This window comes from Balaenoptera physalus, assembly GCF_965194825.1.
Source record: "Balaenoptera physalus genome assembly, chromosome: 16".
Classification (NCBI taxonomy): Eukaryota; Metazoa; Chordata; class Mammalia; order Artiodactyla; family Balaenopteridae; genus Balaenoptera; species Balaenoptera physalus.
Genome location: NC_138898.1, coordinates 35059107 through 35174475, shown reverse-complemented (window position 1 = coordinate 35174475; position 115369 = coordinate 35059107). Strand labels below are relative to the sequence as shown.

General features: G+C 40.5%; 1 protein-coding gene, 1 long non-coding RNA gene and 1 pseudogene across 6 annotated transcripts; 2 read left to right on the top strand and 1 right to left on the bottom strand.

Annotated features, from left to right (window-relative positions):
* The first annotated feature begins 6581 nt into the window (after positions 1-6581).
* LOC309646077 (pyridoxal kinase pseudogene) lies at positions 6582-29419 on the top strand (annotated as a pseudogene). Its single transcript has 3 exons — positions 6582-6667; positions 7631-7704; positions 23243-29419. The product of its transcript is annotated as a pyridoxal kinase pseudogene (transcript).
* Positions 29420-37647: 8228 nt separating this feature from the next.
* On the bottom strand, positions 37648-52650 carry LOC309644512. Its single transcript, XR_014254469.1, has 2 exons — positions 47820-52650; positions 37648-44835 (listed from the first exon to the last, which is right to left on the bottom strand). It is a non-coding gene; the product is annotated as an uncharacterized lncRNA (long non-coding RNA).
* FERMT1 (FERM domain containing kindlin 1) lies at positions 47206-95832 on the top strand. 4 transcript variants are annotated; one of them, XM_082428223.1, is made up of 16 exons: positions 47206-47503; positions 52657-52825; positions 54691-54924; positions 58569-58715; positions 60143-60356; positions 62398-62500; positions 73352-73459; positions 73878-74009; positions 75902-75951; positions 85021-85145; positions 85907-86013; positions 87803-88024; positions 88641-88765; positions 89831-89972; positions 93402-93571; positions 94369-95832. In XM_082428223.1, exons 2-16 carry the CDS (start codon positions 52675-52677, stop codon positions 94418-94420), a joined length of 2082 nt encoding a protein of 693 aa, XP_082284349.1. In that variant the 5' UTR covers positions 47206-47503; positions 52657-52674; the 3' UTR covers positions 94421-95832. The 4 variants fall into 4 exon arrangements, with proteins under 4 accessions (XP_082284349.1, XP_082284350.1, XP_082284348.1 ...); XM_082428224.1 differs by lacking the exon at positions 54691-54924 and having other exon boundaries at positions 47388-47503; XM_082428222.1 differs by lacking the exon at positions 58569-58715 and having other exon boundaries at positions 47388-47503.
* The last annotated feature ends 19537 nt before the right edge of the window (positions 95833-115369 follow it).

The window sequence follows — 115369 nt, the reverse complement described above, 5'->3', positions numbered from 1 at the left end:
AGTGGCCCTGGGAGACACACACTCCACAGACACAGTGTGGGCCATCTCAGAAGACAAAAGGCCCTGAAATATGGGTGATTAGTTTTTATGGGCAGGGCAATTTCATAGGTTAACAAGTGGGAGGATTATTTCAACTATTTCAGGGAAGGGGCAGGGATTTCCAGGAATTGGGTCACCACCCACTTTTTGACCTTTTATGGCTGGCCTCTGAACTGTCATCGTGCTTGTGGGTGTGTCACTTAGATGTTAATGTATTATAATGAGCATATAGTGAGGCTCAAGTTCCACTGGAAATCGAACTTTCCACCAACTTGGGCCTAGTTGGTTCTAACCAGTTTATGTCGTTTCCTCAACAGCGATGCCATTCTTTTAAAGGTTGTGCCCTGCCCCCTCCCTGTCCCACTAGCTTTGCAAAATGACATGCCAAGTTCTTCAATTTCTCACGGAGGGCCACTTGAGAGAATCCAACATTCATCTGCTCTCCCACCTGGTCTGCCAGCCCTGAAGCTAGCAGAGCAGTGGATATGGCACATCCTTCTCTAACCTCAGCTCTTCTTCCAACTTTCTAATCAAGCCTTAGCCTCTTGTTGGACATTGGAGACCACCAACCTACCCACAGGAGAGACAGACATTCATCTCTTTTCTTCACTGCAGTGCACTCAGCATGGTTCCTCAAACAATGCATTAGACCAGCCAGTGTTTTAGGGGCATCCCTGTACTCACATGGTCCACAAGCATCTAATATATGAGCCATTCCTCCCCACACAGAGGTCATGATTTCCCCCAGATGCCTCTTTCCCAAGGCCCATTTCTTGGGTTTCCTGCCTGGCTCATTAATTGTTAGTTCACAACCTTGGGAGTTCCTTGGGTGAAATCTGAAACTGGGTGAAATCTGAAACTGATCCCTGTACACGAAGGGCAAGGAGAGACCAAAGAGAGAGCCAGAGTATATGCCAGGTTTAAAAAGCAAGGGTACTTACATGCAAGGCTTGTCTTGGGCAGCCTCAAGAGGAGTAGATCTCCACACCCACTGTGAGAATCTTAAAGTTTATACAGAGGCCTTTCAGTTGGTCCCAACAACACATGATCTCTCAAGGCCATGTCCTTGAAACCAGCTCCCAGTGTGGGAACAGTGGGCAGAATGTACATTCCGAGGACAGGGGAGGGGTGACAAGCCTCCAATTGCCTGGGTCCAGCTCACAGGTCAACCAGCGGTCACGTCCTCTCCATGACCTCCTCCAACACCTAGTACATGGGAGGCATGCAACAGAGGCTCACCAAACATTGACTGTTGAATGACGGTCACTGAAGGGAACATCTAAAATCATGCCAGTTAATGGAGATTTCCAGCGATAACATATCAGAGAAGCCATTATAGACTTTACTAGTTCTTTAAGGATTTTTTTCTGCGAATTAGAATCTGCCCATATGATTTGTCCAAATGTGAACCTTGACTGCCTCTCTGAAATGCCATCAGCACTTCTCCATCTCAGGAAATGGCACCACTGGTTCTTCAATCCAGAAAGCTGAAGATTCCTTTTAGCTGATTCTTTCTGTCTCTTTCTCTTACTAACATCCATTCCATAATGGAGTCTGGCCAAGGCTATCTCCAAAAGACACCTTGCATTCATTCACTTCATCTCCATCCTTAACTCCACTGCCACCCCCGTGGTCTAGGCCTCCACCATCACTTGTTTGAATGTCTACGATTGTCTCCTAAGTGATATTCCCATTATCCTATCAAATATCTTCAGAGGGATATCTTCAGAGCACCTTCTTCAGCATGTTATTCCATAGTTATTTGTTGCTCTGTTTATATATGTTTCCCCTTCCAGACATGGACCTCCATAAGGACCAGAACTTTGCTTTTTTCTTCAATCGCCATTCTACAGTGCCTAGCAGGTAAAAGGCAATAAACAGTCATCTAAAATGAGAAATGTCCTTGGAAATCATCTAACCTAGTGACTCTTAGCTTTTGGGGAGTCATGGATTGCTTAGAGAAATCAATGAAAGTATGGATATTCTCCCAGAAAAAAACAGATGTATATAAAATGTACAATATTTTAGCTACGATTTACAATTTTAGCTATTATGATATTCCCCCCTAATGCTCCATTATGGTCCAGGTTAAAAAAAAGAAAAGCTCTAAATAACCTCGTAATTGTTTCAGAATTGAGGTTAAATTAATTTTCCAAGGCCACACAGTATGTAGTTGGTGGAGCTGAGATAAGTATGTTCAGTAAAACTCCAAGTGATTAAACCAGCACTAACATTTCCCAACCAAATGGTAAAGGTAACCATTTAGCTAAGAAACCCTGACTATAATACTCAAGAGCTGAAAAAGTATATAAAAAGCTACTTACCAATGTATTTCTTAGTAATTAAATTTGTGAAATACAATCACAACAATAAGAGAAGACCCCTCTTTTATCATTTTTGCCCTAGAAGTTCCATGACCAGCTGGAGGTCCAAAATCCTAGGAATTGGAAAAGCCTTTTGAGACCTGGCAGGTCTTTTACAGATGAAGACAAAAACGTCCATAGGGGCAGTCAGACTGAGACTAGGGAATTGCATTCCAGGCAGAGGGAACAGCCAAGGCAAGACCCACAATCAAGGGCAAAGCTGGTGTGCTCAAGGAAAAGCAAGGACGCCAGGTTGGCTGGATCAGAGCAAACTTGTGGGAGGGTAGCAGGAGATAAGCTCAGGTAGGTGATCAGGGTATTTGGCTTCTTAGCAGCCAGTGAAGCCTGGAGAGGTGAGGAGAGTGTAGGTGGTGGGTAAAGTTGTGAGTATGTAAGTCTACTATGGATGGGATCTCAACTCAAGGGAAGAGAAATGAAGACAGAGTCTTTCTTGTTTTCTACAGTGGTACAGTTCCAGCTTTTATTGGATCCTTCCTACTGCTCCTTCCCTCATCAAATCCACGTTCTCTGTTGACTTTCCTCAGGTCAATTTGGGAGAAGAGGAGAAATTATCCAAGGTGGCCAAAGGTGGTACTGGGACTGGGCTCAGGTAGATCCTTAACAGTGTGGGTGGGGAAGGATTGGAGAAGGGAACAAGGCAGTGAACACTGTCATTCCCCACACACAAAAAAGAATCAACACACATAGGGTTTGCTCCATAATCCAGCCCCATGTCTCCCATCATTATACCACCACGTAGACCTTCTAAAGAAAAAATCATCCAAACCAGTTCATTTTTAAAATAACACAGATAATGTGGTAGGCAGAATAATGGTCCCCAAAGGTGTCCACATCCTAATCCCCAAGACCTGTGAATACTTTATCTTAAACTGCAAAAGGGAATTTGCAAATGTGATTAGTTAAGGACCTTGAAATGGTGAGATTATCCTGGATTATCTGGGTGGGCTTAATGTAATTACAAGGGTCCGAATGAAAGGGAGGCTAGTGGATCCAAGTCACAGAAGGAGACATAATGCTGGAAATAATAAGGGGTCACAAGTCAAGGAATGTGGGCAACCCCTACAAAGTAGAAAAAACGAGGAAGTGGATTCTCCCTTAGAGCCTCCAGTAGGAACACAGTCCTGCCAACACCTTGGTTTAAGTCCCATGAGACCGACTTCAGACTTCTAACTTCCAGAACTTTCAGATAATAAATTTTTGTCAGTAATTTGTTACAGCAGCAATAGGAAACTAGTACAGATATGAATGCAAAGCTGGTTCTCATTATCTCATTTATTAATGCAATAAATATTTATTGAGAGCTTCTCTGTTCTGGACACTGTTCTAGGCTCTAGAGACTTTTAAAAAAAAGACACAAAGTCCATGGCCCCTTGGAGCTCATATTCTAGTGGATGCAGACAATAAACAAGTGAATGTCTAATGTATCAGATGACATAATATGTCAGGTAAGTCCTATAACTAAAATAAATCAAAGTAATGATGAGAAGGAGGGATGATGTTATACAAGATGTTTGGAGAATGCCATTCTGACAAAGTGACATTTTAGACCTACATATCTGGGGTAAAAGCATTCCAGGCAGGAGGAACAGCAAATGCAAAGGCCCTCAGGCAACAAGTGTGATATAAAAAATTGTGGCTTTACTTGTGGCATAGTTCCAGGAACTACTACTGTGGTTTGTTGTCTATATTTATAATCAAAGGAAATGCTACTTTTGTGTTAGAGGTTAGTGATTTTTTTTTCTTCCTTTTCAAATTCACACTGAATTTGGCTTAAGATCTGGTTTAAAACCCTGATAGAGGGCTTCCCTGGTAGCGCAGTGGTTGAGAATCTGCCTGCCAATGCAGGGGACACGGGTTCGAGCCCTGGTCTGGGAAGATCCCACATGCCGCGTAGCAACTGGGCCCGTGAGCCACAATTACTGAGCCTGCACGTCTGGAGCCTGTGCTCCGTGACAAGAGAGGCCGCGATAGTGAGAGGCCCGCACCACGATGAAGAGTGGCCCCCGCTTGCCACAACTAGAGAAAGCCCTCGCACAGAAACGAAGACCCAACACAGCCAAAAATAAAAATATAAAAATAAATTAATTAATTAAAAAAAAAAAAAAGAATGAGGAAGAAGGTGGTCTTTAAAAAAAAAAAAAAAAACCCTGATAGAAGGACTTCCTTGGTGGTCCAGTGGGTAAGGCTCTGCGTTCCCAATGCAGCGGGCCCAGGTTTGATCTCTGATCAGGGAACTAGATCCCACATGTGTGCCGCAACTAAGAAGCCCATGTGTCACAACTAAAAGATCCCGCATACCACAAGTAAAGATTCCACATACTGCAATGAAGATCCCGCGGGTTGCAACTAAGACCCAGTGCAGCCAAAATAAATAAATAAATAAATATTTAAAAAAAAAAAAAAACGCTGGTAGAATCAAGGCATTTACTTAATTTTTAGAAATAAATAGTACTGTAGTAAGTTAAAGTAGGAGTACACTATCCTCCTCAAATCCCTAGAAACTCCCTCTTTTCAATTCAATTCAAATTTCAAGTACCTACAGAGACCTTCAAATGCCCAGTGTGAGCAAGTAAAACAACAAAAGTAATAGGAAGTCAGTGACAACATGTAAGTAAAGCAAGGATTCTGATAATTGTTCAAGGAAAATCTGCCCTCTAACTTAAAACTGGACATATTTGTGTTCTAGATCTAATGAAATCAAACCAAGATGGGGGCGGGGGCGGGAGGAAAAGACGTAGATACGATTTGCAAACAGGACAACAGTGACATCTAGTGGGAGCTATGTGGTAAAGCACTTCGACTACCTACCAAGAAACGCTGCAGATAGAAACAAGCACAGAAGGACACAAACATTTATTGAGCACCTATTATAGACTAATATCTCCTTAGGCCCAGGCCAACAGCCCACTCATGCACTTTTCCCTCCCCTGGCTCCGTCCCACACAATAATGGCCTCATGCGTACACACTTAAGCCAAGTCCCAGATGCAGGGACTACTCTTCCCTTTCACAGACTGGCTGATTGAAGATTTAGTGCCAAAGTAAAAAGTCAGGCAGATATGAAATGACCAAACCCAGGCAAGGGATATTTGTCCATGAAAACAAAGAAAAACGTGTGCACTGAAGTAGGTTATAATATTGGAGACCTGGGATAGAGTCATTCAATTCCCCACAAACTACTTCCATGTTCTCTCCCCCTTGGATCATTCCTCTTGCCTTCCTCCAAAAAACCCAAAGTGCCTCAGAGGTAGGAGGAGAAGGGAAGAAGAAGAAGTAAGATGGACAGCATTTGCAAGAAAGTGAGGTCCCGGGGCCACTGCTCAGACCTAGAGGAGCACGCACTTGTGGTGGATCCACCCTGCATAGAAGGGCAGCCCGAGGCACTGCTCAGGGCAGGTTGGAGAGGCACTGGGACCTGGGTGATCAGAGTGCAATGGCTGAGAATAAGCCCAGGCAGAAACATGCTTGGGGCCAGTTGTGCAGGGAATTCCTGAGTCTCATGTACCCAGTGGAAGCCCTAAAAGGGTCTAGAAGTGGTCTCCAGGGGGCACTCCTCTAAGCCTCTTGGACTTCTCAGCCAGTGGGATGGAGAAGTCCAGAGGAGAGCTGAGGGAGGGGAGAGGGTTCCTGCCAAGAGTTAAGGGTATCACTGCCCTTACTTGTCCTCCCTTCTCCTGTATTTCCTGGTTGTGATGTTTTCATGACTGTAGCAACTCTAGACATTCACAGAGTCCACATGGAAGAGAAGTGAGAGAGATCAACCACATCTCTCTAACAGCACTCTGTGGTACAGCATTTATACTTCACTGGGCACAGGAATCAGCTGGGATCTTGTTAGAATGCAGATTCTGATTCCGTGGCTCTGCGGTGGGAAACAAGAACCTGCATTTCTAGCAACTCCCAGGTGATGCTGATGCTGCTTACCCATGGACCACACAGAGTAGCAAGTCGAGAGCAGACATAATTTTTTTCTGCCCAGCATCTCATTATTTTGGAGAACCCATCCCACTCTCATTCCATAAGAATCCTCCTCAGTCCATGTGATTCACTTGAGGCTGGTTCCACCCTCCCAAGAGTGGGCACCTGCTCCCACCAGACTGATGGGAAGCCTTCCCAGGACATTGTCAGAACTTTCAGCATTTCCAACTGTGCAGTCATAATGGGCATAGTGAAGGTCATCCTTTTCACCAAGTTGAGTCAGCCTGAGAATAACACCATTGCAGAAGAAAACAGAGCCAAGACAAGGTGAGAAAGAGACAGGGCTCTGATGAAATCCCAGGTCCAGCCATGCCTCTCGACATCTCAGTTATGACCAACATACTCCTTTTGTCCTTGTTTCAGATGGTCTCTTCACTTTCTGATTTCACTCTTGAGACTAGTGAAAGACACAGACAGCAGCTGATTTCAAAACGGAGACATTGCTCCCATTTCAAAGGGCCATGCCTTCCAGAAGCCTTCCCCAACCCCTCCTTTTTTTTTTTAATTTAGTTATTTATTCGTTTATTTAATTTTTGGCTGTGTTGGTCTTTATTGCTGCATGCGGGTTTTCTCTAGTTGCTGAGAGCAGGGGCTACTCTGTTGCAGTGCACGGGCTTCTCATTGTGGTGGCTTCTCTTGTTGCAGAGCACAGGCTCTAGGTGCGTGGGTTTCAGTAGTTGTGGCACACGGGCTTCAGTAGTTGTGGCTCACGGACTCTAGAGTGCAGGCTCAGTAATTGTGGCGCACTGGATTCGTTGCTCCGTGGCAGGTGGGATCTTCCCGGACCAGGGCTCAAACCCATATCCTCTGCATTGGCAGGCGGATTCTTAACCACTGTGCCACCAGGGAAACCTCTTGCATTGAAACCCACAGTTCTGGGAGTTCCCTGGTAGCCTAGTCATTAGGATTCCAGGCTTTTGCTGCCGCAGCCTGGGTTCAGGGAACTGAGATCCCACAAGCCATGCAGTGTGGTCAAAAAATAAAAAGAAACCTACAGTTCTAACAGCCCAGGGGCTCTCATTTAGAACTTTTTATTTACAGTAAAATTTATAATACCATTTATAAAGCATTTTCCTGTTGCAAAACCTCTTTCAGATACATAGTCAACACAAAGCTAAACTGCCTGGGTTCAAAGCCCACTTTGCCCCTTCTAAACTGTATGGTGTTGGGCCAGTTATTTAGCTTCTTTGTGCTTCCATTTCCTCATCTATAAAATGGGGATAATTACAGTTCTTTACTTAAGGCTGCCATGATGTTTGGTTGGCTAGTGTATGTTAAATTCTTAGAACAGTACTCAGCACATGGTAAGATCTGTATAAGTGCCTTCTACTTCTATTACTAAAGTTATTGTTGTTATTTTACCCCAAAACAACCTCTCAGAGTAGGCATTATTGTTTTTATCCTTATTCCCATTTTATAGATGAGGAGACTGAAAATGATTGTGTGGCAAATTCATTTAGTGAACAACATTGTTGAGATAATTTCAAGTCTTCTGATTCTATATCCCCATCAACAAAAAATCTTCCCCAAACTGTGATGTGTGGACTCTTCTAATGCTGTCATATTATTTAGCTATTTTATTACTATACCTATTTTATGTCTTCTTATTAGTTAAATTGTAATCTCCTTGGTGCTAGAAACTCTAATTAATACATCTTTAAAATCCCTCAGCAAGGGACGTCCCTGGTGGTTCAGTGGTTAAGAATACTCCTGCCGATTGGTTCAAGATGGCAGAGAAGAAGGACGTGTTCTCACTCCCTCTTGTGAGAACACCAGAATCACAACTAACTGCTGAACAATCATTGACAGAAAGAGACTGTAACTCACCAGAAAAGATACCCCACATCCAAAGACCAAGGGGAAGCCACAGTGAGACGGTAGGAGGGGCGCAATCACAGTAAAATCAAATCCCATAACTGCTGGGTGGGTGAGTCACAGACTGGCGAACAATTATACCACAGAAGTCCTCCCACTGGAGTGAAGGTTCTGAGCCCCACGTCAGGCTTCCCAACCTGGGGGTTCGGCAACGGGAGGAGGAATTCCTAGAGGGTCAGACTTTGAAGCCTAGTGGGAATTGACTGCAGGACACTGACAGGACTGGGGGAAACAGAGACTCCACTCTTGGAGAGCACACACAAATTAGTGTGCGCATCAGGACCCAGGGGAAGAAGCAGTGACCCCGGGGGAGACTGAAACTGACCTACCTGCTAGTGTTGGACGGTCTCCTGCAGAGGCGGGGGTGGCTCTGTTTCACCGTGGGGACAAGGACACTGGAAGCAGAAGTTCTGGGAAGTACTCCTTGGCGTGAGCCCTCACAGAGTCTGTCATTAGCCTCACCAAAGAGCCCAGGTAGTTTCCAGTGTTGGGTTGCCTCAGGCCAAACAACCAACAGGGAGGGAACCCAGCCCCACCCATCAACAGTCAAGTGGATTAAAGTTTTACTGAGCTCTACCAACCAGAGCAACAGTCAGCTCTACCCACCACCAGTTCCTCCCATCAAATCTCTTAGATAGCCTCAACCACCAGAGGACAGACAGCAGAAGCAAGAAGAACTACAATCCTGCAGCCTGTGGAACAAAAACCACATTCACAGAAAGATAGACAAGATGAAAAGGCAGAGGGCTATATACCAGATGAAGGAACAAGATAAAACCCCAGAAAAACAACTAAATGAAGTGGAGATAGGCAACCTTCCAGAAAAAGAATTCAGAATAATGATAGTGAAGATGATCCAGGACCTCAGAATAAGAATGGAGGCAAAGATCGAGAAGATGCAAGAAATGTTTAACAAAGACCTAGAAGAATTAAAGAACAAACAAACAGAGATGACCAATACAATAACTGAAATGAAAACTACACTAGAAGGAATCAATAGCAGAATAACTGAGGCAGAAGAACGGATAAGTGACCTGGAAGACAGAAAGGTGGAATTCACTGCTGCAGAACAGACTAAAGAAAAAAGAATGAAAAGAAATGAAGACAGCCTAAGAGACCTCTGGGACAACATTAAATGCAACAAAATTCACATTATAGGGGTCTCAGAAGAAGAAGACAGAGAGAAAGGACCAGAGAAAATATTTGAAGAGATTATAGTTGAAAACTTCCCTAACATGGGAAAGGAAATAGCCACCCAAGTCCAGGAAGCACAGCGAGTCCCATACAGGATAAAACAAAGGAGAAACACACCGAGACACATAGCAATCAAATTGGCAAAAATTGAAGACAAAGGAAAATTATTGAAAGCAGCAAGGGAAAAATGACAAATAACATACAAGAGAACTCCCATAAGGTTTACAGCTGATTTCTCAGCAGAAACTCTACAAACCAGAAGGGAGTGGCATGATATACTTAAAGTGATGAAAGGGAAGAACCTACAACCAAGATTACTCTACCCGGCAAGGATCTCATTTAGATTTGATGGAGAAATCAAAAGCTTTACAGACAAGCAAAAGCTAAGAGAATTCAGCACCACCAAACCAGCTCTACAACAAATGCTAAAGGAACTTCTCTAAGTGGGAAACACAAGAGAAGAAAAGGACCTACAAAAACAAACCCATAACAATTAAGAAAATGGTCATAGGGACATACATATCAATAATTACCTTAAACGTGAGTGGATTAAATGCTCCAACCAAAAGACACAGACTGGCTGAATGGATACAAAAACAAGACCCATATATATGCTGTCTACAAGAGACCCACTTCAGACCTAGGGACACATACAGACTGAAAGTGAGGGGATGGAAAAAGATATTCCATGCAAATGGAAATCAAAAGAAAGGTGGAGTAGCAATACTCATATCAGAGAAAATAGACTTTAAAATAAAGACTATTACAAGAGACAAAGAAGAACACTATATAATGATCAAGGGATTGATCCAAGAAGAAGATATAACAATTATAAATATATAAGCACCCAACATAGGAGCACCTCAATACATAAGGCAACTGCTAAAGCTATAAAAGAGGAAATCGACAGTAACACAATAATAGTGGGGGACCTTAACACCTGACTTACACCAATGGACAGATCATCCAAACAGAAAATTAATAAGGAAACACAAGCTTTAAGCTCAATAGACCAGAGACATTTAATTGATATTTATAGGACATTCCATCTAAAAACAGCAGATTACATCTTCTTCTCAAGTGCTCATGGAACATTCTCCAGGCTAGATCACATCTTGGGTCACAAATCGAGGCTCTGTAAATTTAAGAAAATTGAAATCATATCAAGCATCTTTTCTGACCACAAAGCTATGATATTAGAAATCAATTACAGGGAAAAAACGTAAAAAACACAAACACATGGAGGCTAAACAATACGTTACTAAATAACCAAGAGATCACTGAAGAAATCAAAGAGGAAGTAAAAAATACCTAGAGACAAATGACAATGAAAACACGACAATACAAAACCTATGGGATGCAGCAAAAGCAGTTCTAAGAGGGAAGTTTATAGCTATACAAGCCTACCTCTACCAAGAAACAAGAAAAACCTCAAATAAACAATCTAACCTTACACCTAAAGCAACTAGAGAAAGAAGAACAAACAAAACTCAAAGTTACCAGAAGCAAAGAAATCATAAATATCAGAGCAGAAATAAATGAAATAGAAACAAAGAAAACAATAGCAAACATGAATAAAAGTAAAAGCTGGTTCTTTGAGAAGATAAACAAAATTGATAGCCATTAGCCAGACTCATCATGAAAAAGAGAGAGAGGACTCAAATCAATAAAATTAGAAATGAAAAAGGAGAGGTTACAACAGATACCGCAGAAATACAAAGCATCCTAAGAGACTACTACAAGCAACTCTATGCCAATAAACTGGACAACCTGGAAGAAATGCACAAATTCTTAGAAAGGTATAACCTTCCAAGACTGAACCAAGAAGAAATAGAAAATATGAACAGACCAATCACAAGCCCTGAAATTGAAACTGTGATTAAAAGTCTTCCAACAAAAAAAAGTCCAGGACCAGATGGATTCACAGGTGAATTCTATCAAATATTTAGAGAATAGCTAACACCCATCCTTCTCAAACTCTTCCACAAAATTGCAGAGGAAGGAACACTCCCAAACTCATTCTATGAGACCACCATCACCCTGATACCAAAACCAGCCAAAGATACTACAAAAAAATGAAAATTACAGACCAATATCACTGATGAACATAGATACAAAAATCCTCAACAATATACTAGCAAACAGAATCCAACAACACATTAAAAGGATCATACACCATGATCAAGAGGGATTTATCCCAGGGATGCAAGGATGCTTCAATATACACAAATCAATCAATGTGACACACCATATTAACATATTGAAGAAGAAAAACCATATGATCATCTCAATAGATGCAGAAAAAGCTTTTGACAAAATTCAACACACATTTATGATAAAGACTCTCCAAAAAGTGTTCATAGAGGGAACCTACCTCAAATCTCCAGAAAGTGGGCAAAGAGGGAACCTTCCTCAACATAATAAAGGCCATATATTACAAACCCACAGCAAACATCATTCTCAATAGTGAAAAACTGAAAGCATTTCCTCTAAGATCAGGAACAAGACAAGGATGTCCACTCTCACCACTATTATTCAACATAGTTTTGGAAGTCCTAGCCACGGCAATCAGAGAAGAAAAAGAAATAAAAGGAATACAAATTGGAAAAGAAGAAGTAAAACTGTCACTGTTTGCAGATGACATGATACTATACATAGAGAATCCTAAAGATGCCACCAGAAAACTACTAGAGCTAATCAATGAATTTGGTAAAGTTTCAGGATACAAAATTAATGCACAGAAATCTCTTGCATTCGTATACACTAATGATGAAAAATCGGAAAGAGAAATTAAGGAAACACTCCCATTTACACTGCAACAAAAAGAATAAAATACCTAGGAATAAACCTACCTAGGGAGACAAAAGACCTGTATGCAGAAAACTATAAGACACTGATGAAAGAAATTAAAGATGATACCAACAGATGGAGAGATATACCAGGTTCTTGGATTGGAAGAATCAATATTGTGAAAATGACTATACTACCCAAAGCAATTTACAGATTCAATGCAATCCCTATCAAATTACCAATGGCATTTTTTACAGAACTAGAACAAAAAATCTTAAAATCTGTATGGAGACACAAAAGACCCTGAATAACCAAAGCAGTCTTGAGGGGAAAAAAAGGAGCTGGAGGAATTAGATTCCCTGACTTCAGACTATACTACAGAGCTACAGTAATCATGATAATATGGTACTGGCACAAAAACAAAAATATAGATCAATAGTACAGGATAGAATGCCTAGAGATAAACCCATGCACCTATGGTCAACTAATCTATGACAAAGAGGCAAGGATATACAATGGAGAAAAGACAGTCTCTTCAATAAGTGGTGCTGGGAAAACTGGACAGCTACATGTAAAAGAATGAAACTAGAACACTCCCTAACACCATATACAAAAATAAACTCAAAATGGATTAAAGACTTAAATGTAAGACCAGACACTATAAAACTCTTAGAGGAAAACATAGGAAGAACACTCTTTGACATAAATCACAGCAAGATCTTTTTTGATCCACCTCCTAGAGTAATGGAAATAAAAACAAAAAATAAACAAATGGCACCTAATGAAATTTAAAAGCTTTTGCACAGCAAAGGAAACCATAAAAAGGATGAAAAGACAACCCTCAGAATGGGAGAAAATATTTGCAAATGAATCAATGGACAAAGGATTAATCTCCAAAATATATAAACAACACATGCAGCTCAATATTAAAAAAACAAACAACCCAATCCAAAAATGGGCAGAAGACCTAAATAGACATTTCACAAAGGAAGACATACAGATGGCCAAGAGGCATATGAAAAGCTGGTCAACATCACTAATTATTAGAGAAATGCAAATCAAAACTACAATGAGGTATCACCTCACACCAGTTAGAATGGGCATCATCAGAAAATCTACAAACAGCAAATGCTGGAGAGGGTGTAGAGATAAGAGAACCCTCTTGCACTGTTGGTGGGAATGTAAATTGATACAGCCACTCTGGAGAACAGTATGGAGGTTCCTTAAAAAACTAAAAATAGAATTACCATATGATCCAGCAATCCTGCTACTGAGCATATACCCAGAGAAAACCATAATTCAAAAAGACACATACACCCCAATGTTCATTGCAGCACTTTTTACAATAGCCAGGTCATGGAAGCAACTTAAATGCCCATCGACAGACAAATGGATAAAGAAGATGTGGTACATATATACAATGGAGTATTACTCAGCCATAAAAAAGTAACGAAATTGGGTCATTTGTAGAAACGTGGATGGATCTAGAGGCTGTCATACAGAGTGAACTAAGTCAGAAAGAGAAAAACAAATATCGTATATAAACGCATATATGTGGAACCTAGAAAAATGGTACAGATGAACCGGTTTGCAGGGCAGAAATGGAGACACAGATGTAGAGAACAAACATATGGACACCAAGGGGCGAAAGCGGCATGGGGGAGGGGTGTGGGGGTGTGATGAATTGGGACATTGGGATTGACATATATAAACTGATGTGTATAAAATGGATGACTAATAAGAACCTGCTGTATAAAAAAAAAGAAAAGAAAATCTGAACATAAATATATATATATATATATATATATATATATATATATATATATATATATATATATATATATAAAAGAATCCTACTGCCAATGCAGGGGACATGGGTTCGAGCCCTGTTCCCGGAAGATCCCACATACTGTGGAACAACTAAGCCCCTGCTCCACAACTATTAAGCCTCTATGCCAGATCTACTGAAGCCCGTGCACCTCGAGCCTCTGGTCCTCAACAAGAAAAGCCACCACCATGAGAAGCCTGTGGACCACACTGAAGATTAGCCCCCACTCACCGCAACTAGAGAAAGCCCATGAACAGCAGCAAAGACCCAATGCAGCCAAAAATAAATAAATAAATCTATTTAAAAAAAAAATCCCACAGCTAGTAGCATAGTAGGGCCAGGTAGTAAACAAATATCCATTGACTAATAATATTTAATGGGAAAAAAATACATTAATACATAATGTATTATACATTAATCCTTTAGATGGCAGAGGCAGTTTATAAAACAGTATATATATGAACCTTATTATTGTCAAAAATATTTTTCTATATACAGACAGAAAAAAAATGACTAAAGAAACTTACATTGAAATATTAACAAGTTTATCATTTCTGGATAGTGGCTTATGGATAACATTTTGTGTGTTTCTGGGATTTTAACTAATAGACTTCCAAAGTTATATGCACCCCAATGTTCATAGCAGCATTATTTATAATAGCCAAGGTATGGAAGCAACCTAAGTGCCCATCAACAGATGATGGATAAAGAAGATGTGGTATATATACACAGTGGAATACTACTCAAACATAAAAAAAATTCATTTGCAGCAACATGGATGGACCTGGACAGTATTATGCTAAGTGAAAAAAGTCAGACAGAGAAAGACAAATATACTGTATGTTATCACTTATATGTGGAATCTAAAAAAATTTTTAATGGATGAATATAACAGACTGACAGATATAGAGAACAAACTAGTGTTTACCAGGGGGGAGAGGGACAACATTGGAGTAGGGGATTAAGTACAAACTACTACGTATAAAATAAATAAGCTACAAGGATGTATTATACATCGCAAAGAATATAGCCATTATTTTATAATAACTATAAATGAAGTGTAACCTCTAAAAACTGAATCACTGTGTTGTACACCTGAAACTAACATAATATTGTAAATCAACTATACTTTAGTAAAAATAAATAAATGAAATTATAAAGAGACTTCCAAAGACTCAGCAGCTGGCAGGTGTGACGTGCTGTGTTCTCTCACTTCCATCCTCCCCACTGCTACCTGATCACCTCAATTGGAAATAGATGGAGGGAACCTTCTCAAACCTAGAATCTCCATTTGATAATATCCCTGGTGTGGCCACCTGTCTCAAGTTCTCCCAGCTGGGTCCCAAGTAGCTGGACTGAAGGCACCACTTACCAGCGGTGCCATAAAATTCCCTCTTATTGCCCTTTGGTGTCTCCTCAGTAAAGGACTGTCAGAGGAGCATAGGAACAGCTTGGCTTTCATTCAGGAACTCTCCCAAAAAGGGGGTGGAAGAACTCAGGTGATCCTCTGAGGAGGAGAGTGTGAGGCTCCCCGTGGGGCTCTCCATTCTACATCTTCTACCACTGACATGCATTTTATAATCGAGAAAAATGCATTTTTAAAAGCATTATAACATATGTTGAAAATATACTGAAATAAGTTTTTTGTCTGAGTCCTGCCAAGCTTCACAATGCTGAGAATGATTTTCCTAGCATTTATTTTTGCTCTTTGGGAGTCCTTAAAGTACAATCATCTTTGAATTGTCTATTGTGAATCCTTTTGTCTATATTTCCTCTCAGTTTCCTGGGATGGTTTTTTTATCTCTACAATGGAGATAGAACAGTTACAGAAATCTGTAAAAATATTACTTAAGGTCTACCCTAGTTTCTTTTTTTTAAAATATTGTCTTTAAATATTTCAAAGGGTCTCTGAGGTGGAGTGTCTGAAGGCCAGCACCAACGAGGTGCTGTGGGCGATGGTGACAGCCTTCACCAAGTGACCCTGCTCAGAACCAAGCGTCCTCCTTTCTCTCACAGGAGCCAGTTGTTTTTCTTCTGTGGACTTCTGGTTTTCTGCAGTTTGCACTTCCCACACTATAATTGGCTTTTGTTTTATGAAATGGTGGGTGGCTTTTTCTTTTGTGTATGTATGCAGGATTCTGCTGGCCTTCCTCTTTCTGCCATACTGGCATTCCATTCCTTGTTGCCATCCTCACTGTTGCCTGTTTGGGTTCTGGTGTGCTTTGACTGTCAGAGTACCTCCAGGCTCCTCACATGCATATCTTTTGGATTACCTCAGGTTGAGTTTTTCCACATGTGCATGTACATCTAGCATTCTGTCCGCAATTCAGACAGAAGTCACAAAAAGGCCTTTAAGTCACCAAAGGTAAATATCTGTATCTATTAGTACATTTTATACATAGACCTCAGTTGAGATGTATACTTAGCAAAATTATTTTTAAACTGAAATACACAGTAAATAATATAAAGTGCCCCTTGGCTCTTGCTTCCCATGTAAATCTATTGTATTATTACACTTGTTATAATTTTAACTATTAAATCATAAAAGTCCAATTGTTTCACACAGCCAGTTTGGGATGAGCTCCCATTCTAGTTATGCTGTATATAGTTTGAATTATATGGAAATTGTTCCTTCTTCTGGCCACCCCTGCCCATCTTGGTATTTTGCAAGGTTTAATTAATTGTACACCTGGTATCCCTTACTTGCTACAGTTATTATAATTTGATGGCAGAATAGACCTCTCATCATTGAAGGAGAGAGGAAAGATGTGTGTCTAATTGGTCCCAAGATTTTTTGAGCTGTGCCATTCATGGTACTCTTTGCCTATGCATCTTCTTTCAGGAATTTTTTTCAGTCTTACTATTTTTATCATTTCTATAGAGAAGAGGTTTGTGACCAGTACTAATCTTGAGTACAATTTTATCTTTTTCTGTCCACAAGTAAATTAATGTCTGCTCTTAAATAAATATCTACTCACACTTTTTTGGGGGAAAAAAATCAAATGTCAGTACTAGCAATTGTTGCATGTAAATCGTTAGCAAGTAATGACTACAACTCAGATAATTAAGAATTCTGTAACAGAAAACTCTGCTATGTTTTAATTTTTATATACAATTATGATAATTAGCATATTGTAAGAATATAAAACTTTGCTTTGTAAAGTTTATTTTTACTATTTATCACTGTTTATCGTATCACCATTGGTTTCATAATGTAAATACTATATATTGAACAAATTAAATGTCAAATTTTTTATTACCATAGTTCATGTTACTAGTGGGGCTTTCAGGTGTTTAGAGATTTTTTTCGGTTAACATTCAGTGCAAAAGTTATAGATGCTGTATAATTCTAGAGTTGAATTTTAAGGGATTCCCTAATATGTATACTATCTTTTTATCTGAAGTAATAAATAAACTATGATCTTGAAAGTGCCGGAATCAGAAAAAAAATATTTCAAAGGGTCAAAACTCAGGAAATTACAGAGTAAATATTTGCCCTCTTTATCATTTAGCAAATGTTTGTTTGGTGCCTTCTCTGTGACAAGTCCTGGGAAAAAGTGATGAATTAAAATATACACTCTTCTTGCCCTCCAGGAGCTTAGAGTCTAGTTGGACTTCAATCTCACTCACCTCAGGAAGTGATGTTCCTTTTCTCCAATCCAGTCATCTGCCTATGCTATATACTCTGTAAATTTTCCAAAGTCAAAGTTTTCCATACACACTAAACAGAGAGAGGCATCAGGGGAAAAAGAATTACGACAGAAGGAGAAGTTGCCTCACATATTGTCTTCCTAGTTATTGGTTTAACACCTACATTTACAACAATATTGCAAACTCCATGAGGGCAGAGACCATATCTTATTATTCATTGCTTTATCTCCAGCACCTAGAACATTGTCTGGCACAGAGGAGGCACTCAACAAATACTGATTGATTTATTGAATGAATGAGTGAATGAATGAAAGAACTGAAGAACATTGCCTAATGGGGAATTCCCTGGTGGTCCAGTAGTTAATACTCGGTGCCTTCACTGCCATGGACCTAGGTTCGATCCCTAGCCAGGGAACTAAGCTCCCACAAGGTGTGCAGTGTGGCCAAAAAATGAAAAGAAAAAAAAAAAAGAATATTGCCTGACAGACGTAGGTGCTGATTTATGGATAGTTAGATGAACAGGTGGTAGAGTAGAAGATGAGTGGATAAGCATATAGATCAGTTAGCAGTGATGAGAAGGGTGCGTAGGTCAACAAGTGGATGGATGGGTGGATAAACAGATAAATGGTTGGGTTGGTGCATATGTGGGTGGGTGATTTAAAAACTGGAAAATTTCAGTATAGTTATCAAGATCCTTGTGATAATGTTCAATTTGTAAAGAGGTTTGAATTTGCTCCAGTCAGGAAGAGCTCACAGAAACACCACCAGGGTTTGGAGCAACCCAAGGAAGTGGCCTGAACATTCCTAAATCACTCCTCCACCCCCACCTCAGGTCATGAGGCTCCAACAGCACACATGGGTTCATACCAGGTGCATATCCTTATTTTGCTGCCCTCACCCATTCTCCCTACTCCTGGCAACAGCATCTATTTACCCTTTGAAGAACCGCCCACCCCTCCAAATATGATCTCATGAGTGTGCACATGGCATAAGCTGGGCTACTCAGATGTTTGCTCCTTGGAGTTTAAACCTGGAGCAGAAAAACATTGTATTTGTTTCCTAGGGCTGCCATAACAAAGTACCACAAACTGAATGGCTTAAAACAATAGAAATTTTTTGTCTCACAATTCTGGAGGCTAGAATTTTGAAATCAAGTTGTTGACAGAGCCATGCTCTCTCTGAAATCTGTAGGGGAGAATCCATCCTTGCCTCTTCTATCTTCTGGTGTTTGCTGGCAATCCTTGGCATCCCTTGGGTTTTAGATGTGTCACTCCACTCTCTGACTCCATTGTCAGTGGACGTCTTCTCCCCACACGTCTCTGTCACTTCTCCTCTAATAAGGGGACCAGCCATATTGGATTGGCCACACTACTCCAGTATGACCTCGTCTTAACTTGAGTACATCTGCAAAGACCCTACTTCCCAATAAGATCACTTTTGCAGGTATTGGGTTCTAGGACTTCAACATATCTTTTGGCAGGATACAATTCAACCCCTAACAGACACAAAGCCTGAAACCATATGGAGCCCATTCATCTGAAGAGAGAAGCCTAAAGGGACTCCTTAGATCCCTGATCTGCCATGGTTTCTGTGCTTTCCAAAGTTTAATGGGGAGCTTTTCCCTGATTCTGTTAACTATACCTACCTAACCATATCTTTCAATTTTATTTGTTTACCCTTTTAAGACAGAATTGGTTTATGTTGCCTACAACCAAAATATCCTAACAGCTAGACGCAGTCTTCCAAGACAAATGGATTGAGTGTGGTGCACATACACACACATACTCACACACACATACATACACAAGCAGTCATCTCTCCCATCTCCCTTCCCCTTCGACCTCGATGAGTGAGACTGGCAAGAAGAGGCCAAGGGTCCCTTTGTCAACTCAAATGAAAACAAAAGACCTTTTACAGTACCTTTTATTTAAGGAGAGTGCCTCTCTCCCTCTGTATTTTAGTTCAAGAAGTTTGAATGGTTCACCAGCTGGATTGTGTGGAATCCTTGCCTAAACTTATCACAGGGATATTGTGAAAACTAAGTAGGGGGAAGAGGTTTGATAGCAAAACATGACCTACGAAGTGTTATGCAATAGTGAAGGCCATATCTTTAATCAACGAGTATAGGGAATAAACTTTAGATCCAGAAGACCCCTGTTAATAGTCAATCTCTTGCCCTGCTTTATTTTCCTTTGTAAACACTTTTATTACCTGAAATTGTTTTATTTGTATTTATTTATTTACTCACCTATAGTCGGTCTTCTCCACTAGAAGACAAGTCCCACAAAGGTGGGGCTTGGTTTCACTGGCTGCAGTCTCCACAGTGCCTGAAGGAGTGAGTGAGTGAACAAATGAATGACTGAAAGAAGCTGCATTGTCAGGACTGAAGACAAATTACTTAACCTGAGGTTTTTGTTATTCGTTAGATTATCACAGGAATTAAGATGAACAAAGACTAGTTATTCACAATGTAGTCTTGAGACCAGTGGCATCAGTATCATCTGGGAGTTTGCTGGAATGCAGGTTCTCAGGCCCCAACACAGACCCACTGAGTCAGAATTTGCATCTTAACAAGATACCCAAATGATTCATCTGCACAGTATAGTTTGAGAAGCCTTGAATGTGAAAGGTACATGAAACTGTTCATTTATTAAGGTAAATGAAACTGTAAAATAATAAACACATACATTATCATTATTATATTGTTGCCATATGTCCCTTGCTATTTCAGTTGAGTGTCAAAGGCAGGTATCCCAAGGGCCTAGTAGAGCACAATATTTAATACAGGACAGTGATAGTAATAATGCATAATAATCTTAGAGGAGCTCTGATATATTGCTGGAGAGAATATTCTGTCAAAAAAAAATTGCAATCATACCAAAACCCTTTAAATTTTTACATACATGAACAAAAATTTAGCAAGATGTCCAGCATAGTCTTAAATTGGGGGGAAACTGAGACAATTCAAAACAGTAGATTTAATGGTTTAAAATAAATTATATTTATCCAAACAGTAGAAAGCCTGCAATCATGTTAAGTATTATATAAATATATGCATTATTAGTACAATAACTAAGCAAGACACATGCTGCATAATTTTTTTAAACTATTTTATTTGTTTCCCATTCTGTCTGTTGATGTGAGAAGGGGTATTAATTTTTCCCTCCTTGGATGAAAATCAGGGCAACTTTTATAAAATATCTGGGCCCTCTTAGATCATGAAAAGTGCTCCCAACACCACTGGTCCTTTTTTAAAAAAAATCTCAGTTTGGTAAGAGATAGTCCAGTTCCAGGTAAAAATTTAAATGTCAATCTTCATTCAAGGTTAAAATTTCTCCTTCCTCCACCTGTGCTTCCCACAGCCTCACCACCTACAGTGCTAGTTCTTAGAGGCTGGGTAGGAATTATACACAAAGAAAGGGTCAGGGAAGGCAGTACAGATGGAAGGAACAGTCTAAACAAAGTGAGAAGCAATAAAAAACACACCTTCCTCGGTGGACTCTAAGGAAACCATCCTGCCAAGATAAAATCCTCATAAATGGCAATAAACTCTCAGAAGCTGCCAGAAATTCAACCTATCAAAACTAAGTAGAATTGGAAATTTGCAAAAGGAACACTGCATGTGTGTGCCAATAGTATTGTGAGCTGTTGAGAGCACTGGTTTGAGAGTTAACCAGGTGCAAGTTCAAATCCCAAGTTTGCCACTTAGTAGCTGGGTGACCTTGAGCAAATTGCTTAAGCTCCCTAAGCTTCAGTTTCCTCATCTGTAAAATGTCCCCTTAGGTTGTGAGGATTAAGTAACATAATGCATACAAAGAACTAGACTCTGTGTCTGGGACACAGATAGTGCTCACCAAAAGGCTAAATGTTGCCTTCATGACTCAGGAAACTGCAAGCTTGAATTTACCCTTCCCAGTGGTCAAGGATTGGAAACAACTGTCATTTGCAATTCCCACTGAGAAGTTGAGGTTGCCATCTGCCCCCACCCCCTTCCCAAGAACCATCCTCTTCCCAGAAAAATGCAAGAGAGGTATTCATTGTGGCCCTGGAAGCCACAGGGCAAGACCCAGTCTCAAACTGGGCTCAGAAAAAGAGAGACATTTCTTTCAAGTAAGTACTTAGAGAAGACAAATTTTTAGAGACCAGTGAGACTGGAGTCCAGAGACTCCTTCCAGAAAGCTCTGCCTTTTCTAAAATAATCTCAGGATCTTCTTGAGATGCTGGAGGTCAGGGAAGTGAAACCCAATAATGATGGATTACATTTTCCACTAGCCTGGAAGAAGGGGAGAAGAAGTCATGGAAGAAGGAGTGGTTTAAAATATTTTTGAAAAATTATTCATTTTAAATTTGTTAACAAATTAAAATTTATACTTGATTAAAAGCAACAGTCCCATACTTCACTCCTTGCCATCCAGTGTCCTGTTCCCAGAGGCAACTATTTCTAATTCTTTTAGCTCTTTCTCCTGGGTGTTAAGTCCATATCTCTATACAGTGGAGCCTCACTACTCGATGGTTCCATATTTGTGAATTTGTCTACTAGCTAAAATTTATTTTAACTCCAAAATTAATACTCAAGGTGCTTTTGTGGTAGACAACAAAAAATTTGAGTCATCTCTAACATGCTTGTGCCCAGCTGAGATGGAGCAAAGCAGAAGTCTGCCTTCTTGTTTCAGCTCTCACACAGATGTCTTCAAAAATAATCAATAAAAAATCTATAATAGGAAAATAAAAGAGTTTTATTTGGCCCAAATTGAGGACTATGGTCGGGGAGACAGCCTCTTAGATTAATCTGAGGAACTGCTCTGAAGAAGCATGGTTTTCAGCACAGTTGTACATCTTGTCAGAACAAAGAACATCAAACAAGTCAGGGATACTATCCTTTCAAGGTTTCAAAAATAAAATGATCAGCACATACACAGCAAGTCAGTATGTCCTTGACACCTAGGAAGGCAGTCTTATCACTGAAGGAATACCAGCATTGGCATCACAGGAAGAGAGGCATTTAATCTTTATTGTTAATGTGGACATTCTTTACTTCTAGTCAATGTACTCTTTTCTTTAATGATTAAAGCAGATGTACAATGTATGTTCAATAGACCACAAACAGGCTGTTTAGGTTAACATAAAATTTAAGTCAAATCATGTACAATCCAGAAACCAGACGTTCCCATACCTCAATATGTGAAAATTTCCTTCCATTATTTCTCCCTTCTGATTGCAAATCTTTCAATAGAAAGCACTGATGAGCAAAATATTTGTCCCTCAATGCCAGGGTAGTTGCTGCCTGCCCTGGGTCCATCATGTCCCTCACTGTTAGGCTTCCTTTTTTTGTTGTTTATACATGTATAGAGATTTGCCTAAGAGGGAGGTGGCCCATCGTTCAAGCAGAGTGCCTGCACTGAGCAGGGCTGCAGCAGAGCGGAGCCTGAGTGCAGCTGGAGCCAAGTGGAGCACAGCCCCAGCATGCGGGGGAGACACTGACCCTGCCCGGCCCTGCCACTGAGGCAAACCTGGCAAGGAGGAAGTTTGCCAGGTGCTCTCCATTCAGAGCCATGTCATCTGTGGCTACGTGGGCAACCGGGCGACCACGCTCCCTCTACAGGTTTTGGGGTTCAAGATTGATGTAGTGAACTCTGTCCAGTTTTCAAACCACACGGGCTACTTGCACTGGAATGGCCAAGCGCTGAACTCAGATGAGCTCCACGAGCTGTATGACGGGCTGGAGCTGAAAAACATGAACAAATATGACTATGTGCTCACAGGTTACATGCAAGACAAGTTCTTCCTGGCCATGGTGGTGGACACCAGGAAGGAGCTGAAGCAGCAGAACTCCAGTCTCTTGGTCATGTACGTCCCCGTGATGGGAGACAAGTGGAACAGAGAAGGTTCCATCTACCTCCCTGAGGACCTTCTTCTGGTTTACAGAGAGGAGGTCATGCCAGTTGCAGACATCATAACCCCTAACCAATTTGAGGCTGAGTTGCTGAGCTGGAGAAAGATCCACAGCCAGGAAGAAGACTTAGCAGTGAGTGATGGACGTGCTGCACTTAATGGGCCCTGACATGGTGGTCATCACAAGCTCAGACCTGCCACCCCCGAGGGGCATCATGCCAGGGAGCCAGAGGACCCAGACCCCTGACGGCACTGTGATGATTCAGAGCATCCACATGGAGATGTGCAAGGTGGACACAGTCTTCATAGGCACCGGGGACCTCTTCACTGCCGTGCTCTTGGCATGGATGCATAAGCACCTCAATAGTCTCAAGGTGGCCTGTGAAAATACCATGTTGGCCATGCACCATGTTCTGCAGCAGACCATCAGGTATGCAAAAGCCAAGGCTGGGGAAGGACTGAAGCCCAGCCCAGCCCAGCTGTAGCTGAGGACTGTCCAGAGCAAGAAGGACATCAAGAACCCAGAGATCATCGTCCAGGCCATAGTGCTGTGAGGGCCGTGTGAACCCACCTCCTTAATGCCCAGCATTAGGTGTCTCCATTTCCATCCTTGTGAAAAATGTAACGTCTGCTTTAGAGCTGTGACCAAAATTTGACATTTCTTTCATTCATGAGAAAAAAAAAAGAAGAAGAAGAGATTTGCCTAGTTATCCACTTGGGGGATGGGAGGGGGGGCGGGGTCTAATCAGACATAGTGAGCAAGCACAGACGTATGCTAATGGGGAAACATTTTATAGGCTATAGATTTTATCAATTATGTTGAATTGTCACATAAACATTGTTACACCTGCTTTTTTTTAATTTTATTTTGTTTATATTTTTATACAGCAGGTTCTTATTAGTCAACAGTTTTATACACATCAGTGTATACATGTCAATCCCATTCGCCCAATTCATCACACCCCCACCCCCCTGCCGCTTTCCCCCCTTGGTGTCCATACATTTGTTCTCTACGTCTGTGTCTCAATTTCTGCCCTGCAAACCAGTTCATCTGTACCATTTTTCTAGGTTCCACATATATGCGTTAATATACAATATTTGTTTTTCTCTTTCTGACTTACTTCACTCTGTATGACAGTCTCTAGATCCATCCACGTCTCAACAAATGACCCAGTTTCATTCCTTTTTATGGCTGAGTAATATTCCATTGTATATATGTACCACATCTTCTTCATCAGTTCGTCTGTTGATGGGCATTCAGGTTTCTTCCATGACCTGGCTATGTTACACCTGCTTTTAACAGTAGGCTTAAAGCAAGTAGTGATACATGTCCTGAGTAGCTTCTTAGCCAGGAAACGAATAATAATACGTACTATGACAATGATAATCATTTGTAAGCAAAATGGGAAAAAAATGTCTGATCTTGTAGCCATTTCACCCTTTTGGGAAATGGTGTGTGTGTGTGCCTCTACTTCTCCAGAGCTGTTGATATAAGTGCAGCAAGTAGTGGGAGCAATAGCATAAATGCTTCCTTGTTTAACCAACAAAAATATGAGGCAATTCTGTTATCTAATATTATATGGGCTAAGGAATTTAGGGATGTCTGTTATGCTGCAATGCTTTTTTGCAGTTTCCTCAACTATTTGACCAATGGTGGGTGATAGATTTCTAATCGTATCTCTGTTTACACATACTCCTGCATTAGGAACCAAGATTGCCAAAAGATTTTGTCATGAGGTATCTTGGCATCTTGCTAACATGGATCTCTTGACTCTGTACTGAAGAGAGAAAGGAGGGTCATCTACTTACTTATGTATAGACAATGGAGTAACATATTATCCTAGTAAAAATAAACCTTCTATTTGCCAGCTAGTAAGACTATGTGCCCATCTTTAGGAAGGTGGATCAATTCCAATACCACATGAAGACAAAAGATGGGGGAGCACAAGTGATCCCTCCTAGAGTGTTCTCATTGATAGCTTCATCAGTTGGAAGTTTTGTTAATGCAGTATTAAACCATGGGTCATTTCTCTTGTAGGCTTTCCAAAAGCTATCTGTATGGTATTTGACATAAGGGAGTTGCTGGCATAATTTTCTTGTGTTTTTCTCTTTAAGACATTTGTTAATTAAGTAAGGAACAGAGTGAGGTGTCCTAGGGTAAGTTGTGTCAGGTCTCTAAGGATCATGAATAGTATCAGACAAAGGATACACAAATTAATATGTTGAAGAATTTGAACCTGAAAGGTTAGGCCAGAAGGAGGTCAGTCAAGGTGGGTGGTAACGTTAGAAACATCTGAAAAGTCATGATATAGGTGTTAGGAGGGGCCAAGTTGGTCTTGTACTGATGGAGGAATTTGATGACAAATCCAACAGTCAGTTAGATTGCCCCCAGGAGCTATACTCTGTGACAACTTTACTAAAGAATTTTCTTTCCATTTTGAACACTGCAGCAAAAGTATAGCTAGAAGTAAAACAATGACTTTCAATTTTGATAGGGAGATGAGTATTTGGTAAACAGTACAATTGAATTAATAAGATGAGTCTTACAGGCCCAGTCCAGATTCTTGGGTCAGCTGTCTACCATTGCTGTCATCTTTTTGTCCTGGTGTGGATGTCATCTGAGGTCAGAAGTCCTTTCTATAGAACAGTCAGGTGCAGAGGCTTTCTTAAGTCAGTAATATGAATTCAAGAGTCAATTCCCATAAGTTTCACTGTACATGAGCTACTTAAGAGTACCTGATAAGGATCCTTTCATCTAGGTTGGAGAGTCCTTTATATGATGTCTTTTCCAGTAAGCATGATCTCCTGGATGCAGGTCATGTGGCATCTGATCTTCATCCAAAGATAGATTACTGTGATCAGCTTCAGAAACAAGCTTAGAATATCCTTTCAATAATTCAATAAACTTTACAATAATGTAACATAGCAACAAAGAGGCATCTTGGATGTAGGTAGTAAATAGAAAACCTCGGTATATACAAAACTTCAATATCCACAAAGATATATTATGGAAACATGATTTTTCTCTCTAAATTATCTTTATTTTTTACCAAATACAGTCTAATTAAGACTGATTTATTTGCAAAAATAAGTCTGATTTCAATAAACTTGGCCTGATTATTTACATAAGTGGAATTGATTGTATAGGTTCTTTTAAATTTGGCTTTGCTGGAACTTTTCAAGAGGAATCTCAAATTGAACTTTTAAAAGTCCTCTCAAGACCAGGAAAGCCATGCCAAGAACTTGCCATCAGATTCTGCCTGCAATACCTACAGATTTAGGTGTATACCTCTCTTCTTGAAGTCTAAAATATCTTGAGGTTCCTGCACCTGCCAGGAAGTGGCCTTCCTTATTCACCTGGAAATGCTGCTGGGAACCTAAGAGTTTCCAATTTCTGGAGGGATCAAGTAGAGAGGAAAGATAAATGCTTCAATCTGCTTATAAAGATATAACTTACAAAATTGTTGTAAGTTATAATTAGCTTAAGAGGAAAGGTTCCCTTATATCTGGAAGACAAAAATTAAAAGCCAGTAATATTTCAGACAAAAAGTCATAAAAATTGTATTTACCAGTTCATTCAATCCCATGTAATTAATTTTTGTTCTGCTCAAGTCCAGTTTTTCCGTTAGTTTTATTGACCTTGCCTGATGATTGAAGGTGACAGTGACAGTGATAATTTCAAGAAATTTGCAAGATTTTTTTTAAGACTCATATGATTTGCCCAACGAAGTGAGTGTCTTGATCACTGGGGATTATGGAAGATGTTCTCCAAGTGGAAAACACATTTTCTAACAGTTTCTTTACCATCGTGACATCATCAGCCTTGCAGAAAGAGAAGGCTTTAATCCATCACATGAAAAATGGGGTTCGCCAGAGAGCTGGGAAGAACCCAGTAGCCATCTTGGGTTTTCCATAGCCCTGACTGTTTAATTCACAGCTATTGCTTACCCACCTTAATATCTCTTATTTAGGAACAGACTGTTGCCATGTTACAAGGACATCAGGATGGCAAAATCCTGACAATGAGGTGTCAATTTTCTTGCAGAAGCGGAATGGATTTTATCTATAGAGATTCTGTTGTTGTTGCCTTTGCATGAAAGTAATCTAGGGCATTCTCCTGATACTTGGGTTCAGTCGCTTTAGCATAAGCCTCAGTTTTGATGACAACATAACATTTTATATCAGGACATATAAGACTTCCAGGAATTTCACATAATTTCTGGAAGTCATAATACACACTTATGTAGATATAACATGAAGAAGACTTAACATTACCTTTTATTTGACAATGCTTCCCACATAATTTAACATACTGAATAAGCCTAATTAGCTTAATATCTCTCTTTGAGATGCTTCAGGACAAAAATCACTTTCTTTTCCCTTAACAAAATGCATTTCCATTCTTCATACTTTCTTTTACTGAAAACACACATCTTATTTTCATTGTATACTGAAATATTTTCCTTATTATTTCTAATATCTTTAATTACCTATATATTATCAATTTTAACCTTTTAAAAAACTTTAATCTCTGGCAAAAACCAAGATGCAAGCAATTGTGAACTGTTTGTCATATCAGCATTTCCTGATTGGCAAACTTGTGAACATATTCCATAATCTCTAAAAACATACGTTTTCTCATAACCTAATTTCTTCCCTCATTGGGGTACAAGACGTGTGTCCAACAAACTCAAGCATCTTTAGTTTTTCTCTAATAAGGAGACAAAAGTAGGTAAATTTAGACTTTCTTAGCAATTACTGTTTTAGTATTTTACCTTAATTGGAAGTTATCTGTATATTCAATGAACTCCTATCATTTAACTTAATCTAGGAAAACTCTAAAGTTTCAAGTCTGGAGAAACTATTTTTAGGTAGACATACCACAAAAAAATCATTCTTAAAGAGTTCACTTAAAAACTTTTATCCCATTTATCTCTATTTATTACTTACAAAAATATCATCTTATCAAGTTAATTTTCTTGTTGACAAATTTTGTAACAGAGATAATATGAGCTTATTGACTTTTAGTAAACCTAGGTAAAATAAAAGTATTATATTTAATGTTTATGACTCTAAAGACATGTCTGTGTTAATCAAACCAAAAACTTAAACTTGTTTTCATTCATTAAAGATTAATCCTAGATCACATGATCTTTTAAAGATTTGGGGATAGTTTTTTGTTATATTTAGAAATATTTGATTTGGAGGTGGAGTTAAGATGGTGGAGTAGGAGGATGTGGAGTTTGCGTCTCCTCACAAGTGCAACAAGAATGCATCACGGCAATTCTCACAGAGCACCTACTGAGCACTAATGAGGGACCTCAGACACCTAAGGGGATGGGAGGAATCCCCGCACAACTGGGTAGGATGTGAGAGGGAAGGAGGGGGTGAAGAAAAGTGGAGGTGGGATGGGACCAGCACCCCTGAGGTGGGGCTGGGCAAGAAGAGAGGTTCCCACACTCAGAGGGGCCCACTCACAGAGAGGGGATCAGCGGGGACAGAGAGGGACCTTTGGGGGATAGGGGGTTTGGAGGGGAATGCAGCAGCCAGTCAGTGAAGGGTAGGACAGAGTGGGACCTATGCACATGGTCCATGCCACAGCCTTGCACACCCCAGCTTGAGCTGTGTTCCCTGGTAGGAGGAGGGCTGGGTGCCAGAGAGTGGAATTTGGAGGGTGGACCCAGGGAGGGGATGGCTGTTGGTGGTGGGGAGGCAGCATGGGGCAGCAGAAGGGAAGGGCTCCATGGCAAGGAAGGTTGGTGGAGAAAGCCTGGGCCACCAGGGAAGTGAAGCACCATTGTTGAGTGGAGCGCAATTGGCAGGGCCTCCATGGTGGCACCCTTCCCCACCCACTGGCCCAACCACCTTGGGCAGTGACACGGGTGCACACCTGATTGGGCTCACCCTCCCCACAAGCCAGGGTCTCCCCCACCTGCTCAGGCCCTGTCGAGCCTGCTAGGGTCCTGGGCCTGAGCCCCACACCAGCCAAAGCCTTTGCAGGCCACGTGGGTACTGGACCTGAGCCCTGCCACCACCAAAGCCTCCTCTGGCCATGCGGGTCCAAGTGGACCCGAGCACTGCACACCCCACAAAGCCTCCACAGGCTGCGTGGGTCCTGGCGGCCTGCATGTGTCCCCTGACGGGGCCTCCTCTGGCCTTATGGGTCCACGCGGGCTGAGCACCGCCCACTTTCAAGGCCTCCTCTGGCTTCGCAAGCCCCTGCAGGCACACCCATGGAGGCCTGCACTCCAGCTGGTTTACACAGGCACGTGTGCTCCGGGCCAGCTTCAGGAGCAGATGCTGGTTGAAAGGAATACACGCAGAGGTGAGGCTGACACAGCGGGTCCAGAGACCTACCTAGAGGTCTTGGAGGGCCACCTGGGGAGGCAGGGGTTGCATGCACTTCACCGTGAGGACAAGGACACTGATAGTGGAGGTACCAGGGAATTTTTTCTAATTAATTAATTTTTTTTTTTTGCTGTTGTTGTGTTTTGTTTTGTTGTTGCTGTTGTTCTTTTTCACTTTTATTTTTTCTAATATATTTTTAAATTTTCTAATTTTATTTTATTTTTTACTCTTTGTTATTGTTCTGTTCTTTTTTTGTTGTTGTTTTTTGGTGTTCTTTTGGGTCTTTTTTCTGTTGGTTTGTTTTTTGGATATTTTTGTGTTGTTTTCTTCCATTGTGTTTTTTAATTTGTTTTGTTTTGTTTCTATGTCCATTATTTCTTTTTTTATTTTTCTTTTTGTTTTTGTCATTTTTGTGTGTTTGTCTTTTGTTCTATTAGCTTTTCTTTTAGTTTCTTTTTTTATTTTCTTTTATTTTTTGTTTTCTGTTTAGGTTAGTTTTGTTTTTACTATAGGTTTTGGTTTTGAACTCTCTTGTTTGTTTGGGTGTCTTCTGGTTTTATGCTTTCCTTGTGATTTTTTTTCTTGTTGTTGTTGTTGTTTGCTTGTTGCTTTGCTTTTTGTTTGCTTGGATTTGTTTTTCTAATTTGTTTTGGGTTTTATTTGTCTGTTTGTTTTCTTTTCTTTTTTTGTTTGTGTGTTTGTTTGTTCGGTTTTGTTTTTATTATTTGCATTGGGCTTTGTCTGTTTTCTGTTTGTTTTTTACTTGCCATGCCGCGTGACTTTCGGGTCTTGGTTCCCAGGCCAGGGGTCAGGTCTGAGCCCCTGTGGTGGGAGCGCCAAGTCCAAGCCACTAGACTAACAGAGAACTTCAGGCCCCAGGGAATATTAATCCGTATGAGCTCTCCCAGAGGTCCTCATCTCAGCACCAAGACCTGGCTCCACCCAGCAGCCTGCAAACTCCAGTGCAGGAAGCCTCAGGCCAAACTACCAGCAAAACAGGAACACAGCTCCACCCATCAACAAAAATGAGACAATAGAAAAATATGTTATAGATGAAGGAGCAAGGTAAAAATCCACAAGACCAAATAAATGAAGAAGAAATAGGTAATCTACCTTAGAAAAGAATTCAGAGTAATGATAGTAAAGATGATCCAAAATCTCAGAAATAGAATGGAGGCACAGATCGAGAAAATACAAGAAATGTTTAACAAGGACCTAGAAGAACTAAAGAACAAACAGTGATGAAAAACACAATAACTGAAATGAAAAATACACTAGAAGGAATCAATAGCAGAATAACTGAGGCAGAAGAACAAATAAGTGAGCTGGAAGATAGAATTGTGTAAATAACTGCCACAGAGTAGAATAAAGAAAAAGGAATGAAAAGAAATGAGGAGAGTTTCAGAGACCTCTGGGACAGCATTAAGCTCACCAACATTCAAATTATAGGGGTCCCAGAAGAAAAAGAGAAAGAAAAAGGGTCTGAGAAAATATCTGAAGAGGTTACAGTCAAAAACTTCCCTAACACGGGAAGGGAAATAGTCAATCAAGTCCAAGAAACTCAGAGAGTCCCATACAGGATAAACCCAAGGAGAAACACACCAAGACATATATTAATGAAACTATCAAAAATTAAATACAAAGAAAAAATATTAAAAGTAACGAGGGAAAAACAAAAATTAACATACAAAGGAATCCCCATAAGGTTATCAGCTGATTTTTCAGCAGAAACCCTGCAGGCCAGAAGGGAGTGGCAGGTTATATTTAAAGTGATGAAAGGGAAAAACTACAAGCAACATTAATCTACCCAGCAAGGATACCATTCAGATTCAACAGAGAAATCAAAAGCTTTTCAGACAAGCATAAGCCAAGAGAATTCAGCACCACCAGACCAGCTTTACAACAAATGCTAAAGGAACTTCTCTAGGTGAGAAACACAAGAGAAGAAAAAGACCTACAAAAACAAACCCAAAACAATTAAGAAAATGGTAATAGGAACATACATATTGATAATTACCTTAAATGTAAATGGATTAAATGCTCCAACCCAAAGATACAGACTGGCTGAATGAATACAAAAACAAGACCCATAAATATGCTGTCTACAAGAGACCCACTTCAGACCTAGGGACACATGCAGACTGAAAGTGAGGGGATGGAAAAAGATATTCCATGCAAATGGAAATCAAAAGAAAGCTGCAGTAGCAATACTCATATCAGACAAAATAGACTTTAAAATAAAGACTGTTACAAGAGACAAGGAAGGACACTACATAATGATCAAGGGATCAATCCAAGAAGAAGACATAACAATTATAAATATTCATACACCCAACATAGGAACACCACAATACATAAGACAAATGTTAACAGCCATAAAAGGGGAAATCAAGAGTAACACAATAATAGTGGGGGACTTTAACAGCACACTTACACCAATGGATAGATCATCCAGACAGAAAATTAATAAGGAAACACAAGCTTTAAGTCACATAATAGACCAGATAGATTTAATTGATATTTATAGAACATTCCACCCAAAAGTGGCAGAATACACTTTCTTCTCAAGTGCACACAAAACATTCTCCAGGATAGATCACATCTTGGGTCACAAATCAAGCCTTGGTAAATTTAAGAAAATTGAAATTGTATCAAGCATCTTTTCTGACCACAACGTAATGAGATTAGAAATCAATTACAGGGAAAAAAACTGTAAAAATCACGAACACATGGAGGCTAAACAATATGCTACTAAATAACCAAGATCACTGAAGAAATCAAAAAGGAAATCAAAAAATACCTAGAAAAAAATGACAATGAATACACAATGACCCAAAATCTATGGGATGCAGCAAAAGAAGTTCTAAGAGGGAAGTTTATAGCCATACAATTCTACCTCAAGAAACAAGAAAAAATCTCATATAAACAACCTAAAATTACACCTAAAGCAACTAGAGAAAGAAGAACAAAGAAAACCCAAAGTTAGTAGAAGGAAAGAAATCATAAAAATCAGAGCAGAAATAAATGAAATAGAAACGAAGAAAACAGTAGCAAAGATCAATGAAACTAAAAGCTGGTTCTTTGAGAAGATAAACAAAACTGAAAAACCTTTAGCCAGATTCATCAAGAAAAAAAGGGAGAGGACTCAAATCAATCAAGTTAGAAATGAAAAAGGAGAAATTACAATTGACACCACAGAAATACAAAGGATCATAAGAGACTATTACAAGAAACTATACACCAATGAAATGAAAAACATGAAAGAAATGGACAAATTCTTAGAAAGGTACCACCTTCTAAGACTGAACCAGGAAGAAATAGAAAATATAAACAGACCAATCACAAGTAATGAAATTGAAACTGTGATTAAAAATCTTCCAACAAACAAAAGTCCAGGACCAGGTGGCTTCACAGGTGAATTCTATCAAACTTTTAGAGAAGAGCTAACATGGACACTTCTCAAACTCTTCCAAAAGATTGCAGAGGCAGGAACGCTCCCAAGCTCATTCTACAAGGCCACCATCACCGTCACACCAAAACCAGACAAAGATATTACAAAAAGAACATTACAGACCGATATCACTGATGAACATAGACACAAAAATCCTCAACAAAATACTAGGAAACAGAATCCAACAACACATTAAAAGAATCATACACCATGATCAAGTGAGACTAATACCAGGGATGCAAGGATTCTTGAAAATACACAAATCAAGCAATGTGATACACCATATTAACAAATTAAAGAATAAAAACCATATGATCATCTCAATTGATGCAGAAAAGCTTTTGACAAAATTCAACACCCATTTATGATAAAAAAAAAAAAAACTCTCCAGAAAGTGGGCATAGAGGGAACCTACCTCAAAATAATAAACGTCATATATGACAAACCCACAGCAAACATCATTCTCAATGGTGAAAAACTGAAACCATACCCTCTAAGATCAGGAACAAGACAAGGATGTCCATGCTCACTACTGTTATTCAACATAGTTTTGGAAGTCCTAGCCACAACAATCAGAGAAGAAAAAGAAATAAAAGGAATCTAAATTGGAAAAGAAGAAGTAAAACTGTCACTGTTTGCAGATAACATGATACTATACATAGAGAATCCTAAAGATGCCTCCAGAAAACTACTAGAACTAATCAGTGAATTTGGTAAGGTTGCAGGATACCAAATTAATGCACAGAAATCTCTTGCATTCATATACACTAAAAATGAAAGATCAGAAAGAGAAATTAAGGAAACACTTCCATTTACCATTGTAACAAAAGGAATAAAATACCTAGGAATAAACCTACCAAAGGAAGCAAAAGACCTGTACTCAGAAAACTATAAGATACTGTTGAAAGAAATCAAAGACAACACAAACAGATGGAGAAATATACCATGTTCTTGGATTGGAAGAACCAATATTGTCAAAATGACTATACTACCCAAAGCAATCTACAGATTCAATGCAATCCCTATCAAATTACGAATAGCATTTTTCTCAGAATTAGAAAAAAAATTTTTACAATTTGTATGGAAACACAAAAGACCTCGAATAGCCGAGGCAATCTTGAGAAAGAAAAACAGAGCTGGAGGAATCAGGCTTCCTGACTTCAGACTATATTACAAAGCCACAGTAATCAAGACAATAAGGTACTGGCACAAAAACAGAAAAATAGATCAATGGAACAGGTTAGAAAGCCCAGAGATAAATCCACTCATCTCTGGTCACCTAATCTATGACAAAGAAGGCAAGAATATACAAGGGAGTAAAGACAGTATCTTCAATAAGTGGTGCTGGGAAAACTGGACAGCTACATGTAAAAGAATAGAATTAGAACACTCCCTAACACCATACACAAAAGTAAACTCAAAATGGATTAAAGACCTAAATATGACTGGATACTATAAAACTCTTAGAGGAAAACATAGGCAGAATACTCTATGACATAAATCACAGCAAGATCTTTTTTGACCTACCTCCTAGAGTAATGAAAATTAAAACAAAAATAAACAAATGGGACCTAATTAAACTTAAAAGCTTTTGCACAGCAAAGGAAACCACAAACAAGACAAAAAGACAACCCTGGAATGGGAGAAAATATTTGCAAACAAAGCAACTGACAAGGGATTAAGCTCCAAAATATACAAACAGCTCATGCAGCTCAATATCAAAAAAACAAAAAACCCAATCCAAAAATGGGCTGAAGACCTAAACAGACATTTCTCCAAAGAAGACATACAGATGACCAACAAACATGTGAAAAGATGCTCAACATCACTAATTATTAGAGAAATGCAAATCAAAACTACAATGAGGTATCACCTCACACCAGTCAGCATGGACATCATCAAAAAAAACTACAAACAGTAAGTGCTGGAGATGGTGTGGAGAAAAGGGAACCCTCCTGGACTGTTGGTGGGAATGTAAATTGATATAGCCACTATGGAGAACAGTATGGAGGTTCCTTAAAAAAATAAAAGTAGAACTACCATAGGACCCAGAAATCCCACTCTTGGACATATACCCAGAGAAAATCATAATTCCAAAACATACACACACCCCAATGTTCATTGCAGCACTATTTACAATAGCCAGGACATGGAAGCAACCTAAACGTCCATCAGCAGAGGAATGGCTAAGGAAGATATGGTACATATACAATGGAATGTTACTCAGCCATAAAAATGAAGGAAATTGTGCCATTTGCAGAGATGTGGATGGACCTAGAAACTGTCATACAGAGTGAAGTAAGTCAGAAAGAGAAAATCTAATATCCTATATTAATGCATATATGTGGAATCTAGAAAAATGGTACAGATGAACCTATTTGCAAAGCAGAAATAGAGACACATGTATGGAATAAATGTATGGACACCAAGGGGGAAAGGGGGGTGGCATGAATTGTGAGGTTGGGATTGACATATATCCACTATTGATACTAAGTGTAAAATAGGTAACTAATGAGAACCTACTGTATAGCACAGGGAACTCTCCTCAGTGCTCTCTGGTGACCTAAATGGGAAGGAAATCCAAAAAAGAGGGGTTATATGTATACATATAGCTGATTCATTCCGCTGTACAGCAGAAACTAACACAACATTGTAAAGCAACTATACCCCAATAAAAAGTTTTTAAAATAAAAAGTAAAAAGAAATATTTGATTTGGGAATTCCCTGGCAGTCCAGTGGTTAGGACACCATGCTCCACTGCAGGGGACATGGGTTCGATCCCTGGTTGGGGAAATAAGATCCCACATGCTGCACGGAGCTGCCAAAAAAAAAAAGAAAGAAAGAAATATTGATCTGTAAGTGCTAATATTTAAGTCAACTAGTAGAGCTCTTTTACAAATTAATTTTTATATCATCTGGAGGTAGAAACATCATATTTTTAATGTGCACACAGACATACATACATCCAGCTAGACACAGACAGAGATTCATAGTTTTCCTGCTTGAGTTTTAAAAGGCCTCTTTTCCCTTTTTTTTTTTTTTTTTAAGTTTTAGGTTCTACTAATTGAGCCAGGGCTGTAGTCTCAGGTAATGTGGGTTATGTTTACATTTCAAGGACATGACAAGAGTTATAATTTCAAATATTCTCCTAGGAGTGCTTTTGTTCTCTCAGGGTCAGAATTTTAAAAAGATGTTTTATCAAAGTAGCTTATTCTAACTGTGCACACAAAAAAACAGTTTTGGAATGTCAAAAGTGTCCCAAGTGTCCCTGGCCACTGTAGGGCTAGATAAGTACTTGCAAGTATTAGCTCTGTACCAACTGTACATGAACCTAACCGGAGTTCCAGTGGGTGGCTGCCTGTCCAGGAACTGGTAGGCATTAAAAGCAAAATTTCCCACCCTTTTTTTTTTTAGTTTCATTTTACTATAAAGGACAAATATTTCCAATTTTAAGCCACTTTTTTTTTTTTTTAATTGGAAAGCAGAGGAGCCCTGACTTGTTTAGAGCATGGGACTGACATGATCAGATTTGTGGGGGGTTTTGGGAGGTTTTTTTGTTGTTGTTTTTTTTTTTTTTTACTATTTTTGGCCACGGTATTCTATTCTATTCTATTCTATTTATTTATTTTTGGCTGTGTTGTGTCTTCGTTTCTGCGCGAGGGCTTTCTCCAGTTGCGGCAAGCGGGGGCCACTCTTCATCACGGTGCACGGGCCTCTCACTATCGCGGCCTCTCTTGTTGCGGAGCACAGGCTCCAGACGCGCAGGCTCAGTAGTTGTGGCTCACGGGCCCAGTTGCTCCACGGCATGTGGGACCCTCCCAGACCAGGGCTCGAACCTGTGTCCCCTGCATTGGCAGGCAGATTCTCAACAACTGCGCCACCAGGGAAGCCCTAAGCCACTTTTTAAAAAAAAGGTCAACCAACTCAGTTCACTCCAAAGTTCCTTCTAGGCTTTTCCTGCCTGGAAATTCCCTCTAGGTTCTCTGCCTAGTAACTTTCCCCTAGGTCCCTTCCACTAGGAAATGTACCGGTTTGTTATCTTAAGACTCCAAGTCTTAAGATAACAAACAGCTCAAATAAAATTCATGGACTGTCACTTAATGCAAGGAGACCCAGATATCAGGAAAAACTCACTGAAGCACCTGAAAGGTGCTGTGAAGCTGGAGGGGCTCACGGGGCCCGTGCTTTGTACCAAGCGCTGGTCCAAAGTAGACTCCAGGCGATTTCAGGTGGGTTTCTCTGACATCCTACAGGCTATGCCAAGCAATGTCATTGGAAATAATCAATAAACAATCTATAATAGGAATAGAAAAGAGTTTTATTTGGCCCAAATTGAGGACTATATTTGGGGAGATAGCCTCTCCAATAGCTCTGAGGAACTGCTCTGGAGAAGCATGGTTTTCAGCACTTTTATATCTTGTCAGAATAAAGAATATCAAACAAGTCAGGGATACATTCTTTCAAGGTTTCAAAAACAAACAGATCAGCACAGCACATACACAGCGAGTCAATATGTCCTTGGCACCTGGGAAGGGTGTTTTATCATCGAAGGAATACCAGCACTGCCATTCCAGGAAAGGAGACATTTAATCTTTATTTTTAATATGGACATTCTTCTAATCAATGCACCCTTTTCTTTAATGATTAAAGCAGATGTTTGATAGACCACAAACAGGCTGTTTTATCAATAGTTTAGCATAAACTTTAAGCTAAATCATTTATAAGCCAGAATGATTTCCCCATACTTCAATATGTGAAAATTTCTTCCATTACAGAGATGACCAGAGGATGGAGATCAGTGGGCCGTGCAGTGTCCTGCAAAAAGCTCCAGCTCTGGGGTCACTTGGATGTAGTGTGAATCCCAACTCTGGCCATCTATTAGTGCAGCAGCCTAGGGTTAGTCACTTAACATTTCTGAACTTCAGAAAATGTTTAAAAATAGGATCTACAAGGATGAGTTGTTTTTAAATTTAAGATTATGATCTATGTGAGATATGTATGTGTGTATGTGTGTGTGTGTGTCTGCACATATTTTCCCTAGGAGCAATGGTTCATTATTGGCTAATTCAGTGTTCATGGCAACTTTATAGAACATAATTCCCATGAATAATAAGAATCAACTGTATATAATATGTTTCTACTACTAATTCTTAATTTACCAATTTTAGACATCATCTGTGGACTTCCACGTGTAATAGATGAGTATTAAGTTTTCTTACAAAACTCCCACCTCCCAATATAGGTATATCTAGACTTATTTTTATTTTAGTTCTTCTCTTGGTTACTTTTGTTACTTTAAGTAATATACTAAAACCTTGATTACTTGTTTATCAACCATATCTTTTAGCATCCCATAATGTAACATGAGGCTTTTAGCACCTCTAACATTTGCCTTCATCTATTCTTTCTTTCTTCCACCCTCAAATTCTGTCACCTGTGCCTTTATTTTTGCATTGTTGAGGTTGACTGGAGGGCTTTTTCCCCAACCAATTCTCTAAATTCTCTGACATAAATTGGGTGTCCTTCAAGTCAGTGCAATTCTGACACTGGCCACCTGGAGTAGCGGCAGACCCCACAGGTTTAAGAGCTCAGTCCCACAAGACTGCCCTCACTTCAGACGCCAGTTACAAGAATTGCATCCCCAAGTTACCTGTACTCTGACTTGGTTACAAAGTCATGGGTTCCCACAATCCCCCTCCCTCAGTGCCCAATAATTTGTTAGAAAGACTCACAGAACTCAGAAAAAAACACTGTACTTACTACTCCAGTTAATAAGAAAGGATACAAATGAACAGGCAGATGAAGAGGTACAGAGCATGAGGTCCAGAAGGGTGGCAAGTGCAGGGGCCTCTGTCCCTGTGGAGTTGGGGTGCACCACCCTCTTAGCATGTGGATGTGTTCACCAATTCAGAAGCCCTCCAAAACCCATCACTGAAGGGTTTTTATGGAGGTTTCATTACATAGGCATGATTGTGGCAGTTGGTGATTAACTCAAGTTCCGGCTCCTAGTGATTAGAGGGTAGTACTGAAAGTTCCAAGATTTTAATCAAGGCCTGGTCTTTCTGGCGACCAGCCCCCAGCCTGAGGCTATCCAGGGTCCTGCCAAGAGTCACCAGTTACAATGAAAGACACTCCTGTCACCCTTATCACTCAGGAAATTCCAAGGGTTTTAAAAACTGTGTGTCAGGAACTGGATAAAGACCAAATATCTTTCTTATTATATCACACTGACAATGTTTACATTCTGTTTCATAACTATAATTAAGTCTTATTTGCTTTGTTTATAGATTAATTTTTGAAATTGAAAAAGTTATATTTCCTTTTTCACATCCATTTGCTTTCCTGAATTTTCTAAATGACTATTTTTTCTTGTCCTACTTTCCTTTACCATATCCCAAATCTTTTTCCAAACTTCTCATAACATCAGGTATTCTACGATGTCTTCTTTTGCCCCAGAGACCTCCTCCCAAGGCAGTCAATTCTCCCTTGCTTTTCTGGATTGGATCTACTGTTTCCTGCATCCTAGGTCTTCCTCTCTCTTGATTCACTTCCTTGTTTTCTACAGCTCATTTTGAGAACGTTTCTAAGACAGGTTTTGTGAGAATTAAATTTTCTGAGTCCCAGCATGTCTGAAACATATTTGATTGATGGTCTGACTGGGTATAGAGTGTTCATTTGGGTTCTTTTGTAGATAAGCTGTTTTTTCTTCCTAAAAGCTTTTAGGTTTTTCATATTTCCACAGTGATCTTACATTTCACAATGCTGTACTTTGGTGTAGCTATCTCTTATTTATTTGATGGGTATCCAGTAAACTCTTTAAACTGGAGGTTCATATTCCTCATTTCTGGGCAGTTTCTCACATTATTTCTGTGATAATTTACCCCACTGTATTTTTGCTCTTCTCTTGTATTGACCCTCTAGGTTTCTTATCTTTTTACTCATTTTTTTGTGTTAAATTTTCTCATGTCAATTATTTCAATAAAACTGGAAAAAATAAATTAAATAAAATAAAATAAGGATTTTTTAAAGTTTGCTTCTCTCTCATATTGGAGGATTTCCTTAAATGTTTGATAGCATTTGAGAATGAGGATATAGTTTTTATGATCTATTTGGGAGGCTTCACTGATACACTTTGCTTTAGGGTAATTGAGTGGGGAGTTGGCCTTTATACCAAGTAACCTTTTCAAAGGAAACATTTAACTTCTTTTTTTTTTTTTTTTAATAAATTTATTTATTTATTTTATTTTTGGCTGCCTTGGGTCTTTGTTGCTGCGCACGGGCTTTTCTCTAGTTGCGGCGAGCGGGGGCTCCTCTTCATTGCGGTGTGCGGGCTTCTCATTGGGTGGCTTCTCTTGTTGCAGAGCACAGGCTCTAGGTGCGCGGGCTTCAGTAGTTGTGGCATTCGGGCTCAGTAGTTGTGGCTCGCGGGCTCTAGAGTGCAGGCTCAGTAGTTGTGGCGCATGGGCTTAGTTGCTCCGCTTCATGTGAGATCTTCCCAGAGCAGGGCTCAAACCTGTGTCCCCTGCATTGGCAGGCGGATTCTTAACCACTGCGCCACCAGGGAAGCCCGGAAACATTTAACTTCTAAAGAGCAGAGCCCTCTGGATTTGGCCCCGCAGGGTGGAGATCTTGCAGCCATATATTTACCCTGAATGTGACAGTGAGGGGACTGACTATTCTTTATAGAGACTTTCTATTCATTCCCTTGTTTTTGACAACACATTTCATATCCACTGTCTGTCATACCTGACATTTCCAGGACTTGAGTTTCTCTGAGAATATTCTGGAAAGCCTCAGTTACATTCCCATTTTCACTCCTAGACTATGGATTTCACTACTCTGCTTCATTACTAACCATTTCTTCTTCAATTTTCTATCTTCTAGGAAATCTTGAAATCTCTTATTGGCTGATGGCCTTTCTCCTGTTAACCTTTGTCATTGTAGGTTTATACCTTTTTATTCCTATACTGTAATTTTAGCAGGGAGTCAATAGGAAGGAAAGATAAGTATGAGTTGTCAATCAACTATCTTTAACCAAAAATCAAAATATGAAGTTAGATTTAGAAAAATAAAGGACCATGACCGTTCTCACACTCAGCATTCTGGATTTTTCAAAATCATACCTGCTACTATAGTAGTAGCTAGTGTTTATTGAACATATATTACAAGAAAGCAGGACAGAAATCATTCCAATATTTCTAGAGCACCTTACACCTGCATTGGATTTGGAAAGAGCTCACTGTGACCCTTTTCCTGCTAACCTGGGTGTAAACTGTCACATTTTCCCTGAGGTGCAGTCTGAAAAAGTTAATAAATTCCTACGGGTTCACCTAAGTGACAATTCCTCCCCTTCTTTGGTCCCTTACCTGTGAGCAAGAAAGGAGGCGAGGTCTTACTTCACTGGGATGAGATGCAACAGCCTCAGAGTCTCCAATTCCTCCTCTTTCCCAGAGAACACCCCATCCTTTCTTATTTACTTATTACTCTAGTAATAAATAAAGTTATTGAACATTTTCCATGTTCCAGGCTCTGTGCTCTGTGCTTCAGGAACATTCTCTCATTTCACAGCACCTTACGAGATGGGTATTATTACTCCCATTTTACAGAACCAGAAACTGAGATCAGAGAGCTCTCAGTTTCGTCAGAGATCCAGACTAAAACATGCCCAAGCCCTCTGATCTGTTGTGTCAGCAGTACCAGCAGGTGAACCCAAATTTGTCAGTTTTCAAATCCTGAACCACCATGCTATAAATTCACTGCTGGGGTAAGAATACCAGACATGGGCCCCAAACCCCAATCCAGTTTGAAAACTCTGGGTTACAGCAAACAACCATCTGTACATGGACTTTTCTCCCCCTGCTCACTGGAGGTCATAGCTGAATCCAGAACCCTGAACCCTCCTTATCCTCTTAGTGAGTTGCTTCAGGGTCAGAGCATGCTCCTGCCACCGCCTTCCTCCTCTTCCTCACTTTGAATAATTTTAGACTTATAGTAAAGTTGCAAAAATGGTACACAGAGAACTTGTCTACCCTTGTACATAACTACAATACACTTATGGAAACCAGGAAATTAGTACTGAAATAATACTATTAACTAACCTACTGCCCTGTTCACATTACACAGGCCTTCCCCACCCATGTCCGCTCTCCATTCCAGGACTAAATCCAGGATCGCACATGGCATTTAGTTGTCACTTTAGTCTCCTCTGATCTGACACAGTCTCTCAGTTTTTCTGTCTCTCATTCTCACTTCTGAAGAATATTAACTACTTATTTCATAAACTGTCTTCCAATTTGGGTTTGTCTGACATTTTCTCATGATTAAATTGAGGTTGTATATTTTGGGCAAGAATACTTCAGAAGTGATGCTGTGTCTTCTCAGGTGTGTGAGGTCAATATGCATTATTACAGATGATGTTCATTTTGATCACTTGATTAAGGTGATAACTGCCAGTTTTCTCCACTCTGAAGTTACTATGTATCTTTCCCTATGTAATTGACAAATACTTTGTAGGGAGATATTCTGAGACTACAAATATCCTGTTTCTCAACATACTTTTACTCACTTATTTTATAATCCATCAATGATTCTTGCCTATGATTATCAGATGGAAACCTCAGGTACATCTTGTCTTTGCATCTCACTCACTTCCAAATTAAAGTTGTGTCTGTGTGTGCCTGAGCGAAAGGATCTAGGTCATAGGCCTGTGCAAGAGAGGTTGAGAATTTGAGCTCTGATTTCTAGACTGAAATAATAACATAAGAATTTCTACAAATATGTAAAGAGGACTTTCCAAGGGTGGTAGGCAGCCATGAATATGAATGATGTCCACTACGATAACTAAGATATTTTAAAGTGAGAAAACTAAACACAGAAAAAAATATGTATAGAATACTACCATATAAAAGTTAAATAGTCTACGGACAAAGACTATCTCTGGAAGGTTCAAGAGGAAATAGTAACAGTTTTCTCTGGGGAAGGGAACTTCATTATCAGGAGAGGATGAAGACTTAATTATCAGTGTATATTCTTTTGTACCCTTTGATTGAGATGGATGCTAAGGAAGGAAGAAGGAAGAAGAAAGAAATAAGGAGGGGAAGGGAGGGAGGCAGGCACCATCTTTCTTGCTCTTCTCACTCTCAACAGCAAGGAGCAAGGCCTTCTTTGCTCTTCCTCACACTTCTTCATCCGGTGCCTGTCGATACATCAAGACACACCTCTCTACCCTGTCAGGGAGAACATTTTAGAACTTGCCTGGGCATAGAAAGTGCTCATTATCTGTACAGCTGGAAAGGAGGGTGTAGCTATAATAGGCACATTCTGCTTCTTTGCACTCAATAGAACACGTTGTCCACAGACATGAACACAACTCCTGAGTCGCAAGGACTCAGTGAAAACAAAAATACATTTTCGGTGACTCTTGCCATTTCTTAGTTGCCAGACTTGCAGAATGTTTATAAGCTGAATGCGCAACACAGACATTTACATTGGGTAACGGCCTATTTGTTTTGTCAAATAAAAGCATCAATCAGGAAAAAACACCTCTTTTCTCCTTCTAGCAGCATTCTCATTCTCTCTAAGTTAATTATAAAGAATTTTTTTAAACTTTGAGGGCTCATGTGGTAGAAGTAGAAAGGTGTTAGAGGAAGAAAGTCACTTGTGCTTCACAAGTTGAAGTAGCCAGGATGGTCAAAGGCCCTCTACTGCTGTGTTTCCCTTTTCTGTTCAACGATTAAGAACATGGCCACGGGCTTCCCTGGTGGCGCAGTGGTTGAGAATCTGCCTGCCAATGCAAGGGACTCGGGTTCGAGCCCTGGTCTGGGAAGATCCCACATGCCGCGGAGCAATTAGGCCCGTGAGCCACAACTACTGAGCCTGCGCGTCTGGAGCTTGTGCTCCGCAACAAGAGAGGCCGCGACAGTGAGAGGCCCGCGCACCGCGATGAAGAGTGGCCCCTGCTTGCCGCAACTAGAGAGAGCCCTCGCGCAGAAACGAAGACCCAACACAGCCAAAAATAAATATATATATATATATATATATATTAATTAATTAATTAATTAAATTAAAAAAAAAAAAGAACATGGCCACATCACTCATCCACTCCAATGTATTTATTACCAAGCTCTTACTGCTCGCCACATAACAGGCCAATAAATTGAGAAACAAGCTGTTGGTGCAAGGAACAGCGAATTTACTTAGAAAGCCAGCAGACTAAGAAGATGGTATACTAGTGTCCCAAAGAACCATCTTCTTGGAGTTAGAATTCAGGCTTCTTTTACACTAAAAGAGGAGCAGTGTGGCTGGTTGTTTCAAACTTCTTGGTGCTGGAATCCTTTGTGCTTGCAGCTATCCAGGTAGGTCAGGTCACCATGTTCCTGTAAACCTCTGTCCCACAACATTTTATCTCTACATGAATGAGAAGTGTTATATCTTTAAAGGGAGGCAGAGCCTTGAGAATGGGCTATCATGTACATTTCAGGTTTGTTCTTTTCTGTTACACACTCATATCCCACATGATAATGCAAACATGACTAACTTAACCTATTGAGGGTAATGATTCTCAGGCCAGCTTTGCCATATATAAGTATCTGATAATAGTTATTGTTTCAATATTTGCACCATGAACATGGAAATTTTTAAGATCAGGAAATACATCTCTTGAAGTACAATAACTATCTGCTAACTAAAAAATACCTTAAAATATTTTTCTAGAAACTACAGGTTATTATAGACAACTAAATCTTCCAATTCCATCTCAAAACCCATCTCCTCTCTGAAGCCTTTTCTCATACTCCCCACCACGCCACACAACTGGGAGAGGTACACACCCGGGAGAGGTACACATCCCTCCTCTTTATTCCTTCGCATCATATTATGATACAAAGATAAAGTCTGTGCCTAATCTGAGCATTCTCAGCACTTGTTTTGGTGTCTAGCTCACAGTTATACAGTGGCTGAATGAATAAATAAGCTTATTCATTGCTTGATGAGTATGTATGGATTAAATAACAGACTCAAATGTTGATTCTGCTTGTTTTTTAAGAGGGATTAAGGTGAGTATTGCTTGTTTATATATGTATGAAATTTTGAAGTCCAGAATATACTTTTTAATACACTTCTAAACCAGAACCTTAGGGGATGAGTTGGACCTGCATCACAATAATAGCTAGGTAGTGAAAAAAAAAAAAAAAAGCCTAGGACATTCAATATGGATGAAACTAAAAAATATAATGCTGAACAAAAGAAACCTGACACATCATCCAATTCCATTTATGTATGGTACAAACATCAGCAAAACCCATCTGAGGATTAGAAGTCAGGATAATGGTTACTCTTGGTAAGGGGTGGTAGTAACTAAAAGGTGGGATTAGGGGGCTTCTGGGGACTGGCAATGTCCTGTTTCTTGATCGGAATTTCATTACACAGGTGTGTTCAGTATGTGAGAATTCATCAGCTGTATATTTATGATTTGTGTTCTTGCGTATAAATATATAATATTTCCATTAAAAAGCTTTAAAAAGAATTTAGGCCAAGCAGAAAGCTTAAAACCAGTTAAATTCTTTGGCACAATCCAGATAATTTCAACTAAAATGGAAAACCAATTTGGTGTAAAGAAAGCCGTTACTGCTTCATGATCATATCCAAGATCCTGAAGACAGTCCATGGTCTGATCAACCATGCAGTCTCCAGAAACCAAGTCTTAGACACTTTCTGCCCCAAATAAGTGCATATTTGCTCAGTTGGTATTAGGCATGCAGGGAAGTCAGACCAGATGACAGCTGACCACTTTCCTATAGTTGACAAACTCTACCAAATTAGGAAATTGTTTCAAATTTTTTAATCATTTTAATTATAAAATCCCATATTTGCTGACGGTTGTTCAACTGACCTTTTAAAATTAAATGTAAAGTACTTTCAAAACCATAATAATGGCTGAATATGGTCATGTCCAAGCAAAAACAAAGATTCCACTTCTAAATTTTACAACATCTTAAATTAATATTTAAGTTATCAAAAGCTTTACGTACTTGACAAAAATCACTAAAGACTACTATACTGCGTAGAACTCCTCCATGGACTGAATGCAATTCTGGTGGTGGGAATTCCATCCCCTTACCCATTTTACAGATGAGAAAACTATAATTTCCTATTTTATAACCACTATATCCTCAAAGCTCAGCCCAGGCCTGGTGCATAGTAAACACTCAACAAAAGTGTGTAATTTGGGCGAAGGAGGCTTGGAGAGGTTGTGTAAATTCCCCAAGGTCACCCACCCTTCCTGCTCTCTTCAGAAGTGAATCCAACAGGAGGGTGAGCGGAGGGCTGGGTGGTGAATGTGAGGTGAGCCACCCAGATTTCCGCGAGGGGCGTGGCCTTGGGTTCCCCCGGGGTCTTCCATCGTGCATGTTTGGGGTGCCTCACCCTTCTCAGGGGTTTACACCACCCTCTTACTCAGAGATGAACCGCTTTTTTTTCTTCCACCTGGCGACCACAGGTCCTCCAGGCTCTCTAGAGGGGAGGCGGTTGTTCTCGCCTGAAGCCGAGGCTCCTGGCGCGTGGACGCACCCCGGGGTGTGAGTGACTGGTACATCCTGAGGGCGGGGAGGTAGCAGGACCTTAATCACCGGGCTAGTCCCGGGCGGGCCTCGGGGAACCGGGAAACTGGAGGCGGTCTAAGAGAGGGTGGGCAGGATGAGAGGTCGCAAGAAGGGCACGGGGCTGAGCCTCCGCCGGGTTCTCCACGCCCTCTCGCCGCGCGGTACCCCGGCGACCACCCTTTGCCTGTAAAGTCTGCGGAGCGCCCCCTCCCCGGGCAGCGGGACCTGGCAGGCGGGGGCTGGGCGTGCAGGCGCCTGCCCGCTGTGCTGGCCGGCCTTGCCCCGGGGGCCGCGCGGGGCGGAGACTGGGCGGCGGGGGCGGGCGCCAGTCTAGGTGGCAGGTCCGCGCGCAGCCTTCTCCAGCCGAACCTCGCGGAGCAGCTGCCGCCACCACGCGCCCCTGGCTCGGCCGGAGTGGCCTCTGGCCGGGTCTCCAGGGTGCAGCGACTCCGCACGCCGCAGGCTCCGGAAAGGAGGTGGGTGGCGAGGGGCCGGGACCAGGCGGGGAGGGGAGGCTGCGATGGGCACCGCTGGTTCCCGAGACCCCCACCCCTGCCTTTCTACAGCTCCTTGCACTTAAATGGCTGCTGAATTAAAAACCGCGTCCTCGGCTTGTGACCACCTTCTCCGTCCTTGCGTATCTAGCTGCGCAAAGTAAACTCTCCGTCCAGCTGCGGGTACTGTCTTTATGGGGGTAGGGGGCAGGTTTCTACCCACCCACCACACTCCCCTGGGCCCCAGGACCCTGCAGAGCTGGCAAAAGACAGGCCAGAGGCCTTCGGACCCACTTACTCTGATCTTCCAGGGAAGCGTTGCGTCTATTTCCCCCCGTCTTTCTCTCTGTCTGCCTGCCTGCGTCTGTCTTTCTTGATTGAGTTTTCTATAAGGACCCGAGGAAGTGGTAAACTGGGCTTCCCCAAAGGAAGGCAGGTCTGGTGGTGCGCTTTGCTTCTTGTTCTGGTCTTTAACTTAGATGTGCTTTCCTCAACAAGTAACAGCTTGCTGAACATGAGAAGTTCGCTCAAAAAGGCGCAGAAAAGATAGGAGAGGAATGCGGGGAAACCAGATTGTCTAATTTTAGCCAGAATTTCGTTGTAAGGGAATCACCATTTATTGCCTAAATGAGAAGTGTTTTGATTGCCCAGGTTAGGAAAAGAAAAAACCCTGTGTCTGATTGTTCACAAAACAAGCAGCAAGGAGTCACCTTAAAAATAAGGTTATTTTCTTTATGTACAAAACATTGTGAATAACAAAACCTCAAATCATAGCATTTTAGAAATTGTAAGGATCTTAAAGTCAAATACTTCAATGGCGTGTTATGAGTTGGAGTTATCTTTATTGTGTCCTCACTGGGAAGGATTTATGTTAGTAGGAATGCTTAGTGAAGGTACTGAGAGTTTAGCTCAGAGTTTTAAGAGTTGTACAATATATCCTTGTAGCTTATTTTATTTTTTTTAAATTATTTTTATTGGAGTAAAATTGCTTTACAATGTTGTGTTAGTTTTGGCTGCTTATTTATTTTATACATAATAGTTTGTACCTCTTAATTTCCTACCCCTATCTTGCCCCTCCCCCCTTTCCTCTCCCCACTGGCAACCACTAGTTTGTTCTCTATATCTGTGAGTCTGTTTCCTTTTTGTTATATTCACTAGTTTGTTTTATTTTTTTAGATTCCACATATAAGTGATCTTGTACAGTATTTGTATTTCTCTGTCTGACTTATTTCACTCAGCATAATACCCTCCAAGTCCACCCATGCTGTTGCAAATGGCAAAATTTCATTATTTTTTTATGGCTAATATTCCATTCCACATCTTCTTTATCCACTCATCTGTTGATGGACACTTAAGTTGCTTCCATATCTATTGTAAATAATACTGCTATGAACATTGGGGTGCATGTATCTTTTCTAATTGGTGTTTTCGGTTGTTTTGTTTTATTTTGTTTCTGATATATACACAGTAGTGTAATTGTTGGGTCATGTGGTAGTTCTATTTTTAGTTTTTTGAGAAACTGCCATACTGTTTTGCACAGTGGCTACACCAATTTACATTCCCACCAACAGTGTAGGAGGGTTCCCTTTTCTCCACATCCTTGCCAACACTTGTTACATGTAGTCTTTTTGATAATAGCCATTCTGACAGGTATGAGGCAATATCTCACTGTGGTTTTAATTTGCATTTTCCTGATGATTAACATGTTGAGCATCTTTTCCTGTGCCTGTTGGCCATCTATATGTCTACTTTGGAGAAATGTCTATTTAGGTCTTCTGCCCATTTTTTGAATGGGTTGGTTTGTTTTTGCTTTTGTTTTTGTTTTTTAATTGAGCTGTATAAGCTGTTTGTATATTTTGGAAACTAATCCCTTGTCTTTTGCATCTTTTACAAATATTTTCTCCCATTCCATGGGTTATCTTTTCATTTTGTTTATGGTTTTCTTTGCCATACAAAAGCTTTTAAGTCTAATTAGGTCCATTTGTTTATTTTTGCTTTTATTTCATTTGCTTTAGGAGACAGATCCAAAAAAATATTGTTACAATTCAAGTCAAGGAGTGTCCTGCCTATGGTTTCTTCTAGGAGTTTTATGGTTTCTGGTTATATTTAGGTCTTTAATCCATTTTGAGTTTATTTTTGTATATGTTGTTAGAGAGTGTTCTAATTTCATTCTTTTACAGGAAGCTGTCCAGTTTTCCCAGCACCACTTATTGAAGAGACTGTCTTTTCTCCATTGTATATTCTTGCCTCCCTTGTTGTGGATTAATTGACAAGTGTGTGGGTTTATTTTTGGGCTCTCTGTTCTATTCCATTAATCTATGTGTCTGTTTTTGTGTCTGTCCCATACTGTTTCAATTACTGTAACTTTGTAGTATAGTCTGAAGTCAGGGAGCGTGATTCCTCCAGCTCTGTTCTTCTTTCTCAAGATCGTTTTGGCTATTCGGGGTCTTTTGTGTTTCCATACAAATTTTAAAATTATTTGTTCTAGTTCTGTGAAAAATGCCATTGCTATTTTGATAGAGATTGCATTGACTCTGTAGATTGCCTTGGGTAGTATGGTCATTTTAACAATATTAATTCTTCTAATCCATGAATGTGGTATATCTTTCCATCTGTTTGTGTTGTCTTCAATTTCTTTCTTCAGTGTCTTATAGTTTTCCAAGTATAGATCTTTTACCTCCTTAGGTTGGTTTATTACTAGGTATTTTATTCTTTTTGATGTAGTGGTAAATATGATTGTTTCCTTAATTTCTCTGATAATTCATTGTTCGTGTATAGAAATGCAACAGATTACTATATATATATTTTGTGGTCTGCAACATTACCGAATTCATTGATGAGCTCTAGTAGTTTTCTGGTGGCATCTTTAGGATTTTTTATGTATAGTATCATGTCATCTGCAAACAGTGACAGTTTTACTGCTTCCTTTCCAATTTAGCTTCCTTTTATTTCTTTTTCTTGTCTGATTGCTGTGGCTAGGTCTTCCAATACTATGTTGTATAAAAGTGGCTAGAGTGGGCATCCTTGTCTTGTTCCTGATCTTAGAGGGAAATACTTTCAGCTTTTCACCATTGAGTCTGATGTTAGCTGTGGGTTCATCATATATGGCCTTTATTATGTTAAGGTACGTTCCCTCTATGCCCACTTTCTGCAGACCTCCTCAGAGGTCACCATAGTCCTGGCTTAATAAGTGATCTAGTTAGTTTGAAGGGAGGAACTGAGTCCTGGAGCTAATTTTTCAAGTGGCTGTTGCAATTTGAGGGTGTGAGAGGAAGACCAGCATTAGCTGGATCTTGTTATGAATGCAGGGTCTCCACATCCACCCCAGACCTGCTGACTAGAACCTGCATGTTAATAAGATCCTGCTGAATAGAATCTGCATATTAATAAGGTTCTCAGGGTTCGTGTGCACTTTCCATTAGAGAAGCCCTTTCCTGGGCCGTTTGCATGCACAGATGTTTCTTAAAAACAGGCCTTATGAAAACATAGATTTCTCATAAGCTGTCTTTACCTAGCAAAGTGAAAAACATTTGTTGTCACTTAAATGACTGATTTTTATTTTAAATTTTAAAATAGCCAGGAGAGGTAGTATCATTTGCTTTCTATTTAAGAGAGAGCTGACATTTTTAAGTTCTGCCAATTTGGAATCCCAGTGTTCCTATTACCCCCACAGCACTCAGTTCTGATACTGCTTAGCTTCTTTCATCATAGTTCCTCCAACAAGGAGAACACTATGGGTTTGAAGTTCTCACCCCTAACTGTACTTTGAAGAGTGGGTTTGTATGTCTGTCACTCCTGTTTTAAATCTGTTGCTAAAGGTGTGTCCAAAAACTTAATTGATACACTTGTTTATCAACCTCTATATGATATAAAATGGTTACTCAAGTAAATCAAATATGTGGCAATAACTAATGACCTGTATCTCTATGTGCTTAAGATAAAACTACCTTATATGACTAGAAAAGAAACAATTTTGCTCTCTTTTTATTTTTTGAATTTTCATACCAGAAGATGTCATCAGTATTTATGGGAGGAATGTAATAATACACATGTATATACATTAGAGATAAAGATTTTTTTTAATATTTATTTATTTGGTTGTGCTGGGTCTTAGTTGTAGCAGGCGGGATCCTTAGTTGCAGTTCAAGGGCTCCTTAGTTACAGCTCACTGGCTCCTTAGTTGTAGCATACAAACTCATTGTGGCATGCATGTGAGATCTAGTTCCCTGACCAGAGATCGAACCCAGGCCCCCTGCATTGGGAGCACTGAGTCTTAACCACTGCACCACCAGGGAAGTCCCAAGATAAAGATTTTAATTTCCTCTTTTTTTTTTTTAGTAAGCATTAAGTCTGATTTTATCAGCTTCCTCATTTTTAATTAATTATATTTATTTTTGTCTGTGTTGGGTCTTCGTTTCTGTGCGAGGGCTTTCTCTAGTTGCGGCGAGCGGGGGCCACTCTTCATCGCGGTGCACGGGCCTCTCACTGTCGCGGCCTCTCTTGTTGCGGAGCACAGGCTCCAGACGCGCAGGCTCAGTAGTTGTGGCTCACGGTCCCAGTTGCTCTGCGGCATGTGGGATCTTCCCAGACCAGGGCTCGAACCCATGTCCCTGCATTGGCAGGCAGACTGTCAACCACTGCGCCACCAGGGAAGCCCTTAATTTCCTCTTTTAATTTCCTTTTTTTAAGTCAGTTCTATTGACATATAATTTGCATACAACAAAATACATCAAAGTGTACATTTAAATTCAATGCATTTTATTGTATATAAATTATACTTGAATAAAGTTGATTTTTTTTAAGTGTCAAGGATTGCCATGATTTGTTGCCTATTGCTAAAATAGTTCAGAGAAGGTCAAGAAAAGTCAGTAGAGAAGGATGGATGCACTGGGCAGGCACAGAAAATAGCCAGGTGGACCTGGGAGGGTGGAAAAGTGAAGTACATAAATTTAGAAGGCTTGAGATCATTTTTATAAGACTTTTTGTCTTTAAAGTTAAGATGCTGAATTTAATATCAGGAACCCTGCGGCATTTTTGAAGACAGGGCTAAAATGGGGGAAAAAAGAGTTTTGCTCTGCAAGGTCTGGTTGGTGAGCCCCAGCATCCTTCTGATCTGTCTGCCTTTTTACGCACAGACACCTGCGTTTGCCACAATGCTCTCATCCAGCGACTTTGCGTCTGCTTCTTGGGAACTCGTGATCCAAGTTGACCATCCAAATGAAGAGGAGCAGAAGGACGTCACACTGAGAGTGTCTGGAGACCTGCACATTGGGGGAGTGATGCTCAAGTTAGTGGAACAGATCAGTAAGTTGCTGCTTCTTTATGGTTTCTCTACATTTGAAACCCTCTCTGTTGCATCACCACTAAATGGCTGAACTGGATTGTCTGACCATCTAAATTTTTTTGATCATCCATCTTGTAATGGCCCCTGCCTGCAAGAGGAAGAGAAATGGGAAGACCTGAAAGAGCCCAAACCACCCCCTGACCCCCAATGTGAAAATTTGAGTCTTTGGTGGCAAACTAAAGCTCCCCAGTAGGTGTAAAAATCTATTTGCACAAGAACGGGACCCCTTCCATGGTGACTTTAGACCACACCTGGGGCCTTAGATTATTGTGTGATTCTCCGTTAATGCTTGATTGCTCCGTGATGCAGGCGGCCTGGTGCCAATGTGTCTTTTAACATTGTCCACCATTTGCTACTCACCCTGTTTAAAACAAGGAAAGAAGTCTTCAGGGTCAGAGTCTTCACATCACGAGTCAACATGAGGTACCTAGAATTTAATAATGTTCTATTTTCTTTGTATTTATTTTCTATCTTCTACTTAAGACCACAGATGTTGGCTTTTCATTTACACTAGTGATATAAAGTATTTTTAAGTAAGCTTTCATTGGAGTATCATATACGTACAGAAAAGTGCACTTATTATAAGTGTACAGTTCAGTGAATTTTCACAGTCTTAAAACCACCACCCAGATCAAGAAAGAGAACATTACCTGTTCCCCCACCCAAGTCCCACACCTAACTCCTCCCAGCCACTGCCCCACCGAGGGTAACCACTATCCTGAATTCTTACTCCATAGGAATAATTTTACTTGTCTGCAAACTGTATATAAGTGGAATTATACAGGATAATATACTCTTAGGCATCTGCTTTCTTTCCTGCCACATTATGGCTGTAGATTTAACCATGCTATTGCATATAGTTTGGGTTCATCGATTCTCATTGCTGTATAATATTCCATTGTATGGTTATGCCACAGTTTATCCATTTACCTGTTGATAGATATTTGGATTGTTTCCATTTGGGGGCTTTTACAGATAGTACCTGTCTTTTGGTGACTATATAGTACATGCATTTCTAATGCGTATATAGCTCAGAGAAAAATTACTGAATAGAACTTTCCAAAATAGTTATAGCATTTATACTTCTTCTAATAGCACTGAGAGAAAGGTTTTCTAATCTAAATAGAGAGAAAGAAAGAGGGAGAAACTATTTTTTAAGTAAATAAAAATACCAGTGGCTCTTAATTTAGCAAAATAAAAGATTGAATATTGACTCTAACATTGGCAAAGGGGAAAGATTCAACCTAGATGCCAAGGGGCATTGAAGAAGGAGAAGAATTCAATGTTGATGCTACCATTGAGAGAGAAAATATTCAGCTCTGATTTCAGTGTAAACACTTTGGAAACTGGGAATATGGTGGAACTAATAAGAGATGGACATTCCTGAGAAGAGTGAAATATCAGCTTCCCAGTACTTCTGCGTGGAATTTGATTGGGAGCTGTTGATACTCCCTTGTGGAAGGATTCATTTCTATTAGAGAAATAATCTTGATTAAACAGAGGTGATGCTCCTGGCCTTCCCAGAAAGGACCATGACACCAAGGGACTTGGGAGAAGAGAACTTTAGTATTTCATCAGGAACAAAAATTGTATGTTTCTCTTCCTTTCATAGTATTTAAATATAAAGAAGGTAAGGTTCAGTCTGTCTTCTACCTGCCTCGCCTTAGGGACTTTGACAAGAAGCCAAGAATGATGAAACCTTGGGTTGTAGGAGGAGGTTGGAGCTGAAGACCAGCGTTGGCTTCAGTTTTGCACACAAGGGACTTGACTCTGGGGTGCGAGTGCTCACTCTCACTTTACTGCACTGTGTTCTCCGTTCTTGCAGACATAGCCCAGGACTGGTCAGACTTTGCCCTTTGGTGGGAACAGAAGCACTGCTGGCTTCTGAAAACTCACTGGACCCTGGACAAATGTGGGGTCCAGGCAGATGCAAAGCTTCTCTTCACCCCTCAGCATAAAATGCTTCGCCTCCGCCTGCCCAATGTGAAGACAGTGCGACTGCGAGTCAGCTTCTCGGCCGTGGTCTTCAGAGCAGTCAGCGACATCTGCAGAGCCCTGAGTGAGTTCCCGCAGGCACCTGCGCCCTCTGGACTCTCAGCAGAGGAGGACAGGAAAATACGTGCACTTCTGCCAACAAGCAGTTGGCTTTACAGAACTCGTCCCTTATTAGGAGCATACTTTTCAAGCCCAGTTCTGGAGACTTTAGCCATTTAAGTGAAGTTAAACCAAACGGAACATTATTGGAATAAATCAGATTCACTTCCACAAAGCTTAAAACTATTTAAAAAGAGACTTGTAAACAGAAGAGACAACCCCATTAAGATTTCCCACCCAAAACTCATTTCTCTAAGCCATACTGAAATCATCATTATATTTAAGACAAAAAAGAGTTCCATTAAATTATTATCACCATAGAGCCGATATGTCTATATTGTTTTTGAGATAATGGTGATGCAATGTCTTAATTGCTTCCTTAACATTTGGTTCCAGTAAATAACTCTGTCCACAAACATCATTTGTGGAGTTTATTTTAAGCAGAAAAGTACACTTAATTATGGATCAGAAACTTTAACAGCCATTAGAGACAACACTGTCCAAACCATTTCTTCTTCCTGGGACTTCCATAATAGGAGCAAACCCTGGGTCAGGAAGGTGTTCTTATTTTATATTTTTTGAAAGTGTGTACGTATATTCTTGAGTTCCAAGGCAAAGATTTAGTATTTGAACACAGTATATACAGTACGTGAGTGAGTGATCTATCTCCCCATTAAACTGTAAACTGCTCATTCATTCCTTCAACAAATATATATGTATTGGTTTGGCAGGCCCTGGGATGAGTGCTAGGGATGGGTTAAGCAATAAAAATAGCCCAAGGGCTTCCCTGGTGGCGCAGTGGTTGAGAATCTGCCTGCCAATGCAGGGGACACGGGTTCAAGCCCTGGCCCGGGAAGATCCCGCATGCCGCGGAGCAGCTGAGCCCCTGCTCCACAACTGCTGAGCAGCCCCCGCTCTCCACAACTAGAGAAGGCCTGCACACAGCAACAAAGACCCAGTGCAGCCAAAAATAAATAAATAAATAAAAATTAAAAAAAAAAAAATTTTTTTAAAAATAAAAAAATAGCCCAAAATCTCTGCCCTCCTTGAGCTTACATTGCAGCATACAGAGACAGAAAATAAATCATGTAAAAAATAAGATGTTAAAAGGAGATAGGTAGTGGAGGAAAAAAGGAAAAAGTGTAATAGTGTACACAGGATTGAGAGTGCCAGTGTTGGGTAGTGCAGGCTGGTATAGTATTAAATAAGGTGAAGACAGAACCATTTCTTGAGCATGTCTGTGTTCCTAACACCTAGAAGAATGCCTGGCACACATGAGCTGCTTAGTAACTGGTTGTTGACTGAGCAAATGAATGGAAGCTTCCATTACAAAACATAAGTTCCAGAATTGTCCCTGATGCATGGTGAGCAAATGACAAGTACAGGGCGCCTTGCTTTCAGTAATATTCTAATGAAAATTTGAAGACAGAGTGAATGAGTAAATAAAATTCTACATTTCACACACCACAGTTGACTGGAAGCACACATTGTAGCTGGGGCCAAAAACTTGAAGTTTTGAAATAAACAGAAACATTCATACATTCTTTTCTTTTCCAGATTATACCTTCATGGTAGTTCTAAAGGGCTCAACTTGGCATTTCTAATAAACCCTTTTTTTTTTTTTTTTTTTTCTTTTTGACCATGCCACATGGCTTGCGGGATCTCTGTTCCCCAACCAGAGATTGAACGCAGGCCACAGCAGTGAAAGGGCCGAGTCCTAACCACTGGACCACCAGGGAATTCCCTAATAATCACTTTTTATATGTGACCAGTTGAAACTAAATCAAATTTAGCAATAGGATGATTTTTTCCCTCGAGGAAAAGACAAGACACAAATCTTGGGCTTGGAGATATCGATGTTTTGTTTTGTTTTGTTTTGTTTGTAAAGCTTCCACTGCAAATTTTGATTCATCTCCGGGTTTTGTGTATAAATTATGCATTTGGAATGGTCACAGGTGTGTGTTGCAACCTGACAGTCAGGCTTGGTTACTGGGAGGGAATCGAGCTCAATTGCCAGCCTCAGCCTCAGCACCAAGCAGTGTTTGAACCAAGAGGTAGGAGGACCTATGGAATCGTGCATTTACCTCCAGGAAAGCTGCCCAGAAACTCTTAACATCCACATTCCTTGGCTTTTACCTAGGATCATAGCAGCCCAGTGTGTTTATAAAGTTATCAGTTCTGATTGGAAATGGCAGTTATACGTATATTTGATTAATGGAGGAAAATGGGGACTATCTTCTTAGTCTGAGCACTCCAGAAGCAGACCTGAGATAAGAATTCAAGTACAAATATTATTTATTTGGAAGGTGATGCCAGGAAACACTGGCTGGGAGTGGGAAAGTGAGACTGGGAAGAGAAGGCCACTAATGAGCAAGTATCACTGATCAAGTCACACTGTGGGCAACTGGGGACCTCTGGGAGGCAGTGTGGACATGTCTTGGAGCTGTGCCACCCAAGGGGCAAGGGAGCTGGGGTGTTAATACACCATTCTCATCAGTCATTGAGTCATCGAGGGCTGTTCTTGGGGAACGTTAATTCTCTGAACTCATGTGGCCTGTTGCATCTGTATCTGAGCAGTGTGGACTCTGGCATCCAGAGCAAGCCCTTGGGTAGAGAGACACATCCTAGCTGCCATTGGAAGGGGGTCAGAGCGCACTGAAATGGTGATGGCCAAGGGGTGGGCAGGGCACCTACCATGTCTGCCTCGGGTATGAAATTAGCTGTTGGGCAGAGAAAGGCTCTGAAGACCGCTGGTCCATAAAGAAAAAAGGTGGGGTCTTTGGTTGTTGCTTAAAAACCTAAAAACAGAAAAGGAAGGAAGGGAGGGAGGAAGGAAGGAAGCAAGGAGGGAGGGGAAAACGTAGTAAACAGATGACACAAGCATAGCGAAATGCTGAGAGCAGTTTAAGCAGAGTGCCGAGCACAGGAAGGAGCCACTATACTATTCCCTTCACATTGGATATGTTTGAAACATTTTCACAGTAGATTAAAAAACAAACTAGAAATTTTCCTAGACTGAATCTCCCTCAACTATCTGACCCCCCACACACACCCATTTTAGGAGTCACTTATCCCCTTCAGTTTCTTCAAAAGGAATGCGATTTAGTTCCATTTATTTCTCAGGAATTTCCTGAGAAATGGTTTCAGATGCCCAACATGACTCTGCGTCTTAGAAGGAATTTTCTTTTTACTTTTTGCATTTCTTCTTTCTTCTTCTTTATATATTTATTTATTTATTTAATTTATTTATTTTTGGCTGTGTTGGGTCTTCGTTGCTGTGTGCAGGCTTTCTCTAGTTGCGGCGAGTGGGGGCTACTCTTCATTGCGGTGCATGGGCTTCTCATTGCGGTGGCTTCTCTTGTTGCGGAGCACGGGCTCTAGGCGCATGGGCTTCAGTAGTTGTGGCACTTGGGCTCAGTAGTTGTGGCTCACGGGCTCTAGAGCGCAGGCTCAGTAGTTGTGGCGCACAGGCTTAGTTGCTCTGCGGCATGTGGGATCCTCCTGGACCAGGGCTCGAACCCATGTCCCCTGCATTGGCAGGCAGACTCTTAACCACTGCACCACCAGGAAAGCCCTTTTCTTTCTTTTTTATATTTTTTTATTTTTTAGATATTAGAAGAGCAGAAGAAGTTTCCTTGTTAAAGCCTTCTGGTGAATATTTTAAAAAGAAGAAAAGAAAAGAAAAAAATAATAAGGAGCCCATAATTGAAGATATTTTAAGCCTGGAGTGTTCTCCAACAAATTCAGGCCCACCAGGTAAGATTTATGATAGGTGTTTTGTTGTTTTAATTCATTATTAAATCCAAGAATTTCTTAAATTCTTAAGTCCCAAGAACTCTCCTCCCCTCTGCTCACCTTTCTTCTCTCCCCCAAACAAAGAAGGACTAAAATTGAGGATTCCAGTGATGAGGATAGAATATCCAACTAATTTTAGAACTAACAGAAATTTTTTGACAAGGTATGTTGTATGGCTCATTATTTTAATTGTATGTATTAGGTCGCTGATGAATGTAAAACTTTAGTAGAATTGGCCAAGAATTTGTGGGATAAAGGAAATTTGTTAGATCACTCAGATATACTTCTCTTCCTGATCCTACCTTCATATGACTCTTTCCTGAACTCAATTTAAATTTTGCGTTGGACGTGTAACAGGAGGGGCTGTACAAATTCTGTAAAGTCATCATCCTTTTATTTTTACAGTCGTACATCAGAGATATTGCAGACCACAGCAATAAAGCAAGTCACACGAATTTCTTTTGTTTCCCATCTCATATAAAAGTTTACACTCTACTGTTACTATTAAGTGTGCAATAGCATTATGCCTTTAAAAAAATGTACATACCTTAATTAAAAAATACTTTATTTCTAAAAATGCTAACATCATCTGAGCCTTCAGCAAGTCATAGCAGTAACATCAAAGATCACTGATCCCCATGACAAATATAATAATCATGGAAAAGTTTGAAATATTAGGAGAGTTACCAAAATGTGGCACAGAGACACAAAGTGAGCAAATGCCATTGGAAAAATGGCGCCAATAGACTTGCTCAACACACAGTTGCCACAAACCTTCAATTTCTAAAAAAACAAAAAACCAGTATCTGCGAAGCACAATAAAATAAGATATGCCTATATATAAGAATTAATCTCTAGCTTGCTTGCAACTCTGAGGATTTCTTGCATAGTATATTCCAATGCAAAGAATGAAAAGGATTATTTACGCTTTCCTTATGCAAATTAGAGTCAGATGATTTATAAACCATCAACTAGCTGGGTTCTTAAAATTGTAAATACTGTGATTTGTTTAGGGGATTTGCCAAAGAATATAGTGTATGCATGCATTCTGCAAGAGCTCCAGTTTTCTAATAGTGCCAGAACTCACTACCAAAATAGGAGAATTCTGAATTATTGAGAAGGAGATAGTTCCACATCTGTCTGGGTTGATTTTGGAAGTTTTTACAGCCTATGAGTTCCCAAGCTTCCCAGGAGCTAAATATTCAGACAGGAGTTTTACCTGTGTTTAACTTCTCTCCCCATCACTCATGACTTATCTGATTATTTTAAATGATAACAAACATTTAAGTTCAAAATCCATTTTAGTACAAGCAATATTGGTAATTATTTTTCTAAAGATTCCTACCCCAAATCTCATATCCTAGTTCATACTCTCCTTTGCTTTGCAGTAAGTCCTGGCTTATACAGTAGAACCATGACCCCCACATATGACCCCATCAACGGAACGCCAGCATCATCCACAATGACTTGGTTTAGTGACAGCCCTTTGGCTGAACAAAACTGCAGTATCCTCGCATTCAGCCAGCCCCCTCAGTCACCAGAAGCTCTTGCTGACATGTACCAGCCTCGGTCTCTGGTTGACAAAGCCAAGCTTAACGCAGGGTAAGGACATGACTTCGTTTTGCTTCTCTGTGAACTGATGTTGATATAGTAAGAGAGATGCTGCAGGGATGGGGGAGGGGGGTGTTTCATTTTTAAGTTAGCATGCCTAGGGATTGTATACTATTCACAAAAATCAGTGCTGATTTTAGCAACAAAAGGGAAAAATGCAGCCTTTCATCATTTCAGTACATTTAAAGTGTGACAACATTTATGCACTGGGTTAATTCAATGGTTTACCATATGTGAATACTAATTCTTTGCCCATACACGTGTGCAAAGTGTATTTTATGGAATGTAGAACAGCTTATAAGTGGGTTGGTCCCCATGGAGCAGCAGGGGAGACCCAAGGTGGCCTCACTGTCTTTCGTAGAGCACTCCTTCTCCATTCTGCGATCCAACGAGTGAGTCCTTCAGCGTTTGTTTGAAGTGGTCTCAGAAAACACAATCTATTTCTCAAACCACCATCTATTTCACTCCCTGCTGTCCACCAAGCAAAGTCAAGTTTGTTAACAGCACTCCATTCCCTGTGAGATCTGGCCCTGAAGATGTCCATCTGTCCATCCTGCTGTGCTCTCATGCACCCCATCCCCCCACGTGCATGCTCACTCTTCTGTCACCGCCTCATCTCCAGCTTTTCCCCTGCTCCAGAACCCTCTCCTTTCCTCCTCCTCTACCAGCCCATCCCTGTTTGTCCTTTAAAGCCCAGCCACATACAGTCTCCTTCTCAGATGTCACCATTCAAGATCAGTCACTTCCCTTGAGTCCTGTTCTTGGCTCCAGTGTTACCTTGTTCCTTTAGTATGAGGCTTGGTTACCCTACTGGACTGTCAGTTCCTTTAGGTTGGAGACTGAATCTTGGTTATTCTTATTCTCCCAAAAGGGAATATATAATATGTAATAGAATATTACATATATAAGTATATATAATCAATATATATAAACATATATAAAATACTTGATAGACGTTCAAGCCATTGTCCTTCAGTGGTATTGGATGCCCCTCATTCCCACCTTGTTTTGTTGTTAACTTTTCATCACCCCTCACCATTGCCAGTACTTATCTTTCAAACTCTAGAATTGTGCTACCCAGTACAGGAGTCACTAGCCGCATATGGACATTTACATTTATGTTTGAATATAATTAAAATTAAAATGTGGCACTAGCCACATTTAAACCTTCAGTAGCCACGTGTGGCTAGTGGCTACTCAATTGGGCAGGGCAATATAGAATATTTCCATTGTTACAGAAAGTTCTACATAGAACTTTCTGTAAGATAGAGCCAGTTCTGGGTTGGACCATCTGGTGTAGAAATGGTCAGCAGTCAACAAGTACATGCAGCACAAGTACATGCAACAGTCAGCAAGCGCAGATTCTCATTCTGGCTCCACCACGAGGCATGTGACCTTGAACATATCACTTAATGTTGCTGAGGCTCATTTTCCTCATCCATAAAACTGAGAAAATAAGAACTGCCCTGGGGGACTTCCCTGGTGGTCCAGTGGGTGAGAGTCTGCGCTCCCAATGCAGGGTGCCCGGGTTCGATCCCTGGTCAGGAAACTAGATCCCACATGCGGCAACTAAGAGCCCGCATGCCACAACTAAAGATCCCACGTGCCACAACTGAGTCCGCATGCCACCACTAAAGATCCCACGTGCCGCAACTAAGACCTGGTGCAGCCAAAATAAATAAAATTAAATTGTAAAAAAAATTAACTCAAAAAAAGAAAGAAGAAGAAGAACTGCCCTGGCTCCTTCAGTTGGTTACTTTAAAGTGTCAGTGAGAAAATATATACATACAAAAAAGCACTTGGAAAGCTGTATGAAAGCTGTATGTATAAAATGGAGATATAAGCTATTATCAAGTCATCTCCCTTACTGAGTTTTGGTTATATTACTTACCCGGACTTTGTTCAAGGGTGTATGTATACATACGTATACATTTAGATATACATGCATATGTATATATAAACACATTATATAATACTATAATTATGTGTGTAAAATTGATTGACTTTTAAAACTCATCCTGTTGTTTTCTAGTTGGCTAGACTCCTCACGTTCCCTTATGGAACAAGGCATCCAGGAGGATGAGCAGCTGCTGTTACGATTTAAATACTACACTTTCTTTGACTTGAATCCCAAAGTAAGATACTTTTTCTCAATTCTGTCTCTCCTTTTTTTTTTTTAATGTGAATGCATGAAAGTGTAAAATTGAGTTATTTAGTTTTCAAAATTAGGATTAATTTATGTAACCTTCTGTTTAGCTCTGTAGGGTTAGACCAATAAATGTATACTGGTCTCTGGATTTTCATCTGTTTGTCTCTAGCGAGCATGGTAGGCTACCCCTGAGTTAGGGGAGTCTCTAAGGGTCTTCACTCATGGCATGTGCTGCCCCTCTCCATTCATGGTGAAGCAGGAACAAGAAGAGAGTGGCTCACAGAGTTGGAGTCCTTCATGCTTAGGAAGGAGGGAGTTGTCAGGGCCCAGGTTAAGAGGGGAGGGGTTTTGGCAAAGAAGCCAGGACCTCATGATAGCACACACCTGGCTCACCACTGCGGTGCTGAATGAGTCTTGGGCAATGAGACAGAGGGATCATCTGGATAAATAAAGACCCCAGCTGGTTGCCAACTCTCATTTTAAGTGCACATCTCCCACCTGAAGTTTCCTAGGACAGCTGAATGGTGAAATAACTCCTCTGAACATCTGCCCCTTCCTTGTCCCAATTCTCCCTTTTGTAGAGTTGTGAATTGGCACTTAAAATGGCCCAAAGTAGAAAACACACACTGGGTCACCAGTCCTCTGAGTACACACCATGATTGTATCCTTCCCATCCCAGTTCCGAGCTGACTGCTCTTCTTTGATTACCACCGGGCACTTGTCCAAGGGGCCTGCCTCGGGTCGCCTTTTCTGCACCCATCCCTTCCTCATCCACGGCAGTGTTTCTGCCTCTTGTGTCACTGTCTCCTCCTTGGTCCTCATTTTGTCTGGGCTCCAGAGGCCCATCTGGACTCCCACTGCTTACCTAACTGGCATCTGCTTCAAAATAAGCCCTCTTCCTTGTTTCTGTGGAGCTCTTGCTCAGTCTTTGGTTGAGATCCAGCTTACTGCCCATGGGCCTAGCTTGCATCTGGAGTACATCACTTCCAGTGAATCATGGTAAGAAAGCAAACTTTGGCTCTTCTTTGATAAAATCTTCAGGAGAAATTACTGTTATGGCTTCTCTTAACCAATTGTTTTGATTTTCTTAAGGGCAGTGTGAATTATACAACTATTCAGGTTTTCTTTTTTGTGTTGCCTGCTAGAACCAAATCTTTACATTTTCTGTGACCTCATTTTTTAGCCTCATTCCTGACTCAGCTTTACTCTTTCCTTGACTAGTTCCTAGGTAACTTAATCTACCTTGTTGTATGCTATCTATTCTAATAAACTGCCTTAAATTTTTTTCTGAAACTAGATAACACATAAATAAAACATACTTATGCATTTTCTAATTGCTAAGTCAGGAATGTGGCCCCAACTTATCTCTTCAGACTTGTGCCCCTGTTGTTTTATTTATTCATTTGTTTATCGAACAACTACCGTGTGCCAAGAACTAAGATAAAGTTGAGGGCCCAAAACTGCTGGATGTTAGAATAACGTTTTCAAATTTATGAAATAAAATACATAGGATTACAAAATGGAACTATATTGAACTATAGTAACCAAAATCTTTTTCAAAATGGATATAAGTAACATATCTGTTTAATTAGTTGATATCAAAGTGATGATGAATGTGAGCATTATTTGAAAACAGCAACTGTGATGCAATATGAAAAATCTGTGAGTCTGGTAGTCATGAAGTCATAAGTGCTCTGTAGTACTGCGGTTTGTGGCCTACATTCACCATGGAAGGAAATGCTAAATTTCCATTAAGAGCCATTGCAAATAGAGGTGTAGGTTTTCCTAATCCAGGCTTATGGACCACCTGATTTAGACTCCCAAATCCAAGAATCGCAGATTCAGAAACCCTGCCCTAAGATCACATTCAGGTCTTATTCCTTCCAGAAAGGAGCTTTTCTCTACTCTTGGTCACACTGGCCCTTCCCTTCTCTGAGCCACAACTGAGTGTAATTTCAGGACTCACACCTCTAATTGTACCACATTCATGGATTTTCTCTACAAATAAACTGCAAACTCCTTGGAGTTAGGGAGCACTTCTGATATTTCCTTTACTCTCAACCCCTACGTGCTGCAAGGATGCTGGGAGAGTCAGACTTTCCTAGTCGCCTGCTCCAGGATGGGATCAGCTGGTCCTTGGAGACCCTCCTATCAATTTCCTTGCCAAGAGATTCCCCATTAAAACCCTTGCTTTGGCAATTGAGCTCAATGCTAAAAGTAAACTCAGTCATCTACTGCTTAAAATAATAGTCAGGAACATGTAAGTGACATCACAGTCAAGGAATTCAGACATGGCAGATCATCAGCATAAATATCAAACATGGAGGGGCAGTGTTAAAAATGTGTTGTCTAAAAAGTGGAAGATTAAAAGGAATCATACTTCCAAAGGGGACAAGAACCCGGAAGGCAAAGGTTACTAGGGCTGTTGTCCTAGGCTCTTTGCCTCCAGCCCCTGCTTGCTTAATTGGTAAGGAGTTCTGTGTCCATAGCCTATGAACAAAATGTATCTGAATCTAACAGCAAAATAGCAGCTGTCAACCCAAAGGTGACAGGAAAACTCAAGCTGGTGGGATAGGACTTTGGGGTGCAGGATGATTCCCCAACCACTCTAGAGTTGTGGCAGCCCTCCCTTCTCTGCCCTCCTAAAGTACAGAGTGCTATAAATGAAAGCAAGTTTAAGGCTCCTGGGTAGAGGGATATAGAAACTTAAGATAGAGTTTGTGCTTTCAAAGAATCTACAATCAAATCAAGAAGAGCAAAGATAGCACCCATGAAACCACTGCAAACATACAAGGTACCCTACATTTAGGAGTTAAATCATATAATAGGACCAGGGAGCTTCTCTTCTCTGGCTTTCAGAGGAGAGATCCAAGCAAGCTGTAGAGCTGAGGCAACAGGCGCTGATTAAAATCTCAGATGTATGAAAGTACTAGAATACATTTCAAATATAATATACTTTAAAAATGCAAATTCCAGAATCCATAAAGAAAAGACTGGTACATTTTAATTAAAAAATGAAAATTTTATGCATGGCAAAAAACTATAAATGAAGTTAAAAAAAAGTCATTGCAACACATACTACAAACAAAAGGCCAGTCTCTAATATATCAAGAGCTCTTCCAAATCAATAATAAAATACCAACAACCCAGTAGACTAATGAGCAAAGGATGTGAACACATAGTTCATAGAAAAGGAACTACAATGGCTCTTATAAGGTCTTATACTGGCAAAGATCAAAAAGTTTCATGCACTATCTTAGCAAGAGTGTGGGGAAACAGGCTCTCTCATACATACACTGCTTGTAGGTCAAATTATGAATTAATCTAGCCTCTATGGAAGGCAATTTGGCAATATCTATCAGAATTACAATTCTGCATGGCTTTGACCCAGAAAATCCACCCCTCGATATTTATACCACAGTTATACTCAAATATGTGAGTTGATATGTCTGTACACAAGAACAGTTATTACATTATTTGTTTTAGGGAAAAATTGGAAACCACCTAAACATCCATCAATAGGGAACTGGTTAAATACATTATGGTCCATTCATATAGTGTTGTTTTTTTTTTTTTTTTAACTGTTGAGTTTAGTTGTCTTTTTTTTAAACTTTGGGTTTATTTATTTATTTATTTATTTATTTATTTATTTATTTATGGCTGTGTTGGGTCTTCGTTTCTGTGCGAGGGCTTTCTCTAGTTGTGGCAAGTGGGGGCCACTCTTCATCGCGGTGCGCGGGCTTCTCATTATCACAGCCTCTCTTGTTGCGGAGCACAGGCTCCAGACGCGCAGGCTCAGTAATTGTGGCTCACGGGCCTAGTTGCTCCACGGCATGTGGTATCTTCCCAGACCAGGGCTCGAACCCGTGTCCCCTGCATTGGCAGGCAGATTCTCAACCACTGCACCACCAGGGAAGCCCTCATACAGTGTTTTGATTAGGAAGAATGAATCAGCTTTCTTTTGATGGGGAGCATATTCAGGGAATATTACTGAATGAAAAAGAACAAGGTACAAAACCATCGGTAGAGAAACTACACTTTGTGGGGAACAAGGAAGGGTAAGAGACTGACTTTTTATTGTATACCCTTTGTCCCTTTTGAATTCATTCAAAATGAATTCCATCATTATATACTCTCTTGCCCCATTTAAGTGCATTTTATTTTTTTTTATTTTTTTATTTTTTTATTTTTTTTTTTATAATGAGAGCCTCTGGGAACTACAGTTTTGTCTTTTATTTTATTTAGTTATTTATTATTTATGGCTGTGTTGGGTCTTCGTTTCTGTGCGAGGGCTTTCTCTAGTTGTGGCAAGTGGGGGCCACTCTTCATCGCGGTGTGCGGGCCTCTCATTATCGTGGCCTCTCTTCTTGCGGAGCACAGGCTCCAGACGCGCAGGCTCAGTAATTGTGGCTCACGGGCCGAGTTGCTCCGCGGCATATGGGATCTTCCCAGACCACGGCTCGAACCCGTGTCCCCTGCATTGGCAGGCAGATTCTCAACCACTGCGCCACCAGGGAAGCCCTAAGTGCATTTTAAAATGTGTGCATTTTTTTAAAAAAAACTTCTGTGACTCCAGTAGTTTATAGTATTTTTTAAAATGTTCACTAGAGAAAAGGCACATCAGTTTTTTGTTTGTTTGTTTGTTTTTATAAATTTATTCATTTATTTATTTTTGGCTGTGTTGGGTCTTCGTTGCTGCGCGCGGGCTTTCTCTAGTTGCTGCAAGCGGGGGCTACTCTTCATTGTGGTGCTCAGGCTTCTCATTGCATGGTTTCTCTTGTTGCGGAGCACAGGCTCTAGGCACGCAGGCTTCAGTAGTTGTGGCAGATGGGCTCAGTAGTTGTGGCTCGTGGGCTCTAGAGTGCAGGCTCAGTAGTTGTGGCGCATGGGACGGGCCTAGCTCCTTGGCACGTGGGATCTTCCCGGACCAGGGCTCAAACCCGTGTCCCCTGCATTGGCAGGAGGATTCTTAAGCACTGAGCCACCAGGGAAGTCCCAAGGCACATCAGTTTTAATAAGAGGCCTAGAAGATACTAAAACTTGCTATCCAACTGGGGACTTCCCTGGTGGTCCAGTGGTTAAGAATCCGCCTGCCAATGCAGGGGACACAGGTTTGAGCCCTGGTCCGGGAAGATCCCACATGCCACAGAGCAACTAAGTCTGTGAGCCACAACTACTGAGCCTGTGTGCCGCAACTACTGAGCCCTCATGTCGCAACTACTGAAGCCCGCACACCTAGAGCCCATGCTCTGCAACAAGAGAAGCCACCACAATGAGAAGCACGCGCACCTAAACGAAGAGTAGCCCACGCTTGCCGCAACTAGAGAAAGCCTGCATGCAGCAATGAAGATACAGCACAGCCAAAATAATTAATTAATTAATTAATTTTAAAAACTTGCTACCCAAGTTTTTAGGGAATCACTTAAGAGTGATTAGATCCAAATAGTAATCCTTTCCTGAGAGCGTGAAAACTATGGGAGTTAGGTTTTGTTATTTTTTATATTGTTGGTTGGTGGAAGGAGGGAAGGGTTTACTGAATTGGCCAGATAGGGAGAAACAGGGATTCATGCGGTGGAGTTGGCAGAAACTACGTGCTTTGGTGGTTTCTATTTTCAATTAACCAGGAGACAAAGGAAATTGAGGGCCAAGGAGAGGGCAGCAGTAGCCAGTTCCCACCAGGGAAATATTTGTTTCTGAGTCGCTGAAACCACTGAAAGAGTTCTCAGGAAAAAAGCTTTTGGGATACCTGTTAATGAATGAACCTGTGAAGACCCAGGACCTTGTGCTGTCCCAGAGCCTCAGTGGGAATGTGAACAAGCCTCCAAAGAGGAAAATCCAGAGCTCTGTGGATGCCGCAGAGGAATCCAGGTTCCTCAGCAGGAGCCAGGCTGGCCCGGCCTCTTCTCTTGATGTTAGTCTGTAAATGCAGGCAACTCTTGTTTAACCAATATTCTGTCAAAGAGTTTTTTTTTTATCTGGCTTGGGGTGGAGGGGAGTTAAGTATTTTTAGGTGAGGAAGCTCTTATTAATTTTTTTAAATCTTTTCTAACTGCATTTGAGAGAAAAGCCTTATAGGGTGATTTAACTTACTCTCACTAAAACCCCTACAGCAGACAGAGAGGGAGAGAGAGAGAGAGAGAGAGAGAGAGAGATAGATAGATAGATAGATAGATAGATAGATAGATAGATGGATAGATGATAGATAAATATGACAGTTTGTTAGTCCAATTCAGATTTCGGCAACCGCACATACTATTTAGATTTTGTGTTTCAGCTGTGAATTAAAGGCGGGGCCTTTTTGGGGGAGAGGGTTGGGGGTTGGGTGCCTGGTTTTGGTGTGCACTGTGTGTGTGGTTTGTTTAGTTGTCATGTCTTTGGATTACAGTATAATTGACATACCATAAAATTTACCCATTGTAAGTGTACAATGTGATTTTTAGTGAATCTATATAGTTGTGCAACCATCACCACAGTCTAGTTTTAAAACACTTGTGTCACCCAAAAATGTTTCCTCATGCCCATCTGTGGTCAGTCCCTGCCACCAGCCCCAGCCCGCACCTGGTCTGCTTTCCGTCTTGAGTTTTACCTTTTCTAGAAATTTCACGTATGGAATCATACAGTGTGTAGTCTTGTATCTGGACTCTCGGCATGATGACTTCGAAGTTTATCTGTGTTTTTGCCGGAATGGTGTCCTATCGTGTGGATGGACACATTTGGATACACTTGTTTATCCATTTTCCAGTTGAGGGACATTGGGTTGTTTCTGGTTTGGAGCTGTTATGAATGATGATACCATGAATGTTTTTATGCGTGTCATGTTTTGGTTTGTTTTTGGAGGATTCTGGGGCAAACTCCTGAGGGTTTCCATGACACCTGTCAAAGTTCACAAAACCAGGACAGACTTTCTTAAGATTCTTATTGTTCCAGCCTCCTGAAAACCACACCCCTGGATCTGCATTTGCCCTCCTTTCCAAGCAGCTTTAGAAATGCTGAGAAGGAGGGAGCCTGTGGACAGGTCACAGTCCCACTGGCCTAAGAGCAGCACCGCTTGCCAGGCTCGGCTCACTGCGGATTTTGACCTTCCCTGTCACCTTTTTCCCTAGTGTACATAAAGTTAATGCAAAAGGAAAAACAAACTCATGCCAACCAACCCGTGATAGACCTGTTTAGGTATTCTGACTATCTTTCTAGTTCTCCCCCATGTTATCTTCAACATTTTATCTTTTTTAAAGGATACAGTAAAGTGTAGCCTCAATATGAAAAAAAAAAAGAAAGAAAATCAAACATAGGAGTTATTGTTTAATCAGTACAGAATTCCAGTTTTGCAAGATGAAATGAGTTCTGGACACAGATGGTGGTAATGGTTGCACAGCAATGCGAGTGTACTTAATGCCACTGAACCGTACACTTAAAAATGGCTAAAACTAAAAAGGAATTATTTAGAGTAAAAATGGAAAATAGTCCTTTACCATGACCTTTCTCCTGAGAACTAACCACAGTTAACAGCTTAATGATTAATCATTCATGCAGATTTTTTCACATACATTTATAAACGTATTTTTGAACAGATTTTCAGGATCTTTTCTTCCTACATGAATAGGATCATGTATTTGCTGTGTAGCTCACTTCTTTTTACTTCATAATATATCACGGCCATCTTTTCATGTCAGCATATGTGTCTGACTCATTTTTTTTAACCAGTACAAAATAATCAAAGGAAAGGCTATAGTTTATCAGGACCTGTGAGTTGCTTGAAATGTTTCCTCTTTAAAAAACTGTGAACATTCTTGTACAAGTGTCTTTGATGAGTGCTTTGCATTTCTTTAGAATAGTAACTGTGGACATGCTCAAGAAAGGGCAAAAAAACCATTTAAATATCCCGCCAAAGTTCTTCCTACTGATCTCATATGTGTAAGTGCCCGTTTGCACCACATCCTCACCAATACCAGCCATTATCAGTACTTACAGCCTGGGTAAATCTGATAAGAAAATAGAAATTATGTCATCTTGTTTTTTGGGGGTTTTTTTAATAAATTTATTTATTTTATTTATTTATTTTTTGGTTGTGTTGGGTCTTTGTTGCTGTGTGCAGGCTTTCTCTAGTTGCGGCGAGTGGGGGCTACTCTTCATTGTGGTGTGCGGGCTTCCCATTGCAGTGGCTTCTCTTGTTGTGGAGCACGGGCTCTAGGCACACGGGCTTCAGTAGCTGCAGCACGTAGGCTCAGTAGTTGTGGCGCACAGGCTTAATTGCTCCATGGCACGTGGGATCTTCCTGGACCAGGGCTCGAACCTGTGTCCCCTGCATTGGCAGGAGGATTCTTAACCACTGCACCACCAAGGAAGCCCTATGTCTTCTTGTTTTAATTTGAATTCTCTGAATACTAGTGAGGTTGAGAATCTTTTCTAATGTTTATGTGGCCATTTTGGTTTCTTCTGTGAATTGCCCGTTGATATATATATTTGCCCCATCTTCTATTGAACTCTTTATATTTTTTGTATTTATTTATAGGAGCACTTTGTGTGAAATGGATATTACCTTTTTTATTGCAGATATTTTCTTTCAATCTATATCTTATAAACATATAATCTTCTTCAGGGTATTTTTCACTTAATAATGTTTAGTTATTGATTGTCAACTCAGCCTTATGCAGCATAACCTGAAGTTTTCCTGTCTTGCTTAGAAAAGGCTTCCTTGCTGAAAAATTACAAAAAGTTTTCTGTCATGTTTCCTTCTAATAGTTTTGATTGTTATCTTTAGATTTTTTATAACTGCTTTTAGATATATAATTCACATAATACCATGCATTTCACATACCAACATTTCACCCATTTAATATGTACAAATCAGTGTTTTTTAGTATATTCACAGAGTTGTGCAACCAACACCACTATCTAATTTCAGAGCATTTTCATCATCCCACCAAGAAGTCCATCACCCATTAGGAGTCTCTTCCCATTTCCCTCCAACCCTCCCAATCCTAAGCAACCATCAGTCTACTTTCTGTCTCTATGGATTTGCTTATTCTGGACATTTCATGTAAATGGAGTTATACAATATACAGACTATGTGGTACTCTGTGACAGTTTCTTTCACTTAGCATAATATTTTCAAGGTCCATTCATATTGTAGCATGTATCAGTATTTCAGTTCTTTTTATTGCCAAATAATATTCCATTATATGTATATGTATTTATGCATTTGTCGGCTGATGGACATCTGGATTGTTTCTACTTTTTGGCTATTATGAAAAATACTGCTGTGAACATTCATGTACAAGTCTGGGGTGTTTTTTTTTTTACTTTTTTAAATTATGATAAAATATACAAAACATAACATTTGCCATTTTAACCATTTTTAGGTCTACAATTCAGTGGCATTAAGTACATTCACAGTGTTGTGCAACTATCACCACTATTTTCAGAACTATTTCATCATCCTGTACAGAAACACTGTACCCATTAAACAAAGCTCCCCATTCTCCCCTTCCTCCAGCCCCTAGTAACCTCTATCCTACTTCCCGTCTGTATGAATTTGCCTAGTCTAGGTACTCCATATAAGTGGAATCATACAATAATTGTCCTTTTGTGTCTGTCTGATTTCACTGAGCATAATGTCCTCAAGGTTCATTTATGTTGTAGCGTGTATCAGAATTCCTTTCCTTTTTAAGGCTGAATAATACTCCATTGTATGTATTGGATATATATTACATTTTGTTTATTCAATCATCTATTGATATATATTTTGGTTGTTTCTAGCTTTTGGCAATTGTGAATAATGCTACTATGAACATTGGTGTAATAGTATTTGTTTGAGTCCCGGTTTTCAGTTTTTTTCAGTATATACTTATGAGTGGAATTGCTGGATAATATTCTATGTTCAACTTTTTCAGGAACTGCCAAACTGTTTCCCATGGAGGCTACACCATTTTACATTCCCACCAACAATGCACAGGGGTTCCAATTTGTCCACATTCTCACCAATATTTGTCATTATCTGTCCTTTAGATTAGATTCATCCTAGTGGATGTGAAGTGGTATCTCATTGTGGTTTTGCATGTTTAGATTCTTTAATCTATCTGTAATTTATGTGTTTTGGATGTGTAAAATTGTTTTGTGATTTTCGATTTTTGTTCTCCAAATTGCTTGGCATTTTTAACACTGTTACAGTGCTGAATTCTTTCTTCCCCTGCTGATAAAATGCCATTTTATTTTATATTAAATTATATACATACATAGGTCTGTTGCTAGATATTGCTTTATTGAAATTTTGTGCATTGCTATACCAATACCACACTATTTTAGTTGCTGCCACTTTATTATATATTTTAATATCTGGGAGGACAAGTGTCTCCCCAGCATTGTTCTTTTTCAAAATGTTCTTGGAGATATTTGAACATTGTCTCTTCCAGCCCAACTTGATCAGCTTGCATGAAGTTCCACTAAAAACCCCTGTCAGATTCTGATTAGATTTACAGAGTCTACAGATCAGCCTGGGGACCCCTTCTCCTTATACTACTTATCACATAAACCATTTCACTACCTGTGTTTCCCAACAATAGAAGTGTGATAAGAAAGGGAAAATACTGGAATCTAAGATGGGTCAGTTTGGCCCCTTGAAGAAACTCTGGAAAATATTTTGAGAAAGAAAGTTCTTAATTCAGAAGTAAAATGAGCTGGGGCAGTGGAAAGATAGAGGGGTTTCTTTCAGTTACCTGAACTAAAGTTTATTGCATCTGATTAACAAGGATTGGCCTCAGTTATTCTAGATCTTTTGTATTGTGGAATGTAAATATGCCCCCTCATACATACACACACATATATCTATTTCTTTCTCTAGTACGATGCTGTCCGAATAAACCAACTCTATGAACAAGCCAGGTGGGCCATTCTCTTAGAAGAAATTGACTGCACAGAGGAAGAAATGTTGATCTTTGCAGCACTACAGGTATGGGAACCTCGGTACCTTTCTCTGAAAGGAGACAAAGTAAATTTGTTCTCCTTAAAGTTTCATTTTCTTCATACTGATTTTTTTTCTTTGAAAAAGAGCTGAAAATGAGGGTAGTAAATTTAAATTTAAAATATTCCTCATAACCCATCCACATGCACATCTTATAAGGCATCAGTCTTGCCGTCCTCATCTCTTCTGCACTACAAGTTCAACCAGTGATGGAAAAGAACTGAGTTGGAACATGACTAACCATAAATCTCAGAATAATTTAAATTGTATTTCATTTTCCCTACATAGCTGGGAGATCTCCTTCCAGGAGATGTTCAGTATTACAGGGGAATTGTCTTCAAAGAAGAAATGACCGATGGATTCCCTTGTGTTTATAACATTCCTAAAACCTCTGTTTTTGTTGTAGTATCACATTAGCAAACTGTCGTTGTCTACTGAAATACAGGATTTTACAAATGAGTCTGAGGTCGACGAAGTAGAAGCAGCACTTTCTAATTTGGAAGTGACCCTGGAAGGTGGAAAAGCAGACAACACTTTGGTATGAATTTTTCTGATAACTCGGAATTGTGGCTTTGCTCTGACTGATTGACAAACATAGATGAGTTTTTTTTATTATTATAAATAAGGGAATATTTTGTCTGATTTTGAAAAAGGAAAATACTCTCTTCATCTGACAAACTTAAACCTAGCAAGAACTGACTAGCTTTTCTCAGGTCGCTCTGTAAGAGACGGTAAGGTATTTTCATCACTCTCGATGACAATTCTTTCGTATTGTATTTCTTCTTAAAGATAAGCTAGCTTGTATGAGGGAAAGACTGCTGAGGGCTCCATTTCACTAGTGTGGAACATGAATTGACTCTTTAACTTAAGTCTAGAAGAATGAGGTAGCTGTGAAAGTAGAGAAACCATATGATTTGTTGACTTAGTCATACATTTCAACTGGGCAAGGTTGGACATTGTAAAAAATTCCTGAACCTTTTGACTTTAGTAAATAAAGAAAAACTCTCCAGTAAAACATAAAGAAATAACACTGTTTTATCATCTTTATTGCTCCTTATCCAAGAAATGTGGCTGAATGTCAGCTTTATAATTGCAGTGCCCCTCCTTGTTTGATTCATTCGTTGGGAGCCACCCTTTTGTTTAACTTCCTCAGTCATTAGTTTAATCACATTGAATCAGAGAGGTAGAATCATTGTAATTGGCTATAAATAGTAATAGATAAAAATGAGTCATTATATAGTTTTGTATTTAATGTGAGTTCTATTATGGTTAAATTCCTTAAAATAGGAAATTGGTATCATGCCAAAGCAAATATTTCATACAAACTGAATTTCCAGATTCTGTAGAGATTCAGGCCCTTAATCACATTTATCAGAGACATGGGCCCCATGAAATTGGACTTCTCTTTTGTCTACATCCTCCACTAAATCCTTACAATGGAAAAGTCATCCTTCTTAGAATAAATTAAAAATTCCCTTCTCACCTCACTCAGTATTTTTATTTGATGCCAAACAGTAGTCTTTTCAGTTTGAAAACAGGCACCAACCTACACTGCAGAATGAACTTTGAACGAGATTCCTTCTGAGAGTTTAATCAGTGAACTAGATATAGCTAGACTTATCCACTCTGATGTAAACATTGTAAAATATTTTGTTTATACATAAAAGTAGTAGTTTTTTTAATACATTTATTTATTTTATTTATTTATTTTTGGCTGCGTTGGGTCTTCGTTGCTGCGCGCGGGCTTTCTCTAGTTGCAGCTAGCAGGGGCTACTCTTCATCGCAGTATGCACGCTTCTCATTGCGGTGGCTTCTCTTGTTGAGTAGCACGGGATCTAGGCACGTGGGCTTCAGTAGTTGTGGCACATGGGCTCAGTAGTTGTGGTGCACGGGCTTAGTTGCTCTGCGGCATGTGGGATCTTCCCGGACCAGAGCTCAAACCCGTGTCCCCCGCATTGGCAGGCGGATTCTTAACCACTGCACCACCAGGGAAGCCCCAAGTTAGTAGTTTCTAACTCAAATTTTTAACTTGAATGATAGTGTGTGGTAGTTTTTTAAATCTTTTTTCATTTGTGTAATATATGACACAGAAAAGTAAAAAATACAAAAACGTACAGCTTAACAAATTATTATTAATTTATCACCCGAGTCACCACCCAAATCAAGAACTAGAACTTTACCAGTCACCCCAGAAGCCCCACATGTGCCCGATCCCAGTCCTAACCCTCCCCCACCTCACCCCCAGGGTAACAACTGGAAATGTAGCTGGTGTGACTGAGGAACTGAGTTTTTCAATTTATTTAATTTTCATTAATTCTAATGTAAATAGCTACACATGGCGGGTGGCTACAGTGTGGGACAGTGCAGGTACAGAGTATCAGCACCACCTGTCTAATTACTGCTTGTCAAATGTCATCTGCTTTTCCTTAGGAGGACATTACTGATATCCCTAAACTTGCAGATAATCTCAGATTATTTAGGTAAGTCACCCTTGAAGAGGAAAGAAGTTACGCAAAATCTTGCAGGTAAAGAGTCTAGGAGTTTAAATTGAACATCCATTAGGCAGGTTCATGGTTCAAAGGTAAGAGCATGAGCTTTGGCATCAGGCAATGGATGGAGTCCTAGCTCCACTATGCACACCAGCTGGGTGACCTCGGGCATTGTGCTTATGTCCCTGAGCCTCAGTTTCCTGATCTATAAAGTGGGGATATACCTCCCCTTAGGCTTGTTGGGAGAATTAAATTAAATGATGCATATGAAGCATTGAGCATGGTGCCTGGCTCATTAAATGATGGTGTAAACACGGCTGGTGTCAGTGATACTGAACACATATGCCAGACTGGAATTCCTTCTATGGTCCACCTGCTCAGGACTCTCACACCATTTGAAAGCTCTTTCATGGTTTAAAAATTAGTTGTCTCTAGAACTTTGATCCTGGGCTTATAAAGAGTAGTCACCTTAGTTTATCTACCTTCGCCTGTTAAAGTATTTCTGATAAACTCCCCAGTCACCTCCGGTCAATCTGAAACTGTTAAAAAGGCAGAGAAGTTTTTTACCTTCTTCATGGAAAGAAAGGGCTGCCACATTTGTGATGGTGCCAAGGTGGGTTAGGATGAAAGGAGTAGGGTCCCTTTGAAGTTCTATCAGTTACTTTATGGTTTGTTGACTTTTCTTAACAAGCTGACACTTCACTGAGTCAGTTGGCTTGAAAAGAAACACAAGTCGCTTTTTTTAACATATGATGCAAAGAAAGACTTGGAAAGAATGAACAATGAATCAGCTATAAATGAGAAACAAGCATCCGAAGGTAACAATATTTGTCACTGGGTTTCTACAAGGTTTTTTTTTTTTTAGTGTGATTTTAGCAGATGGTTCCAAACAATAGGGTCATTCATTTAACTTCTGTGGCATAAATAGTTGCAACCACGCATATTGTTATAGTCAGAGCTACAGAAAAAAAATAATAATTTGAATCCACAAATATATCTTAATAAATTATTAATAATTGTTCTTAAAAGAAATTCAGTTGCCGTATTCTCTATATAGAGCAAATTGAGCTCTTCACAAACCAAATGATGACAATATTCTTCCTATAGATGTTTTTGATGAAGGAAACGATATCCTGAAATTAAGCCCTGCATCCGTATCACTTTAGGGTGATTATTATGCTAAAACTTATGAAGTTGTCCTCATATTTCACCAGGGGACACACTTTATCTACCAAAGGTTTCAAGGCATTGAATGTAATATATAATATGGTTTCTGGAAGAAAAAAATAAAGGAGGAAGGGAGGGGGGATGAAACAGAAAAGGAGAAGGGAAGGGAGGAAAGATGTTGGAGAGTGGAGCTCTGCTGCTAATGGGTGTGTGACCCTTATAGACCCTTCATTTCTCTGGGCCTCCTTTCCTCAGCAGGAGAAGAGCATTGAACTAACCCTTTGATTTTTAATTTTTTTTTTCTTTGACAGTGAAGCTCTTTTTTTCCCCCTAAACCACATCTATTGAACCACTATATAAATAGTGGACTTCACTTCCTAGCAACATGGCCTGTGATCTGATGCAAATCTCAGTCTCACTATAAATTCATTTGAACATTGGGTAAGATAAAAAGAATTGTCAATACAAAGTTGATCTTGAAGTGAGACTGGGAAATCTCAGCTTGCAGGAAACGAAGAGGGAACTAGTTCTACAAATGAAGCTTCAGCTGCACAGGGGGATTTGGCCATGAACATTGATTCTTATGGCTCAGGGCTGGGATTTTAATCCCCACACAGGATTCAAGGTGAGGTTGCCTCCTGTAAGGCTGTGAGCCAGGACTGAAGCTGCTGCCTAAAGGCAGAAACTTGCAAGAGCTGCCTTCTCTGCTTAACAGGGAGTAGAAAAACTGCCCATCAGTCGAAGGAAGAGTAAGTTCATCCTTGCATAGAGTGCTGTGTGGGGAGATGAAATGTCTCTTGAAAAATCAGAGCCAAGGTCTGTGCCACACACAGATGTAGATCTAAATTTAAATGTCTTATATGATAAGAGAATTCTGAAAAATAAAACACAAACTGGTCCAGAACCACAAAAGCTATGAAACCCTAGCAAATGTAATTGCAAAAATACTTGGAGGGAAATATTCACAATCTAGCATGCGTGGGCCTTCTACAGAAAACAGCAACACCCCCAAAACAAACAAACAAACAACCTCCCAATAAAAATTACTAACCATGTGAGTTCATGAACCACCATAAAGAAAAGTCAGTAGGCCCAATAAATAAGAGGATTAGCCATTTTAATAATTTTAGGTAATAGAACAATCTGAAGAAACCATAAAATGAGTATGTTTAGAATCATTAAGTACATTGAAAGGTAAAAATTGTAATGAAAGGCAATATTAGAAACTCTAAAAAAGAAAAATATAGTCATAGAAATTTAAAATTGAATACATGTATTAAACATCAAGTTCAAAACACAAAGAGAGGACTTAGAAAGGTAGAGGTGGAAGATATGGTATAGATAGAATGAGAAGGTTCAATTAGGAGTTTCAGAAGGAAAAAAGGGGAAGAAGCAAACATTCCAAAGAGAATGCTTATTTTCCATAATTGTCGAAGACAAACTCCTTAAATTCAGGAATCACAAATCCCAACAAAATAAATCAGTATAAACGTACATCTTGGTATGGCCAACCATTGGTAAGAGAAAGTCTTTAAAGTCAAAGAGAAAAGATAGATTTCCTATAAAGGAAAAACAGTTCTTGTTGGCTGGAAGATATCTTGAAAGGGCTAAGAGAAGATAACAATCAATCTAGAACTTTATGCCCAATCTCTCAAGATTTTACTTGCTACAAACCCTTAAATATAAATCAGGCAAGATACAATCCTAATAGTAAATTACATATTTAGTAAAAACAATGATTTATCCCCAAACTGTAAGGTGTAACCACTGTTGGAGAGACTACCTTGGAATAAATGGCACCACAGCAGGGTTATAGGGAGAGGTTACAAATAAAACTCATTCATGGGGTCATTCATAATCAAGTTACTGTAACAAAGAAGTTCCAGTCAGACGTACCCAATGTGCTATAGAAGACTGTCAGTGTGATTTAGTTCATAAATATGAGACTCTTAAATTTGGTAGAATCTTTACAGTATTTTTAAAGAGATGGAGGGTGACCACGAAAATCTTTGGTCCTACTCTAAGGCTCACTGGTTATCACATGCAAAATTACCTGTAAGAGTTATACTTTAAAAAAAAAAAGAGGGACTTCCCTGATGGCTCAGTGGTTAAGAACCCACCTGTCGGGCTTCCCTGGTGGCGCAGTGGTTGAGAATCTGCCTGCCAATGCAGGGGACACGGGTTCGAGCTCTGGTCTGGGAGGATCCCACATGCCACGGAGCAACTCGGCCCGTGAGCCACAATTACTGAGCCTGCGCGTCTGGAGCCTGTGCTCCGCAACAAGAGAGGCTGCGATAGTGAGAGGCCCGCGCACCGCGATGAAGAGTGGTCCCCACTTGCCGCAACTAGAGAAAGCCCTCGCACAGAAATGAAGACCCAGCACAGCCATAAATAAATAAATAAAATTAAATTTAAAAAAAAAAAAAAAGAACCCACCTGCCAATGCAGGGGACACGGGTTCGATCCCTGGTCCGGGAAGATCCCACATACCATGGAGCAACTAAGCCCAAGAGCCACAACTACTGGGCCCGCGTGCTGCAACTACTGAAGCCCATGCGCCTAGAGCCCGTGTTCTGCAATGAGAAGTCACTGCAATGAGAAGCCCGCTACCGCAACGAAGAGTAGCCCCTGCTCACCGCAACTAGAGAAAGCCCATGCACAGCAACGAAGACCCAATGCAGCCAAAAAAAAAAAAAAAGAAGTTCCAAATCTGTGACCTTTCTGTAATGATAAGTGGCCATCAGTAGTGAGCCTCCAGATACTTTCAAAATAATAAATGCACTTAATCTGTCATTTAGGAAAAGGTGATTGTAAAATGAGTGAGAAAATAACCAGTTTTTGAAAGATATTAATGCTGTGAAGAGAGCATTTTGAAACAATTATTTGGAAATGTTTCCATTGCCACAGTGTTGCCAATAATGATACTGCCTATTAAAACAATATTATCTGCTCACCTTTAAAACCTGGAAACAATTTTTCTGTGTTAAAGCATCCAAATTAAGAGTGATAGTGTATTTTAAACCCACTTATTAAAAATATTAAAGTGCAACATATCCTGATCAATTTGCATAAGTGAGTGATTGACATCAGGGAAGATGGAAATTAACAGCCTTGTTTCAACAAAAACCTTCACAAACAGGTAGACGGCATTAAAATATGAATAGTGTGATTTAGTAAACAGGGCCAACAGTGTGCTTCCTCCACTGGGGTTTGTATAACTGAGCAATAACCTCCCTTCTTGAAACAAACCAAACTTTTCATATATATTTATTTTTAATTTAGGTTTATATAAGTTTTGTAATGTATATATTACAAATATTACAAATAAATAATCGTAAATATGTTAGGGGGTAGGTACTCAAAATATTTTAAGGATTGGGTGTGCCATGTTTTAGTTTGGAGATCACTGGTCTGGAGTTGTGTTTCTCAAACAAGGGAACCAGGTTAGGAAAGGTTACTTAAAATGAAGATGCCTGGGCCCTAACCTGGACCTGCTGAATAGGAAGGACTCTGGGACTGGGCCCAGGCTTGTATATCTTCAACAAGTTCCCTTCCAATTCTGATGAACACCAGAATTTGAGAACCATTTTTCTAGAAAATAAAGCCCAGCTCCTTAGGTGGACATTCAGAGTCCCACCGTGGCCCTGGTCCACTTGCTGTTCTGGTCCCTATCAGCCCCACACATGGAAATGCTGTAGCCTCAGAAACTGCCTCTTTGCCCATTTCCATGGCTCAGCCTAGCACCCAGCATGAGGCAGATGTCCAAGAAGTGTTGACCCAACTCCTACCAGCAAGGTGCCAGTCTCTGACCCGTCTCTGCATTTCACACATGCAGTTGCCTGAACTCTTTTTTTGTTTTTAATTTTATTTATTTTTGGCTGTGTTGGGTTTTTGTTGCTGCATGTGAGCTTTCTCTAGTTGTGGTGAGCAGGGACTACGCTTCATTGCAGTGTGCGGGCTTCTCATTGCAGTGGCTTCTCTTGTTGCGGAACACGGGCTCTAGGCACACGGGCTTCAGTAGTTGCAGCACTCAGGCTCAGTAGTTGTGGCACACAGGCTTAGTTGCTCCATGACATGTGGGATCTTCCCAGACCAGGGATCAAACCCATGTCCCCTGCATTGGCAGGCGGATTCTTAACCACTGTGCCACCAGGGGAGTCCCTGAACTTTTTGAAATTTCTTTTCCCTGTTCCTCCCATCAAATTCTTATTGATCCTTCATTCTATGTTTAAATGTTGTGTACTCTGTTACCACTCCTATGTCCTTGTTGTATGACTTACCACATTTTATTATATTTATTTACTTATACATTTCCCTCTTTTACTTACAAGCTCCATGAGTATTTGACACTGTCTCTTTCCTTTTTTTTTTTTTTTTTGTCATTCTTCAGGTAACATTTATTGATTGCTTGTTTTGTTTTTTGTTTTTCTGAAATTTATTTTTACTGAGATAACATTGATTTATAACATTATATATTTCATATGTACAACATTATATTTCTACTCCTGTATACCCTACAGTGTGCTCACCACCAAAAATTTAGTTTCTATCCATCACCATACAGTTGATCCCCTTTACCCATTTCACCATCCCTGCCCCACCCCTCCCCCTCTAGTAACTACTACTCTGATCTCTGTTATGTAGGTGTTTGTTTTGATTTGGTTTGGTGTGTTCATTTATTTTGTCTTTTGTTTTTTTATTAGTCCTTTGTATTCCACACATGAGTGAAATCATATGGTATTTGTCTTTCTCTATCTGACTTATTTCACTTAACATAATACCCTCAAAGTCTATCCATGTGGCCACAAATGGCAAGATTTCATTCTGTTTTGTGGCTAATATTCCATTGTGAATATATATGTATATATTCATATACATATACATACCACATCTTCTTTATCTGTTCATTTATCGATGGATGCTTTGGTTGTTTCCTTATCTTGGCAATTATAAATAATGCCACAGTGAACATAAAGGCATATATATCTTTTCAAATTAGTGTTCTCATATTCTATGGATAAATACCCAGAAATGAAATTGCTGGGTTATATGGTAGTTCTATTCTTAATTTTTCGAGGAATCTCCATATTGTTTTCCATGGTGGCTACACTGGTTTGCATTCCTACCAACAGCGTATGAAGGTTCCCTTTTCTCCACAACCTCACCAATACTTGTTATTTCTTGTATTTTTTATAATAGCCAATCTAACAGGCATGAGATGATTTTAACCTTGTAGTTTTGATTTGCATTTCCCTAATAATTAGTGATGTTGAACATCTTTTCATGTACCTGTTGGCCACCTGTATGTCTTTGGAAAAATGTCTATTCAGCTCCTCTGCCTGGTTTTTAATTGGGTTGTTTGTTTTTTGTTGTTGTTGAGTTGTATGAGCTCTTTATATATTTTGGATATTAACGCCTTATTGGATATACCATTTGCAAATATCTTCTCCCATTCAGTAGGTTGTCTGTTCATTTTGTCAGTGGTTTACTTTGCTGTGCAGAAGCTTCTCAGTTTTATGTTATCCAATTTTTAAATGTTTGCTTTTGTTTCTCTTGCCTGAGGAGATTTATCTAGAAAGATATTGCTAAGACCAATGTCTTAGCAATGTTAGCAAACATAGGCATACTGCCTATGTTTTCTTCTAGTAGTTTATGGTTTTAGGTATGGTTAAGACTTACATTCAAGTCTTTAATCCATTTTGAGTTGTTTTTTGTGTATGGTGTGAGATGGTGATCTCGTTTCATTTTTTGCCTGTAGCAGTCCAGTTTTTCCAACACCATTTATTGAAGAGACTATTCTTTCTCCATTGTATGTACTTTGCACCTTTGTCATAAATTAATTGTCCATAACCGCATGGGTTTTTCTGCCAATACCATGCTGTTTTGATTACTATGGCTTTGTGATTTAGTTTAAAATCAGGGTGTGTGATACCTCCAGCTTTGTTTTTTCATTTGTTTGTTTGTTTTTTGTTTTGTTTCATTTTGTTTTGTTTTGTTTTGTTTTCCCCCTTAGGTTTGCTTTTGCTATTCAGAGTCTTTTGTGGTTCCATATAGACTTTAGAATTTTTTATTCTATTTCTGTGAAAAATGTCTTTGGGATTTTGTTAGGGATTGCATATAATCTGTAGATTGCTTTAAGTAATATGGACATTTTAACAATGTTAATTCTTCCAATTCATGATCATGGAATATCTTTCCATTTATTTGTGTCTTCTCCAATTTCTTTCAACAGTGTCATCTAGTTTTCAGTGTACAAAAAACTGTCTCATTCTTGTGTGCACCATTCCCCACCCAGCCACCTTCTCCACTCCTCCTTCCCTGCCCTGCCTCAGCCTCTGGAACATCATTAGTTTTGGGGATATGCAAAAGCAGCTGGAGGATGAACCAACCTGGAAAAAAATAGTAGAGGGAATTTAAGATCTTTTGGTACTCTTAAAGTCCAGTTAAAATAGAGAAGCAGAGTTTCATTCTTAATTCTGAATGGAAATATTTAGATGCCTAGGACTAAACTGAGACTTCACTGTCTTTTGGTTGTAGGTCGTGTCTTTAGATTTTATTTTGAAAATATTAACTTTGGAGAATCTGATTCTTAGACAAGTAACCTTTTAAATATGTTCCTTAGAATTATACTACCTACAACTCTCAACATGATAAATACTATTTTAATGTAGTGATTTTCTAAATCCTAGAAATATTAACTCCGTATAATGTTTTTCAATTTTATTGTGTAATTGTGATATAATAATCTCCTGTAATACATTGGTTTTTTTAACAAACATCTTCTCCCTTATCCTGTTGTTAAGGATAGCACATTTTTAGCTAATGAAAGACTAGTACTGACATATTAAAAGACTTACCCCAAATTATATATGAGTGCAGTTAAGCCCAAGCTTCCTCTCTTCCTCTGTTCTTGAATGCAGAAATCTACCCCTCAGACATGAGATACCCTGATGCACCCCCAAGGCTGGGATTGTTCCACTGAACCACATACAATTCCTATTACCTTTTCTCTGTCCATCTGTATCCCCTTCCCTACTCCCCAGCTCGATCTCTTGTTTTCTGTTTTGAATGACCCAGCTGAGGCTTGCCATTGGCACCGCCAACCTTGTCTAGCCCAGAGTACAAAGTTTTCTGGCCCCAACGGATATCATGGTTGGAGATCTTCCCCCAAAATATTTTTTTAATTGAAGTATAGTTGATTTACAATGTTGTGTCAAAATATTTTTTAATAAGAGTAGAGTCTATGTAGATTAGCTGTAGATTTTGGTGATTTCCATGGCTCACTAGGAATTTTCTCATGGTTCCTCTTAAGGGTCAAGAGGAAAGTACAGAAAAGTACTTTTATATCTGATTTTTATGTCTGATAATCTGAAGATTGTGTTGTCCGTATAGACAGCTTTTTCAGATTCAAGAAGTAAACTGAAATTTTAGATGTCACCAGATTCATGGATGTTTCTCACATCATCATCATAGTAATAATAATAATAATTTGTTGAGCACTTCAGTTTGCCAGGTACCTTATAGAGATAACCTCTTTCCATCCTCACAAAAACCCTGTGAACTGGAGGCTGATACTCTCCCATCACATGGAAGCAGTACATGTGGCCCAGACAGATGAAGTGTCTTTCCCAGGGTCACACATTTATACAGTAGCAGAGCCAGAGTGTAGCCCCAGGTGGTCTAGCTCCTGAGATTTTTGTGTTAACTTCTGCATCTCATATCAAAACCCCATTTTCAGTTTTTAGAAATGAGTTAGCAATTTGAAAATTATTTTAAAAAATACAGAGGATGTTGTTTCAAAGGGTCCCTAGAGCATCTTGATCCACTTGAATTTGTGATGTGTCCTACATTTCTGGATGCTTTTTCAAATGCTTACTGTACTTTAATTTGCAGGCCCAAGAAGCTAATATTAAAAGCTTTCAAACAATATTGGTTCGTCTTTAAAGACACGTCTATAGCCTACTTTAAAAATAAGGAACTTGAACAAGGAGAACCAGTAGAAAAACTAAATCTTAGAGGTAAGAGGGCCCAATATCTTTGTATGACTTGTCACGGCCCAGCAAGCGGAAGAAAGCCAAGACTCCCACCGGTGAAGCAGGTTCACTCCCAGAGGAACCTCTTATGTCACAGGTTGTCAGTGGCCGCCTGCCTGCAGCTCCTCCTCCCTGTGAAACATGGACCTGAAATGCAAACCAGTGAATGGTTATTTGTGTTATGCTGTCCCTTCTTTCCCAGTGTGTCCAAGTCTCTGAAGTGGTGGTAATTGGTGTCATAAACGTAGTACATGAGACATTGTTGGATCCTGAAAAGCGCTCTGAATTCCAAAACAGTTATGTCTAATTCAGTATCACTTTTGTGCCTGATTTCTGAAAGTGGCTGTGAGTGTACTGGTAACTCCATTAACTAAAAATTTAATTAACTAGTGCACTCAATTCCCTTATCATTGTGACAATCAGAGGATTCCCTCTGCTTTAATTCATTTCAAAGCTTATATTCAATAATCGATTATATGACTTAGAATAGCCAAATCAACCAGAAAAATGAATTCAACTGATGATTATTTAAGAAATCCATAAAAGAAATATTTTTATTTATCCATGTTATGTTCATAACTTATCTAGTTATCCTTTAATTAATGTTATCAGCCTGCTCCTCAGTTTTTCAGAAGAGAACCAAATCTGAGGAGCTTATGTTCAAAGTCTTTATTTTAGATGCACATCTGATATTTGTCTAAGAGATCTCTCAGAACTCAGTTCTGTCCTTGCCTTTTATCATTCAGGCTGTGAAGTTGTGCCAGATGTAAATGTAGCAGGGAGAAAATTTGGAATCAAGTTACTAATCCCGGTTGCTGATGGTATGAATGAAGTATATCTGAGATGTGACCATGTAAGTAAAACCACAAAAATGGTAAGTCACTTCACCTTTATTAAGCCTCAGGACAAACCGTCTCAGGTGTTTTCTCAAATGAGAGCACTCATCAGTCAGCTATTGCTTTGTAACAAACAATCACAAAAATCACAAAGACACATACCAATAAACATTCTGCAGGTGGGCTGGGGATTGAGTGATCCAGGCTGAGGGCATCTGGGCAGATCTGCTTCAAGCCATCCACCTGGCTCGGCTGGCTCCTTATCGCAGGCTGAGTTCATGGGATTTATTCTGGGTCCCAGGCTGCCTGGGGAGGATGCTGTTCTCATAGTGATGGCAGAAGTGCCAGAGGGGAACTGGGAACGTGTGAGACCTCCTAAATCTTAAGCTTGCAGTCAATCAGTAGGTACACTGTCATTCCCACCCATGCTCCACTGACTAAAGCACATCCATGGCCAGGCCCAAAGTCAAGAGATGGGAAATTACACTCTGGCTCTGGTGGGAGGGACTGTAAAATTACATAGCAAGAGGTGTGGTTGCTAGGAGGGTGAAGATTGAGGCCAGTGATTCAGTGAACCACACCTACTGTTGCCCTGAAGAATTAATTCGACTCTTCACCTGCATCCCCTCGGCTTCTGGGACCACTCCCCTTCGCTCCCTGAGGTAACAAATGAGCACAGACATTAAAGAACAATAGAAGCCACCACTAACTGGTTCAGCACCACCAATGGACCTGATTCTTACCATGGGATTAGAATCTTTACTAAGGATAGGCCAGAGGAGAAATAATATGAGGAGTCAGTTAATGATTTTTCCTCATTTTCTTCTGTCATAGAGATAAGATGTGATATGAAAATGGAAATACGTGTCAAGGACGCTATCGGGTAGTTTGGGTTTTCACCTGTCTGTGCCCCATGGAGCTCCTTTGTGTCCTTGGTTCATCTTTTTTTTTTTTTTAATTTATTTGGTTGCATCGGGTCTTCGTTGCGGCAGGCCGGCTCCTTAGTTGCAGCTCATCAGCTCCTTAGTTACAGCACACGGGCTCCTTAGCTGTGACTCGCAGGCTCCTTAGTTGCGGCATGCAAACTCTTAGTTGCAGCATGCATGTGGGATCTAGTTCCCTGACCAGGGTTCGAACCCGGGCCCCCTGCATTGGGAGCATGGAGTTTTATCCACTGCACCACCAGGGAAGTCCCTCCTTGGTTCATCTTTAAATGCAAATTTCTCCGCACGGAATTTCTTTTTTTTTTTTTTAATTTTTATTTATTTATTTATTTATATTTTTGGCTGTGTTGGGTCTTCGTTTCTGTGTGAGGGCTTTCTCTAGTTGCGGCAAGCGGGGGCCACTCTTCATCGTGGTGCGCAGGCCTCTCACTGTCGCGGCCTCTCTTGTTGTGGAGCACAGGCTCCAGATGCGCAGGCTCAGTAGTTGTGGCTCACGGGCCCAGTTGCTCCGCGGCATGTGGGATCTTCCCAGACCAGGGCTCGAACCCATGTCCCCTGCATTGGCAGGCAGATTCTCAACCACTGCGCCACCAGGGAAGCCCCCGCATGGAATTTCTTAAAGTTGGCATTCGTATTCTCTAGCCCCATGGTATCTAGAAATTCAACACAGGACTCAAAAGCTCTCATTGGACTTTAAATTACGTGGTTAACAGCCAGTCTGAATGTGTGCCACTTCGTATCTTCCCTTGCTGGGAAGGTGACGGTTTTGTATCATAGAGATGAAAGCCCAGGTCCTGCTCTGTTCCCAGCACGGCTGCTTTGCATTTGAACTTACTTCTCAGCTCTCTGGTGTTTGCTGCAGGAGAGTCAGTATGCCCAGTGGATGGCTGCCTGCATCTTGGCATCAAAGGGCAAAACCATGGCGGACAGCTCCTACCAGCCAGAGGTCCTTAACATCCTTTCATTTCTGAGGATGAAAAACCGGAACTCAGCATCTCAGGTGGCTTCCAGTCTCGAAAACATGGATATGAACCCGGAATGTTTTGTGTCACCTAGGTGTGCAAAAAAGCACAAGTCTAAACAGGTACTACTAATCTGGTTGGGGTGATTGTTTGCAGCAAATTCTGTATTTTCTGAAATAAAATAAATAATTAAAATGACAGATCATCATCATGAAAAATCAGCGGATGGGGAAATTTGACTGTGAACTGGGTATTAGATGATATTAAGAAATTAATGTGAATTTTGTTAGCAGTGACTATACTGCTAACTGAACATGGCAATATTCTCAGAATAAACCTAATTTAAAAATAATGATTTAGTCCCCACAAATTAAAATTTTAAGTTATGCTTCCATAAGAGCGGGTTGAAAGTTACACAGATAAACTGATTCAAGTAGAACCGTTGTCCATGGAGACCACAGACCGCAGAAAGAAGAACTCAGGACTCTTCATCTACATAAAGCTTAGATACTTATGTGTTGGTCCATCTTCCTGTTTCTCCACAGTGATTTGCATGTATTATAGAAAGAGAGAGAGAGAGTGAATGAATGAATGAATGAATGGGAGGAATTGTCTTTGTGGAGCTGTAGTTGGGCCTTGCATTCATTCTTCTCGTTGGGGACCCGGGGCCAACGGGATGATTGCTGTAGAGAGTCAGTGCCTGTTAAGGAGAATTTGACATCTCCCACTTCTGCTTAGCTGGCAGCCCGCATCCTGGAAGCCCATCAGAACGTGGCCCAGATGCCCCTGGTCGAAGCCAAGCTGCGGTTCATTCAGGCATGGCAGTCTCTACCTGAATTCGGCCTCACCTACTACCTTGTCAGGTGATTACAATGCTCACTTGCCTCTCTCACTTTCTGTTCAATTTTAAGTGGTTTCATGGAGCCCAGTTTATTCTCATTTGGTCTAGAATGTAGAATTCTTTCTTTTTTTTTTTTTTTTTTAATTTTAGAATACTGTCCTGTCACAAATGGCCCAAACACTTCTGGCTGCTCATGACAATCTTCCATACCTCTGTTCACAGTGCCTACCAGATCTCTCTGCTTCTCCTGGGTCCCCTAAGTTTTCAACTTAGCAGCAAGAGTGATCCTTTTAAGATCTCAGTCAAACCGCATCAGGCCTCTGCTCACCACCATCTGAAGGCATTGTGTCACACTCAGAGTAAGAGCCAAATCCTTACAGTGGCCCTACAAGACCTTAGTGCTGGAATTTCACATCCTCTCCTCTCCTTCACTGTGCCCAGCCACACTGGCCTCCTAGCAGGCCTTGAGCCTGAGGAAAAAAAAGAAACTCTGGCCTTCTCACTGGCTGTGCCCTCTGCCTAAGATACTTTTTCCCCAGATATCCACATGGCTCACTCCCTCACAGACATTAGTTCTTTGATCAAATCTCCCTTCTCACTGAGATCTTCCCTCTCGATTTAAAATTGTAACTACATCATTGCCAGTATTCCCTGTCCCACTTCTGTGCCTGATCCTCCTTTATGACCTTATCTGGCATGTATATTTCACTTATTCATGACCCTCTCCCCCAGCTAGAGCACAAGCTGCATGAGGTCAGGAATCTTCTGTCTGTTTAGGTCACTGCTGTATTCCCAGTGCCTAGAAGGGTACCTAGCATACACAGTTGGTGCTAATTTGAATTAACTGACTTGACTGCCTCATTTTGCTTTCCTCTGGTGTCAATTTCACTTAAATAATGTCTGCAGGACAGCCTACTCTCCAGCCTTCATATTCTATCCTAATAAAAATGCCCTTCTATAGAAAGTTAATCCCTCATTGTCTGTTCTTCAGAAATGATTTGAAATGTTGGTATTATCTTTAAGAAGTTGTATGTGAATGAACATCATGTTAAGGAAGCAGTTACATGTTTTAATTATTTTTTTTCAGATTTAAAGGAAGCAAGAAAGATGACATTCTGGGAGTTTCATATAACAGGTTGATTAGAATCGATGCAACCACTGGGATTCCAATTACAACATGGAGATTTACAAATATGAAACAGTGGAATGTAAACTGGGAAATCCGGCAGGTAAAGTGAAAGTTTTTGGTACATTCAGCATTGAGCCTATAAATGTGTGTTCCCTCAGAACTGCAGCTTATTTTGATTTTAAGAAGGTGTTATTATACTTAGAACTCAGAAACCACAAGCATGTGGTAATTGTCTGCTAAAATAATCACATGCAGTTCTGGGCAGTTTCCTAGCAAGCACAGACCAAATGCTTTTGAATTAACACAAGTTGGCTTAGTCTCCATACAGACAGACTCTAAAATTGCTGAGCAGTTTGATTAATTTCCTTCAACTCATTGTATGATTATGTAAGATTTAGGCTGATAATTACTTAGCTGAAACTACCTGAGATGTAAATATCATACAAAAGAAATCCAAACAGGTGTCATCTGACTAGCTGCCAAGAGGTGTAACTGGTTGAGAACTCAGAGGTTCAACTGCCCACCTGGAGAGCATTCCAGTCCCAAAGCGGAAAAGTATCAGAGAAGCCAGCGAGGTACACAGGGGAGGAAACTGTGTACCTCCAATGGAGGAAACTTAGCCTCTGAGTTCAGGAGCCCTCAGCCCCCATCATCTCCATCCTAGGAACCAGGTCAGGCCATGCCTGCATCACAGGACGTGCTAGACCAAGTCAGACACACCTGAGTGTCCTGATGATTTAAGACATTCTGCTGTTGCTGATATAGGATTTTTACCTCATTTCTTTGGCATTCCCATTTTTCCAGTATAAAGCTGTCAGTGTAGAGCGAGGATAAGAGACTCACATTTTTCTTTTTTTAAGAACCATGGATTCCTCTCAGCAGGGCTGTTGGCCATCTGGACTCATTTGCAGAACAATGTTCTGAGATTAGATGGCCTCTAAGGCAGTGACTCGAAAACCTTGTTGTACCCTCAAGGCCATGTAAATCCGACTCTGGGAAATGCAAATCAAAACTACAATGAGGTGCCACCTCACACCAGTCAGAATGGCCATCATTAAAAACTCTATATAGAGCAAATGCTGGAGAGGATGTGGAGAAAAGGGAACCCTCCTATATTGTTAGTGGGAATGTAACTTGGTACAGCTGCTATGGAAAACAGTGTGGAGGTTCCTCAGAAAACTAGAAATAGAATTACCATATGATCCAGCAATCCCACTCCTGGGCATATATCCTGATGAAACTCTTAATTCAAAAAGATATATGCACCCCTCTGTTCATAGCAGCACTATTCACAATAGCCAAGACATGGAAACAACCTAAATGTCCATCAGCAGATGAATGGACAAAGAAGATGTGGTACATAGGTACAATGGAATACTACTCAGCTATAAAAAAAAGAACAAAATAATGCCTTTTGCAGCAACATGGATGCAGCCTGAGATTATCATACTAAGTGAAGTAAGTCAGAAAGAGAAAAACAAATACCATATGATATCACTTATATGCAGAATCTAAAATATGACACAAATGAACCTATCTACAAAACAGAAACAGACTCACGAACATAGAGAACAGACTGGTGGTTGCCAAGGGGGAGAGGATTGGGGGAGGGGTGGAGTGGGAGGTTGGGGTTAGCAGATGTAAGCTTTTATATATAGAATGGATAAACAACAAGGTCCTACTGTGTAGGATATAGAGAACTATATTCAATATCTTATGGTAAACCATAATGGAAAAGAATGTTTAAAAAAGAATGTATATATGTATAACTGAATCACTTTGCTGTACAGCAGAAGTTAACACAACATTGTAAATCAACTACAATTTAAAAAAAAAAAAGAAATGATCCAACTGTGCACCTTAAATAGGTCTGTTTATTATACATCGGTTATACCTCAATAACGCTGTTTGGGAAAGAAAAGAATCTGACTCTGGGAATTACTGAGATCAGTGATTCTTTTTTTGTTTGTTTGTTTTTAAAATAACATTATTTTTTAAAAGTTAACGTGTGCATGATAGGAAACCGAAAAACACAAGAAGCAAAAAACAAAGTCATCCATAATCATAAGCAGTTTACCATTTGATGTCTCCTTCTAGGTTTCATTTGTGTATCTATACAACTAAGTATCAATTTTCATATAAGTAAGATCATACAGTTATGTACTGTGCTTTTTCAGACATCAGGAATATTTACCATTTCAAAGTCACAAAGCTATTTGAGTATTTTGATAACCAAGAATACACTACACCAACTCAATCTACAAGGAAAAAATGTAATCCTGCCTTTCTTGGCAACAAAAATTTCATAAAAGACAAAAACGGCAACAGGCCTCTATATAAAGATATTGGCAGAGTTATGATTAAAATACTACATTCCCTTAATGTTCCATCAAAAATGAGACAGAAAGCAAAATATAAATACGAACACATCCACATACATGCCTCCCTTTATACTTCCTTCTGCCCCTCTGCTGCTAACCTAATGAGCTAGTCCTGACATACATTTCTCAGAGACGGTTTAACAATTCCATATCCAAGATGCTGCTTTTATTTATCAGTTTTAACAAAGATATTCACCCATTGGTTAATTCACTAGCTCTACTTTTTATCATACATTGTCACCTCAGGACATCTGAAAAGCTTAGATGTTGCAAAATAATGAGCCTTGAAAAAGATTTTTGCTGGTGTATACTATTGAACATTTCAACTTATCCATTGCTCTATGTTACATGCCTTTGGTTTAACTTTACTGTATATATTATGTATATATTGGACAAATGGGTCCTAATTTTATAATATCTAGTCTCTAGATATTAAAGGGGTTGCCAGTGTATGACAAAAGTAGAGTTAGTAAACTAACACATTTTGTACACTTTGTGTTAAAATTCATAGAAAGGCCGTCTTCTGAAAAGGACCTTTGGAAATGAAATTGTAAATCACATCTAAGTGACACATGTGCCTGTACTCACCCACTGTTGGATGATGGAAAGAAGGAATTGGGAGAAATGAAGGGTTCTAGACTAGAATGTTCTGTGTAGATCAGTGATTCTTAAAGGTCCCCAGCTGATTCCAGTGGGCAGGCAAGGTGGAGAACGGGTGAAGCTTCGGTTTCTTCTAGTGTTAGAGTTTATGACTTCCAGCTGGGAAGGAGTGAGGGCCGTGGCTGTAGGAAAATTCACGTGGGCCTTTTCCTCTCCACTAAAAACTCTGCAAAGCACTCTGCCCCTCCACACAGGGAGTGCTTAGACAGTTCTTTCATCTAAACAAGAGCCAGACAGGAAATATCTTTTGTGTTGAGCGTAAGAATGTTTTGCTAGGTGTGCAGCAAAGCTGACACCACGAGAGGGCGCCCAGAGAGCAGAGACGTTTTCTGTAAGCATTGATGCAAGCGGTGGGTTTTGCAGGGTTTGGGGAAACCTATCTGTCAGCACCTCAGCAGTCCTCAGCTCTGGGACCATCTCCAGCCAAGCGGCTTCTTTCTCATTCGTCCTTGTCAGAGCTTAAGCATACCTGTGCCTTCCTCTTCCAGGTGGCGATCGAATTTGATCAGAATGTCTCCATCGCATTCACCTGCCTGAGTGCGGATTGCAAAGTTGTGCATGAGTACATCGGGGGCTACATTTTCCTGTCCACCCGCTCCAAGGACCAGAATGAAACGCTCGACGAGGACCTGTTCCACAAGTTGACCGGCGGCCAGGAGTGAGCAAAGCAGGCCTGCTGGGCCTACACAGAGGGCGGGCCTACCCGGACGTTGGGTCAACAGCCTGCACCATGTGTACATTCCAGGCTGACAGCATATATTCACCACCGGACACCCAGACCCTCGCCTCATTTCCAGCACCCTGCCTAGCACATCCCTCTCCTCACTCTGCCCTCTGCTACCCCCTGTGGAAGGGGCCTCAGTTCACCTCTTCTGTAATGCGGGGCGGGAGAGAGGACACTGCTCGGCATTGCTCTAAGGCTCCGCGTGTAGCTAGCTATGCCCTGCAGAACCTGCAAGTGCATGGCTAGAAGCTGTCCGTGTGCTTATCTGCTTTGTTGCTAAGTCAAAGGAAAGACAGGTTAAATGCACATGTAGCAAGGACAGATCTCATTCCCCAAACTCAGGTATGAAAAGAAATATGTCTTTCCTTAACAGAAGTGCCTTTAACTACCATCTTGTGAAAATGGCAGAGGGAGCCTCCGCATACACTTTTGTCCTGTAGGTCAAAGTCTGGGGGTGAAGGTCTGGGGAAAGGTGGGGTTACCTGGTACCAGTTGGTGACAAGGGGTCAGAGTAGTGGCCCTCAGTGTCATCAGTCCCGAGTGACATCTGCCAAGGTGACCATTGACCCATCTGGTCTTGGACATTGGTTACTGCCCCACCTGCAAGTCCCATTCCATTCCTGGGGATCCTTCAGCCAGGATTAAAGGGGATCCCTTAAGTCCTTCTAAAGACACAGTGACACAGGGGTTCAAGGAAACCCATTCCTCAAACCCACTCCATGTCTCAACAGCTTCTATTCTGGGTTGGGGCTCAGGAAGATGGGCTCCATTCTCTCTTCATGAAAACCACCTCCCAGCATCAAGGCTTCCAGTGAGGTCTCCATCCCAACCAGTCCGGGAGAGAAGAACAGGACACAGGGCAGCCCCGTCCCCAAAGACCACCAACTTAAGGGCTCTCAGCTTCCCCAGGGGCTTCTGTCTATTTACGGCCTTTGGCTGGTCTGTGGGGTAAGGAAGCCTTGCTCTTATCACTACCCAGTGTTCTGGATTTGTGTCTGTTTATATGACTCACGGCCTTTCCCCTAAAGGCCTCTGGCTTTGTAAATCAAAAGCCGATAAAGGACTTTTTTTTTTCTCTACTTTTTGCTCTGTTGTCTCTGCCTTGAGATGTGAATGTGGGCCAATTAACAGCTGCCTCAATTGTCATTTTCTGTTTTGGTTCATCAGTGTTGGGAGGAGTGAGTTTTAAGAAGGTAAAAAGCAGTACTGGGGTTAGAGGGAAATATCAGATGTATTTTATTATGTTTTTATAAATATTCTCCTGTCACACAAAGGATGTGTGTTGCAAGGGTAAGGCTGAGACTCTGTTTCCATTTTGAAGTTCTTTTAGGATGCAAACCTCAGGGGGCCTGGCTGGACTTCAGATGCCCAAAAACATTGGCTGTTGCTTTATTTTCTAACAAAACTGTTTGAGAAGAGAGATCTCTGCAATTCTGGGGGCCACCTCGAGACAGCCTTGGCTGGGGACCCTTGGGCCCTGAGCCAGAAGCTGTCACTGGAAATTCCTCTTTCAGCCTCTCCTTAGAGGTGAATGTTAGTGAAGAATCTTCAGGCAACACCTGAACTTCTGAGGCCTAGCTTAAAGCCTGGATGTGGCTTGGGCACTTGGAAAATCTGGTCCATGTCAAAAAGAACTGAGTTTGAAACGTTTTGTGCAGAAACCAGTGCCAAGTGAACTGCGTTGAACTTGGTAGTCATTTCTCCATAGTCCTGGGCTCCATTATTTTAGCACCTAGCTGGGCCTGACATTAAAATAATGCTCCTTGATGTCACAGTTTACCTGTCTGCTGTCAAATGCAGCTCTGCCTAATTTACCAAAGCTAAACCTTTGGTTCAACCTTCTTCCTTAGCTTTTCCTGGTTGTCTGACATTTCCATGAAAATACTCAAAAGAGTTGACCAGTTTTAACCAGACTTTCAGGGGAGCATTTCTTCCACAACTCCACAGCCACATCCCAGAGGAATAAACAAGCGTGGTAGGAAAACCTTAAACACTGCTTTTCCAAAGAGCAACTTAAGGACTTTTTTTTACATTGGGTGCAAAGGTCACCTGACTTCCTATGATGAAATTTGAAATTGTGTGCCTTTCAACCCTGTTTGATTTCTTGTCTACAGTACGTGGGGAAGTCTGCATTTTTGTGTGTGTTATTTTATATGACTTTGTAAATTAAAAGGTTTATATGGATTTGAATATGGTCTAGTTGCGTCCTCTCCAGTCTGTTGCCTCTAAAAAGGTGAACATTTCCTCCATTATGAAAAAGGAGTGCAACTTTCAGGTTTAACATTTGCTTTTCCTCACAGTTCCAATATCTGAGCTATTCTCTGCAGTGAGATTGACTTAGAAACCTCACTTAACCATTGGTTTCAACTCTTTTCTCATTGACTGTCACTAGATTTCCTGACATATCGTGAGCTCTTTTTATACAGGTCTACCTTTTGGAAAAAGCACCATAGAGCAAAAAAATAGCCAGAGGCAGAGGGGCATCAGAGGGACTCTGATTTGATGACCAAATGTCATGGGCACATCTTTGATTTAGTGATAGATGGTCCATAAGGGTTAGGAATGTGCAGTTTTTAGATATCCCTTCATGAAATTCTTTTTTTTTTAATTTAACTGCAGTTGATTTACAATATTGTATTAGTTTCAGGTGTACAGATTCTTATCCATTATAGGTTATTGCAAGACATTGAATATAGTTCCATGTGCTGTATAACCCTTTGTGCAATTCTCACATCAACCCACAGGGAGCAGAAACGGCTTGCCTTCTCATTTCACAAAGGAGAAACCAGGCTCAGAAGGTGAAGTAACTTGCCCAAGGTCACGCCAAGAGTAAGCAGTGGAACCAAGATTCAGAGCCAGGTCTTAACTCCAGAGACCACTGAGCTTAACCCAGCAAACCCCACCCTTCCATTTCCAGCCCTGCTCAGCCTTGAACTGCCTGCCCCACCCCCAGCCCCAAGGCAGGCCTCTCCTGAGCTCAGTGTCCGCATGTCACACACCGGTGGGGGAGGGCCAGGGAGGTCAGAGGATTGGCTGCCCCAGAGGAGCTGGGGAGGTGCAGGTGGACCAGAAAGGTCTGGGAGGGGTTTCCCTGGTGGCACAGTGGTTAAGAATCTGCCTGCCAATGCAGGGGACACGGATTCGAGCCCTGGTCAGGGAAGATCCCACATGCCACAGAGCAACTAAGCCTGTGCACCACAACTACTGAGCCTGCGCTCTGGAGCCGAGCCACAACTACTGAGGCCCGCATTCCTAGAGCCCATGCTCCACAATGAAGAGTAGCTCCCGCTCGCCACAACTAGAGAAAGCCCACGTGCAGCAATGAAGACTCAATGCAGCCAAAAATTAATTAATTTTTTTAAAAAAGGTCTGGGAGCCAGAGAAGTGAGTATTTTGATTCTGGGAAAGTTTCATTTTCAGTCCCATGGCCGAAAAAGTAAGCAAATGAGTCTTTCATTTGAAAACTCATCTTTGAGTTGTAGGCACTTGAAGCCAAGACATCCTGCAATATTTGTTTTCTGAAATTGCTAAAAAAAAAAAATGTAATTCACTTGTAAGTAAAGACTTCTTTTTCACTTCAGTACATTCAGCAAAGAGTAAAATAGAAAGGGAGGCTCCCTTCCACCCCTCCAACCTCCCTGAGAGATTCTGCAGTGACAGGAGGAAGGGGAAGAGGCAGGAAAATCATGTAACATAATGAAATACATACGAACTATATTCTTTCATTATCTTCCCACACGAACACATGATTTTTATGAAATCACAGGAGATATGATCATGTGAAATAATGCTATATATATGAATTTTTTTCATTATTTTCCCACACAAACGTGGTTTTCCTGCTTCCTCCTCTCCCCGCCGCCCCACTATCACCCAAGAATCTCTCTGGATGGCAGGGGTGGGAGGAAGCCACCTCCTCTTCTGTTTCACCCCTTTTTTCCCTTCATGCCGCCTTCCTTCGAGAGCCATTGAACCCTGGAAATCCTGGAAAAGTTGAAGGTCAGCACGTGGCCCTTCCTTGTGTTCAAGTTTCCCTGTCCCCTTTCTCAACAGCAGGTACCTTCCTGAAGCCGAATGGAGTTACTGAGCTCCATCAAAGAGAATAAAACCAGCCTGCGCATTCTCCCTCCTCGCAAATGCCTGCGCTGCCCTGGAGCTCCCACCGGCCTTGGGGTGATGGGTTCTCAGACTTCTTCAGAGCTGAACCCTTTTGCTGAGTGAAAGGTCTGATCCCAATGAATTAAGCCACCCTTGAGCCCAGAGCTCCAGCGAAGCCACTTCACATAACACCAGATCAGACGATTTAGAAACAGCCTCCAGGAGGCTCCCCACATTTGCCCAAACATCCGTGTTGCATGAAGACCCAGTTCCCTCAGAAGAGCCCCTATGAACACACGTAAGCAGAATGGGAATGTGAGGTTTCTCTTCAGGCTCACTAATGCTCCTCACTAACAACTGTTGAAGAGATTTTCAACTAAATGAATTTACTTCCTTCTGACTCGCCATGTGACCTTGAAGACCCATAATTCCCCAGCAGGCCTCAGTTTCTCCAGTCATTACAGAGGAAAAATCCCACTGCCCCTCCTTCTCAGGGGACCCCCACTGACGGTGCTGTCCTGTCCGGGAACCCAGCAGGACGTTGTTTCTCTTCTTGGGCCAGTGAGTTGGGAGACCCGGGCTCTGGCTGCTCTCTGAGATCCCTGGGATGTGGGAACTGCCCAGGGAAGAGGCGGAGCCCTTTGTGAGGTGACCCAGGGCCTCAGGGGAGGGGAGGGTCCAAAGCCCAAGCCTGTGTCCTCTGACTCAAGGGGTGTGTCATCAGGGTCCTTGTTGACCCCAAGCAGGGCCCATGACAGGGAAGCAGGGAAGGCAAATGAGGTTCCAGAAGGGAAAAAAATTATGTATATATAGCTCCTTGAGAAAAGAGGGGGCGGGGAATGCAACAGAGCCTGGGGGACTCAACAGTAGGGGTTGGTGATGGGATGGCTGGTTTGAGCCCACCACCTGGCTGGTAAAGGAAGCCCCCACTTGTGCCCACTGTGGCTATTGGGAGAGAACAAGGGTGCTCTTGCAGGCAATATGATGGAAAGTGGGGGAGCCAGTTCTGGAATAGTCAGGTATCCCAGGAACCGGTCAGGCTTTGGGATGGAGGTCTGATGAGGGGCTTACAAAGGGGCCCTAGATATCCGTGCTACCACTTAACTCCCTGCAATGTTCCCAAAGCACCAATATTGGCAGCCAGGTCAGCCCACAAGATCCAGCGTTAAAAACATAGCAGAACCAGTGTTCTTTTCTAGGACTTACAAAGCCCAGGCACCCAGCTTCAAAATGGAAAGCATCCTCTTCGCTATTGAGGCTCGGATACCGAGCATTAAACCCACATAGACTGCAGCTTGAGACCTTGCTACTCAAAGTGTGTTGCTTGAATCCACAGCATTGGTCAGAAATGCTGAATCTCACAGGGCCGGGACTAGCAAGTTACCCAGGGCACAACATTTAAGGAGATCCCACCATCAGGGCCTCCTTACCTCACCCTAGTCCCAGCTCCGAGGCCCACCTCAAACTTCTGAATCAGACTCTGCATTTTAACAAGACATTCAGGTGATATGTGTACACAATTAAGTTTGAGATGCTCTGGCCTAAGACACGTGGTATGGATTTGGTGGGGAGGACACCAAACACTGGAGGAATTATGAGCATAAATGCCATAAACTCTGCATGCCAGTGTGTGGGTTGACTAGTGTCCCCCAAAACTTCATGTTCACCCAGAACCAGTGAATGTGACTTTAATTGGAAATAGTCTTTGCAGATGTAATCAAGTTAGGATGAGGTGTACTAAATTAGGGTGGACCCTAAATCCAGTGTCCTTATAAGAAGAGAAGAGACACACAGAGACAAGGAGAAAGAAGGCCATGTGATGACAGAGACAGACATTAGAGTGGTGTAGCTGCAAGTCAAGGAATACTGGCAACCACCAGAGCAAGGAAACGTTCTTCCCAAGAGCCTTCAGGGAGATCACAGTCCAGCTGACATCTTAAGTTTAGATTTTTAGATTGCAGAACTGTGAGAGAACAAATTTCTGTTTGAAGCCACCAGGCCTATGATAATTTTTTATGGCAGTTCAAGGAAAATAGCGTAGCCAGAATTTTCACATCTTTAAAACTGGGGTTGCTGCTTTCCCCACCACATCACTGGGCTACTGGAAAGAATATAGGACAGAATGATGACAAAGATGTTTTAAAAACTATAAAATGCAATGCAAAGGTAAAGTATCATTATTTTTAATGAGGACATACTTTCAGTTATAAAAGTATTTACGTACTTATTTTCAAAGAAGTTCACGTGATAATTTGGATACTTGCTCCCCTCCCAGTGTGGGTAGTGCATACCTCCTGCTCCATTGTACGGGCTTGGCCATATCACTTCCTTTGGCCAATGGGATGTTAGTGGTTGATGTGAGTAGAGGCCTCCATGTGCTTGTACAATCTGACTGGCTTCTTGCACTCCTGTCACCCACTGTGAGAACAGGCTCCCTAGGTAATCACCTGGGCCACAGAATGAGACACGTGGAGCAGGTCAGAACCTAATCCACAAGGTGGACCCAAGCCTGGCTAGATCAGCTGACCCTCAGACTATTAGTACGGGAATCAATTCTTGCTATTGAAACTGAGTTTTGGGGTCATTTGTTAAGCAGCATTATTGTGGAATAGCTAACACAGAATAAAGTATCACAAAGAGCAGAAAAAGAAATCGATCCACTATCTATCTATCCACACTAACATTATCCAAAGACATACTCTGTTGGCATTTTTGAGTGTCTTTCCAGTCTTTATACCATCCTGTACCCTGGTTTGTTTTTGCTTTTGTTTTTGTTTTTTTGTATTTCAATATAGTATCTATTAAGGTATTACAGACTCGTGGAAATTGGTTAATTAATTGATAAGATATTCATTGGGGGAAAAAAAAAGTAGCTATTTGAGTGCTGTCTGAATGCACATTGTGGGGCTATGATCCTGCCCTAAGGCAGCTTACAACTTCTGATGTGGAACATAATGCTTCATCTTTTAAGACATTAATCTTTCTTTTTTTTTTCTTTTTTTTCCCACCTTCACCAATTTCTCCCAGCTTCCACTCCCCACCTCTGGCAACCACCAATTTGTTCTCTGTTTCTGTGAGTTCAGTTTTTTTAGATCCACATATAAGTGAGATTATACAGTATTTGTCTTTTTCTGTCTGACTTACTTCACTTAGCATAAAACCCTCCAGGTCCATCCATGTTGTTACAAATGGCAGCATTTCCTTCTTTTCTATGATTAAATAAAATTCCATTGTGTGGATGTACCACATTTTTTTTTACCCATTCATCTGTCAATGGACACGAGTTTTTTCCACATCTTGGCTATTGTGAATAATGCTGCAGTGAACATGGGGGTACAGATACCTCTTCAAGATAGTGATTTCATTTCCTTCAGGTAAATACCCAGAAGTGGAATTGTTGGATCATATATGGTAACTCTATTTTTAATTTTTTGAGGAACCTCCATACTGTTTTCCACAGTGGCTGCACCAATTTACATTCCCATTTTACGATATTTTCTCGCTTGCTTTTCTGATCCCATTCAGAAAATTCTCTTACAGATTCTGAACTTGATCTGGTTTTCACCATAATCAAAAGCTAAGAACATCAGCCTGGTCAAAAATGAAACTGGAAAAACAACAGTAAAGGAAGATCAAGCCTCGGTCTGAGAGTGTCTGTCTCCTCAGCTGTAAGGCAAGGGTTTGGCACTGTGTGTTTTCTTGTAACCCCTTACGTCCCAGCATTCAGTGATTACGGTCCATTCCTCCCCCTCCTCCCCCCTCCCCCCAATCAGGCCAAGTTGCGTCCCCTACTCTGATGTAACACTCCGGGCCTTTCTACCACGCATTTGCTTTTCTCTCAAAACTCTGGCATCACTCTGCCAACAGGACCCTGTTATCTGTATCAGGCAACATAGATGACTCAAATATCAGGACAGGTTGACAGCCTGCCATGGCAGTCAAATATGGCCCAGGGGCAAAAGGGATACCGAGAGGTTAAATGGCTGTGCCATTTTAAAGCCGCTGAAGTCAGCTCCTGCCTCCCCAAAGAACAGTCTCAACAATAATATAGCTAACAGGCCACAGCTAAAAGAATTAGGAAGCTAACACGTATTAAGGGTTATCACTTGTACTTCCCACCAGGTCTTTCAATTCATCCTCTAGGTGAGATAGGTATTATCAGCTCCGTTGTACAGATCTGGAAAGTGCAGTGGAGTCCTGATAAATTTTTAATAACTCCATGGGCAGGAGGGAGCCCTGATTTGCCAGTTTCCCTGGTATAAAGACTCCTACTACAGCCAACATGACCCCAAGAGGACATCAGTGAACACAGAGTTGGGAAGAGATTCAAACACCTGGCTCTCTGACAGGGCTGACCCGACTCCAGCACACACTGGAACTGTATACAGAGAGGTCAAGCAACTAGTCAAGATCACCCACCTAAAATGTGGGAAGTGAGGATGCGAACCCAGACCTCTGACTTTAGCACAGCTCTTGATATTCCCATGTGAACGGCAAGGCCTTGTGAGCCAAGAGCCCTAGACTGTCTTTATATGTGATAATATACCCCTGAGATGACTTTTCCCAGAACATATTAGATCAGGACTACAAAACTCCATAGACATTTTTTTCCTCCCAATTACATTACATCAGATTTCAAACGTCAAAATGGTGAAAATTTCCTCTAAAAAATCTTTAGACCCCAACAGCTGGTCTACCTGTCCAATATGACATTTGACGGCAAATCTGGGTCAGAGATAGGGTTTAGGAAGGGAAAAGAGTTCTATCTTCTTCCCAACAGAGCAAACACCAAACCATGACAGGAGGCAACCCCTCCCACCCCGACACACAACCCCTGCCCCCCGCCCCGGCCCGACAAAGGGTTGGCCTAGCTCCTGCCATTGCATATAAATGATTGATGACAATTCAACTAGGGAGAGGTGACTCTTCCTCAGGGACTGAGCTCTGTTTTCAGAGGCTGAGTGAAATGTGTTTATTCTGCCTTTTCCGCCCTTTATAAATGGTCCTTTGAAACCGGTAAACATCAGGAGAACAAATGGGCAGTCAAACACTTTGCAAGCTGTTGAATAATCCATTGCTTAAAACCTAACAGAGTCCACTCTAGGCGAAAGCACTGTAAATGCAAATGCATTCGGGGGTAGGCAATGTGCATGGGCACAGTAAGTCAGCTATGAGACCACAGGGATTCGTGAGGCATGCCCAGCCTAGTATTCGCATATCTTTAAAATATGTGAATATATATCCAATATATCTGAGAACGTAATGCAGCCTATGGGCCAAGAGTTTTCAAGCCATGCTAGGGTTCAGCCAATTAAAATTCAACCAATTTAGTTAAATACACACACACACAATTTTTACACATTTCAGTTAGAATTGTTTAGCTACAAGTGACAGAAAACCCAAAATAATAGTGGCTCAAAAACAAGAAAATGTTTTTCTCTTCCACCTAAAACTAAGGCAAGCCTAGGCCAAAAAGACATTATACCATGTCAGGGACCCACATCCTTTTAGCTTTTTACTCTGCCATCTCATAGTGTGACTTTGATGTCATCTTTAATGTGGCTGCTTTAGCTCCAGGCATTATGTCACATGGCTTCATTTAGCTACAAGGGAGATTGAAATATTTGGTCTTTATTCAAAGTAACATGAACTCAATTAAAAACCGGCGTTCTTTTTCTGATAAAGGTGAGAATAGTTGTTGGGAGATGAGGAGCTCCCTCTGCCGTAAGCTCCTGTTACATGCTACACACTATGTCAGCTGCTAAGGAGAATCTATTGAACAGAGTTTATAATCTAGCAAGAGACAGGCCTCTGAGCAAATAACTTTGTAATGCTGTATAACAGGTATTCTTGATATATAAAAAAGACATATGAGAAAAAGAGGAGAGAATAGTTTTGTTAGATCAGGAGCAAAGTAGGAAGGATTTCCCAGAGGAGCGGACATTTAGACTTGGCTTTGAAGGAAGAGTAAGAGTTTGCCAAGTGAGGAGACGGATGGGAATTAGGCCAAGCTTGCCAGAGTAGCCACTAGTAGAGAGAGCCACTGAATGTTCTTATACTTGCGGGGCCATAATCAGATTTGCATTTTAGAAACATAAGTCTGGCAGCTGATGGAGGATGGTGGTAGGAGGGCTACGTTGGAAGTTGGAGGGTCAGTTCAGAGGCTGCTGTGATAGACAAGTCAAAAGACACTGAGGACTGGAGCTAAGAGAGTGGAGAGAGAGATAGGAAACCTGAGAGCTATCTCAGAACTAAAATCAGCAGACTTTGCAACTGTGACCAACACTATTATTTACCCACCAACACAGTTTTACCTACCAACACAATTTTCCCTTCTTCCTTGCTAACAGAACTGGAATTTGGCTGAGGGAATGTGTCTAGACACAGCCATGGATCTTTATTGGTCTGGACCAATCTGACCATCCTGTTCCACACTTCCCAGTTCCCTTTGCAGGTAGGGGTGTCCATGTGACCGGTTCTGACCAATGAAGCCTAAGGGAAAGTACACTGTGGAGATTTCTGGGAAAGCTTTTTCAATCCTGATAAAAGGGATATGCAGCTGGCTTCACCTTTCTCATTTTTCCTGCCTTGAATGTGGATATGTTGCCTGGAGGTACAGCAGCCCTCTTACAACCCAAAGGCAACAAGCCTGAGGATGAAAGGATCCCCTTTGATGGTGGAGCCTGAAAACAGAAGGAGTCCATGTCATCATGGGACAGCTGAAGGGACACCAACAGCTGCCTAATTCTGGACTTTTTGTTATGTGAGAAAAATAAACAAATGTGTTTAAGCCACTATTATGTAGATTTTCTATAAATTTCAGCTGAATGTATCCCCAGCTGATTGTGGTGAACAGTAAACAAGTGAATTTGTAGAGTAATGGAGCAGAGGGTCGAGCTTTACCTACAGTTTCTAACTTGGCTAGTTGGGTGGATGGAAACCCAGTTGATAAATTAAATATAAAGGATACTGGAGACCAGAGCCTCCCATCAAGCCTCTTAGATAGCCTCAACCACCAGAGGGCAGAAAGCAGAAGAAAACTATAATCCTGCAGCCTGTGGAAGAAAAACCACATTCACAGAAAGATAGACAAGATGAAAAGGCAGAGGGCTATATACCAGACGAAGGAATAAGATAGAACCCCAGAAAAATAACTAAATGAAGTGGAGATAGGCAACCTTCCAGAAAAAGAATTCAGAATAATGATAGTAAAGATGATCCAGGACCTCAGAATAAGAATGGAGGCAAAGATCAAGAAGATGCAAGAAATGTTTAACAAAGATGTAGAAGAATTAAAGAACAAACAAACAGAGATGAACAATACAATAACTGAAATGAAAACTAAACTAGAAGGAATCAATAGCAGAATAACTGAGGCAGAAGAACGGATAAGTGACCTGGAAGACAGAATGGTGGAATTCACGGCTGCGGAACAGACTGAAGATAAAAGAATGAAAAGAAATGAAGACAGCCTAAGAGACCTCTGGGACAACATTAAATGCAGCAACATTCACATTATAGGGGTCCCAGAAGGAGAAGAGAGAGAGAAAGGACCAGAGAAAATATTTGAAGAGATTATAGTCAAAAACTTCCCTAACATGGGAAAGGAAATAGCCACCCAAGTCCAGGAAGCACAGCGAGTCCTATACAGGATAAACCCAAGGAGAAACACACCAAGACACATAGTAATCAAGTTGGCAAAAATTAAAGAGAAAGAAAAATTATTGAAAGCAGCAAGGGAAAAACAACAAATAACATACAGGGGAACTCCCATAAGGTTAACAGCTGATTTCTCAGCAGAAACTCTGCAAGCCAGAAGGGAGTGGCATGATATACTTAAAATGATGAAAGGGAAGAACCTACAACCAAGATTACTCTACCTGGCAAGGATCTCATTTAGATTTGATGGAGAAATCAAAAGCTTTACAGACAAGCAAAAGCTAAGAGAATTCAGCACCACCAAACCAGCTCTACAACAAATGCTAAAGGAACTTCTCTAAGTGGGAAACACAAGAGAAGAAAAGGACCTACAAAAACAAACCCAAAACAATTAAGAAAATGGTCATAGGAACATACATATCAATAATTACGTTAAACATGAGTGGATTAAATGCTCCAACCAAAAGACACAGGCTTGCTGAATGGATACAAAAACAAGACCCATCTATATGCTGTCTACAAGAGACCCACTTCAGACCTAGGGACACATACAGACTGAAAGGGAGGGGATGGAAAAAGATATTCCATGCAAATGGAAATCAAAAGAAAGCTGGAGTAGCTATACTCATATCAGATAAAATAGACTTTAAGATAAAGAATGTTACAAGAAAAAAAAAAAAGAATGTTACAAGAGACAAGGAAGGACACTACATAATGATCAAGGGATCAATCCAAGAAGAAGATATAACAATTATAAATATATATGCACCCAACATAGGAGCACCTCAATATATAAGGCAACTGCTAACAGCTATAAAAGAGGAAATCGACAGTAACACAATAATAGTGGGGGACTTTAACACCTCACTTACACCAATGGACAGATCATCCAAAATGAAAATAAATAAGGAAACAGAAGCTTTAAATGACACAATAGACCAGATAGATTTAATTGATATTTATAGGACATTCCATCCCAAACCAGCAGATTACACTTTCTTCTCAAGTGCACACAGAACATTCTCCAGGCTAGATCACATCTTGGGTCACAAATCGAGTCTCAGTAAATTTAAGAAAATTGAAATCATATCAAGCATCTTTTCTGACCACAACGCTATGGAATTAGAAATGAATAACAGGGAAAAAAACGTAAAAACCACAAACACATGGAGGCTAAACAATACGTTACTAAATAACCAAGAGATCACTGAAGAAATCAAAAAGGAAATTAAAAAATACCTAGAGACAAATGACAATGAAAACACGATGATCCAAAACCTATGGGGTGAAGCAAAAGCAGTTCTAAGAGGGACATTTATAGCTATACAAGCCTACCTAAAGAAACAAGAAAAATCTCAAAAAAACAATCTAACCTTACACCTAAAGGAACTAGAGAAAGAAGAACAGACAAAACCCAAAATTAGCAGAAGGAAAGAAATCATAAAGATCAGAGCAGAAATAAATGAAATAGAAACAAAGAAAACAATAGCAAAGATCAATAAAACTAAAAGCTGGTTCTTTGAGAAGATAAACAAAATTGAGAAGCCATTGGCCAGACTCATGAAGAAAAAGAGGGAGAGGACTCAAATCAATAAAATTAGAAATGAAAAAGGAGAAGTTACAACAGACACCGAAGGAATACAAAGCATCCTAAGAGACTACTACAAGCAACTCTATGCCAATAAAATGGACAACCCGGAAAAAATGGACAAATTCTTAGAAAGGTATAACCTTCCAAGACTGAACCAGGAAGAAACAGAAAATATGAACAGACCAATCACAAGTAATGAAATTGAAACTGTGATTAAAAATCTTCCAACAAAAAAACGTCCAGGACCAGATGGCTTCACAGGTGAATTCTATCAAACATTTAGAGAAGAGCTAACACCCATCCTTCTCAAACTCTTCCAAAAAATTGCAGAGGAGGGAACACTCCCAAACTCGTTCTATGAGGCCACCATCACCCTGATACCAAAACCAAAGATACTACAAAAAAAGAAAATTACAGACCAATATCACTGATGAATATAGACGCGGAAATCCTCAACAAAATACTAGCAAACAGAATCCAACAACACATTAAAAGGATCATACACCACGATCAAGTGGGATTTATCCCAGGGATGCAAGGATTCTTCAATATAAGCAAATCAATCAATGTGATACACTATATTAACAAATTGAAGATAAAAACCATATGATCATCTCAATAGATGCAGAAAAAGCTTTTGACAAAATTCAACACCCATTTCTGATAAAAACTCTCCAGAAAGTGGGCATAGAGGGAACCTACCTCAACATAATAAAGGCCATATACGACAAACCCACAGCAAACATCATTCTCAACAGTGAAAAACTGAAAGCATTTCCTCTAAGATCAGGAACGAGACAAGGATGTCCACTCTCACCACTATTATTCAACATAGTTTTGGAAGTCCTAGCCACGGCAATCAGAGAAGAAAAAGAAATAAAAGGAATACAAATTGGAAAAGAAGAAGTAAAACTGTCACTGTTTGCAGATGACATGATACTATACATAGAGAATCCTAAAAATGCCACCAGAAAACTACTAGAGCTAATCAATGAATTTGGTAAAGTTGAAGGATACAAAATTAATGCACAGAAATCTCTTGCAAAATTAATGCACAGAAATCTCTTGCATTCCTGTACACTAATGATGAAAAATCTGAAAGAGAAATTATGGAAACACTCCCATTTATCAGTGCAACAAAAAGAATAAAATACCTAGGAATAAACCTGCCTAGGGAGACAAAAGACCTGTATGCAGAAAACTATAAGACACTGATGAAAGAAATTAAAGATGATACCAACAGATGGAGAGATATACCATATTCTTGGATTGGAAGAATCAATATTGTGAAAATGACTATACTACCCAAAGCAATCTACAGATTCCATGCAATCCCTATCAAATTACCAATGGCATTATTTAAGGAACTAGAACCAATCATCTTAAAATTTGTATGGAGACACAAAAGACCCTGAATAGCCAAAGCAGTCTTGAGGGAAAAAAACGGAGCTGGAGGAATCAGGCTCCCTGACTTCAGACTATACTACAAAGCTACAGTAATCAAGACAATATGGTACTGGCACAAAACAGAAGCATAGATCAATGGAACAAGATAGAAAGCCCAGAGATAAATCCATGCACCTATGGTCAACTAATCTATGACAAAGGAGGCAAATATATACAGTGGAGAAAAGACAGTCTCTTCAATAAGTGGTGCTGGGAAAACTGGACAGCTACATGTAAAAGAATGAAATTAGAATACTCCCTAACACCATACACAAAAATAAACTCAAAATGGATTCGAGACCTAAATGTAAGACCAGACACTATAAAACTCTTAGAGGAAAACATAGGAAGAACACTCTCTGACATAAATTACAGCAAGATCTTTTTTGACCCACCTCCTAGAGTAATGGAAATAAAAACAAAAATAAACAAATGGGACCTAATGAAACTTCAAAGCTTTTGCACAGCAAAGGAAACCATAAACAAGACGAAAAGACAACCCTCAGAATGGGAGAAAATATTTGCAAATGAATCAACGGACAAAGGATTAATCTCCAAAATATATAAACAGCTCATTCAGCTCAATATTAAAGAAACAAACACCCCAATCCAAAAATGAGCAGAAGACCTAAATAGACATTTCTCCAAAGAAGACATACAGATGGCCAAGAAGCACATGAAAAGATGCTCAACATCACTAATTATTAGAGAAATGCAAATTAAAACTACAATGAGGTATCACCTCACACCAGTTAGAATGGGCATCATCAGAAAATCTACAAACAACAAATGCTGGAGAGGGTGTGGAGAAAAGGGAACCCTCTTGCACTGTTGGTGGGAATGTAAATTGATACAGCCACTATGGAGAACAATATGGAGGTTCCTTAAAAAACTAAAAATAGAATTACCATATGATCCAGCAATCCCACTACTGGGCATATACCCAGAGAAAACTGTAATTCAAAAAGACACATGCACCCGAATGTTCATTGCAGCACTGTTTACAATAGCCAGGTCATGGAAGCAACCTAAATGCCCATCGACAGACGAATGGATAAAGAAGATGTGGTACATATATACAATGGAATATTACTCAGCCATAAGAAGGAACGAAATTGAGTCATTTGTTGAGATGTGGATGGATCTAGAGACTGTCGTACAGAGTGAAGTAAGTCTGAAAGAGAAAAACAAATATCGTATATTCACGCATGTATGTGGAACCTAGAAAAAATGGTATAGATGAACCGGTTTGCAGGGCAGAAGTTGAGACACAGATGTAGAGAACAAACGTATGGACACCAAGGGGGGAAAACCACGGTGGGGTGGGGATGGTGGTGTGCTGAATTGGGCGATTGGGATTGACATGTATACACTGATGTGTATAAAATGGATGACTGATTAAAAAAAAAAAAAGAAGTAGTAAGAGTGGTCATTTTTATTTTCTTCCCAACTTCAGGGAAAATTGTTTAATATTATTTAATATAAACCAAAAATAATGATGCTCACTGCAGGCTTTTGGTAGATATATATACTTTATCAGATGGAGGGGGTTCCCTTTTTTTTTAACATCTTTATTGGTGTATAATTGCTTTACAATGGTGTGTTAGTTTCTGCTGTATAACAAAGTGAATCAGCTATACATAAACATATATCCCCATATCCCCTCCCTCTTGAGTCTCCCTCCCCGCTCCCTATCCCACCCCTCTAGGTGGACACAAAGCACCGAGCTGATCTCAGGGTTTGCCTTCTATTCCTAGTTTGCTAAGACTTTTTATTTTAGTGTCTTGGATTGAAATAAATGTTTATTCTGCATTTACTAAGATAATCATATAGATTTTCTTCCTTATTCTGTAATTGTGCTAAAGTACATTGATTTTCAAAAGTTCATACCAACTTGAATTACTGGAATACACTTTCTGATGTCATATCCTTATTTTATTTGAGTGCTGGTGTTTTGTTGAGAATTTTTGCATCAGTGTTCATGAGATAGCTTGATCTGTGATTTTTCTTGTATTAGCTTTGTCAGGTTTTGCTATAAAGGTTACACTGGTATCATTAATGAATTCAGAAGTGTTCTTTTTCTATTTTCTAGAAAAGCTTGTGTGATATTGGCATTATTTCTTCCATACGTGCCTGGAAGAATTGAAGCCACTTGGAACTGTGATTTTCTGTGTGAAGATATTCAGATTTTTCTGTTTCCTATTGTGTCAATTTTGGTAAATTGTGTTTTTTAGTATATTTGTCCATTTTATCTAAATTGAATAAAGTTTCTCATAAGATGAAAAAAAATGGATACTGGAGGGAAAGGAGGCATAGATAATAATCAGTGGACATAGACAGTGAGTTTGTTTTGGGTGAGTCTGATATCTCTATCATTCCTGACATGATGTAATTCTATGAAGTATGTGTGGACTTTGGCAAAGGTGCATCCTCAGACCTCCCCTTTGGAAATTCTCAGCAAACCCTCATTCACCTTACTTGGGATATCCTGGCTGTAGATGAATCTTCATTACTTTCATGGGGGATTCAGTTTTTGGAAATATTTAAAACTAAATAAGGTGAGTCATGAGATTGTGATAATTTTTTTTAATAAATTTATTTTATTTATTTATTTTTGGCTGTGTTGGGTCTTTGTTGCTGCGCACAGGCTTTTTCTAGTTGCATTGAGCGGGGGCTGCTTTTTGTTCTGGTGTGCGGGTTTCTCACTGCGGTGGCTTCTCTTGTTGCAGAGCACTGGCTCTATGCCCGCGGGCTTCAGTAGTTGTGGCTTGCAAGCGTAGTTGCTCTGCAGCATGTGGGATCTTCCTGGACCAGGGCTCGAACCCGTGTCTCCTGCATTGGCAGGCAGATCCTTAACCACTGCACCACCAGGGAAGCCCCTAGAACGAGATTGTGATAAAATATTTTGGTGAATGCTCTAATAAATAAAAGTAATCCTGTTGATTGTTTTGTGCACGAATCATAAACTCCTTCTAAAAGCAATTCCAGAACAAGAATTACAAATATATTTTCAACACTAAAAGCATCATTTGCAAAAGGATACCACCTACCAAGTAACTCTGCTCAAGACCAACTCTTGCCAGAGAGTTTTTTTAATTACTCTCAGGAGTTGATGATCCAAATATCCTCTCAAGTAAAACAGGCAGGTATTTTCCATGTCCTCAGTACTCCTAAAAAAAAGAAATGATCTCGGAGTTCTAATCCTGGGTTCTTTCTCAGACTTACTTTATGAAGTTACTGTAGTTCCTCCAAGCAATAAAGCTGAAATAACAGCACATACCCCCCATCTAAAGGAGTGTGGTGAGCAAGAATTGGTCGTCAACTTCCTAGAATTTGGAGCATCTCTCATATGTTCCACAAATACTTGGCATAATTAACAATCACCAATAAACTGATTTTGTTGTTAATATACACTTGAGGATTAATAATCATGTACTTATGATCTATATTCTTTTCAACAATAACAGAAAGCCATCACTGTTAAACTCTGCTTTTCAAACAAATACCTAATGTTCCTACTCTCTAAAATTACTATGACGTACACCTTCTTTTCTTCTTAACCCTCCTCAACACCTACCCTCAGCAGATGATGTGTAACGTAATTGCCTGCACATTATTGGGCACAGTGAAATCATCAGAGGGGAACAGCCTCATCTTTTCACTCTGCATCCGTCCTCACAATGTCCTTCCCTCCTGCCCCAGGGAGAATAGTGCTCAGTCTCCAGCCTTTGAGTATTGTCCCCTTGTGACCTCTGAAGGACTTGTTGATTCCTGAAGTTTCCTCTTCTCTCTTCCACATCATTCACCTCTACCCATCTCATGGTGCATTCCCATCCAGCCTGCAAACATGTTCTGTATCTGTAGGAGTTTAAAACATAGCTGCAAATTCTCTGACTGTCCTCCCATCAAGAGGTGGGGGCTATGTCCCCTCCCTTAAATCTGGGTGGGCTTCTGGCTGGATTGACCAATAGAGTACAGCAGAAGTGATATTCTGTGATGCCTAAACATCAGTCATAAAAGGCCACGTAGCTTCTTTCTTGTCACAGGACACTTGGAGCCCTGAAACCACCATGCTAGAGACGCCACAAGAAGGCACTCCAGTTGACAGTCCCAGTGGAGCCCAGCCTTCCAGCCATGCTCACCAAGGTGCCAGACCTACGAGTGAAGCCATCTTGAACCCTCAAAAACAGCCCGTTCAACAGCTGAATACTATCAGTGACTCCAGTTGGTGCAACGTGGAGCAAAAGAATCATCCAGCCAAGCTATCACCAAATTCCTGGCCAACAAAAATCATGGAAAAGAATATAATGACTATTGCTTTAAGCCACTAAGTTTTAGGGTACTTGTTAGGCAGCCATAGATAACTACAACAATATTTCCAACCTTAAAAAGTTTTGAACTCCACCTTATCCCATTTTTCTGCTCCTTCTCACAGCAAAATTTCTTCAAAGAGTTAAGAAGGCTATTACTACCCCGTTTCTCACGTCCTTAACTCCTCCTTCTCTGGCTTCTGTCCCTTCGCCCTACCCCAAACTCTGCTCTCATCCAGGTCATGTGTCCTCCCCTTATTCGCTCTCTCAAAGCCTGGTTGGCTGTGCCCTCCTCACAGAAACTCTCATGATACAGAACTTTCCTGAGTTTTCTTCCCCTTCCCTTGCTGCTCCTTCTCAACCAGATAGGCTGACTCCTCCTCCTCGGCTCTACCTGCAAATGTTGGCCCAGCCCCCTCCTTTTCTCTCTCCACACTTTCCCTGGGAAGCCTCAACCAAGCTATTGGCTTTAAGCACCATCTATGTGGTGACGCCTCCCAAGTGTAGCTCTCCAGCTCTGACCTCCCCCCAGAATTCCACAGTCTAGTTATTTCCTCAACATCTCCTCTGGAAGTCCAGCAAACATCTCAAATTTAATATGGCCTGAACAGAGCCTGTGATTTTCCTACCCTGAATCTGTTGCTCTCTGAGACTTCTCTTTCCCAGTAAATGGCATCTCAATCCATCCAGTCCACAGGCCCAAAAGCCTAGGGATCATCCTTCATACCTTCTTTTCTCTCCTCCCTCATGTATTAGTTTCCTGTGGCTGCTATAACAATTGCCACAACCTCAGTGACTTAAAACAACACATAATATTATTCAGCCATAAAAAGAAATGAAAACTTGATAGATGTTACAACTCAATGGACCTTGAAAACATTATGCTTAGTGAAATAAGCCAGACATAGAAGGGTAAATATTATATGACTCCACTTATAGGAAGTATCTAGAATAGACAAATATAGAGACAGAAAGTAGAACAGAGGTTACCAGGAGTTGGGGATAGGGGAGAAGGAGGGGTTGGTATTTAATGGGTTCAGCGTTTTTATTGCAGATGATGAAAGTCTTTAAAGCAAAGATAATGGTAATAGTTACACAACATTGTGAATGAGTTTAATACCGCTGGCTTGAACACTGAATGAATGGTTAGAATGTTAAATATCATGTTATGTATATTTTACCACAATAAAAACAACAACAGTAGCATAGACATGTATTCTGTTAAGAGTTCTTGAGGTGAGAATTCTGAAATCAGATTCACTGGGCCAGAATCAAAGTGTCAGCTGGACCATGCTCCCTCCAGAGGGTTTAGGGGAGACTCCACTTCCTTGCCTTTTCCAGCCTCTAAAGCTGCATTCCTCACTCCAGCAGTGGAGCATCTTCCTTCAGTCTCCACTTTGCCTTCTTTTTCTCTGCTGTAAAATCTCCCTCTGCCTCCCTCTTCTAAAGATACTTGTGATTACATCCAGATAATCCACGATAATCTCCCCATCTCAAGATCATCACCTTAATCACACATGCAAAGTTCCTTTTGCTATATAAAGTAGCATCTACAGGTCCCAGGGATTAAGACATGGATATCTTTGGGGGCCATTATTTAGCCTACCATACCTCACTTTCAATCCATTGACAAATTCTGTGGATTCTACTCTCAAAACATATTTCAAATGTGTATACTTGTCTCATCTTTTATTGTCATCACTCTCAAGCCAATATCATCACCTCCCCCTTGGACACATTCAACAGCCTCCTAATGTAACTCCCTAGCTTTGCTCTTGCGTACAATAGACATAGAAAAAGAATGATCTTTTAACACACCAAGCAGGCCATGCACAATTTACTTGCAAGATAGCGTCCCTAAAAAAAAAAGATAGCATCCCTGCCTCCGCCTCCCCTCCCCCACATTCCTCTAGACACAGAGATCTGCTTTCTGTGGCTCAAACACAGCAGGTCCTTCCTTGCAGGCTCTTCCCTGCTGTTCCCTGGGACATTATTCCCATGGCTCTTGGCATGACAGCTCCATCCCACCCTTGGGTCTCAGTTCAAATGAAGCAACCCCTCTTGATGACCATCTCCACTCTCCTCCCCAATTCCTTTACATCATATCAGCCTGCTTATTTCCTTTATAACTCTTACTGGAATCTGTAAGTCAGATTGTGAATTATTCATGTGTTTGCATGTTGTCTGTATTCCCCGACAGAATGAAAGCTCCTGAAAGAAGAAACTAAATCTGCTCCAGCATTTAGAACACTGGTTAGTGCAGAGCAGAAGCTCAGTGTGTTGAATTAATTAATTAATTAATTAATTAATTAATTAATTAATTAGTGAGTGAATGAATAAATGAACAAACGAACTTGACACCATAATCAAGGCCTGTATCAACCCAAATAGACAAGGATATGCTGCAGTAACAAGCAACCTAAAACTACAAGGTTTATTTCTCACACTATATATGCCTGTGTTCAGCCTCAGGGGAGTTCTGGTCTTCCTAGGGACCAGGCTGATGGAGCAGCCACCATCCCAAATAGTGCCAATTGCAAGAGGGGAAGAGAGATCCCTGAAGGGTCTCATACAGCAATTAAATGCATTGCCTGGAAGTGGCACACACCGTTTCCTGTTACAACTCAT

Coding starts and splice junctions, on each gene's coding strand:
- FERMT1 (XM_082428223.1), top strand. CDS start 52,675: ATGCTCTCATCCAGCGACTTTGCGTCTGCTTCTTGGGAACTCGTGATC. Junction 52,826..54,690: donor CAAGTTAGTGGAACAGATCA/GTAAGTTGCTGC, acceptor CCGTTCTTGCAG/ACATAGCCCAGGACTGGTCA. Junction 74,010..75,901: donor GAAAAGCAGACAACACTTTG/GTATGAATTTTT, acceptor GCTTTTCCTTAG/GAGGACATTACTGATATCCC.